Source organism: Ictidomys tridecemlineatus, chromosome 8 (genome assembly GCF_052094955.1).
Source record: "Ictidomys tridecemlineatus isolate mIctTri1 chromosome 8, mIctTri1.hap1, whole genome shotgun sequence".
In the NCBI taxonomy this organism is placed as follows: Eukaryota; Metazoa; Chordata; class Mammalia; order Rodentia; family Sciuridae; genus Ictidomys; species Ictidomys tridecemlineatus.
In genome coordinates this window covers 46,074,714-46,218,892 of record NC_135484.1, presented here as the reverse complement: position 1 = coordinate 46,218,892, position 144,179 = coordinate 46,074,714, and the positions used below count along the sequence as shown (strand labels likewise).

Here is a 144,179-nt window from a genome sequence, read left to right as displayed (position 1 = left end):
CACCAGATGGAAACCACTGATCCCTGCATAACCTCCCTGAAGGCAGAAGGGTCTCATGCATACAATGATGCATCCTACACAATGTCCCCATCACATGGACTGAGGCTCTTGAAATGAGGTGTGTGAAAAAAAAACAAAAAACAAAAAACAAGATTTTCTACAAGTGGAGTAGGTGAGAGGCCCAGCAAGCATCCTTGCCAGAGTTGCACTTCCAACCACAGACACAATAACAAAGCTTTCTGAGGGATAAGTCTCCTTTGAAGAAGACAATACTCCACTACCTGAGCTGCCAGTCAAGGAGAGGTGGATCCTAGCATACCTACTCTCTTAAAAAGCTTGGCAGGTTTGAGTCAGAACTGAGAAGAAACAAACAGCATTATATCTGGTCACATAAACTTTCTTAAGGTTAAGATACACTACAATTGAAACCTCAGAAAGAAAGACCTCTACTTAAAATACATTAGCAAGAAGAAATAGAAATCCATATATGATAGGTATTCCACTTACTGCATGCTATTAACCAATTCCAGTGTCTCGAAATGTTTTGTTTTATCAGAGTTCTGATTTTAGATATTTTTTTGATTAATTGGACTTTCTCTTGATACCTCATTTATTCTCTTCCAGGTTTATTTTAATGCTCTATCTGAGGTGCCTCTTCAACAATTGGTGTTGGTAAAATTGGAAATCCATATATAGTAGATTAAAATTTAACCCTTTTATCTCAGTCTGCACAAACTCAACACAAAGTATGTCAAGGACCTTGGCATTAGAACAGAGACTTTGCACATACTAGAAGAAAAAGTAGGCCCAATTCTCCATCATGTAGGTTCAGGAACAAACTTCCCCAATAAGACTCCTAAGGCACAAGAAGTAGAATGAAGAATCCATAAATAGGATGATATCAAACTAAAAAGCTTTACACAGCAAAGGAAAGAAACAATAACATGAAAAGAGAGCCTATAGAAGGCCAGAAAATCTTTACCACCTGGTCTCAGATAGAGCATTAATATCCTGGATATACAAATAACTCAAAAAACTTAACACCAAGAAAACAAATCAATAAATCAATCAATCAAAAACAAACCCAATCAATAAATGGGCAAAGAAACTGTACAGGCAGTTCACAGAAAAAGAAATATGATCGGTCAACAAATATATGAAAAAATACTCCACATCTCTAACAATTAAAGAAATGTATATTAAAAATACCAAGATTCCATCTCACTCCAGTCACAATTGCAATTATCAAGAATACAAGTAACAATAAATGTTGGCGAGGATGTGAGGAAAAAGGGTCACACATACACTGCTGGTGGGACTGCAAATTGACGCACCCAGAATGGAAAGCAGTATGGAGATTCCTTGGAAAACTTGGAATGGAACCACTATTTGACCCAGCTATCCCACTCCTCAGCTTATACCCAAAGGACTTAAAAACAGCATACCACAGTGACACAGCCACATCAATGTTTATTGCAGCACAATTTACAATAGCCAAATTGTGGAACTGACCTAGATGCCCTTCAATAGATGAATGGTTAAAGAAATGTGGTATGTCTACACAATGGAATAAAAGAAGAATGAAATTATGGCATGTGCAGGTAAATAGATGGAACTGGATAATATCATGCTGAGTGAAATAAGCCAGTCCCCAAAAAACAAAGTTCAATTGTGCTCTTTGATATGTGGATGCTAATCCATCACAAGAGAGGGTAATGATGGGAAGTATAGAAGTTCATTGGATAAAGGGGAATGAAGGGAAGGTACAAGAGATGGCACTAGGAAAGACAGTAGAATGAATCAGACATAACTTTCCTATACTCATATATGGATACACGACCAGTGTAAATCCACATCCTATTCAACCACAAGAATGGGATGAAAATTGTAATGGGTTGCAACCCATGTATGTACAATATGTCAAAATACACCCTACTGTCATGTATATCTAAAAGCCACAAATAAAAAATGCAAAAAAACCCCAAATTAATTGTTCTCTTTTCCCCTTAACAAAAACACATCATCATAACTTATAACTCTTCTTGTAAATACATGAAAATACATGTGTTTTCCTTGGTATAAATGGTTGTTTCTCTTATAATCTTAGTACTTTAAATTACAGATATAATTTTTAATCCTTAGTAACCATAATTTCCAGTGAAAATTAGCTCTTGAAAGAAGAAATGCCATTTTATTAAGAATATATGATTATACAAAAAATAAACTATGGTACTGGTGTTCTGAACATAGGTCAAACTGCATCATTTATTTTCTTAAAACACTCTGAAGAAATTTTTACTGCATGCAGAATAAAACCACATTATCCTTGTGTAAACTAAGGAAAGTAAAGCTATGCCTGACACTCCTGTGTCTTACCCGACTTGTCTTCAAGTTCACCACACGTGACCTATACTAGTATTTAATTCTCTTTAGGTGTCCCATGCTATTTTTCATCCATGTCTTTGGCAGTAGGTGTTCACTCTGCTTGAAGTGGTTCTTTCTCTCTAACCTAACACAGAACTCAATTTAAATATCTCTTAGGTTTCTTATTTCCCTGATAGCACATGTAAAATATAACTCCCAGTAACTCTGTTTGGAAAGGCCTTAAATAGCTTATAAATATCAAACCATCTAAGTATTCCACTTTTTCTTTCTTTCCTGTTTTTCATTCTTACATTATAATTATACATAATAAAGGGATTTTTCATTATATATTTGTACATGCACATGATATAACAATTCACTTGGTTCAATATCATTTCCATTTACCCTCTCCCTCCCCTTCTCCCTCCCTCTGGTCCCTTTTCTCTACTTAGTGGCCTCCCTTCTATTTTCATAAAATCTCCACTATGTTTTCTTTTGCCTCTTCCTTTCTAGTTTACACATCTGAGACAAAACATATGGCCCTTGGCTGTCTGAGTTTGGCATATTTCACTTAACATAATGTTCTCAAGTTCCATCCATTTTCCTAAAAATACATAATTTCATTATTTTGGGGATTGAATAAAACTCAATTTGGGATATATACCACATTTTCCTTATCCATTCATTCATTGATGGATATTTAGGCTGGTTCTACAGTTTGATTATTGTGAATTGTGCTACTATAAACATGGATATGCATGTATAATTATAGTATGAAGACTTTAATGATTAGGGTAAATACTAAGTAGTGGTATAGCTGGGTCATATGGTGGTTCCATTCCTAGACGTTTGAGGAAACTCCATTCCAATTTCAATAGTGATCATACTAATATAGTATACAACCAACAATGTAAAAATGTTCCTTTTCCTATACATTCTGACAAGCATTTATTATCGCTTGTATTCTTTCTGGCTGCCATTCTAACAAGAGATGAAATCTCGGTCTGCCTTTGATTTGCAGTTCCCCAGTTGCTAAAAATGTTAACATTTTTTTCATGTATTTGTTGGTCATTTCAACTACTTCTTTCATTTGAGAAATGTCTGTTTTGTTCATTTTTGTCCATTTATTAATTGGGTTATTTGGTTTTCAGTGGGTGGTTGTGTTCAGATTTTTAAGTTCTTTATATATTCTGGATATTAATCCTCTGTCAGAAGAGTAGCTAGCAAAGATGTTCTACCATTATGTACATTCTATCTTCACATTTGTGATTACTTCTATGGCCATGCAGAAGCTTTTTATTTGATGCCATCCCATTTATTAGTTCTTGGTATTTTTTATTTTTAACATTTATTTTTTTAGTTGTAGGTGGACACAATATCTTTATTTCATTTTTATGTGGTGCTGAGGTTTGAACCCAGTGCCTCACGTGTGCTAGGCAAGCGCTCTACCACTGGGCCACAAACCCAGCACCTTGGTATTATTTCTTGAGCTTTAGGAGTTCTATTTAAGAAATTGTTGCCTGAACCTATATGTTGGAACAGTGAACCTATGTTTTCTTCTATGAGTTGCATAGTTCCTGGTCTAATTCTTAGGTCTTTATTCCATTTTGTGTTCTCTTGTGTGCAGGGTGGGAGATGAGGATCTAGTCCTATTCTTCTACATATAAATGACCAGTTTTCTTAGTACCATTTGTTTAAAAGGGTATCTTTTATTCAATGTATTTTTTATTCTAATTTGTTATCTATGACAGCAGAATGCATTACAGTTCATATTACACATATAGAGCACAATGTTTTATATCTCTGGTTGTATACAAAGTATATTCACACCATTCATGTCTTTATACATGTACTTAGGGTAATGGTGTCCATCTCATTCCACCGCCTTTTCTATCCCCATGCCCTCTCCCTTTCCCTCCCATCCCTTTGCCCTATCTAGAATTCTTCATTTAATTCTTCCTTGCTCCCCTTCCCAACCCTACTATGAATCAGCCTCCTTAAAATCAGAGAAAACATTCAGCATTTTTTTGGGGGGATTGGCTAACTTCACCTAGAGTTACATTCTCCAATTCTATCCATTTACCTGCAAATGCCATGATTTTATTCTCTTTTATTGCTGAGTAATATTCCATTGTGTATAGATATCACATTTTCCTTGTCCATTGATCTACTGAGGGGCATCTTGGTTGGTTCCACAGTTTAGCTATTGTGAATTGTATTGCAATAAACATTGATGTGGCTGTGTCACTGTAGAATGATGTTTTTAAGTCCTCTGGGTATAGACTGAGGAGTAGGATAGCTGAGTCAAATGTGGTTCCATTACAAGTTTTCCAAGGGATCTCCATACTGCTTCTTATATTGGCTGCACCATTTTGCAGTCCCACCAGCAATGTATGAGTGTGCCTTTCCCCCCACATCCTCACCAAAACTTATTGTTGTCTCTATTCTTAATAGCTGCTCTTCTGATTAGAGTGAGATGAAATCTTGAAGTTTTGATTTGCATTTCTCTAATTGCTAGAGATGTTGAACATATTTTTGCATATATTTGTTGATTGATTGTATATCCTCTTCTGAGAGCAGTTCCTTGTCCCATTTATTGATTGGTTATTTGTGGGGTTTTTTTGGTTTTGTTTTTTGGGTTTTTTTATTTTTTGGTGTTTAGCTTTTTGAGTTCTTTATATACCCTAGAGATACCTCTATCTGATGTGCAAGTTGTAAAAATTTGCTCCCCAGCTGTAGGCTCTCTATTAACCTCACTGATTGTTCCCTTTGCTGAGAAGAAGTTTTTTAGTTTGAATACATCCCACATATTAATTCTTGATTTTAATTCTTGCACTATAGGAGTCTTATTAAGGAAATAGGAGCCTAATCCAATATGATGGAGGTTTGGACCTACTTTTTCTTCTATTAGATGCAGGGTCTCTGGTTTAATTCCTAGGTCCTTGATCCACTTTGAGTTGAGTTGCATGGTGAAAGATAGGGGTTTAATTTCATTTTGTCACATATGGATTTCAGTTTTCCCAGTACCATTTGTTGAAGGGGCTATCTTTTCTCCAATGTATGTTTTTGGTGCCTTCAATGTATGTTTTGTCAAGGATCAGAAGACTGTAATTGTGTGGGTTTGTCACTGTGTCATCTATCTTTACAATTGGCCTATATGTCTGTTTTTATGCCAGTATTACGTGTTTTTTGTTACTAGAGCTTTATAGTGTAATTTGAAATTAGGTATTGTGATACATCCAGAGTTGCTTTTTGAATTACTACTGCTTGGGCTATTCGGGATCAATTATTTCTCAAAATAAATTTAGGACTATTTTTGCAATTCTGTGAAGAATGTCCTTGGTATTTTGATGGGAATTTCATTGAATCTGTATATTGTTTTTGATAATATGGCAATATTAACAATAATTCTGCCCATGAAAGTTCCTTCCACCCTCCAGTATCTTCTGTAGTTTTTTTCTTTATTGTTCTATAGTTTTCTTTGTAGAGGTCTTTTACCTCCTTGGTTAGATTTATTCCTAGATTTCTTTTGCCTTTTCCTTTATTTTGTGTGTGTGTTGTGGGTGGCATTGTTTTCCTGATATCTCTCTCAGCAGATTCATTATTGGTGAATAGGAAATCTGTTGATATTTTGTGATCTATTATTTGCAGAATTTGTTTATTAGCTCCAGAAGTTTTCTGGTGGAGCTTTCTTTTTTCTTTTCTTTCTTTCTTTCTTTCTTTCTTTTTCTTTCTTTCTTTCTTTCTTTCTTTCTTTCTTTCTTTCTTTCTTTCTTCCTTCCTTCCTTCCTTCCTTCCTTCCTTCCTTCCTTCCTTCCTTCCTTCCTTTTTTCCTTCCTTCCTTCCTTCCTTCCTTCCTTCCTTCCTTCCTTCCTTCCTTTCTTTCTTTCTTTCTTTCTTTCTTTCTTTCTTTCTTTCTTTCTTTCTTTCTTTTTTGTTCTTCTAAGTATAGGATCAACATGATCTACAAACAGTGGAAATTTAAATTATACCTTTCCTGTTATCCATTGTATTTCCCTCTCTTGCCATATTGTTCTGGCTAGAATTTCTAATTCTATATAGAATAGGAGTGGTAGGTGTGGATATCCTTAACCTATATTGGATTTTAAAGAAAATGTTTTTGGCTTTTCCTCATTCAGTATAAGGCTTTGGGTTTTTCATATATAGTCTATAGGATGTTATGGTAAGTTCCTCCTACCTCTCCTTCCTTTAGTGTTTTTATCATGAAAGGGAGTTGAACATTGTTGATGATTTGTCTACATCTATGGAGATGATTTTGTGATATATATCCTTAATCCTATTTATGAAGTGAATTACATTTAATTGATATGCAAATGTTAAACCATCCTTGTAACCTTGGGTTGAAATCAACTTGGCCAAGATATCTAATCTTCTCAATACATTGCTGAATATGATTTGCTAATATTTTATTGCAGATTTTTAAATATAATTTAATCAGTGATTTTGGTCTATGAGTTTTCTTTCTTTCGTATGTCCTTACCTGGTTCTGGTATTAGGATGTTACTAGCTACATAGAATAAATTTTATTTTTTTATATTTTATGGAATAACTTGAAGAGTGTTGGCATTCTTTTTTTCCTTAAAGGTCTTGTGACAATCTAAAGCTGACAATCCATAGTATCCTGGGCTTTTTTCCCACTTTTTCTTGAATCAGTTTTGTAACATAATCTTTCCTATTAATTTAACAATTTTAACTAAATTTAAAACATATTAAAAATAAGTTTTCAATAACATCTTTTTTCTATTTTCTACTATATCTGTAGTTGAAGGTTCCTTTTTATTCATAGTATTATGTACTTGGGTCTTTTAACCTTTTTATTGTTCAGTTTGGTCACATATATTTTTAGGAATTTATTTCAACCTTTCAGAAATGGGACTTCTGTATATTTTAAATATTTGTTATCTATGTTATCAATTGTTGCTCTTTATTATTTCATCTAATTTCTCTTGTTTTATTCTGTTATTCCTCTAATTTTTAAAAAATTAGATGTTTAACTCATTTACTATAAGACTTTTTGCTTTTTTTAAATGAACATTTTTTTAAAGCTAGAAATATCTAAGTTCAGCATTAGCTGCAGCTGCAAGTTTGACATGTAGTTTATTGACATATATTCACTATTACATATGAAAAGAAATTATGATTTCTTTTTGAATATGTGAGTAATTTAAAACTTTTTTAAAAAGAACTTTCCTAAAGTATCTTTGAAAGCAGTATCTCATACTTGGTTTCCTCCACAATTACAGTAAATGTACGGTGCAAGCATCATGTCATCAACATCATGGTGAGGGGACTATGGCGGAGTCATAACATAGTGGGGAAATGGACCTAGGTGTGTATAGAAAGGGCCAACGCAAGGACTGGCCTCACCTTATGACAACCATCCCTCCTGAGGCAGCATCTGTCCATTCATGAATGGTGGACGCCTATGACTTTGTAGTTTGGATCTTGAATGACCACTGGGAGGTTCATGTACTCAAGACTTGGTCTCCAGACTGTGGTGCGATTGGGAGGGGGTGAATCTTCTGAAGATGAGGCCTAATGTTAAAAACATGATTTGGGTCATTCTCTTGAAGGAGTTATTGAGACCCTGGTGCCTCTCTCTCTCTCTCTCTCTCTCTCTCTCTCTCTCTCTCTCTCTCTGTTTCTTTGTCACCATGATGTGAACAGGCCTCCTCTAACATGCATTCCTACCATGATGCATTGTTGTGTCACAGACCCAAAGCAACATGGACTAAATCCTCTGAAATTGTGAGCCAAAACAAACTTTCCTCCTTTCAATTTGTTTTTCTTGGGTATGTTGTCATAGCAATAGAAAACTGACTAACACACCTTCTACTAGGCTCTATCTCTTAAACAAAATGGGACTAAGCCTAATACCATCATACTGAGGATCAAGATGTCAGCATATGAACTTTTGAGGAAAAAAATCCATATCCAAACCACAGCAGAATTCTCTCCTAGAAGCAGCAGAGAGAACATGGCCCCACATGTCTATGCCTAAATTTCGACTTGTAGCCTCTAAATGTATAAAGGATAAATTGTCACTGTTTTTTCCTTGTCTTTTTTGGAACTGGGGATCAAACCCAGGGCTTTGAGAATGTGAGGCAAGTGCTTTGCCACTGAGCTGTATCCCAGCCTAATTTCTACTGTTTTAAGCCACTTGTTTTGTGGTACTAAGCTACAGAAATCCAAGGAAAATAATATTTTTGATAAAATATTTTCAATATTTTCCATGGCTTTTAATCACTTCCTGCTATTTTTCTATCCTTGGCCATTCATATTTGCTCAGAAAAAAAGGTTCATGTCATCAATATATTATAGCTCAGTAAACAGGTATTGCAAAAGGTAGTCTCATTTAATCATCTCTGTAACTGTGGTCATATAACATACTATTTCCTGTTTGTGCTTTTTCATTTTAATAAGCTTACCAGGTTTTGTTCTTCACCTTTTCAGAAAACACAGAAGAATGTGGAACACTTGTATTTATTGTCATTCCAATTGTTAGACCATTTTTAAAATATTACTTTTAGTTCTTGCCTTTGTCAACATCATTCTCTTTTCCCATTTTCTAACTTCTTCAGAAAAATGCTTAGTTCATTGCTCCCATTCTTACATGTAAAAACTTAAAAGTTGCACATTTTAATTGAGATCATTCACCAGCAGGTCTCTCTCAAGTTAGGACCAGAAAAATCCATATAAGATGTTGTTATTTCTCTATACTCAGAATAATCATGTTTTTTTTTTCCAGGCAAATATGCACTAGGAACCCAGGATGCTATAGGATCCAAGAAAGATTCCCACAGTCCCTTCATCACTCAGTTCTCCCAGCAGCTCCACTCTCCTCTACTTCACATTTGATCCCATTCCTGTTGTTACCTGAAGATACCTAGATTCTCAGAAGTCTTCACTCCTTTTTTGCTCTACTGAGCTTTGAAAATTACCTTTCCTGAGTGCATATTCTACCCATCCCTGTCTCCTAAAGACTTAACTTTTGTGCCCTTTTAAGTCCCTGTTAATTATCAATCAAATACTCTGAAATCTCTGTATGCTTTTGAAATATACCCTTATTTTTTTGTTCTGAGTCAACAGTCCACCTTTTCCAAGCTTCTGAAACCCTATCTATTATCCATTTGAAATCCATAGTCAATTATCAACCAAATATTGTAAAATATCTATGTCCTCTGGGAACCTGTCCTTCATCTATTTGCTCTAACTTGGCCAAATTTCTATGCTTCCCCTGCTTCTGAAGCCCTATCTCTTATCCCTTTTGAAATCATAGGCAACTATCAACCAAATACTCTTTAACATCAGCAACCTTCTGGGAACCTGTCCTTCAACTTTTTATTATAGGAAATATTTCTCTTCCCTATGAGAATAATGTTCCCCTTGTAGTATTTTTTTCCAATTGTGGCCATTTTCTGTCTCATGAGTGGTGTTTGACAGTCCTTCTTTTTTATTGCTAACTTCATATAATTAGCCCATTGTCCTTCATGAAAGACTCAACCCAGTGTTGAATGTTACATTATGTCCACATATCACCCATTATCCATTCTTACTATAGAGATCAACCAACTTGATTCAATTCTCTCATTCATTGACGATTCCACCTCCTTGATAGCTGAATTGTTATTCCTATTATTTACAACTAGAAACTGATCAAAGCAACTATCAGATGATGTTGAAAGATGAAGAAAAAAAAGATGATTTCCCAGAGATTAAGGACTTCAGTAGCTACCCAGTGTTAAGTTCTATCTGTTCCCCCTTCTACATATCCAAGCCTGGGTACAAGGACAATATATACCCAGAAATTTCAATGGGAATGTACTTTAAAAATTTCTGAGCCTGGCACAGTGGCACACATCTGTAATCCCATCAGCTCAGGAGGCTGAGACAGGAGGATCATGAATTCAAAGCCAGCCTCACCAACAGCGAGGCACTAAGTAACTCAGTAAGACCCTATCTCTTAATAAAATACAAAATGGAGCTGGAGATTTAGCTCAGTGATTGAGTGCCCTTGAGTTCAATCCCTAGTACAAAAAAATTTTTTTTTTCTGAGACAGGTCTGCTCTCTCAACAAGTGGATGGCAGTAAAGAAATCTTACAGAGCAGAATCCTTTTTCACCCTTTCCAAATCTCTTCCAGGCAAATACTAAGGAAAAGCCACTTACGTCCTCCACACTGGGTTCTGCAGTCAGTGGGTTTTAGCCTACTTAACTAGAACTTCCCCATGAGCATAAGCAGAGGTGGAATCTATTCCCAGACCTATTGAGTGCTGCATTTGCAGAAACTGCAAGGTAGAGTTCTATCAATCATCCCCACCTAACATTAATATGAGCAGAAGCAATACCTCTTTCCCTCCTCTCCTGTCAACACTGCCAGGAGGAGAGTGGAACTTTGTCAACTACGTTCAACCAGCATTAAGGGAACAGTGACAAAAGAGTGGCATCTGACCCCTTCCAATTGTAGAATAGGGTCGAGTATGGAAAGGATTCTTAAAATGGGGAGGATTCATTAAATTTTTTATTTGTTTCTTAGAAAAACCCAAGTACCCATGTTTAATATTAATAAAAACAAAACCAAATTGTGATGAATGAAATAAGTGAATACTGATCAGTTTACATAGACCTCTTCAGAGAACATAGAAGGCAGACCAGAATTTTACTCATAGGTTTTGAAAAATAAGTTGACCTTGAAACTAGAGTTTCCATATCAGATCTATACATATGTTATGAATTTAAGAAGGCCTATTGAGGGCAGGGGTCATGGCTCAAAGGTAGAGTGCTCGCCTACCATATGTGAGGCACTGGGTTTGATCCTCAACACCACATAAAAATAAAGGTATTGAAAAAAAGAAAAAAGTAGGCTTATTGACTTCCAAAGTAGAAGTTTATTATAGGAACCAGAGTCTCAAAATATAAACATATTGTAGGATACAATCCAAAATTATTAGTCATTTCAAGAACTAGGAATCCTCAATTTGACAAAAAGACAACAACGTATTCAAACAACATGATGGCACAATGTTAGAATTCTCTGACAAGAATTTTAAAGAAGTCACCATGCAAATGCTTTTAAGTAGCAATTGATAACACCCCTGAAAATTAAAGAAAAATAGAAATCTTCAGCAAAGAAATAATTATGTCAAATGAACAGAATGGAAAGTTTAGAAATGAAAGTATAATAAATGAAATAAAAACTCACTGGGTAGGCTAATGCACAATGGAAACAACAGAAGAAATAAACAATTTTATATTGAGGTAAATCAGATGATGTATAATTGAACAATATAAGGAAAATAGTCCAGAAAAAGAAAATTACTAGAAACTCCAGGATATGTGGAACAATAATAAGAGATGTAACATTTGTAGTAGTCGAAAAAAGAGAATGAGTGCAGGTTGGGGAAAAAAAAGTTTTTAAAGAAATAATAGCTGAAAAGTTCTCAAATGTTTGAAAAGCATAAACATACAGATTTAAGAAGCTGTATGTTTCTTAAATGAATGAATCCTCAAAAACCTAAAATTTAATAGTAACGTAACAATAGCTCACAGGGGTTTTTTTTTCCTCACAATTTTAGAAGTTTTACATTGTTTGGTCCTGCTCTTTGGGGGCCTGTTATGAGAAAGCACTTCTTGACTGAAGAGTGTGACAGAGAAAATTCCCAAGAAATAAAAGAAAGAAAGGAAACTGGGTCCCAAAATCCCCTTCAATAGAATACCCCCTATGACTTAAAGACCTGCCACTAGGCTCTACCTCATAAAGGTTCTACTACCTCCCAATAACAATTCCTCAGGACCAACCCTTTAACATGAAAAAATTTAGGGGTTTTCCACCTCTGGGTTACAAAATTTGCATTCCATTAAATGAAGGCAAAATGCATTCATTCCATCATCAGAGTCTCCAAATCCTAACTGTTCCAACATTGCTTGAAAGTCTAAATCCAATGTCTCTTTCACGACTCAAGGCAAATTTTACCTGAAAAAAATATATATAACTTAAAAAAGAAAAAAAAAACCCTATATATTTCTAAGATACATTGGTAGGGCATAATGAGCGTACACATTTTATTCTAAAAGGGAGAAAAACGGATATGAAAAGGAATCAACCAAAAGCAAGACCATAACCCAGAAGAAGAAACACTAACTACTAAATTTCCATGTCCAACATCTGGGGCAACTTGTGATAGAATACAGGCCCCCATGGGCTTGTAGAGCCCTGCCCCTCCCTATAGCCTTACTGTTTGTAGTGAACATGGACATTCTCTCAGGCTAGTTCTACCTGCTTCCTATAGCTTTCTCTAATGAATATTGGAGGTTGCTGATATCTTTATCTTCCTTGAGTCTCTACTGCATTTCCAGCTTAATTTCTAAAGCTTCATGCATTGCTCTTTTGGGAGCTGCTGGCAAGGATTCTAATCCTGCTGCACACTTTATGACATCCAGGACTTCTGATATATCAGTGGAAACCACCATGATCCTATACATCTTGCATTCAGTGTGCTTGCCAACCCAGCATCATGTGGATAATGCCAAAGTTTTCCTCTTGGATGAAGCTGTCTCTGGGCTTGCTTCAACCAGAGGTGTGGCAGCCTCTGAGTAACATACCAGCTTAACATGGGAAAATGATTCCCTTGGCAGTCAAGGAAAAACAGTGTTCCTAGGAATCTTTTCTCATATGATTTTTCTCTTGAATATTTTCCAAATAATTTTGCATTTTCACTTCTCAGAGCACATGACAGCTATAGTCATGCCAATTTATGCAATTCTTGAGACATCTAAGAGCAAAACATTTGCCTTCTTTTTGGTTGTGCTAACATCTATACCCTTCTTGGTCGAAACTTTCTGTGTGCTCTTTCTTTTCTGGCCAAGTTACAAATTTTCAATTTTGTTTTTGCTTTGCTCCTTTTTTTCTCCTCATTCTCATGAGCTAAAATCAGCCTAGAATACCCATGCTGTAGCCTGAATGCTGTGCTGCCTTGAAATTTCCTCTCCCAGATGAACCAGTCCATCATCTTTAAGCTCAACCTCCCACAAAGTCTCTCACAAAGACATGGACAAAATGTTTCCAGATTTTTTTAAACCATCATATAACAAGAGTGCCTTTTAGTCCAAATTTTCAATGGAATTCTCATTTCCATCTGAAACCTCAACAACATAGCCTTTACTATCCACATTCTTGTCTTCTGAGCCCTCACCAAAATTATCTATTAAGTTCTGCATATGTACTTTAGACTGTTTCTATCCCGGTTCTACAAACATTTCCAAACTTCTCCCTTAAGCAAATTCCAAAGGTTATTTGCATATCAACAGGTGTACAATAATTGAAAAGCTAGTTCCACTTCTTGGTACTAATTTTCTGTTAGTATTCTGTCACTATAATAAATAACTGAGGTAATCAATCTGTAAAGGAGACTTTGGTCCATTATCATTTGGGCCTGTTGCTTTTGGGTTTATGGTGAGTCAGCATATCATGTCAAGAGTGCACAGTAGAGCAAAACCATTCACCTCATGACCACGAAATGTAAGAAAGAGGAAGGGATTCATGTACCACAATCCCTTTTGAGGGCACTAACCCAGTGGCATAAAGACCTGCCACTAAGTCCTACCTCTTAAAGATTTCACCATCTAACAACAACACCTCCCTGGGAACCAATACATGAGCCTTTGGGGGAAATTTAAGATCTAATATAGCAGATTCATTAATAATTTATGGATTAAAGAGAAAATATCAAAAGAAATTCAAAGATATATATTGAAATGAACCAATAGGAAATAGGATATATCAAAATCTGTGTAAATCAGCTAATGGAGTTATTCATGGATATACAGAGAAAACAATGTTGCTAATAGAAAACAACAAAAAAATGATATCTCAACCAATGATCCAATCTTCCATCTCAAGATACTATCAAAAGGAGAGCGTAATAAACCCAAAGTAAGAAGAAGAAAAGAAACAACTAAGAACAGGAATCAATGTATTGTCATGAGTAACTAATAAAAAAAGAAAACAAAAAAAAATAGAAAATAATAAAACACAAGACTAGTTTATAAAATATGCAGTGCCAGGGACCAAAAGGGAGTTCTCCTTCAAAGAATAGCCTGACAGTGCCAGGGACCAAAAGGGAGTTCTCCTTCAAAGAATAGCCTGACAGTTACAAGAAACAGCCCCCTGGGAGACATCTTACCTGGGAGACACCCTGCAGCCATCCATCTCCCTGAGACATCCTGTGGCCATCTGTCTTCCTGAAACATCCTGTGCTATCTCACCTTGTGAAGACTTCTAGCAACTGCCGATAAGAGAGCTCCCCCCATCCCCAGCCCATAAATACTCCTATGTGAACAATAAAAGTTTGCAGCTTGATCACAACTTTTGTCTTGCTGTCACCCTTCGTGTCTCTTGTCCCTTCATTCCTCCCCATCTAGGTTCGCTGCCCACGTTGATGTGTCCTGCTGGTCGGGACAATGCAGTAAAGTTGATAAACTTCCAATAGTCCAAGAAAAAAGTAGAGAAATTGTCATTATCAAGAATGAAAAAGGTATGTAAAATTGTGGATGTATAACCGACGTGATTCTGCAATCTGCATTTGGGGTAAAATTGGGAGTTCATAACCCACTTCAATCTAATGTATGAAATATGATATGTCAAGAGCTTTGTAATGTTGTGAACAACCAATAAAAAAAATAAAAAATTAAAAAAAAAAAGAATGAAAAAGGAAATAGTACTGCAGACTTAATAAAGTTTAAAAGAATAAGAAGAGAGCACTACAAAGAACATGAAATAACCTGCATAGTGGTGCATGCCCATAAACTCAGCTGCTCTGGAGCCTGAAACAGAAGGATCAGAAGGTCAAAGCTAGCCTCATCCACTTAGCAAGAACTTGTCAAAAACATAAATAAATAAATAAAAAGACCAGGGGATGTCTTTTAAAATTCCAAACTACCAATATACATCCAAGATTAACGTGATATTTGAATAGTCCTATAAATATACTATAAAAGAAATTTAATTTGCAATTTAAAACCTTCTGAAGTACACTGGACCTGGTGGTCCATACCTGTAATTGCAGTAGATAGGGAGGCTGAGGCAGGCAGATTACGAGTTCAAAACCAGCCTCAGTAAAAGTGAGGCACTAAGAAAATCAGTAAGACTTTGTCTATTAATAAAATACAAAAAAAGGGCTGGGGATGTGGCTCAGTGGTTGAGTGCTTCTGAGTTCAATCCCTGCTACCAAAATAAATAAATAAATAAAAAGGAAATAAAGGAATCCATCTGTAATAGAAATATCCAAACACAGAGTTTCCCTATAAATTTTATTAAACATTTAAAGAAATGGTGCCACTACACAATCCACTTCAGAGAATTGGAGGGAATGGTTCTCCATTCATTTTACGAGTCCAGAATCTATGAGAATTGCTCAAGATGAAGCTGGGAAGGTAAACAGGCTAAGAACTTTGAACTTTATTTTAAGAATGATGAGAAACAACTTTGGGATTATTTAGAGTTAAAGTCTAGATAGAATTTGGGGCTGAAGCAAGAATAATAATGGACATTTTCTTAGGTTGTTCCTTTCATTTGCTCTTTACTCCTCAAGTGGAATGATTAGCAAAATCTAAGTGTTCCTTCATGTTTCCTTTCTCCTGACTTTACCATCCTGCTCTGTCTTGTTTTTCAAAGAAAAAAACCTTCATCATATCTTGCCAGCTCTAAGGGAGAAGAAAAAAGATCCATGCAGGAGTAAAAGACTTATTCCAAACCTTGCACCGATTACATAGAAACCGGTTTATAGTTCTAATTTATCTTAACCTTTGGTTTCATTTTTAAAATTCTAAATATTCTAAATCTAGAGTATCTAACTTTAAGGAGTCCCTGAATCAGCAGGAATTATATGGAACATTTTTTTAAGTGTGCTTTATTGTGTATTTTGAAGGCAGTGCAGATCTATAGGGGAAAAGATCCACAGATATATCAAATTATTGAAGGATTTTTGATCCCCCCTCTAAATTGGGGGTGGAGGAGTAAATATTATGTTCTTACATGAAGGTAGAATTTATCATCATTGTGAAATACAAGTCATGTCATTGTAAAACATTAAACACCAAGTACTCTTTGGTTTATAAAAAAGAGCAATGTAGAATTAAAACTATTAAATTAATATATGGTTAATAGTCAAGACAGGATAGTACAAGATATGGTCCAATCTTGTACACCTTCTTCATGTTGAAGACTATATACAAAAGTCATAATCATGATCTAAAATCATTTGCAAAATTATGAGTTGGTATTTATATTATCAAGTAAAGACTTATTATGTTGACAGATTTTAGGGTTAATTTTAATTTAAATTATTAGGCAATAGGTAATCCATGAACTGTATTATATAGGGTGATTTTCTGCACTGCCTTCTCCTTGAAGATAACATTCTGTGAACTCACAGGCAGATTCCTAATAAAACAAAAGAGCAAAACTCAAGCCTTCTTTGTTTGTTCTCCAAAAGTCTCCAGAGTTGCTTGGTTGGCACAATGTGTCATCTTCTATGCGTTATAAATGTGAGTCTCAGACTAGACATCCATGCAGTTTACATCTTGGAATCCCTCTGTCTACACCACAGGGTCTCATTGTCACTTGCACCTACAGGATTCCCAAAGACCCTCCTACCTTTCCTTTCCTTCCTCCCTCCTTCTGTGCCCCCCTAATTTCCTACCTTTCCTTCCGTTCCATTCCTACCTTTCTTCTGTTCCCTATGCACAGACTAAATGCAAGGTCCCTCCGCTAAAGCCTGTTAACTCCTCACAGCTATCAAACTATCAGACCTTAAAACCCTCCTTCCTGCAGGGCACCTTCAATCCTTTCATTAAACAATGGAGACACAGAAGCTGGAGTTCTCTGGTTTCCAAACAGAGTCCAGGTCGGATTGGCTGAGCTAGATAGAGGGGCAGGGACTCCATCAAATCACAAACCTAGGATTTTCATGTTTCTTGGGCTCCTCCCTAGAATCCTGGCAACTGACTTGTATTGTTTTTCTTAAGGAACCCTGCCCTGGGTTGCTATGGAGACAGGAAGCTGCAACTTACAGAGCAGCTATGACCCAGAGATCACATAAGAGACCTCAGCAAACACCAGCCTTGCATTGCCTTCTTCCAAATCTTCACACCCATTTCATCCAAACCTTTTTTTCTCTTGTCTCCTTCCATGGAAGACTCGACTTCCCTGAAGCAAGAAAAAGAAAACCACAAATTGAAGGAAGTAGAGGGGCCATGGGAAGAAAAGACAGCAGCTTCTGCCCAAGACCCTGACCCTCAGTCATCCGAGCCTTTGGAGGCAGAGCAGGTACCAGAAACTGGACCCCAGCCCAGCAAAAGCCCTCCTCGGAGCCCCCGGTCCAGAGCCAGCATGGTTCTGGGAGACCTCACAGAACCAGGGGCATTACCTCCCCATTCCCCTCCTCAGCAGCCCTCTTCCACTCCTCCCTTGACTCTGGGGGAGCAGGATCTTGGAACCCCACTGCAGTCAGACAGGACCACTAGTATAATTCCTAATGCTGGGACACCTCTTTCTGATCCTTTGGAACAACCATCTGACAAGAGAGAATCAACTTTTCATCGCACAAGACAATTGGAGGAAAACACCTTTCCACAGTCTCAGCAGTCCAAATCTGACCTGTATGGGCCAAAGGACCCAAGCTATGATACCTCTAAACAAAAAGAGCTGAGATTTGACATTTTTCAGGAGGAAAATTCAAACAGTAATTGTGATCTTCTGCAGCTGGAGCCTGGGGCCTCAGAAGTGGCCCCCAGCATGCTTGAGATTGCCATTCAGAATGCTAAGGCTTACCTACTGAGGACCATTAGCAAGTTGGGCCTCAATCTGTAAGTTTCCAAGAAGAAAGATAAAAGTTTGTCAAAGCAAAAGGGGGTGTGAGTATCTCTGTGTGAGAGTGTGTTTCTGTGAGTGAATGGAAATATACTTGAGAAGATTTTATACTAAAAGGGAGTTAGTGACATAGCTTTGTATCACAGGACTCAGAACATGTCACCTGTCAGGATTCTTCAAATTTCTTTGAAGAACCTAGGAACACAGAAATAAAATGTAGGATTGTTGGTCATGGGCTTTGTCAGAAACAAACAAACAAAAAAGCAATATAGTGAAGTCTAAGCATCTTTCCAGGATTATTGTAATAAATAAGTGTCTGCAGAGATACAGAGAGAACATGTCTGCAATCTAAGCATTCCAGTGCTTGCATGACTTGGCTCTGAGTTCCTTCCCAACACAGTTTTCCTGGGACTGTCCTGATTTGAACACTGAAAATTCTTCATCCTAAGAAACTGCTCAATCCTGGGCCATCTAGGAAAATTGGTCACCATAGGAGGCCTTTAGGGCACATGCTATTTATCCACTTTTCTCTTAAAATGTGATGGTCAAATAAGTTCAGGAATCCCACTGTAGTTTGAATTTCAGAATTCATGACAGCAAAGCTCTGTAGAGGATCTCTGTAGAGGGTTACAGAATAATAACTGAATTTTATGCCTAGAAAGGAGTTTAGAAAACATCAAATGAACTTATCTGCTTTTAAGTGGTGGAAATAACTGTGAGAGAACAGAATTTTCTCGTTTCCACTGGCTCACATCTCTCATATCTACTTCTCTATCACTGTGCTCCAGTCACACAGCCTGGTGAGTTTCATGTTGTTCTCTCTGCACACAAGTTTCCTTTTCTTAGTCTTCTGGCAGACTCTGACCCTTCAGAATTTAGCTTCCATAAAACTTTGTTATAATAATCTATTCTTTTCCTTCATCGGACTTAATACCCATTATAATTTCATACACATTTATAGGCTTATATTTTTTAAAATATTTTTTAGTTGTAGATGGACACAGTGACTTTATTTTATTTAGTTAGTTTTTTTTTTAATGTGGTGCTGAGAATCGAACACAGTACCTCTCACGTGCTAGTGCTCTACCACTGAGCCACAACCCCAGCCTCATGGGCTTACATCTTAATGTCTTCCTCTTCTACTGGAATGGAAACCCTAAGAGTGAAGGGATCATGTGAGTCTTGTACACCACAGTGTACTTAGTGCCTAGCACAATGCTGTCAACTGATGATTGAATGAGGATGTGTGAATGAATGGAAGCTCAGGACTACAGTCCACGCCCTCTGAATCAATTTCAGTTCTCATCATAATCTGTTGAGTTGCCTTCGGTTTTGCCTGTAAATTCTGAGTGCTTACTGAACATACAATATGACAAATATTTGCAGCTGTTACTAAGCTTTAGAAAATGTAAAATATGATTTTAAGGTCTAATGAAAAAAAGTATTTGCTGTGACAAATCTTCCACTAAACTTGAGATTGAACAATTTAAAATATTATTTATAATCTATCATTTTAGATACAACTTACTTATAGAGAATGTAATTTTGCAATTTAGTAGAAGATTATACTTGAATACCTAGGATAAATTTGTCATAATCTGCCAGGTTAAATTACAAGCATGAGTCGATAAATGTTTTACAATCACAAAAGAGCTTCATAAAAATACTTGTGACACATTTACTAAACATTTAAAATTGAATACAAAAAGTAAAGTAAGAAAATTCTCTTAATGAATTATTTTCTAGCTGATATTACTTAATATTTAAATTTATTTTATTTTCAAATGCTGTTTCTGAGTTAATTGAATACTTTCCAAAGTATTCACCATTATCCTCTTTAGAGCCTGCAGTTAAAAACTGCTTAGTACTGGGCGCAGTGGCACACGCCTGTTATCCCAGCTACTTAGGAGGCTGAGACAGGAGGATCGTGAGTTGAAAGCTAGCTTCAGCAAAAGTGAGGGCTAAGCAACTTAGTGAGCCTTGTCTCTAGATAAAATACAAAATAGGGCACTAGAGATGTGGGTCAGTGGTTAAATGCCCCTGAGTTCATTCCCTGGTACAAAAAAAAAAAAATACTTATTAAAGATGCATTTAATCCATACCTTTCATATGCAGATCCAATTTGGCAATCATAAAAACTGTTTTGTAGCAATGAAAATCTGTTATTAAATACAGAATCTAATAAATTTTTTTGCTATTGAATAAAAAGCCAAGAGGAAAAATTATTTCCTCTTTTTCAATCATTCTATCAAAACAAATTATTAATACTGCTTAATTGAAAAAATGCTGACACATGCCTGTAATCTCAGCAACTCAGGAAGCTGAGGCAGGAGGATCACAAATATGAAGGCAGCTTCAGCAATTTAGCAATACCCTAAACAATTTAGTGAGACTCTGTCTCAAAAAAATAAATAAAAAGACTGAGGATGTAGCTCAGTGGTAAATACTCCCCTAGTTTAATTCTCAGTTCAAAAATATATATTTATTATATATTTAGATTTAATAAATGTTGGGCCTGGTGGTGCTCACTTGTAATACCAGTGACTTGGGAGGCTGAGTCAGGAGGACTACAAGTTCAAAGCTAGCCTCCCCAACTTAGGAAGACCCTGTTTCAAAATAAAACATGAAAAAGGCTCAGTAATTAGTGCCCCTGGGTTCAGGCATATGGCTTGGTGGTTAAGCACCTTTGGGTTCAATCCCTGGTCCAAAAAAAAAAAAAAAAATCTAATAAAAGTACATCAGATATGTACTTAAAATTTTTTTGTAATACCTGACTGGGGAAATATGAATAAAACACTTATGGACATTATATTAAAACTTAAAACATTATATTGAAAAATAAAATGAAAATTTCGACTTGGATTCTGATTTCCCTAGCCCCTACTGGAGCAAATCAAACACTCTAGTTAAAACCTGCTATTGCCCGGTAACAACTATTTTTTTAGTCTAGAGAGTTCTCCATGAGTTTCAAGACTAAATGGAAATTAGGCAAGCTTGATGAAGTTTTAAAGAAACTCCTAGTCAAAACAATCTTGTTCACTTACAAGAACAGCAACATTTGGGCACAGAATAACATATTCTCCAAACATAATATTTGTGAATGGCCTTTCACATTGGTTGTGCATAGCGTCTACATGTTTTCTTGTGACATTCTTAAGGTCTAAGATAAATACATTAACAAAGAAAACTCAAAAAATATGTCAATTAATAGGAACTATACACTTCTCAATTTATTGTGTTTCTTTCTAGCAAGAGAGGAAATAAATAAAAAATAAAACTCCAATCTTGGCCATGGAAAAACCTAATGCAGTTTCTAGATAGGAAATATATAATGTACAATATTTCATAGCAGCATGTCAGTGTTCTCAGAAAGGGCTCAGTATTGTTTGGGGAAATGTCTTAAAGTGGTGTGTCCTTGAGCATGAAAGGGATTTTATATTATTTTTTAAGAGGAATGATGTACTGGGGACAAACAAAGGCTCTCAGCTGGGACTTAACCAAGTATGAAAGTGATTTCTATTAGATTCATCTCACTGGACAAAAGGTCAAGTAATTAGAAACAAAATTTGAGATACATCCAGCAGAGAGGCAATTTATGCACCTTTCCACATTGAACAGGAAATTTTCTTTCCAATATGAAAGCATTTTTGATCAGTTTTTGTCTTCTTAAAAATAAAGCCGCACTGCAAATCTGCTATTGTAAAATCATACCCTAACAGTTATGAATAAAATGCAAAGAATTCCTGAGAGGGTAGGGATAGCTTCATTAATTTGGTTGTGAAATAAAAAGCAGGGTTTTTGATACAACAAGATATTAGATATGTCACTTTTGAATTAAGGGGTAATACTTGGTGACAGTTGTCTTTTAGTTGTGTCTGAATGGAGATTGCAATACGAAATGCATTTCTTGTAGGTCTGAAAACACTGAAGTAGATAATTGGCTTTAAAAACAAGGTAGATCATTAGGATTTAAAAATTGGATTTGGTGAGGGCAGAGGAAGGGGGCATGGAAAATAATTTAAGGTAAATCAGTGAAAAATGTTTATCACTTCAAAGTATATAACCAAGAGATTTCAGTTTCAGAAATGAAATGTAAAAAATGTACCTGATATAGAATATGTATCTTGTTACAATGTTTAAGCATCCAAATTGTATCAGAAGCATTTTCTAAGAAAGTTGTAGGATAGGTTCTTTCATGGTATAAATTATCATCACTGAAAAATCTTTGAAGACTTTAAGTTGTTGAAATTTCCTAAAATGCTACTGAGACTGCATCAAATGCTTGTTTAAATGCTCTTGGTGTGTGTGTGTGTGTGTGTGTGCGTGTGTGTGTGTGTGAGTGTGTGTGTGTGAGAGAGAGAGAGAATGTGTGAATGTGTGTAATTTGGAATCTTCTCTCTTTGGGCAGATACGATCATCTTTCTAATGTGCTGACCAAGATATTAGATGAGCGTCCCGAAAATGCTGTTGACATCATTGAAAATATTAGCCAAGATGTGAAAATGTCTCATTTTAGTAAAAAAATTAGATACACTCCAAAATGAGAATGAGCTGCTTCCAATGTTCCAATGTATGAAATAGCTGAGATGCAGAAGAGTCTTTTTCTCCAGGGAAATTTAGAAGGAGCTGATCAGGAATTAGAAGATGAAATAGTGAGTCACTATTATAATTTTTAAAAAACTTGTTCTAATTAGTTATACATGACAGTAGAATGCACTTTGATACATCATTCACATATGGAGTATATTTCTCATTCTTCTGGTTGTACATGATGTAGAATCCCTCTGGATACATACATACATACATAATATATATATATATATATATATATATATATATATATATATATAAATATATACAGGGTAACAATGTCTGATTCATTCTACTATCCTTCCTACTATTATAAATTTTGATACTTATTTGGATTGAGTGCGGTATGGTTTCAAGTTTTTTTTTTTTTTTTTACTGAATATCTATTTTATAGTATTCACACATTATTTTTTCTTAAATCTCTTCAAGCTTTCTTCAATCAACCCCACTTCTCACCATGTTTTTCCTAACTGAGTCATTTTTTACAGATTCATATCATGTTTTAGTGCTTTTCAATCCTCACATTTTGCTAAATGTTTGTGGGATACGTTTCTGGAAAGCAAAGTATAAAATAGTTTCCTCCCATTTTTCGTTCTCCAAGTTGCTGTTTCTTATTAAATATTTGTTGAATAATAATCAATTTCAGATAGAGTGATGCACCAGGTAATGACATTTCAGAAAATAAAAGGCTACATATATGACAGTGGTCCTTTAAAATTTTAATGAGATGGATAATCTCATTATAGGGGTTGGGGAGAAACACAAATAAGCCTGAGACCCTGAGGTAGGATTAGTTTTAGAACCCGGAAGAGTTAAATCATCAGGTGCAGATGAAAAGCTCCATCTCAGAGTGGAAAGACTCTGGGAGGAAAGTCTCTGAAGCAATGAAATCTGAGCAACTCTGTCCCACATAAATGTTACAGTGCTCATGGTTTTATTTCTGTTTGGGACCACACCATGATTCCTGTTCTTAGTTCTCAACTTTGATTTGTTCATTCACTGATTCACTTACCAACTCTGTGACTGTCTATTGCCGTCCAGGTCCAGAGATATACATGTGAAAAAGACTTCTGATTTTGAGTTGCTTAAAGTTTAGTGAAGGAGACAACAAAAACTGGATGAGTGTAGTAGATAGTTTAATATGATGGAAAAACTCGGGCTTTGGAGTTCCATCTATGTAGCAATGCTATATCATTCACTTTGTAGTTGTGTGACTTCGGGCAAATAACTAAACTTCTAAGTGTCGGGGATAATCACTCAGCAGTAGAGATAGTCAAAAGGTATAAAGTTTGGCATATACTAGAAATGTATTATAGCAGTTATTATTATATTGTTTGGACAGCAAGCTACAGGGTCAGACGGAATGGAAAAACTTACTCTGGTGCTGGAAATTAGGCAAGACTTGTAGCGCAGGTGATATTTCATTTGTAACATGAAGGATAAGTAGAAGATTACCAAAGTGAAGACCAAAAGAAATAAAATTCTGAGGGAAAAAGGGACAATAGTAAAGTCAGGAAAGATTATTTGTTATGGTTTGGATATGCAGTGTCTTGCAAAAGCTCATATATGAGACAATGCAGAATGTTCAGAGGTTATATGATTAGATTATATAGCTGTAGCCTAATCAGTGGATTAATCTGCTGGATGTATTAATAATTTGAAAGAACTACTGTACAGGGTGGTAACTGTATGCAGGTTGAGTATGACAGGAAGTAGATCACTGGGACCGTGTCTTTGGGGTTATGTTTTGTCCCTGGCAAGAGGAGTTCTCTCTCTGTTTCCTGGCTGTCATGTCCTGAGCAGCTTTCCTGTCACACCTTTCAGCCTCACCTGGAGCCCAGAGCTTTGGAGTCAACCAAACATAAACTCCCTATGAAACCATAAGCCCAAATAAACTTGTCCTCCTCTAATCTGTTCTTGTCCAGTATTTTGATCACAGCAACGAGAAGCTGACTAAAACATTATTCACATTTCAAACAGCCACATATCAATTGAGTTAGATGGGAGATCTCCTGCAAACAAAAGGCAATGAGTGACACAAAATGACTAAAAGGAGATTTTGAGAATAATAAATGTAGGGCTCAATAAAGACAATGGGAACCATGGCAATAGGCTAAGAAGAAATTATATTTTGACAGAGTAATAATACAAAGGAAAGTAGATCATTTGTAAGAACAGCAAGTGCTCTCCATTTCTCTATCTTATGAGTCAACATTTTGTCTTACAAGTTATATTGATCTCAGAAAATGCTCTTTCTAACTTTCCTAAATTTTCATAAATGTTTTACTATAGTATACTTGATATTCTGCTTGTTCATTTTTCCATATTTCTATAATAGAATCATTTATTTATGTTATCTTCATTATTTAAGTCCAAAAATATGTGTCATAAGTAGGGGCAAGCATCTGACTATATTATGTCTTTAAGTATAGGCAATGTCTGAGCACTTATGATGTTTTCTTTTTATTTATCCTGATTGTTACCCTAAATAGGTTAATGTATTGATTTTTATTTAACACACACATATGTAAAACCATGCATTTAACAAGTATTTTTATGGCAATATAAGCATATATGTATATATATAACTATGTTCTTTCTAAACACATGGGCACATAAATTATATATATCTTATTTTAGGGTAGTAAGAGTTGCTTAAATATGCTTTATAAAACAAGGGTGTTGAATTTTTATCATTGATAGTAGTTATTAATTTTTTCTGCCTAAAAGCACACACAAAACAGGGCCACTGTAATATATTAGTGAGTATAAGACACAATGAATGTAAGAGGTTACACTTACAAGTAAGGAGAAAAGAATTTAAATTCAGAATTATCATAGTTTGAGTTAAGTATTTGAAGAAATGTTGAAGAAGTGGTGGAGACATAAAGTAGCACTAATATCAAGATGTATAAAGAGGAAAGAGAAGTGAACATTCCCTTATGGATAAAATTTTAACCACAGCATTTGTTTCCCAGGCAGAAAGCTCTCTTCCAAATGTAATGGAGTCAGCTTTTTATTTTGAACAAGCTGGAGTTGGTCTGGGCACTGATGAGACTTACCGCATCTTTCTTGCCCTCAAACAACTTACTGAAACCCACCCAATCCAAAGATGCCATTTCTGGGGCAAGATGCTGAGTATAGAAAAAAATTATATTGTAGCTGAAGTGGAATTTCGTGAGGGGGAAGATGAAGAGGAGGTGGAGGAGGAAGACATAGCTGAAGAAAGGGACAATGGAGCAATTGAAGCTGATGAAGAGGAGGAAGATGAATTACCAAAGGCCTTTACAAGCCCCCACCAACTATACCCAAAGAAGAAAATAGAACAGGTACCAAAAAATATGTCTATTTTGTTTGCAATGAACCAGGAAGACCTTGGGTGAAGTTACCATCAGTTATGCCTGCACAAATTGTGATTGCAAGAAAAATCAAGAAATTTTTCACTGGGAGATTAGATGCTCCCATAAGCTACCCCCCTTTCCCAGGAAATGAGGGGCAATTACTTGCGAGCACAAATTGCCAGAATTTCAGCAGGAACTCACGTCAGCCCTCTAGGACTCTTCCAGTTTGGTGAAGAGGAAGGAGAGGAGGAGGAAGAAGTGGAAGGTGGGAGAGAGAGCTTTGAGGAAAACCCTGATATTGAAGGCATTCAAGTGATGGATCTAGTGGAATCTCTCTCAAATTGGGTTCATCATGTACAGCAAATTCTTCCACAGGTAGGGGTATTTGCCAGGTGATGTACAGTCTCAATATACCTGTGTGCATTCATTTTAAAAACAGTTCTTTTACTCTATCTCCAAAAAACCTAAATCTTTATTCCAAGAACACTATAGGAATATAACAAAAATGGGGGGGGGAAGCAAACAGTGATATAGGACAGTATTACATAGAACCTATAGTGCCAGATGCTACTAAGAGAAATATATCTGTCAAGTTGCAGTGGAACACACCTGTGATTCCAGCATCCCAGCATCTTGGGAGGCTGAGGCAGCAGGATCATGAGTTCAAAGCCAGCCTCAGCAACAGCAAGGGGCTAAGCAACTCAGTGAGACCCTGTCTCTAAATAAAATACAAAATAGGGCTGGAGTTGTGGCTCAGTGGTTGAATGACTCTGTATTCAATCCCTAGTACCCACTCCAAAAGCAAAATATATATATAAATATATATAATATACATAATACTAAATTAAGGGGCTATATATAATCTTATATACATATGCAATTTAATCTTCACAAAAACTCTATGAAAGATTGAATATTATTATCTTTATTTTATAGATGAGGATATTGAAGCAGAGGGTTTAGGAACAGGACAAAGTAATATAGCTAATGCATAACAGTCAGATAGATATGAAGCAGTGCAGAATAGACCCAGAGTCCCCCTTCTTAATTACTCTGCTATACTTCCTTGTTTGTGGGTAGAAAAATCTTCATTATACTTTAACTAGATAAGAGATACACTTAGAGATCTAGCTCTAGATAAGTTGAGAAATTATACCTGCCTACCTACCTTATTACCTCACTTAAAATTTTGTTGTTTAACAATCATACCATATTAGCTTTACTTCATTTATATAAATCACATGTTACAAACCAACAAAAAACATTATTACCTTTTCACTGACAGTTTTAAAGCATACATGAACCTTCAAGTTCTGCAACTTCAAGAAGTGGACAAATTACTGAAATAAATAATACATTTTATTCTTGAAATGCCCTAAATGGAAATAGCCTTTCATAAATAACTATAGAATGAATGAATGGATAATCAACTGATGTCCCACACAATGAAAACTCATTCTGATAATTGCTTTAATAGGAACAAATATCCTGAAATGTTAAGGTCCTCTTGAGACTATTAAATAATGCAAAATTCATTTCTAGGGTCACTGTAATTGGTTCAATCCTGTGCAAAAAGATGAGGAAGAAGAAGAGGAATAAGATGAGGAAAAAGAAGAAAAAGGCGAAGATCCTGACTACATAGAACAGGAAGTGGGCCTCCATCTTCTGACACCAATCCCTGAAGATTTAGGTAACTTATATGACTGTCAACCCAGAATCACATAAACTGCACAATATGAGCATTCTGTGGCAAAAATGTAAGAGTTCAAACCTCTAAAAGTGAACTGGAGCCACAGTTTCCTCCCCTTCCCCTTCATGTGTTCCAGAATGGCAGGAGAGAAGAATGTTGTTGTCCATGCCAATGTGCTCTGACAGAAACTCAAAGAATGATGCAAAGAGGAAACACAGTGGGCCGTAGCTCTTGCTAGAAATGATCACAGGGTCTTGTGCTTCATTTTTGTCTTGCTTTCTGCAAACTTGAACACTGGTGTTGCTATCTTTACAATCACTCTTGTGCCATGTTCCTGTTTTTCTCATCTGCTTTGCTTGTGTTTGCAACCTTTAGTCTCTTCCACAGTAACAATTTGACCTTTCATTTGGTTATGAATAGTATTCCCTCTACCACAGAATCCTCCTCTCCATTAATAAAGCCTATGTTTCAAAAGTGAATATGTGTGTGCATATATGTACATATATTTGAAATTTTATTATTCCAAAACATTCATAAATTCTCTCCTGACTTTATGTTAAGCTGCTGTCTTAACTTTTCCTTCTCTATCAAGTGTGCCTATATCTATGTGTATAAGATTTATAAAAATGACTTTGGTTATATAGTATCTTCTTGTCTGTTCAAGAGTTAGATTTTCAAATCTCTCATTGGGTTCCAGAGATTCAGAATATGCCTGCTTGGACAACACAGCTGTCCACAAATCTCATCCCACAGTATGCTATCGCAGTCCTCTGATCCAACCTCTGGCCTGGAGCATATGCCTTTTCCAATGGCAAGTAAGTATCTGAACACTTTACAAACTCATTGTTGTGACTGTTTAATAATTCTGGAAATTATGTTCTCACTAGCATATTAAGCTACTATTGCTTTAACTCATCTTTGATGTATCAGGTACGTGTGGCCTAAGATTTATTCAAATAGCAACTCTATTAAATAGTAAAAGATATTAGAACAATTCAGGCTTTTGCCCTTTTATCTTAGTTATCTAATTAATTGAATTAAAATTTGGTTTTTCATCTATGATCACTGAGGTAATTTATTTATACATGCACTTAGATTAATGGAGATAATTGTAAGCAGTGTTTAAATTAGTTTAAGACTCAGATCATTTTTGTTGAACATCTCAGTAAAAGATAATTTTAAATATGTTTTATGTAGGCTGTCACTCAAGGAAAGTAAGATATAGAGGATACTAAAAATCCTTTAATCCCTCGCCAACACGTACACCTCCATTTGTCTCACACTTCCACTTCTTTCCTAATAACCTAGTGTTTAAAGCTCAACAGAGCAGGAGAGCACTGAGCTGCCAGGAGTCAGAGTAGCCCTTGTGGCAGCAAGCCAACATCAGAGCTGACTAAGCCTTTCATCATTACTGTGCTAGCATGAGGAAGAGCCGGTTTTGTCTTCTCCCTGTTCCATTTTCTCCAATGTGATGGCCACCAGTGGAGAGTCAGATAGGAAGGTGCCACAGATGTGGGGTTCTGGCATCATCTCATTGACAAGGGAGTCTCTGAAGAAAAGGCTTCTGCAATATGGATGGAAGACGGGGTGGGGGAACTAGGAGGGGATGGAAAAGGAGGCCTTCAGGACTCAGCTCAAATCCTAGAAACAAGCAACCTGGGCTAGGAATGTGAACATGTGAAGAGCAAGACCAGCCAGAGGGGCCAGAGTCCTAGGCCACAACTCCCTTAGATAAGACAACACACTGGTTGAGCCCCTGTCTGCTGTGGGAAGGGCAGTTGTCCAGTGAGGGCAACCAGGTGAAGCTTTTGCAATTGCCTATGGTGAAGCCTAAAATGTGACACATGAGTTTTTAATGACAAGGCTGAATCCTTGCACAAGCCATGAGCTTGCTGGGTTAGAAATGTTTTGACCTTCTTTAACTTTATGCAAGGTATTAAGTGTTTTTAAATAATTTAAATAAAAGTGTTTTAAATAATTAAATCAGGTATTAAGTGTTTTTCTGAATAAATTAAATAATTCACTTGAGGTCTGGGTATAGTGTACATTTTGACAGGATCTGGCCCCATGGTTTCCTTAACCAGCTTAAGCCGTTGGTCCAAAACAATTTCTGTGGTAGAATTACTGAGGGATATTTTACTTCTAGCATTTAAAATGTATTGTTTTTAAAAATTATGGGACCATGATACAAATATAGCACTTCACTGCTATAGAAGGGTCGTTTGCTTACTGAACAGAATATACAGACTTATTTATATATTTGTTTACTTAAAGAAAGTTTGAGAATTTCTACATAGGGTGGGGTCATAAGTATAGTGTGGACAATTACACACCCCCAGTTCCACCACCAGTCTATCAAGAATACCCTAGAGGACCGGAAATTACAGAAATGGATAACCCTGGTGTGGAAGAGGAGCAGGCTTTCAGGGCTGCACAAGAAGCAACTGTATTTGCAGCTTAAGAAAATAAAGAAACTGAGGAAGATGAAGATGAAGATTAGTAAAAATAAAATTAGCTGATACCTATGTTACATGAATATAGACAAACCCCTTATGTGGGACTGATTATATACATGTGTGCACATATATAAAAACATATATATAAATTGGCCATTATCCATGTGCATATTATTCTTTAGAAAAGCAAACTTGACATTTCATGTGTAGAACTATTAATGGGTCTATAAAAAGATACTCAATGGATCTTCCAGAAGCTAAATAAGGAGATCACATTATTCTTCTGACAACCCTGGCTAAAAGAATATATGCTTATCTATTCTTATTCTTAAAAGGTCTGATTTAATTTCTAATATGATAAACATTGAATATCTAATCCATCAGGCTCCTTGAAAACTTCTGAGTGTCAAGGAGTAAGGAGAACAAAAGCACTAGTAATCAGTAAATTTGAGCATGTATTTCTAACCTTTGTAAAAAGTGACTCAGGGCATGTATTCTTAAACATTTGTAATTGCTTGTTGTCAAGCCTGTGATATTGAGTGCAAATACCATTTATGTTCATTTTCTTTTTGTAGGGGGAATGTTCATAATTTCAAGACCTGCTCAAAGACTGTTGGAACATTTTGAGTTCTTTGTAAATTCTGGAAATTAATGAGCCAATCCCCAAAATCCAAGAGTCAAATGTTCTGATATGTGAATGCTAACAAACAACAAAGGGGGTGGAAAATAAAAGTTCAGTGGATTAGATAAAGGGGAATGAAGGGAAGGAGTGGTAGGAATAGGAAAGACAGTGAAATAAATTTGACATAACTTTGCTATGTACATATATGAATATACCACAATGAATCTCAATAATGGGTTTATCCACAAAACTGGGATCCTAATTAGAATAAGATATGCTCCATATTCATATAAATATGTCAAAATACTGTATAATACTATATACAATGTATAACTGAAAAGAACAAACAAAAAAGACTATTAGAGTGTTCATGCAATTGCCCCTCTCCAACTCCAGTTTTTTGCTACTGGTGATTGAACTCAGAGACACTTCACCACTGAGCTACATTACCAAACCCAGCCTTTTTAAATTTTCTTTTATTTTTTTTTTTAAATTTTGAAATGGAGTCTCAGTTTCCAAAGCCAACCTCAAACTTGTGATCCTCCTGCATCAGTCTCCCAAGTCTCTGGGAATGTAGGTATGGGTTACCAAGCTCAGCAAGCCCCTTTTGAACTTCTCAATTTCCTCAATTGTAGTCCTTGTTCATCCTATAGCAATTGATTTAAATTTGGAAAAAAATTATTTGGAAAAATGGGAAACTGGCAGATCCAGACATTTTAAACTTACATTCTCTACCCCTACATTTCTAAAACATTTTGAATCAATTAAAAAGGGAGGATATTTTAAGTCCAGCTGTATAAGTCACCCTGAATTATAAATAAGAACTAGATGCTACTCCTGAAATCATGGATTTCACTGAAGTGGAAATATGAAAAGGTAAATGTAAAGTTAGAATAGACTGCAATTTAGCAAGTAGTATAATGTGACCATTTAAGGATCCCATAGAATAGTGTCTCTCAAATTGTGGTAAAAGACCAATTAAAAATTTAATTCCATTATTAATGCTGATGTTTGTAAAATTTCAAAAAATCACAGCAATCCTTAATTTCTAAATTTAACTTGTCATAGACTGGAAGCTTGTGGATCACTCATCTACACTGAATCACACTGCTTCGAGTATGAGAAAGTGCACTTACTCTATACTTAAGCAGGTTAAGAAGTACCTTTAAGAGCCATCAGGTAGATCGGTTTGGGGGAAGGGTTCTATGCAGAAAGAGCTGGATTTTGGCAAAAAGAATTGAGTCTGATTGAACTTGCCTTGAGAGGGGTGAGAGAGGAACATAGAGAGGTAAGCTGAGGCCAGAGAGTAGAAAGGATGGATTTTTACCTAGGAATAATGGGGAGGATTAAACTAGAAAGTCATATAACTCATTTGTATTTTGGAACACTTTAGCTTCAGTTTGGAAAACAAATAATGAAAAAAATGAATCCAGGGAAATTAAGAGGTTATCAGATTACCTTGGTTAGAGAAAATGGTGACATGGACCAGGACAATTGTAAGAGGATGTAAAATAGAAAACTGGTTACTAGTCTGCAGGACAGAACATTAGAAAGTGTGGCTCCAGAATTTTCTAATTGACAATACTATTTCATCATTAGAGCACAAATTTCAGTCTTTGCTGGAATACCTAAAATTCATAAATCTTTATTCAGCAGATTTCTGTTCATTGTATGGTACACATTTGCATTGTTGTTGTTGCTGCTTAATCTCCATTTCTTCACCCACCTTCATTTCCTTCTGAGGACCTCTGTCCTGTTAGATAGTCTCCTGTCAATCAAATCAGTCCTGTCTAGAATCTGAATTCAGAGGAGACAATGTACTGTGGCTCCTCATCAGATTGTTCCTGCTATAAATTTCACCATGTTAGCCTTCAATTGACTGATTCCAGCCCAGGTCTCTAGTTAACCACGGATTCCGAGAGCTTGTGATAATCTCTTGATAATTCCCTTCTGCTGATGTTGGCCAGTGCAGCATTCTTGCTTGGAATCATACAAAACATTCAACCAGAATTTGGAAGTCCCTTTGCTATAGGACACATTAAACACAGGACTTGGAGACAACCTGTGTTTCTATCTTGGATCACAATAATTTTCTTGGGCAAACTACTAACCTCTCCAAGCTTTAGCTTTGTTGTGGGTATAATAATAGTACTGTCTCAAAGAACTATTCTGAAGACTAATTAATAGATTGAAATACTAAGAGCACCTAACAGTAGTAAAGACCTAATACATATTAGTTTATAACAACAAAATAAAGTTGATTTCTGAAACATACATAAGAAAAACAAAACTCATAATGCAAACAAGACATTTTATTGAAATAATTACTAAATCAGGAAGAATTACAGGTATAATTTAATAAAGGAATTTTAGAAATTAAATTATATGTTGAGTACTTAGAGAATTCAGATTCTTAAATTTTATTAAGGAGTTCAATATCTGAATTAGGAAAACAAAGTATAATTCCACAATCATTAAAATACTCAATTCTTCAAGGAATCTTCTCTGCTGTGAAGACTTGAGACACAAGGATCATGAGTTCAGAGCCAGCCTCAGCAAAAGAGAGGTGCTAAGTTATTCAGTAAGATTCCTGTTTCTAAATAAAATACAAAATAGGGCTGGGATGTGGCTCAGTGATTGAGTGACCCTGAGTTCAATCCCTGGTTACCGCCCCATTCCTCCCACCAACAAAGAGGTTAAATATACTGTTAGTTAGAAAAAAGATGAAGGGCATTTACATAATCTGTTGTTAGTGTTGTGTTTTCTTAGTAAAGCACCAGAACCAGAAGTCATGAAAGAAGTATTAACAGTTGGGTTACATAAGGTTAAAAGTTTTCAACAATTTTTTAAAAAAGTCTTTCCTTTATAAAGGGAAATATTTTACCACAAATAAATTTTCCACAAAACAGTAAATAAGACAACTGGGAAAAAATATTTAAAGACCAACAAAAATATAAAAAGATAATCTTATTAAAATTTAAAAAGAGTTAAATTCCCTCAACAATGAGATTACTTTCTTAATTAGCATATTAGGCAAATTTGATAATTTCCATTATTAGTAAGCATGTGAGGACAGAGGCATTCCTACATGGTATTTGATGAAGTATGATTCATATATGATAAAAAGCAGGTAGGTAATCCCTGTTAACACTTAAAATATTAGACATTTTAATTTGAAATGTTCACATTAATTGAAACATGTCATGAGAATTAAAGTGCAAGTCTTTATAGGAATGTTTATTATAAAACAAGACATCCATTGGCTGAAACTTACCTGTCCATCAAATACACATTAATTATTGCAAAGCCACACAATAAAATTCTATGAAACCATAAAAAAGAATGGCATTTAATGGCCAATGGGAAAGAATTTTTGTTATAAAATTACATTGCAAATTATATCCACAATTCCTTATCACAGACATACTTTTTAGGGCTTTCATATATTTTTATTGTGGAAGGCAATATCCTAAACATAAAATTATTTTAACATTTGGAAAACTGTGGTTTAGTGAGGTTGGAGAATCTACCTAAAGCAGGTTATTTTGTTTGTGCAAAAAAAAAAAAAAAAAAAAAAAAGATTAAGCTCTAGGACATACTTTAGCTTTTTTGTTCTTCAGACCTTTTGAAACTAAATAATATTGGAGGTGGGAAGCCAAGAGGCAAGGGGATAGCATTTTGATAAAGTCCAAATTGTGAATATTGTATTCAAAGAAGGGAGCTCTATCCATTGTTTTGATATCTTAGGTTCTGTTATGATGCCCCTCAAAATAAATCAAGCTTAGTATCTGCTGAGTCCAGATGGTACCTGAAAAAATAAATCATCTTGTTTTCAAACTCAATTAGTCATTAAAAATTAAGTCAACATTAGTGTCATTCACTGTAAAATCATTTGAGCTTTCTTTTCTTTTGAACACTCTAAGTATACTAACAAGTTTGTCCGATTTTCATTGTTTTTGCCTCTATGAAACATTAAAGTTAATAAAGATAAAATCAAAGACTCTAAATTCCTTTATCACTTGAAGAGTTGTGTTTGTTCTGATTCCATGATAGTGATAATTTGGATTAATTCTGCCTCTCCTTCTCTGTTTCCTGCTCCATGTTAGGTCCTTTTTTAGTATTTTTAACATTTTCCTTAATTTATAGTAATAATTCTACATTTTGATGGGGTAGAGTGTGATATTTCCACACATGCATACACCCAGTACTGATCACATGAGGGAAATTAGCATTTCCCTCTCTGTGTCATTTCTTTCTGTTTGGAGTCGTGGGGCTTATTTCTTCTATATTTTCTTAAAATATATTATTGATTTCTGAGTCTCTTTTTACTATAGTTAGATGGGCATCTCTTTCTCCTTTCTGAGATTCCTTATAGGCAGTTTACGGGCTTAGCAACATTATGCAGCTTATCCCTCAGTTACATACTAAATTGAAATGTGCAATGTTAGGAACTTTGTGTAGGTCTCAAGAAAGTCCATTGTATAAAGTTACTGTTATGTGGAGAGATTTAGGCTCAGTGAAACATTATGTTTGCCCAGGATCTGAGTGACTGAGATCAGTCTAGGCTGATAAGATGCTAGGGGCATTGCCATAGCAACTAGACATAGCACATATATTAATTAGCTTACTGGTTCCTAGGAAAAACTTCAGGGCTTTCAAAGGGTGGGAAACAGAGTGCCAGTTACCCCCTCTGAGTTTGCTCACAAAAGGAATGCTTCCCTGAGTATTTCCACAGTTAGATTACCTACAATATTCAGACCAGCCAAGCATTTCTATTAGATCTTCCTGAGAAATCTTTCCTTGAAGATTACTTGATTGAGCCAATCCCATAGTTCTAATAATAGTAGATTTAGAACCAGTATAGATTTCAGTTATTTTTTTTAAATTCTGTGCATACCAAGAAACTGAATTTGCTAAAAAGCTGCAAATATGGCTTTGTTTAAATTGTATGTCAAGAAATAACATTGAGTTCTTTACAAACAATCCAAGTTACCGAATCAATAGGAGGAATTCAGAGTTTAGTCTTTTCCTGAATAAGAACAGAAAATGATTAATATTAGACTCACCTGTGTAATGCCTTCATGATTGGTTTCTTGGCTACCGAAGGAAAGATAAAATTAAGGCCCTACTAAGCTGCTAGAGGTTTCCGCTCATTAAGTTGACATAGAAGAAACATGAAATATTGAGTCCTGGGAAGGGAAGAGTTGGGATGATGCATCAAAAGATTGTTTTCAATACAGGCAGATGGAGAGCTATTTTGATATTGTCATCCTGCATTTCCTAGGAAAAACCTTGGAGAATTCAGCCTTCAGTTGTGGTGAGGGAGAATTTATACTGCATCACATGGATAAATGGAGAAGCCCATAGTAGGAGATATAAGTTGAGGAGGAATCGAAAAGTGAATTGTGATCCCTACCACATCCCTCCTATCAGCCCATAACACCACCACACACACCCTGAAATATCACCAAGTATTCCAGAAACTCTGGGTGATGAGAAAGAGCATCAGGCAGTGTCTACAAACATTTTGGATGAAATTTTTCTATTTTCTTGTTTATTATATTTAATCACTCAACTTTCAGTCTAAGGGGAGAAAGAAATTTAAAACCTGTGGTATCACAGAAGCAATGGACAAAGCTGTATGTGAGGAGGATTCAGGTAGGTGCTCACTGGCTCCTCAGTATAGTTTGCATGTCTTTGATGCATGTAGGAGAAGCTGATTATATAAGTAGCAAGCCTGTCTGTGTCTCCTTCTTATACCTTCATGGAAGTCCCAAAGAAAATAGGTGGGGTGTTCATAAGATAATTAGGGAGAAAAAGAGGTAAATACAGATAGTAATCTCTCATTCAAAAGCGGGTGAGAATTGACAGTGGCTCAGAATCTATTCTGTTAGACTCACTGTTGAGATCAGCTGATGAAGAAAAACTAGCTCTCACAAAAATTTTAGGCTGACAGGAACTGCTCTGTCATTGAGGAATCAATAGTCTCTATAGAGTTTGTTTTGGCCAGTGAGTAGTGTACTAGAACCTGAGTAACTCAGCTCTTATAAATTGAGTAAGATTTTGTTGACACTGGAGAAAGCATACCCCTGGTTCTTTAAAGGGATCAAATCTTTGGAGATACTTAAAAACCTTTAGGAGAAGAGAGGGCACATTTACTGAATTACAGCAATTATGAAACAAAGACAAGGATGCATTTGAAATCTCCAAGGCAGCTTCCTTGTACTTGAATGATGGTTAAGTCTGTCTTTGCAGCCCATCTCAGGGGATGGTGACCATTCTTCAGGTGTTTTCTTGCATAATCTCAGGAAGTTTGTTTCTTCTGTTGCTTAACTGTTGGTCGCTGCAGAAGGCTCTAGGGATTATATAAACTTGCAAGTGGGTTATATAAACTTGCAAGTCGGTTATATAAAATCACTAAGAACATAAATTTGTTTTCCAGTACACAGAGAGTTACCCTTTCTAATCAATGTCCTGTTGTTTATTTTAATGGTGGATATTACCTTTTTGTTTTCCACCATAACTGTTATTTATCTCAGGTCTGTTCTAACACCTCTCATGGAATTTTGAGTCATTCCTCAGTCTTTTGTTGCTCATACAAGCTGCTCTTAGATATTTATTCTCTAATCATTCTCAAGTTCTCACTAAATACAAAATTTGATCCCAGGGGAGACCTTGAATCTTTTCAATGTACAAAACCTCTTGGTTAGAAAGTAAGGTGTAATCTGAGGCTAATTTCAGTTTGTAAATATTAAACCTGTCTCTTATTCCTCATGAGATTTGACAAGTAAGTCTGTGTTTCTGAAATAGTCCATTTTGTGAAGATAAACACACTGTGAAGTGTAGAAATAGGAGTAGACTATTATTATGACAAGCTCAATAAGAATTTCTTTCATGATACAAATTTTAATGAACCAAATGTATAAGGGGGTCTTTTCAGGTTCTTGGACTCTTTTGCATTCCTCTCCTCCCTCTTTTTCTCCCTGACTCCCCATAGTTACCAGCTGTGAGACATCTAGACCAGTCAGTAATAACAGCCAAGTGAATAAGACAGGTGCTTCCATGAGCAGAGGCAGCATTTTTTTTACTTAGTTACACATGACAGTACAATGACCTTGACATATCATACATTTAAATCAGATGGGATATAATTTCTCATTTTTCTGAGTGTAGAGGTTGCAGAATCACATTGATCATGCAGTCACATATATACACACAGTAATAATATGCCTGTTACATTCTACTATCCTTCCTATCTCCCCAATCCCTCTCCTCTCCTTTCTCTACTTTTCTCTACTTAATCTAGGGTAATGCTATTCTTTTTTTCCCCTCACATCTTCATACATGTATTTTGTATAACAATGAGGGTTTCCTTCCACCATCCATGCAATTCCCTTTCTCCCTCCCTTTCCCTCCCACCTCTATTCCCTATGTAGAGGTAATCTTCTTCCCATGCTCTTCCTCTCTTCCCCATTTTGAGTCACCCCCTTATATCAGACATTTGGGTTTTTTTTTTTGAGAGAGGAATGGCTAACTTCACTTGTCATAATCTGCTCTAATGCCATCCATTTCCCTGCAAATGCCATGATTTTATTATTTTTAGTGTGGAATAATATTCCATTGTGTATATATGTCACATTATTTTTATCCATTCATTCATCTAGGTTAGCTCCACAGTCTAGCTATTGTGAATTGTGCTGCTATAAACATCGATATGGCTGTGTCTCTGTAGTATACTGTTTTTAAGGTCCTTTGAGTATAGTCCAAGAAGAGGAATAGCTGGGTCAAATGGTGGTTCCATTCCTAGTTTTCCAAGGAATCTCATACTGCTTTTCAAATTGTCTGCACCAATTTGCAGTCCCATCAGCAGTGTATGAGTGTACCTTTTTTCCTGGCATCCTTGACAGCACTTTTTGTTGTTTGTCTTCATCATGGTTGCCATCATTACTGGAATGAGATTATATCTTAGAGGAGTTTTAATTCGTATTTCTCGGATTACTTGAGATTATAAGCATTTTTTCGTATATTTGTTAATTGATTGTATACTCTCTTCTGAGAAGTGTCTGTTCAAGTCCTTGGCCCATTTGTTGATTGGGTTATTTTTGTTGTTGTTGTTGTTGTATTGCTTTTTGAGTTCTTTGTATACCCTAAAGATTAGAGCTCTATCTGATGTGTGAGGGTAAAAACTCTTTCCCAGGATGTAGGCTCCCTATTCACCTCACATATTATTTCTCTTGCTTAGAAAAAACTTTTTAGTTTGAATTCATCCCATTTGTTGATTCTTGGTTTTAATTCTTGTGCTATAGGTGTCTTATTAAGGAAATTGGGGCCTAACCCCACATGATGGAGATTAGGGCCTTCTATTTCTTCTATTAGATGCAGAGTCTCTGGTTTAATTCCTAGATCCTTGATGCATTTTGAGTTAACTTTTGTGCATGGTGAGAGATAGGGATTCAATTTCATTTTGTTGCATATGGATTTCCAGTTTTCCCAGCACCATTTGTTGAAGATGCTATCCTTTCTCCAATGCATGCTTTTAGCACCTTTGTCTAATATATGGTAGTTGTAATTTTGTGGATTAGTCTCTTTGTCTTCTATCCTGTACCATTGATCCACCAGCCTGTTTTGGTACCAGTACCATGCTGTTTTTGTTACTATTGCTCTGTAGTATAGTTTAAGTTCTGGTATAGCCATACCACCTGTTTCAATCTTCCTGCTTAGATTGCTTTAGATATCTGTGTCTCTTATTTTTCCAGATGCATTTCATAATTGCTTTTTCTATTTCTGTGAGGAATGAGAGGTAGCATTTTAGTTCCCTTCTTCCCAACCACACAATGCTATGTGCATCTAGCATATAAGACGGCCTGAGAGGAATCTACAGCAATGGCTGATTGCAGAGGTGGGGCAGGAAAGATTAGATGTGGGACATCTTGTACCACAGTGTAAAGATTTACACAAAGAATACTTGAAAAACACAAACTTAAAAGGACACCAGAGCCAGCTTGCAAATATCACATCTGACCACTTCAAGAACAATTCGAATTTTGCAATACATAATCATAGAGTAGATCACAACCTTTTATGTACAGTAAGGAAATGTGAGTTTATATAAAGGTAAGACAAACCTTACTGGCTGGGACAGACATTAAAAGTTTTAAGGCTTTCAGTAGAAGTGGCAAGAACAAAATAGTATTCAGATGTTGTCAACAAGTAAGAAAAAAAGTTCCTAATGTTACTAACAGATTCAAAGATAACACTAATTTATAACAGTTCTTGTGAATACCTGAACTAAAATTAGAGTGTACTCATTTTGGAATGGGATATGATATTAGGCAACTTTATTTTCTCTGGGCACATGTCTTCAGCTGCTTTAATCAAACATCATTTACTTGATTCAACAGCAGGAAACAGCCTGCCTTGCTTGACTCACAAATGAATACTGAGAAGTATATTTCCAGCATCATTTTTATTTTTTGCCGCAGTCTGGCTGGGCACAGAATTACCAGCCACTCAAGCAGGAACAAAACTTTATTTTTGAAAATGCCGCCAATACCCCGTACACATCTGGGAAGCAAGAGGGTCCACACACGCCGTATGTTCTACTGGAACTGGGGGACCAGGACTTCCCCAGAATTCCCTTCTACTGTCCTTCCCCAAGCAATGGGAACTCTCCAGGAGTCCCATAGCAGGCCAAGGTGAACAGCAGGAGTCCAATATCCTTATGAATATAAATCTTAACATAATCATATCATCTCAATGGCTAGCTGGTGTCACTTTACAACCCAAAGTGCCATGCATCATATTCCTTGGCTGTGGCTCTTAGCATCTGCCCCCTTCTGTTTAATTAAGCAACAGGCAATGTGGCTAGGGACCGTGCCTGTTAGGTATGTCCAATTCAACATATGGTTCTTACCCGTCATTGGAAAACTGACCTCTAGGCATCAGCCTCCTGTCTTAGGTTGATACCACTGCAACTGAATCATACCCGTCACTGACTACCGGTCCAGTATATAGCCATACCTGTGGATAGGCCTATGCACCAGTGGGGGGGTGAGGTTCTTTGCCTCACCTCTGTTGGCCCCCAAATTTGGCCTTGGTGCTGGTGGGGGGGGTGAGGTTCTTTGCCTCACCTCAGTTGGTCCCCCAAATTAGACCATCACTAGTAGAAGGGAGGAGGATACAGAAATGCCATGACATCAAGTTAATTGACAGCTCCTTAGGAAAAAATGTAACACTGGTGACACATCAGCTAAGATACGCCAGCACTACCATAATTCGATGTATCAACAAATAGAGCACAATGCATACAAGTGATACATATTCCAGGCAAGTTTTGTAAGCAGTTCAAAGTGGAGGAATCTATCAATATGTCCATTTTCTCCTAAAATAAATCGACTCAGTGATTGAACATTACTTGTTGAGTTATTATTCATTGATGCATCAGTTTATACAGTTTGTTGTGGTAATTATTGAAGAAGTTGTAGTTTGGTTTCATCTTTGTCTTCAACCGCACTGGGATGAAAATAGGGATTATGACAATGATGTTAAGAAAAAAAAATGTAACATTTCAACAAGTATTAAGAAAACAATTTTTAGAACAATTTACATTATCCTGAACAGAATTATTAAATATAATGAAAAGGAAAGGTTAAAGTAAACAAATAGATCTGTTAACCTGCTTATTTGTACACATATTAAAACAGTCTTCAACAGCTGTTTACCCAAATTAAATTAAACCATTAAAATCACGTGAATAATAAAAAAAATTTTGGATCCATATATTTATGAGCGCTCCTCATATATCATATATGGACATATGCACATACAGACATACAACACAAAACAGAAGTGTGCACTCGTAACATACAACACATAAGACAATAATAAAGGCCTTGTAGATTTACCTAGGTGAAATCTCCATTGCAATGTTTAAAAACTCCATAGTCAAAAAATAAAACTGATCAGAAAAACATTAATCTAGGTCTGTATGAGCTCAAAAATAAAATGGAACTTTATGATGTGGGAAAAAGCAATAATAAAATATATATTGAAAAAAGCATCCTGGTTAATCACTGTAGCATATGTAAGAATAGCCAAGCTGGAATTCTGGATATCAGCTGTTATGGATTTGTGTCAAATCATCTTCCTTTGGTCTGTAGAAATTGTTTTGGTTAACCTCTCTGGAATCCAAATCGGCTGCTTTTCCTCCTGTGGAAAAACACAGACAGACCCCGACTCCATACTATCACTGGGTCAGAACCTTTCCATTGTCCTGTTAGAATATCTTTCCTAAGTACCTTAGGCTTATGTACATTTTTTGGATACAAATGTCTTTCCGCAGCACTAAGCCCTGATGAATCTAAATTTTAAAAGTTTAGAGTAAAAGTTTATCTTTGGGGGATATATATCCCTTTCCAATTACCTCCTTTTGTTTTAATAAGTACATTTTAATAGTTTGATGAGCTCTTTCAACTATGCCTTGTCCCTGTGGATTGTATAGGATTCCTGTTATATGAGTAATGCCAAATGATGAGCAAATTTGTTTAAAGAGGTAGAAGTATAATCAGGACCATTATCCATTTTTAACTGTTTTGGAACGCCCACAGTGGCAAAATTTTGTAAGCAATGAGCTATAACATCTTTAGTTTTTTCTCCGGCATAAAGGGAGCCCATCAAAAATCCAGAAGAAGTATCAACTGTAACATGCAAATATTTTAATTTTCCAAATTCTGGCAAGTGTGTCCATCTGCCAAATATGGTTAGGTATCAATCCTCTAGGATTGACTTCAAGATTAACTTGTGGTAAAAAGGTCACACAATTTTGACATTGTTTTATTATATGTCTGGCTTGTTCTTTAGTTATTTTAAAATGCTTTTGTAAAGTATTAGCATTGACATGGAACCTTTTATGAAAATTTATAGCTTCTTCTATTGTGGAGAAAATATGTATGTCATGTATAGATTTATCTACTAGGTCATTGCCCAAACTAAGGACTCCAGGAAATCCTGTATGTGCCCTGATATGTCCTATAAAGAATGGATCTTTTCTGTCCCAGATTAGACTTTGTATAGTGGAAAACAAAGAGAAAACAGTAAAAGAAGGTGAAATCCTACCAGCATCTTCAAGGGATACTATATCATTAACTATATACTGACTATCAGAAAATAAATTAAATACAGAATCTTTAAACATCATAAAAGCTTGTAATACTGCATTAAGCTCTACATTTTGAGCTGATTGTTTGGGTACTAAAAATGTAAGTTTGATCAGGAGTAACTACTGCTGCTATACCATTGTTTGACCCATCAATGAATATATTTGGAGCATTCATGATAGGGGTTTTTCTTGTCATTTTTGGAAAAACTACAGGATGCTTAGACCAAAAAGACAAGAAAGGATTAGATGGTAAGTGATTATCAAATGAAACACTAGATTTACACATGATAATTGCCCAAGTATTTAACTCATTAGCTCACTCATCAATTTGATCCATAGTATATGGAGTAATAATTTTATTGGGAGAAATCCCAAACACTCCCTTTGCTGCTTTTATTCCTTTGAGTATTAATTGTCCTACAGCCTCAGGATATCTAGTAAGAATAGTGTTAGGAGAATAAGATAAATGTATCCACAATAATGGACCTTCTTGCCTAAATACTCCTGTAGGAATATTTTTTGTTGGTAGTACAATAAATAATAAAGGCAAACTTATATCAATTCTATCCAAATGCATATTTTCCATATATGTCTCAATGATTTTTAATGCTTTTCTTGCTTCAGGTGTTAACATGCGGGGTGAATTTGGATCTGATGGACCTTTTAGAATATCAAATAAAGGTCCCAACTCTCCTGTTGGTATGCCTAGATAAGGCCTTATCCAATTTATGTCTCCCAATAACTTTTGAAAGTCATTAAGTGATTTGAGTTGATCTACTTGTATTTGAATTTTTGGTGGACAGACCATGGTTGAGGATAATAGAACTCCTAAATAATTAATTGGAAGATTTAATTGTACTTTATCTATTGCTATCTCTAGATTATAATTTTTTAATAAATTTGTAAGTGTGGCATAACATTCTAGCAATGTGTTTTTATCTTTATGTGCCAATAACACATCATCCATATTGTGAAATATTTGTAGTTCAGGATTTTGATTTCTATGTGGCTGGATTGCTTTATTAACATAAATTTGACACATAGCCATCCCTTGAGGGAGTACTTTCCATTCATATCTCTGATCAGGACCTTCATGATTTAGTGCAGGGATAGTAAATGCAAAATGTGGACTATCCTAGGGATGAATTGGAATTGAAAAGAAACAATCTTTAATATCTATAGCTAAAACCTACCAGGTTTTTGGTAAAGCAGACAATTGGGGAATCCCTGATTGAGCAGGTCCCATAATAACCATCTCATTATTAATGGCTCTTAAATCTTGTAATAATCTCCATTTACCAGATTTCTTTTTAATGACAAAAATGGGAGTATTATGGGGAGATATGGAAGATTGTATATGTCCTTCCGCAAATTGTTGTTTGATCAGGTCATGGGCTACTTGTATCTTTTCTTTAGTCAGGGGCCACTGAGGAACCCACACTGGTCTTGCTGATTTCCAAGTAATTTTGATTGTCTCAGTGGCCCTTTCTGAAACCCCAATTCATGTCTATTTATTTCTTGATCTATTTGAATTGGTGCTGTCATACCTTGTTCTTGTTCTCTTAATCTTTTTTCTTTCCTAAAGCCTTGTCTAGCCCTAGTAGTGGGCACGTTAGGATTGATGTTATTTGTTAATGTCAATCCTAATTGATCTAGAACATCTCCTCCCCATAAATTTACGGGAAGATGATCCAATACATAGGGCTGTATAGTTCCTTCACATCCTTCAGGATCCCTCCAATCTAATACCATAGCACTTCTATAGGGATTTGTTGCCACTCCTAGGCCTCGAAGCATTTGAGTGGCTTGTTGTAATGGCCAATGTTTTGGCCATTCTTGATGAGATATGATGCTGAGGTCCACACCTGTGTCCAGTAACCCATTAAAGTCATGTCCTTGAATATTTAATTTTAGCATGGGGCAAGAATCTAAATTTAAAGACAGCATAGCCCAATCTACACCTGTGGAGCCTAATCCCTTGGAACCTCTTTCTACATTACAACTGGAAAATTTATCATGCAGGCTGGGTATTATTAATAACTGTGCTATTCTATCTCCTGATGAAATTACTGATATACCTCTTGGAGAACTAGCTATAATTTTTATTTCACCCTCATAATCGGGATCAATTACCCCAGGACTTATCATAAGTCCTTTTAGTGTAGAAGAACTGGGTCCCAATAATAAGCCTACAGTTCCCTGGGGAAGAGTTCCTTTTACTCCTGTGGGAATGATTTGAAGTCCCATCTCTGGAGTTAGTACTGCTCTGGCAGAGGCGCAGATGTCCAACCCTGTGCTCCCTCTAGTTTGTCTGATGAGGGATTTAATGGATAATGCGTCCTGGGCACTACCTTGATGGTGCTGCTGGGTTCCTCCATTGCCCTGTATATTTGCGGTTTGGGGCCCCGGGGCATTGGGCCCTCCAGTCCGTTTTTTGGCAATGGAGCCTGATGCCTTTCTCCACAATATCATGGGTAAACACTTGGTCCTTGTCCGTTTTTTGATAACGGAATACCCTCTATGGTGGTTTGAGAACGGCATTCATTAGCCCAATGTCTCTCTCTATGGCATCATGGGCAAATACCCGGTATTCTATTCCTTTGATATCTAGCTTTGTTAAACCCTCCTCCTATGGGGCAACTCCTTTTAAAATGTCCTGTTTGATTACAATTATAGCATGTTTTTGGCCTGGCTTCTAAAGCCTGTTGTACTGCTGCTAAGACTTGCCCTTGTTCATTAATGTCTCTACATAATTTAATATATGTGTTTAAATCTTCATGTCTCCATGGTCTAATGACCTCTCTGCAGCAACGATTTGCTTGGTCATAAGCCAATTGTTTTATAAATGGCATTGCCTGTTCTGTATCTCCAAATATTCTAGAAGTTTTCTGAATAAGCCTATCTACAAAATCAGCATAAGGTTCATTAGTTCCTTGTATTACCTTAGATAATTGACCTTGTAAATTTCCATGCCCCTGAAAAGTTTTCCATGCCCTAACTGCATCTACAGCAATTTGTGCATATACGCCAGGATCATATTCAATTTGTTGTCTTTGACCCTCATAAGGTCCCTTTCCTAATAACATATCTAGATTTCTTTGAGGGTAACCAGCTGCTGCATTTCGCCTAGCTGTCTCCATGCAAAATTCCTCATTGGCAACCTTCCATAACAAATATTGTCCTCCATTTAGCACAGATCGACACATGTTAGCCCAATCTGCTGGTGTCATGTCCAAGTTGGTAATAGATTCGACCATACTTATGGTAAAGGGTGCTTGCGGACCGTAGGTTGTTACAGCCTCCTTTAATTCCTTTACTGTTTTGAAATCTAAAGCATGGTGAATTCGTTGCCCTCCTGCCTGCTCAAGTACAGGGCATGCTAATCTTTGGGGTCCTACCTCAGGATTCCGTCCATCAACTACGGGAGTTGAGGGCCGCTCAGCTGTAGATGGAGCTGTTGGTTGAATTACGCCCTCTAGTGATAGAACGGAGTTAGTAGCAGCCTCCCCACCTGATGGCTGTTTTTCTTCTAATCTTGCTTTCTTCAAATCTTCCTCTGTCTGACTAGCTCGAGAGACCTTCTCTTTTGCTTGACCTAACATGTTTTCTACCATAGTCTGGACCTCTAACAATTTACTTAACAGTCTTTCAGTTTGTTTTTTACTAGATTCTATTCTACTATAAAGGTAACACAACCCAATAAGATAGCATAAAACAAAGCCAAAATAGAATGAAACAAAAACGGAGCAGAGAATGGTTGTATCAATTTTCTTTTCTCAGGGCCGAATAACTTCAAACCTTGAGCCAACCATTTTTCCCAGATTGCCTGAGAAAATTCTAGAGCTAGGGAGCTTTAAGTAAAAGCAAAATAAATCAAAACAAGAACACATTGTTTTTTGAAATGGTCACCCATTCTGTCGCCTTCCCTCAGGGGCAAGCAATTTTACTCACCTCTAAGATTCAGGCGTTCCCCGTTCAGGCCACCAATTGCCACAGTCTGGCTGGGCACAGAACCACGAGCCACTCAAGCAGGAACAAAACTTTATTTTTTAAAATGCCGCCAATACCCCGTACACGTCCGGGAAGCAAGCGGGTCCACACACGCAGTCCGTTCTACTGGAACCGGGGGACCATGACCTCCCCTGCAATTCCCTCCTACTGTCCTTCCCCAACCAATGGGAACTCTCCAGGAGTCCCGTAGCAGGCCAAGGTGAACAGCAGGAGTCCAATATCCATATGAATGTAAGTCTTAACATAATCATATCATCTCAATGGCTAGCTGGCATCACCTTACAACCAAAAGTGCCATGCAACATATTACTTGGCTGTGGCTCTTAGCAAATTTTCCTTTTCTTGTTTGTAAAAAAAACATGCATTTAAAAAGTGTTACCCACTCCAAAACTAGACTCTTTAGAAGGCCTCACTCATTAAATCTCATTTGAAATATTTTTTTATAAAAACAATACCATGAAAATGAATCTGTAATCAAAGTCAACATCTCAGTGATTCATTTGATAGTAAAGCAGGGCAGACTATTTCCTGATATGGAATCTATGAAACCATGTTTAATATTTTGGCCCATTCTATCAGATGTGGAACACCTATAAAAGTTTAAATAAAGCAAAAAATATAAAACTTTCAATAACTTTGCAGTAACCTGTGTTGAAATATTTGCAAAACTAAGAATTTGGAACTTGATGGGTTTTAAGCTTCTAAATGTTTCTAAATATTTCTTTCTTGTGACTTGGGAATAATTGTGATGACTGCTTAATCTGATAATGTTGATGTACACTATGTTCTTTAGCATTTGATAGCCAAATGGGTACTTTGCCAACTTCCTTAATAAGAAGTAATCCACAATTCGGGTTTCTTTAAAAATACTCATAGTACACTTTTCTCTTCTAGCTTTTACACACTGAGTATGCACTGGTAATTTTAAAACATTAACTATCTACCAGGGTATGAAAAAACACATGCCACATGAAGCACTGTTGTGTTACAATGTGACTTGTAGTGCAATAGGCAGCAGTGCAAAGCAATGTTCATGTTGACAGCCAGATGTAGTTACTACAACTGTTGCTCAAACTGACTATGTAATACAAAAGTGATCAGAAATATATTAAATGAATCACAACATTTTGAAAATAAAACTTCATGAAATTACACTGAAATTTAGAGTTCATATAATATTTATGAGAAAAAAATTCTTTTAGTTCTTTTCCATTTATGAAGGAAAATCATTCTTCCTTCACAGACTATACAGAAACAGATGATGGGGTGGATTTGCCTCACATATTTAATAAAATATCTCTGATGGCTACTGGTAAAAAATGAAGGTGTGATTAAATATGTGAGAAGGAAAAATAGCTCTTTGGACCTAAATATCAAGAAGTAAATATAGAATAAATAATGGGAGGGAATGCTTGAATGAGGAAGAGGTTATTTACATGTGTTCAAAGAATGTACTGCCAAATAATTATTTTTTAAGTAATAAAGTGCAGAAGAGTCATTTTACTAGGTAAAACCCAGATAGATACCACTTTAACCAAGTTAATCAAAGTAGCATCCCTAATACTGACATTAAGCCAACCTACATTTCTCCTATTGACCACTGAGAGCACATTGAATTCAGGGCATTCCTGTCAAAAATTTCAACCTTATTCTATCATGAGCAAACATCAGATAAACTCAAAGTTAACCCCATTATGCCATATACTATTTTTATAAATGCCAAAAAGGAGTAAGCAAGCAGGACAGACAATGATTTGAGATTAAAAGAAACTAGCTAGACATGACAATTAAATACAAAGCATAGTCTGGCACAGTATTGTATGTTTGTAATTTCAGTGACTTGGGAGGCTGAGGCTGGAGGATTGCAAGATTGAGGCATTTTGGGAATGTTAGTTAGACACTGTCTCAAAATAAAAAATAGAAGAGCCTGGTAGTGTACCTTTGTGTTACAGTGCCTCTGGGTTCTATACCCAGGAGCATAAATATAAATAAATTAATAAATATGCATGATGTTGCATTTGATCCTATCACAGAAAAAAAATCTATAAAGGACTTTGTTGTTACAACTAAACGTTTTAAAATATATATTTGTGGTTTATATAATAGGACCATATCAATATTGCATTTCCTGGTTTTGATAAGTGTATTATGTTTTAGATAGTGTCATTATTGTAAGGAAATTCACATGTAAATAAATAGAAATACAAGGATATGATTTTAGTCTCAAATTATTTTTAAACATTTAGTTTTTAGTTGTAGCTGTACATAATACCTTTATGTTATTTTTATGTGGTGCTAAGTATTGAACCCAGTGTTTCATGCATGCCAGGCAAGCGCTCTTTCTGCTGAGCCAAAGCTTCAAATATTTCTTATATATGTAAAAGGAAAAATAGATATGTACTGTAGTAAAGAAAATAATAAATATAAAAAATATAAAGTATTTTAAAAATTAAATTAAAATAAAGTATTTTTAAAAAGCACTTCGGAGTGCTTTTCTTAATCATACAAACTTCTGAAAAAATGAGCATCCACTGAATATTATCATCATCATTTACATCAGTTTAAATTAAGCCCCTCATCTTTATCAGTAGGCAAGCTTAAGTATTTCTAGAGCTAGGATAACTGCATACTATTTTGTGTGGGAGGCCAACCTTATGGGTGACTGAGTTACACTCCCAAGCTAGGTGCTGAGGCACTCAGTCACAGAAATGGATGTGTCTTGCTACAGCCCCATGGGTGAAGCTATGCTCACCTATTCCTTTGGAATATAACCCCTTGCCCTGTTTAGAGTAGAATCTTCCATGGAAGTGCCTTGTGTGTGTCCCCTCCTCTTACTGTGCCCTTGGGTGTGGCCTACCCAGGTGTCAGTCAACCTGCTGACAGTGGACATCATGAAGATAGACTCAGCCCCCTGAAACCTGACCCTTTGCCTCATTTGAATAGCTTCTCCTCAATAAAAGGGGTCAGTGCATGCTCTAGTTCTCTCTTTCTGCAGACCCTTAAGATCAGAGGAGATGACAGCAACCCCAAAGAAAGAGGTATTTGTGTCTCTTGTGTGGTTATTTCATGCAGCCCAGTTAGCCCAGTTTAACTAGAGTGACCCCTGAGCCTTTTAGTCCAGAGAACAGAAACCAGGCAATTGGCGTCCAATGTGGGCCAAAAGCTGCTACTGCAGTAAGATCTTGGCCAGGTGGGGAAAATGCAGACAAAATCAAACAAAATGCAATTGGCTAGGAAAACTTGGGGAACTTTTGCCTTGAAAATGGGCAGGGCACTCCATGTTGTTTGCATCACCATGGTAACCATGGGATGCCTGGCTGGAAGAGCAGCTTCCTGGTCCCACCTCCCACACTTTTGAGGGCTTCCAATTGGTTCTTCCACAGTCACTCAGACAGGACTTCTAGTCCCGCCTTCCAGCCACTAACCTGTACAATTGTGTTTCAGATTTCTACCGGAGCTGCTCAGAGCCTGTATTTTTAAAAATGCCTACCTGTAAATGCTAACGAAAGATATATTTTTCAGACAAAATTTAATTCCACAGGTTTCTATGTTACAGTCCTAAATTTAAGTTAGTTCTAAGTTAAATAACCTGACTTTTCTCTATAATTGTGTTACTAAATAATGTTCTATTGATGAGAGATATCAAACATGCTTCTTTATATTTTACTTTTAATTTTGGAGGTTATGAGGATGCATTTGCTTGCCACAGGAACAAAGCCGGCAATGCTCCTGTGATGACCAAAAAATCCTTATTCTCATTTCTGACTATAAGAAGTAAATATGTATGCACAAGTATTTTATTTCAGTTACATCAAGTGACGTCACATAGAAGAGTGCACTCCTAGTTAAAAGTAAATTAAAATGGATCCAAATATTTTAAGACCACGTGGTTACATATAAAGTTAATACAATTATAATTTATGTTCTTATTCTTAATATATATTTTTTAGATATTTAGATAACCTATATTTGTTAATCTATAGAATAATTAGCACATGCCTAATTTATTAGTTAATATATATTTGCCTAATTGTTTTTCTTCAACAGAAAACCCATAATTTATGTTTTATATTTACATTTATCAGATACTCTGCCTTTTCAGTTACAGATATTTGAGATAAATGTGTTTACTATAAATTTGCTTTCAAGTGAAAATACAATCTTCAAGTAGTTTCTAATTCTCAAAGTTACTATTCAAACTCATAAGATGATAAATAATTATAATTATGTCTACAAAATATCTAAAGATTTTAACTATTTTCATTGATATTTCTTATCAAGGTATAATAATTTGTTTATAGATTCTAAGGTTTTCAGAAATTGTTCCAAAGTATAACCAAAAAAATTTTTCTAAAAGAAAAAGATGCTTAAAAAAAAAAAAAAAGCACACATGGATCCTAAAAAGAAGAAAGAAATCATCTTTGGGTAAAACAAGGTCTTTATATTCATTTTCCTAAGTAAAAAAGATTTTTATATTGTTATCTAAACAGATGATGTAAAAAGTTAGAACAATTAAAAAAGAGATTTATATATACTAAACTGACTATAATTAATTTAAGGGTATTTCAGGCTATTTTCCTAATTTAACTATACTAATGTGAGCTAAGATTTTGTCCATATTTTGACATGATAAACAACCTATTAAATGTAAGCTTATTTCTTTAAAGTAAAATCCTTATTGCCTAATAATTCTTACTGTTTAAGACAAAGATTAGTTTTGGTAAATAAATTCACATTGTTGATTAAACATTAAGTATATTGAACTACTAACTTAAAATCCAATTTTAACAATTGTCCTTAGAGACTAAAATTGATTGATTATAAGGTACTGAGATACTAATTTTTACATATTTTGTTTGTTAGATAATTATAAAATAAAAAAAAAACATTTTATTAAGACTAATGTTCTCCAAATTAAAGTTATATATTAATTTTAAACAATAAAGGTTACAAACTTAAAAAAATTCATTGATATTATATAAGTTCTCTAACTAGATCTATTGTCCATAAAAAATACAGTAAGATTTATATACTGCTCCCTACACAGAAAATAACCTTCATCATATTTTTTAAAGGCAAATATTCTAAAATATAGAGATTTTGAGACCTTCTCTCAAAAAGATTGAGAATTCTTTCTAAATTGTTAGGATGGATCAACTAGTCTATATTAAAAAAATTTAATAATCAATAAAAGGTAAATCTATTCTTAGTCATTTAAATACTTGTACTAATAATACTATGACTTATGCCAAGCCTTTACTCAAATTTATTAAATAAGGAAAAGGGGGAATACAGGATCCCAGAGACACTAGATTTTACAAAATACTTTAAAAGTTTTTTCTTAAATTGTAATATTGAGAGTCTTAATGTTACTGAACATGATTCAGTAAATTAAATCTGATATCAAAGGAGAGTTTAAACCAGTCATCATGATAATGACTGAGAAACCTGGCCCAGGAAGGTCAATTTCCAGCTACAGAGTTTATAGCCATGCAGCTTCTCGAGCTTGTCAGGTAAATAAAAATTATGAAAAGACTTGTATGGACCCATTTTCCAGGTCCACCTTTAATGTGTCTTGCAGTGTGGACTGGAAAGTCCATCCATGAAACTAAATTAATTGTCCTTACTGTAATGGTCAGTTATACCTGTATATTGATTCTATGGTAAAGAGACTGTCTGGAAGTATCATTTGAGAAAAAGACAGTGTTGAAATAATGGATTGTTCTGCATCCGTATGGATAGCAGCTATGGACCAGATGTAAGTAACACCAATTAGGGCCAGTTCTGTATGAGGGATCTCTCTTCATCTGTCTCTCTCAGCTTTGTCACTATATTACTGTTTGTCTGTCTATGACCTGTCTCCTTCCTTCCTGAACACATCCCCACCAGCCCAGTGCTGTGAGCTGGGCCCTCCATGGAGAAGAAACCTGAGTTTGCTGATCCTAGGGTAAATGCTGGCATGGAGGCCACGGGGGCATTATCTATCAAGGAGACAGAGCCCTCTTGGGGACAATGCCATGCACACTCCACATCACCCTGTTTGGCCCCAGAGAATGGCTGGTTAGCCAGTGACGGGTAAGATTCCTCAAGGGAGGGACAACCTAAGACAGGCACAGTCGCAGAGGGGCCATCAGGAGAAAATTTGGGGGCCAACAGAGGTGAGGCAAAGAACCTCACCCCCCACTGGTGCAAAGGCCTAATTCTTCTCCCCTTCTGAGAGAGGTCTCCTGCCCCATGGCTGCTTTGCTCCCCACATCCAGCTCAGAACAGAACCCTAGTGACAGAGACTAGTCAACAGTGACTGCCTGCTCACAACAGCAGGAAACAAATGCAGCCATGTCTGGATGCTTTTCTCTTTCTTGGTTCTCATTTTTTTCTATGCTTTTCCTTTTTCTTTCTTTTCTCATCAGGGTTATCCTTTGACAATAAATTTAATAGAAGAGAAAATGTTAGAAAAGCCTTCAGTTGCAACTAACAGCAACGAACATATGGAGTTTCCTCACAGTATGGTTACACTAGGCAGAAGATGATTGGCTTATGGATATTTCTTGCTAATATAGATTGACAGGCATGCCCCACTCAAACCCTGTAACAGTTGTGTTCATTCCAAAAAGAAACTGAGCTACTGGACATTGACTTGAGATTTGTCACCAGTCAGTTATCACCAGCTCCCTGGACTAAGGTAGCCAAATAGCCGAGCAACAAATTGACCACACAGAAACTTATGCTAGACAGCAGATCAAAAACCCAAGCCAACCAATTATGCTGGACTTTAGTGACTAAGACTACATTTACCTTTATGGACAATTGTTGGAAAGATTATTAAAATAATTTTTTTCAAGGGTATTTGTATTACTGACAGACCTAATTAACTCCTTAAATATGAGAGTGAAGAGAAAAAAATGATAAATACCCTATAGCCTATGAGAATACAACTTATTGCCTCATTAATTATTGCCAGCTAATATTTCAGAACTATAATATGCTGAAGTTAATATTCAGGCTTTAAAACAGGTGTATGTCTATTAACCAGACCTAGACAAACTACTGGTCTCATAATCCCTAAAGTAACTACCTTAAATATTATTCCTTAGTTATTCAATTTCGGCCTTTGTGGCTATGTCTTAAAACTTACAATGTATGGATTTTCTTAATGTTTGACTTAAATTACATCCAACTTCCTTCACGGTCAGATAAGTGCTGATGGAAGGATGAGAACTAAGTAATGATGTTCTAGAAGACAATGTAATGAATAATGTGAGTGAGCCCTTTGCTCTATGGTTTATGGAGAGGCCTAAATGCCATGGCAATAAAAATTTCTGTTACTATGACCCAACACAATAAATACCAATAAAATTGGGAAAATATTAAAAATCTTCTGATAAGTGTTTGGCAAGGTAATAATAATCCAGATTATTGTGTTGACTGTTATGAAGATAATATGTTTTCTACTAATTCTTTTTGTGTTTCAATAGCAGATTGTGATGACCTTGGACCAAGAGCCAAGTGACTGAAAGAAAATTACCCAGTTACATTCTTTTTTTATACTAAGAAAGGAGGAATATGTGGGAGGCCAACCTTATGGGTGACTGAGTTACACTCCCAAGCTAGGTGCTGAGGCACTCAGTCACAGAAATGGGTGTGTCTTGCTACAGCCCCATGGGTGAAGCTATGCTCACCTATTCCTTTGGAATATAACCCCTTGCCCTGTTTAGAGTAGAATCTTCCATGGAAGTGCCTTGTGTGTGTCCCCTCCTCTTACTGTGCCCTTGGGTATGGCCTACCCAGGTGTCAGTCAACCTGCTGACAGTGGACATCATGAAGATAGACTCAGCCCCCTGAAACCTGACCCCTTGCCTCATTTGAATAGCTTCTCCTCAATAAAACAGGTCAGCACATGCTCGCTCGCTCTCTCTCTCTCTCTCTCTCTCTCTCTCTCTCTCTCTCTCTCTCTCTTTCTGCAGACCCTTAAGGTCAAAGGAGCTGTCACAGCAACCCCAAAGAAAAAGATATTTGTGTCTGTTGTGGGGTTATTTCCTGCAGACCAGTCAGCCCAGTTTAACTAGAGTGACCCCTGAGCCTTTTAGTCTCCAGAACAGAAACCCGGCAATTTTGCACTCTGTTTTCTTTTTTAAAAAAATCAATTCTTTCTTAGTCATACATGACAATGTGATTCATTTTAATGCAATTATACAAGTATGGAATATAATCTGTTCTAATTCTGTTTTCAATACTTCCCCTTACTCTTTCCTCTTTCCACCTCCTCATCCCTTCACTCTACTCTACTGAAATTTCTGCTATTCACTTATAGTTTATTAAAATTAATTTATTGTGAAAGAACAAGATGGTGAGATTCACTATGGTGTATTCATATATGTACTTAGACAGTTAGGTCAGATTCATTCCACTGTCTTTCCCTATCCCATCTACCCTCCTCCCTTTATTTCCCTTTATCTGCTCCACTGATCTTTCTTCTATATTTTTCTTATTAATCCTCCCTTATTATTTTGGATTAGCTTCTGCATATCAGAGAAAACATTCAACCTTTGACTTTTTGGGACTGATTTAGAAATGAATAATTTAAACCAAATGTAATAAAGGCTATAGCTTTTAATCTTTCATAAAAATATCAGAGTCAGGTTAATTAGGTATAAATAACTACATTAGTAAGAAAAATCAAAACCCAATGGAATAAATGAATAAAATATGAATGAATAAGCACACAAAAGGAAATATGATTGGGGTATCAACAGATATCTTCAATTTTGTTTTTGGTAGTAATCATGGAAATACAAATTGAAACTACTTCCCAATCACTAGGATGCTTGAAAATAAGCCAGACAGGGTAAGTCCGAGGGGATGTGGAGAAACAGGAACCTCAGGTATTATTGGTCAGAATAAAAATTAACAATTTGGAGAGAAACTTAACATATCAAGTCAAAGAAACACATCTGTGAAGCAACACCAGTAGAGAATTTACTTTTCTCTGTGGGAGGGGCTGGGTGTAGCAATGAGGGGAATGCAATCAGAGAAAGATACTTTTTGTATCTAAAACTTATTGGTGGGTGTATGTGACTTCAGTGTAAGCATGAAGGTGTTCTCTGTAGTCTTATCTACTATTTGTGTTTCATAATTAAGCAATACAAGATGTCTGTAATGTTGTCTGCATCATTATTATCCAGGCTTCTTTGCTTAACTGATAACTGTAGACTCCTGGGTTCCTCCTGTCGGGGCTGACAGGTGTGGATGAGAGGCCCAGGCTCTGGTGGGATTGCAGAATGTGACATTGGTTATGGAGGGCTGCTCTGGCATCCAGAATACTGAGGAATGCAACTGGTCATCTGCACACATAGCCACTATGTTTCCTGTGCTGGCTTCTGACCTACATCCACTTTTTCTTTAAGTGTTTTACTTTTCTATATTCTTCATCATTAATAGACCCAGGGTCCATATTTAAGATTCAGTGGGCTGAAAGATGGCCATGCCATGCTTCAGCTGTGAAGAGTCTTCATTTTGTAATCTTCTTCTCTCTCTGTGTTTGGACTAGTACTCTGCATATCACCTACTGTCCCTCCAGGCTGCATAGCACCAGTAATGCAGTTTCTGAATGAAGCCATGGAGAATTAGTTAGAAAGAGTACTTCTTGTCATACTACTTTCTCTAGTCATCCTTATATAATACAGAAGAGAATGAATAAAAAGATATCTTATTACCTCATAAAAAATGATGAACACTTGGCAGCTGTTAAGCTTTAAGTGTGAAACATGAATTTTGTGGTAGATATATCATGCTGTCCCTATGAAGCTCCCGTGCACCATTACTTGCAAGTGTGCATTATCTCATTACAAAAAGACTTGCACATGAAATGAAGATTACTAATCAGGTGGCCTTAATATTGGGAGATTATTTTTTATATTCCAGCAGATCCCAGTGTTATCTTACAAGCCCATGAAGCAGAAAAGAAGATCAGAAAACCAAGATGAATCCAATAAGGTAATCCTGATTTGATGATGGAGGGAACCACATGTGAAGGAAAGGCAGACCTCAGTCTAATAATCACAAGAAACTGAATGTATTCAAACACATGAATGACCTTGGAAGCTGCTTCTTTCACAGTGTCATCAGAAAGGAAAACAACTTGATTTTAGTCCTATAAGGCCTTAAGGAAAGTACCTAGCCAGATCCTGCTGGAGCTCTCATCCTGCTTGAACTCAGAGGTCAAATAAGGGTGAAGTTTTTGTTTTTGTTTTTTTCATTTTTTCATTTTTTCTTTTTAGATATACATGACAGTAGAGGGTATTTGACATATTATACATGCATAGAGTATAATGTTCTAGTTAGGATCCCATTCTTGTCCTTTTACATGTTGTGGAGGTTCACTGGAGGTATATTCATAGATGCATTAGGGAAGATATGTCAGATTCATTCTATTGTCTTACCTATTCCCCTTTGTCTGATCCAATAAAGTTCTATTCCTGCTGCCCACTGATTGTTGGTTAGCTTTCCCATATCAGAGAGAATATTTGGCCTTTAGTTTTGGGAGTGGCTTATTTCACTTAGCATGATAGTCTCCAGGTTCATTTATTTGCCAGCAAATGCTATAATTTCATTATTCTTTATGGCTGAGTAATAATCCATTGAGTATATATACCGCATTTTCTTTATGCATTTATCTGTTGAGGGCCACCTAGTTAGTTCCATGGCTTAGCTATTGTGAATTGAGTTTTATAAAAATTGGTGTGACTGCATAATTGTAGTATGCTGATTTTAAGTCTTTTGGTTATAATCTAAGGAGTGACAGAACTGGATCAGATGGTGTTTCTATTTTTAGTTTTCTGAAGAATCTCCACACTGCTTTCTAGAATGATTGCATATCACAACCAGCATGACTGTTAATTCAGAAACTGGAAAGTTGATGAGGGGATGAACAACAGACAAACATAGAGGACAAAGCTGGGGCCAGGTGGATAGCCAAGCCCTGGAGAGGCTTGACTGACACTGGAGCTTGTTCAGCATGTTCATTATATAGGTTTTGTCATCAGAAGGTTACTTATGAGAAAGTTTTAGCAAAGCAGGCCACCTGAAAGATGCAGCAAAACTTGAGAGACTTTGAGGTCATCTTGTTATGCCCAGAATTGTCTACCCCAGCAGTTGGTGTCTGAATCCAAGGTTCTAACTGTTAGAGCAGCATGCCTTTGCTTGTAGCCATCTATTGCCATTATTACCATAGCAATTGGAACATCTCAACTTGCACTTTTTTATAGGCAGCTCCCAGCACAAATGGAACCATGAGGGAATCAGAGACCAGGTTTAGAGTCATCACTCTCCACAACTGCACCAATTTGCATTCCCCTCAGCAATGTATGAGTGAACCCTTTTCCCTATATCCTTGCTGACATTTATTTTTACTTGTATTCTTGATAATTGCCATTCTGATTAGAGTGCAGTAAAGTTCTGATTTGCATTTCTCTAATGGCTAAAGATATTGAACGTTTTTTAATATTTTTGTTGACCATTCATGTCTCTTCTGTGAAGTGCCTGTTAAGTTTTTTGCCCATTTTTTTCTTTCTTTTAAATTTCTATTTGTTATATATGACAGCAGAATGCATTTCAATTCATATTACACTTCTAGAATACAATTTTTCTATCTGGTTGTACATAAATTAGAGTCACAACATTCATGTCTTTATACATGTACTTAGGGTAATGATGTCCATCTCATTTCACTGTCTTTTCTACCTGCAGTCCTTCTCCCTTCCCTCCCTCCCATTTATTCTATCTAGAGTTCTTCTAATTCTTCCATGCCCCTCTCCAACCACATTATGGATCAGCATCCTTAAATCAGCGAAAATTCAGCATTTGTTTTTTTGGGGATTGGCTAACTTCTCTTAGCATTATATTCTCTAACTATCCATTTGCCTGCAAATGCCATGATTTTATTCCCTTTTAATGAATAACATTCCACATGCATACATACTACATTTCTTTATCCATTCATTTACTGAAGGGCATGTAGTTTGGTTCCATAGTTTAGCTATTGTGAATTGTGCTGCTATATACATTAATGTGGCTGTGTCCCTGTAATATCCTGATTTTAAGTCTTTTGGATATAGACTGAGGACTGGGTTAGCTGGGTCAAATGCTTGTTCCATTCCCAGTTTTCCAAGGATTCTCCATATTGCTTTCCATATAGGCTGCACCAATTTGCAGTCCCATCAGCGGTGTATGAGTGTGACTTTTTCCCCACATCCTTGCCAACATTCATTGTTGTTTATATTCTTTATTTTAAGTAGTAATAATGTTATTAGTCACTATATTATTACAAGTAACTGATATTTTAATAGTACAAATAACTGATTTTTTTCAATTTTGAAAAAGCACAATTTATTCTGTTTTTTTTTTCTTTTGTTGCTTATACTTCAAATGTCATATCTAAGAATTAATTGCTAAGTCCAACAGGAAGATTTTCCTGTTTTATTCTGAATTTTTAAAAGTTTAATTCCTTATATATGACAACAGAATTCATTACTATTCATATTACACATAGAGAGCACAATTTTTCATATCTTTGGTTGTACACAATGTAGATTCACATCCTTTGTATCTTCATACATGTACTTAAGATAATAATGTCCATCTCAATCCCCTGTCTTTCCTGCCCATATTCCCCCTCTATTTCACTCCCTCCCCCTTTCCATTTTGTCCTTTCTAGAGTTCATTTAGTCCTCTCATCCCCCTGCCCCGGCAGAATATTATGAATCAGCATCCTTAAATCATAGAAATCATTTGGCATTTGGTTTTTGGGGATTATCTAACTTCACTTAGATTATATTCTCCAGCTCCATCCATTTATCTGCAAATGGTTTTATTATCTTTTAATGCTGAATAAATTCCATTGTATATATAGCACATTTTCTTTATCCATTCATCTACTGAAGGGCACGTAGGTTGGGCCCATAGTTTTGATATTGTGAATTGTGCTGCTATAAACATTGATGTGGCTGTGTCCTTGCAGTATGCTTGTTTGAAGTCTTCTGGGTATAAACCAAGGAAGTGGGATAGCTATGTCAAACGGTGGTTCCGTTCCCAGTTTTCCAAGGATTCTCCACACTGCTCTCCATATTGACAGCACCAATTTGCAGTCCCACCAACAATGTATGAGTGTGCCTTTACCCCCACATCCTCACCAACATTTATTGTTGTTTGTAGTCTTAATAGCTACCATTCTGACTGCAGTGAGATGAAATCTTAGAGTAGTTTTGATTTGCATTTCTCTAATTGCTAGAGATGTTGAGCATTTTTTTATATATTTGTGGACTGATTGTATATTCTCTTCTGAGAAGTATTTGTTCAGGTACTTGTCCCATTTATTGATTGGGTTATTTGTTTCTTTGGTGTTAAGATTTTTGAAATGAAGGAAACAGTAAATCAAATAAAAAACTCAATAGAAAGCATCACCAACAGACTAGATCACTTTTGTGCATTTATTAATTGGGTCATTATTATTATTATTATTATTATTATTATTATTATTTTAGTGGTAAAGTTTTTCAAATTCTTTCTATATCCTTGAGATTAATGCTTTGTCTGAGGCATACATGGCAAAAATTCTCTCCCATTCTGTAGGCTCTATCTTCACATTCTTGATTGTTTCTTTGCTGTGAAGAAGCTTTTTAGTTTGATACCATCCCATTTATTGATTTTTTAAAATATTTTAGTTGTAGGTATAGTATGTCTTTATTTTATGTATTTTTATGTGGTGCTGAGGATTGAACCCAGTGTCTCTCATAGGCTAGGAAAGCACTTTTCCCTGAGCTACAGTCCTAGCCCCCATTTATTGATTCTTGATTTTATTTCTTGTGCTTCTTCTTGAGAAAGTCAGTTTCTGAGCCAGTATGATGGAAAGTTGGGCCTCCTTTTTAATAGGCACAGTGTATCTGGTCTAATGCCTAAGTCCTTGATGCACTTTGAATTGAGTTTTGTGCAGGGTAAAAGATAGGGATTGAATTTCATTCTTCTACACATGGATGTATAACCAATGTGATCCTGCAATCTGTATACGTGGAAAAATGAGAATTCATACCCTATTTGAATCAAATGTATGATATGTCAAGATCATTGTATTGTCTTGAGCAACTAATAAAAAATCAAACAAATAAATAAAATAAAGATGTTGTATCCATTTATAACTAAAAGAATAAATATTTAAATAAATGAATGAATAAAACAGACAACATTCTTCTTAATGGTAAATATCAGTGGTAAATATAGTAACATTGTATATTATTTTGTTTTTTATAATAAGATAAAAAATGGGCTTTTCCAGAATAAGTTGCCATTGATTTATGAAAGCAGCCAGGTCAGGCAGAAATCAGATCAAATGCTTCAAAATTTCAAACATTAATTTCCTTATAAGTGGTTTCTCTTTTAAGATATTATACTTATTTATCTAGAAGATATTATTAGGCTTTATTTGTGAAACTGTCATGTCAATCTGGTGAGTTATGTAATTTTTATTTTTATTTATTTTTAGAGAGAGAGAATTGTTTTAATATTTATTTTTCAGTTTTTAGTGGACTAATTTTTATTTTCTAAGCAATTATTCCATGGCACTCCTGTTAAAATAGAGAATTTCTTAAATTGGAAGGCCAAGTTTGATATAGAACTTCTGAAAATTAAAAAAAAAACAGATAAAAGAAGAAGATCAAGCAGAAAAAAATAAATTAAGTGGTATGATACTCCCCTACCCCGTATTTTTTTTCTGTTACTCTCAAATATTTTGGTATCCTTTCTTTTCAGAAAGAAGATCATTTGAACAGATTTTTATAAGACAATAATATTTGTAGGCATCTAGGACAAAAAGAAAGTATATCAACATGATGTTATTTTTTAAAGTATAATTTATAATTCATTTTTCTCTAGAACTAAGGATTTATTCCAGTGACCTTCTATCACTGAGCCATGTCCCCAGCCCTTTTTCATGTTTTAATTTGACATGGGGTCTCACTAAGATGACAAGGCCTGTCTTGATTACAATCCTTCTGCCTCAGTCTCCCAAGTAATTGGGATTGCAGGCATGTTTCACTGTGCCTGGTTATGAGGAATTTTTATGTCTGATTTCTGGTACAAATATTACAACTAATAGATTTTGAAATACAGGAATATTTAAACTTTATATAGAAGCAATCTCACTTTTCTAGTACTCTAGATAGACTAGTTTTATCACTTGTTTCATTTTAATGTGAATATATTTCATATACATCCTAGCTACTAATTAAGTTCATAAATTTATTGAAATTTGTAGGAAGATAGATTTTCAGACTTGTTTTCCTGAATTTTTACATTTTTTCAATGTTTGTAGAGAAGGTTAAAGAATACTATGCCATTTGAGTTAATCATACTTATATCTTTTAGGGAAACAGCTGTTTGAAACAGATCATAATCTTGACACATTTGATATCCAGTTCTTGGAGGATGGTGAGATAATATCAGAATTCTATATGTGTATAATCTTGTCTTTAATTTTAAACCATAAAGATCATAGTGATGATTCAATGTAAATTTGTCCTTCCAAGACTGATAAAAAATTCATTTTGAAGCAAAAACTCTAACAGTTAATATATTTGAACTGAATGTTTAATTCTACAACAATGTACTATTTGAAGGTTTTATGATAACTTAAACAATCTCTAGATAGGAACAGGTAGACATCTATGGTGACAAGAAAACAGGTGACTCAGATGACTTGTTTCCCCAAAATTTCTAGCATCACAGGTCTATGGGAATGATTTTCCATAGTCTCTCAAGGAGGTTGAAAAAACCTCAGATATAGAACTCCTAGTATTTCCTGTCTTGTTGCCTTTTCATATCCAGTAAGTAACCAAAACATACCTATTGATTTTTCCTCTGAAATGTCTTCTCATCACCTTCCTTCTCTTACTTGAAGGTTTTATCATTTTCACTTGGACTTTTGTAGTAACTCTAAAACTATATCCCCAAATCTGTTCCTCCTTCTAGTGTCCTTATCTGTGTTATTGTTGCTGCCTCTGAGATGGCAATTCTAAAACCTATATTTAATCAAAACCTCTCTTTTGAAATTCTTTCATGGTTTTCATTAGTTTGAAAAAAAGGTTGACTTATGCTGTCCTCTGTCTGACCCTTATCCATGTTTTATCTGTTGGTATTTTTCCTAAAAAATCTTGCCTTCCAGTTCGACGTATTCAAGGTCTTACTCTTATTCTTGCCTTTGTTTACATTTCTACCTAGAATTGCTTTCACCTGACCTTTTCTTCTTGGTGGATTCAGCTATATCACAAAGATATTTTAGATTTCATCTGCTCCGTGAAACCTTACAGAGACAGTTATTCTTTGATCGTGGCTTAGCATTTCATATTTTTCTTTCTGATCTACTCATAGGCACGAAACAACACTTGTTCTCTGTATATACTCATTACAATGAATGACAGTAAGTGAATCTGAGAGGGAAGGAAGGTATTACAATGTGTGGGGATTCAATAGAGCTATGCTATCCTTTATTTATCTACTCAGACAAAGTAAAGAGTGAGACGTTTAATGGGGAACCTGGCTATTGCTTACTGCTAAGGCTCAGACACGTGGAATCTTGAGAAGTGATACTATTGATTACAAGGAGAACTGGATGAGAGAAAAGGTCAGGTTCCATCAAGTTCATCCATAGGAGAGATCCCTGGTACAAGTCTCATTGATAGTTAACTTATTATAACCAGGGCAATATATCTTCAGTATATAACATGCCACATTATAAATATGTATTCTATGATAATCCCTTAACAACAACAGATTTTTGAACTGTGACCTGAAGGAATTAAATTGCTCTTAAAGTGTCAAGAGTCTCTACTGACAAAGAAAGATGTGATTTGCACTAGTAGTTTGGGATTTCTTTTTTTTTTTTAATTTTTAATATTTATTTTTTAGTTCTCAGCAGACACAACACCTTTGTTGGTATGTGGTGCTGAGGATCGAACCCGGGCCGCACGCATGCCAGGCGAGCACGCTACCGCTTGAGCCACATCCCCAGCCCAAGTTTGGGATTTCATAAGTGACACCTCCTATGTATATTGAGAAATTTCTGTCTGGTACTCCAGTGAGTTCTGTCTTGAATATAAAGCTGAAAGGGAATTTTGTTTTGCTTTTTGCATCTGGAAACAATGTGGAGGTAGATGAGTCTTAGTTCCAGGAAATGGATGACTTGGAGCTAGAGGATGATGAAAATGATCCAGATTACAATCCCGCCAACCCAGGGAGTGACTCAGCAGATAAATAGGCTGTCCCCATCTGCAGAGAATCTTGACTGCCACAGCATCTGTGGCTATGCTGAGAGGGTTTTGATTTTCCTTTCTTTTTTTCTAAGAAAAATAATAATTTTCAGGAGAATATTCTTCTGATCATTTTCATCAATGAACTTAATAAATTGACCTTAAAATTTCAAATATAAAATGTTCATGTCTTCTAATTGATGATCAGAAGGTAACATATTTATAAGATATTTAAAGGCATTTAGTGGTGAAGAAAGATCTTGCCTATAACACCAAGACTTGAAGGTAGGCTACTGTATGCACATGTGAAGGTTCATACATGAGGAATCAGAATAACTCATAATTTCTCTGCTGGTGATAGTTGTTTCTTTGGATTCTAAGTGTAGTCATTTGTATTAGAAGGCTGAGGCAAATAGAAAATTAATCCTAGATCCTTCAGGCACAATAAATTTAAGTCTTAATAAAACCAGAGCCCATATTATGGGTAGGAAAAAATGGATTTCATTATAATTGTAGTATTAGACTCAGAATTTGTGGTATTTTTTAAAGAGATGTTCATTCTAAGGGTACTTCTCAGGTTAGACTTAATATAAGTCGCAGTCTGCATTTTTAAACAGTCAAATTGCATACCAGTTCTACAGGTAATTCTGATGCACACTCCTGATTGAACTCCTGTCTTGCAATTGTGAAGTTTGTATGTTTTAGTATTTCCCTACTGCTTTCTAATTAGCCAATCTAAAGGGGTCTGAATTCTGAGGGTTGTACACTGTGTGCAAGAAGAATACACATCAATCTTCATATGTGCGTAAGACTGTCTTTGTATTAATTTTTTCATTGTTTCTCAATTCTGTGATGCAGCTAAATATTTTAGGTATATTAGGCCAACTGAGAAGAGAGCACTGGGTGGAAGAGGAGATAGGAAGAGTAAGAGAGACAGACTGATTCATACTCTTGGAAAAGTGAAGTCTCTGAAAGAGGCTAATGAGAAAAAGGGTTGTTTTCAAAGAACTAAGATAATTATTTCCCATAGTTAACCAAATCTTTTCATTTTCTTTTACATTTAATTAATGTTTTAAAATAATTGTTTTGTTTTCCTGCCTATTGGCTTTTTCTATTAGACATTTGCTCATCCTAAACCTACTTAAAAATTTCCTCTTCTACTTCCACCTCATCTCTACATTTGCAACAATGTTTCTTTGAAAGAACACTTTGCTAGTTTTTCTGACTTTCTTTTCTTGTACAGAGGTAAAGAGTATTTACTTTTGGAAATTTTTTACTGTTGAACCATTTTTTATCTGAAAGATGTACCATGGGGTTCATTGAAAATAAGTTGGAAACAAAGTATCTTTAGTTCTCCCCTTTTTTAATGATGAATTATTTAACCCACCAAAAGCAGGTGGCAGAGGTGGGCCATAAACTATCTCATGATGCACTTATATGCCAATACTAAAATAATTTTTTATAGCAATAACAAAATCAATGATTAGAAAATGGGAAACAATAGGTTTGATGAAGTTTGTATTTTAAGTAAAATCATATTTGCCACTATTCTCTTTCCTTCCTATTATTAACTAATTTTATGGGATTTTGTTTGGGATAGGAAGTCTGCACATTTGTTTATTATGTGGAAAGGTTGGTGTTTTTCTGTCTATCTTCATTGGAAATCAATTGGTAATGAACTTGCATACTTTGAGCCAGTGCTGAGGGGCTTTAGCACAAGAGAAAAAAAGAAATAAGAGTGAAGATTTAGTATTTAAAAATTAACATGTTAGTTCACCAGTTACGTTGGCACATTTGTTAGTGTGCAAATGTATGGTACAGTTGTTTAGAATAGTGAGGATTGAAATAGTCATGCACAAGTTGTGTGAACTTGAACAAAATTCACTGAACCTGTCTGATCCTTGTCTCATCTGTAAGGTGGGGATGATAATATTTAATGATTCATTTTTAGAAATGGAAAATTGTTGAGTTATTGGTCAACTACAGTAAAGCTTTCCACTGGGCTTTGCCTATAAATGTTTCCTGAGGCATCTTATTCCACAAGCCCTACACAATTGAATTCCATTGCTGTATACTTCTGCATCTTCCTTTGTTATTATATCATCAAAATATCTAAACCTAGAAAAAGTCAAAAGTTTATTTAGCAGTGTGTATCTCCTTTAGTTTGCACAAATGTTGCTCTGCGTTCCCACCTGTGGCAACCAACTTGCCTCAAGTTAGAATAATTCTGAAGAGTAGAATAGGGAGCTCCTTATCTCCCTATTTGATCAGCTGTGGTCTCTATAGCAACTGCATTTCAGTTCAGCTTCTCCCTTGCTCAGTCATGCTTGCTCCACTCCCACAAAGATATGGTTCCTTAGAGTTCTTCCCAGCCTATATACAAATCCGTCTTTTACCTGGAGAATTCAAACTAAGGCATCTTATACAATGATTTAAATTTAAAAAAATCATGGCGACCCAATGGCAGATGGTAGTAGATCAGACCTGGCTGAGATCAGAATTTGGTCAGGAGGGACTTGAGCTAGTGCCTAAGCTAACTCCCACTGAGTCCAGGTTGTGATAAGAAGAGAGGTTCTGGGTGGGTAGTAGAATATGTGGGAGCATTTTTGAGTGTTTGGATACACCAAAGTGGGTAGGAGCCAGTGATACTAGACATTTTCTGATATGCATAGTCCTGCAAGACAAAAATCGGTTCCAAATGCTGCACAAATTTCTAATGTTTCTCTAGACATTTATGACTGTGTAAAAACATATATAAAATTGAGTGCAGAACTTCATTTCATTTTACATATAAACTCAATGTTTGTTTTGTAAACTTTTAATATCCATTGAGTGTTTTAAGAATGTAATTGCCATACAAATTGAGGAAAGATTACACTTGGTTGTGTTCAGAAATTTATCAAGAACTTATCAACATTTAACAAAATAGCATTATTGATTCCAAGGCTTTATATAATACATGAATTGACAAGACAATGTATATATATTTTATACATTTGTAGTTCTTGAATTATAGTAATTATACTTATAGATGTAATAATTTGTACCTTATTATGTTATAGTTAGTAGTACTTGCATATTTCACATATAAATATATGTAAATCAATTTTATTACACTCGTGTTTCCGTTTTTTAGTTATGGTATTGAGTTTTTTCCAAATTGCATATATATATTTGGGTCATGCTATCTTTGGATTTTATCTCAGGAGAGTAAAGGAATTAGAACTTTTTGAAAAGTGTAAATGAAATCACAATAAAATACTTCAGACTCACTAGAATGATTACAATTTAACAACAAATAATCTCAATAGTGTGGGAAGGTGGAGCAATTGAAACTCTCACAAATGATTCTGGAAGTGTAAAATGGTATAATCATTTTGGAAAACAGGAATTTCCTATAAGTAAACAATTCATTTTCTATAGGACTTGGTGATTTTATTCTTAGGTATTTATGCAAGAGACTTAATGTCTGACCAAAAACAAGATCTTGTTCAAGACTATTCATAGCAATTTTATTCATGAAAATCCTGAACTAGAAACAACCTGAGCTATCAATAAGTAAATGAACAATTTGTGTTATTTTTATACAAAATTCTACTCAGCAATTACAAAAGAACACCTCCTGGTATACATTAGAAAATAGAAGAGTATCAATTTTTTTAGCAGAAGATGATTTTTATTCTTTATATGAAGTTTCAGGAAGCACAACCTATGTTAAGAAAACTGAAATAATGCTTGTCTCAGATATGGAAACTTACTGGAAAAGATTTGAGTTTATGGAAATGTATATATTTTATAAAATCCATAATCCATGTGTTAATATATGTATTTTGTAGTATGTCTATTATACTTCCATTAAAACAGAGTATTGTGGGGGAAAATAAAATTGGTAACTACAAGAGATAAGGATATAATAGGATGGAAATCATTGTTGTAGGACATGAATAATTTCTACCAAGCTCCTGTCAAAGGATGAAGAAGGGTCTGGTGTAGGGTAAGGAAGTGACTAAGTAAAGACTTTTCAGACCTTAGACAAGGCAAGGTCCACTGTCCCCAATTGTAGTTGTCAATTTCATTTGAGATATACCTTTGCTGGATGCCTAGGTGGAAGAAGACACATTTAGTGAAGGTCAGCAAAGATCAAGGAGACAGAACACAAAATGTGGACACTAAGCTTCCATGTCCTGTTCCACTTATGGAAAGAGAAATAGAAAGGGAAGATTCATTGACAGGACAACAACCCTGACAGGGTGTTTAAATTTCCTGGATATTTACTTGAAGTCACTGTTGGTGATTTGCAAGATTCAGTCTGTAGGTTGAATTCATTTTTTTAAATGATGATAATGGAGATTTAAGAATAAAATGGTTAGAAAATAACACTCCTACCCCTTCCCCATTGCTGAGTCATAGAGCTACAATCCTTACCAAGTTGTAGAAGATTGAGAGAATAATTAAAGCCCTGGACTTAATTTGTATCAGTGCTGGAAGGTGCCTCCTCGGAAGCAAATCACTCAGCTAGTGAGTGAGCAGAGCACAGCATTATTGAAGAGTCCCATGAACATGGAAATCTTGTAGGTCCTGCAGTTACACTTCAACAATGTTCATTATTTATCAATGACAGGAACTTTGCTGAAGTAAATGCAATGAATTTATCTTTTGATATTCTTTATGATGAAAAAAATAAGCACATCTTCAGTTTCTCTGACATGGTTGTGAATGAGAGAAATGAGACTAATGTGACTTTCACTCTCAATTCTCATATGAGGCCAATACATTATCATTAAATAAGAAATCTTTTTGTACATTTTTCTAAGTATAAAATGTACTCATAATAACTGTACTGTGAATATATAATTAATGATAAATTTAAATGCCTCTTTTGATCATAGAAAATACATTATTTTAAATAGAGCAAATTTTCTGGAATGGACAGTGTTCATGAGCGCCACTTACTGGTAAAGTATTTATTGTGTTCCATCTGCCAGTATTATTATCTGTGGCTGGCTCCTGAGAGCAAAGGGACACAAAAATAAAAAACAAAAAAGGAAAACTTTACTGTCCCCATTCTAGATTCTTCTTTGAGTTTTGTTTCCCCTCCACAATCTTCCTGCCTTTTCTTACTTTTCTGTATCTTAGCTACTTGTATTTTTGTTATTTGCCTGGAGTTTACAGATGACAGATGGTCTCAAAGGGTAGTAAGTTGCTATAATGGTATGGAAAATTGAATGGTATGGTTTTCGTTGTAGGGTTTTATGAATCTTTGAATAACCAACTTCCTGTAAGCTGGAATTATTTGAGAAAAAATCCTGGTCTCTTAGGTGGGTTTCTCTCCTGTATGGTACTTTTTGTCGCTCCACAATTGGCACTTGTAGTTTTTCCTTGGAACCTGTGTTTTTTTGAATTCTTTACTTTCCAAGAATTCCTGATTTTTCCAGGTTACAGCTGTATTGAATTTAAACTTCATCTTCTTCCCCATTTATCCAAGATTCTAGAGGTAAGGGATTCCTTATTTTCTCCTTCAACTCCACTGAAAGGTGAGAAATATACATACCCTTGACCTTTCCTTCTTTTAAATTGAACCCAGTGCCTCACATATGCTAGGTATGTGCTGTTCCACTGAGCTACATACAACCCCAGCCCAGACCTTGACCTTATTAAGGGGTGACCTGAGAGTTTCAGACTTTCCCAGATAAGTGTAAACCAGTGTGCTTATTTTTATGATAAAATAAAATCCATATAAATAAAAATTCATATTCTTTTTCTAGATCTTTTTAAGGGTCCTGTGTATTTCAGGTTCTATACAGATGTTTGACTTAAGAAACATTATCTACCTCATTCCCTGAACAGTTACAGGGAAGATATTCTTTAATCCTTGCAATGACATCCATCAAATTCAGTCTGTAGGGGACATACTTGATCCTTCCCTTCTCAAGATTCTCAAGGTGAGGAGACTTCTGCCCATTACAGAGGAGAAAACATTAAAATTAACATTTAAAATATAATCAGTCCTTATTGTCAGTAGTTTTCTAAGGGCCCAATGCTTTGTTCTCTTTCTTTTTTCCTCTGGGACTTTTTGCATCTGAGCACATCATTGAATATTCCCTAATTTTAAAAATTTTGCTAACTATGAATTAATGTTTTGTCCATTTAGTTACTGCAAGATTTTTTCTGCTCTTTGGAAATGTTTTTTTTTAATTTATTTTATAAATCAAATAAATGTATGGTAAAAATCAGAAAAATATACAAATCCTATGTACACTGTCACACAAATATTCCCAAAAGGAATAGTAATAAAATCAAGGGAAAAAAAATAATACTAACATCCCAGAAGTGCTCTCATTTACCTGTTAAGTTACTGCATTATTCCTTGAAGGTAAACACCCACCTTCTAAAACCATCATTAGCTGAACCTTTTTTCGAATCATATAAGAAAACATGCAATAAGTGTCTGGCTTTTTCCACTGAATATTATATTTCTAAACATGTGTATATTTTTCAGAAAATTGTAACCCATGTTTCTTTATAATTTGTTTCATAATGTGAAGTGTCACAGTTTACTTATTTATTTGGATGTACATGGATATTGGTTTGTGCAGTGGTTTGGGTAAATGTCCTCCAAAAGACCCCTCTGTTGAAAGCTCCATTCCTACCCCCTCGTGCTCTTGGGAAGCAGAGCAACCTGTGGGATCTAGATGGAGGAAGTTAAGTCATCAGGGCCATTCCATTGGGGAATATCAGGACCCTGGACTTTTCTTCTTTCTCTTTTTTTCCTTCCCAGATGCCTTGAAGGGAGCAGCTTTACTCCACTACACACTGCCCATCATAAAATAATGTTTCACTACAGCCCATAATCCACTGAGTAAAGTGACTGTGTCTGAAACCTCTGAAACAATGATCCAAAATGGACTTTTCCTTTCTGATGAATTTATTATCTCAGGTATTTTGTTATAATAATGGAAGGACAAGTAACACAGGTTGTTTCCATTTGATGACTTTGTATGGTGCTACCCTTAAAGGCTTATAAATCTACTAAACTTTTATTAAATATTCAACTGTTAACTTTCTGTGATGTAATTTTATTGAGTGATACATTATGGGTAGAACTTTTTGTTGTGGTGGCAGTGGTGTTTCAGTACTAGGGAATAACCACAGGGGAGTTCTACTACTGAAGTATATCCCCAAGCCTCCTTTCCTTTTCTAAAACTTTTGAGACAAGGTCTCTGTATGTAGCTGAGGCTGGCTAAATCTTGCTCTCCTCTTACCTCAGCTTCCTAGGTCATGAGATTACAAGTGCATGCCATCATGACCAGCCTGAAAAAACTACTTTTTCATCTAGTGCAAACTGTGATCTGTTAAATTAGTAAAAAGAAGTACCTGTTTATACAGGACTTCTCCATTTATTCTATATCACATTTGAATATCCACATTGATTTTGAAACCAAAGAATTAAAATTTAAGTACAATAATAAAATGATTTTTAAGGTTTAATTGATCCTGAGTTTAATTGTGGGTAATGGAAAATACACAATACAGAATAGTCTCTGAAGATATTTGCAAGTTCATGTTTTATGCTTTCTGTTTTGACATTTTCATGGAGGGTACCAAAGCTGCAAAAGCAATTTAATTTCTGATTTTTAATTTTAATTATTAAAGTAAAACTAATTTTTTTTAATTTAAAGAATTCATGGAAACTAATCTAAACATAGTTTATTTACTTTGAAATTGAGTTTTATAATTAGTAATACGCATTATGTATGTTATTATTATTATGTACGTTAACGTATAGCTTTTGATTAGAGTTCCTATGATTCTTTTACAGTTTGATTAGAATTCTACTCCTCATTTATATCCCAGATAAACTTCAGGGGAAAGTCTTTCATTTCCCTTTGGAATATCTTTTCAAATCTTTCATTCTGCTCCACAGTAAAATGATGTTTCCAATCTCCAATGGTACCTAATGGGATAAGAACATGAATGACATGTTAAAGACTGCCTCAACCATTGAACCCATTTGTCCCATTTTCCCAGATGTAGAATAACTGTTAAATTTAAACAGAGAAACCAATATACCTCTTGTGGTAACTTTGTAATAATATGTGAATATTACTGTGTTCACAGAATTTAAAAATTGGAAATTAATGGGTTAATCTCTTTTCAACCAAACTAAATATTTGTTCGTGTTCACAGGATTGGAGACCTCATCTTTTCTTACACAGGAATGATTGAATAAAGAATCTAGGAACACAATAATGCAATAAATAGATTTAAAATTCACTTCCCAGTATGTTAGCCTTTCCCACTATGTGATCCTTAAGAATAAAAAACTATAAAGATATGAATATATTATATTTTAAAAGTATTTTTAATGTATATACTCCTGTATATATACAAAGTGAACTTCATACTAAGTGAACCACATTTATCAACTGTAATATAATTCTTACTAAAACCCTCCAAGATAAGTATTTCTTTCTTTGTCAATTTGAAAAAAAAAAAAGAGATTCAAGCATTTTCAACTAATAAAATAAGTCATATAGAGCACCAGAACTTCTCTTTCTGCATCTTTTTTTATACAAGATTAAACCATCATTATGCCATTCTTTTTTGTGGGGGTGAGTACCGGAGATTGAACTCAGGGGTACTTGACCACTGAACCACTCCCCACCTCTATTTTGTACTTTATTTAGAGCCAGGGTCTCGCTGAGTTGCTTAGCACCTTGTTTTTGCTGAGACTGGCTTTGAACTGGCATTCCCCTGCCTCAGCCTCCTGAGCCACAGGGATTACATTATGCCATTCTTCTTAAGTGAAAAATAACTTGGCATTTCCAGCTATCAGGTTCACTTGTGTAGACATTATTATTGGTCTTTGGAAAAGATAACAAGCTCTTAGGGATATGAGAATTGCTTTTTATCTACTGTAGCTGAGGAATGAAAAGGGAGAATTGATAGTAAATGTCATAAAAAAGAATTTTAAAATAGATCAATATCTAGAGCAATGTCCATAAGATGTTTATATAATTGTTCATAAATTAATATCCATCATCCTATTGGTAAATTATGAGCCAATTATGACATAAAATGTGAATAAAGTAGAAGTGAAGTGCTTAGAATGTTTATACACTAAATGATTAAATTAAAAATTAACAATTTGAAGCCAGATGTGGTGGTATATCCTTGTAATCCCAGCAGCTCAGGAGGCTGAGGCAGGAGAATGTTGAGTTCAAAGCCAGCCTCAGCAAGGGTGAGGCTCTAAGCACCTCAGTATGAGACTGTGTCTCTAAATAAAATACCAAATAGCAGCTGGGGATGTGGCTTAGTGCTTGAAGGCCCCGAGTTCAATCCCTGGTACTACTATACTACTACTACTAATAATAATAATAATTTGAATTGAAAGGGTATCAGTTACAAGGGAAATAATATTCATTCTTGAAAACTACTTCAAGCATGTAATAAGATCACAGTAAAAATGATTTCAATGATTTTTTGAAGTAACTGAATTCATAGCAGATAGCACTAATAAGATATCACTCTTTGTGATGACACATGGGAACACAGTAATCCAAACCTCCTCCCAGTACAGCAAAACACATTAAATTTACTCTTTAGATTATTCTAGGAGAAAAAAGGGAAAACAAGGATTATTCTTCTCATTTAATATACCTGATCAGGCTCATGTGACTTAGCAATAAGGCAATATTAATTAAACAAGTTAATGTGTCAGTTTGTATACTAAAACACTTAGGTTTCTTGAAAACCTCTTCAGACCTATTCTCAATTAGATGCTTAATTTCTCTAGGTTCCAAATGTCACTGTTACTTGGAGAGACATAATGGAAGCACTTATTATTTCTCCTAGGTATCAAGGACTTGAATGACAGCTTACATCTTGCTACTATGAACTACTGAATAGTACCTTTGCGCAGAAAATTTCCTTCATTGTTTCTCACTCCCACTTTCTGTTTTACAATATCATTATAATTTGTTTGTAGATTGGTCTTCATGTTCTGAAAGGTAGCCTGTTTCACAACAGTATCCACAACTTCTTCACTAAGTTCTTTCTCAAGAAATCCACAGATTTTCAGCACTGCACTTCTGAGGTCCTGGAAGAGTCATGAGTATGCGTGAGTTACAGCTAAACACACAACATTTTCATATTCTAGTAAAATTGATTCCTGAAATGCAAAGAAGTGTCATCACATGAACCAGGCAGTTTGTTATGAGAAGAGAATGGGGAAACAAACTGACATGATGATCTCAATTGATGCACAAAAAAAATTTAACAAAACTCAACATCTTTTTATGATGAATTGCTCAATAAATCTGCAATGGAAGGAATCTACCTCAATATGAAAAAGTCTTATATGGAACACCTAACAGGAAACTCAACTAAGAGAGAAAGATTTTCATCTGAGATGTGGAGTAAGTTCAACTCCATTTTTCCACTTTTATTTATCATGATACTAGAAATACTAGCTGGAGCAACTAAGCAATAAAAACAAAAAAGGTACTGAAATAGAAAATAAAGCAAATGAAATGATCCCTGTTAGCCCATAAGATTATCTTATACATTATAAACCCCAAGAAAAGTACTCACACCACACACCAAAACAAACAAACAAAAAAACCCAAAACAAAACAAAACAAAACAAAAAATTAGATCAAAGACATTTAAGTTGTAGAATAAGAAACCAAATATCTGAAAAGTTCTACTACCCATAATACATAAAGAATTCTTAGAAATCAACAAGAATAACAAAATCAGTCCAATTAAAAATTGGCAAAGGATTTAAATAGAGATTTCTTCAAAGTAGATATACACATGTCCAATAAGTACATGAAAAGATGCTCAGCATCACTAATCATTAAGGAAATGCAAATCAACTACAGTGAGGTACCACTTCACACCCATTAGGAAGGCTATTATTATTTTAAATTTTTAAATATTTTATTTATTTTTATTTCAATATTTTTACTATTAAAAATAAACCACAATAGAAAAGAATAAGACCAACGACACAGAAAAATTAAGATTTATGCATGTTGGTAGAAATGTAAAAATGCTGCAAATGCAATGGAAATAGTATGAACCTAAAAACAGCATTACAATATGACCCAACAAATCCACTTCTGTGTACGTACCCCCAAAATTGAAAGTAAACTCTCAGAGAGAGATTTGTACACCATGTTCATACATCATTATTCACAATGCAGAATATAAAAGTGATGTGTATGTATGTATATGTATAAGATACACAAATAAAATGTAGTAGATATGTACATTGGAATATTATTCAGCTTTAGAAGGAAGGAATTATGCTACAAATGCATGAACCTTGAAGACATTATGGTAAGTTAAGTTAAATGAGCCAGTCAAAAAAGACAAATACTGTATGATTCCACTGATATGATATACTAAGACTAATCAACTTCATAAACAAAAAAAGTAAAATGTTTTTATACAAGACCTACAAGGGGTTGAGAGTGGAGAATGAGGGATTATAGCCTTGTGAATATAGAGTTTCAGTTTTGCAATGTGAATTCATTTTAGAGTAGGATAGTGGTGATGTTGGCACAAGAATATGAACATACTTCATGACACACAACTGTTCCCTTAAAGAATGGTTAAAGCAGGCTGGGAACAGTGGCTCATGCCTGTAATCCCAGGGACTCAGGAGGTAGAGGCAGAAGGATGGCAAGTTCAAAGCCAGCCTCAAAATTTAGCAAGGGCTAAGCAACTCTGTGAGACCCTGTTTCTAATAAAATACAAAATAGTGCTAGGGGTGTGACTCAGTGGTCGAGTGCCCCTGAGTTCAATCCCTGATACCTGCCTCAAAGTGGTTAAAGTGGTATATTTTATGTCATGGATATTTTATCACAAGTAAAAATTTCAGTGGGAGGATAAAACCTAAACAGAATTACTATAGGCAATAGTACTTAACTGGAAAAACTGTATCTCAAAGAGGTTACTCCAGTTGAACTGGGCTGATTGGGCTGTGAAAAATAACCACACAAGGGACACAAATACCTTTTTCTTTGGGGTCGTGTGACAACTCCTCTGACTTTAAGGGTCCACAGGAAGAGAGAGAGTGCATATGCCCTGACCCTTTTTATTGAGGAGAAGCTTTTCAAATGAGGCAAGGGGTCAGGTTTCAGGGGGCTGAGTCTGTGTGCATGATGTCCACTGTCAGCAGGTTGACTGACATCTGGGTAGGCCACACCCAAAGGCACAGTAAGAGAAAGGGACACACACAAGGCACTTCCATGGAAGATTCTATCCTAAACAGGGCAAGGGGTAATATTACAAAAGAACAGGTGAGCATAGCTCCACCCATGGGGCTGTAGCAAGACACACCCATGCATGAGACACCAACCCTTGAACCCAAGAAGGGTGGGAAAAGCTCTGCCACATTTCTGTGATTGAGCACCTCAGCACCCAGCCAAGGAGTGTGACTCAGTCACGAGCAAGGTTGGTCTCCCAAACCACAGTTATTAACTTATTTCTACACCAAACTTGGGTGCCGAAAAAAATAATAAAATCAGGATATAAATGAACACAAAGGGATAAGAAAATGTGAACAAGCTCTAGCATAAAAAAGACAATAAAAATAGAACTATACATGTTACAAATGCAGAAATTATCTAAAAGAATTTCAAAACAACTATGCTTGTCACATACAAAGAAAAAAGAGATAAAATTAAAATCTTTCCCCAAAAGCTAACTATTATTAACCAAAGTATCAGATAAAACCTCAGCTTGTTAATCGAAATGTAGACTTTAGTGAATAATTTTAATGGAAGATGAAACACAGATTGTTTCAGTCAGGTTTTTCATTGCTGTGACCAAAAAACCTGACAAGAATAAACTTAGAGGAGGCAAAGTTTGTTTGATGGCTCACAGTTACAGAGGTCTCAGTCCATAGACAGCCGGCTCCATTCCACAGGGCCTGAAGTGAGTCACAACATCATGGTGAAAGAATGTGATGGAGAAAAGCAACTCAAGACATCATACTAGGAAGCAGAGAGAGCTCCAATCAGCTCATGACAAAGGAATATCCCTGATGACCTACCTCCTCCAATTAATACTCAGGGGATTAATGACTTGATTAGATCAGGCCATTTATCATCCTATCATATAACATCCCTAAACTTTTCTTTCATAGTCTCACATATGATCTTTTGGGGGACAGATCATATCTAAACCATAACATAGATTCAGAGATTCTTTTCTAGGTCTTGCTATAGTCTTGCACTTCGGCCAGTTCTTCAGCACACCAGCCATTCCCTAATTCTACTACCTATTACTGTCCAATATTCTAGCCATATTTCACAAAATGGTTTTTCATGTAACACAACAGGCAGCTCTCTTCTTTACCACTGTATTTGTGGGGTCTCCAGAGACAATGGCACCACACCCTTCAGGTATGTATGCCTTTCTTTCCTAGCGGCATCAGCCAGTTCCAATATATTGAAGGAAAAGATAACAGGATGGGAATGATTAAATCTCTCATATCAGACTCCCCCCAAAGGGGAGTATCATTTCTCTTAATAAATTAAAATATTTCCACAATTTTTACATTTTAAAATGCACATATGAAAATGACACGAATTCCAGAACCCCTCAATAAACAGCCTTTCCTCATTTTAAACCTTGTTCTTCCCCCAATGGTAACCTCCATCCTCATTAAATGATAATGAACTATGGGTCTTTTAACTTGACTTTAGCCACCTAAATATGAATCTTTAAACATTATAGTTATAATTGCTTGTAGTTCAATTATATATCACTCGACTCTACTTGTGACAGGAAAGTAGAAAATAATCCTGCATAGTCATTAAGGTTCGAGGGCTACGACTACTAATTAAGTGAGAAATGTGAAAAATCCTCTGAGAGAAACTGCCCTGAGTTTATACATCTTGCTGGGTTTATCACTGGAGAAGCAGGCATAGGCAGTGTTTCATAAAACTATCAAGACATTTCCAAGCAAAGCAGCAAACAAAGGAAGACTCCAAAATGTATTCCAACTTTGATGAATACCTAATTTTTTTAAAAAAAAATATTATTTGCATGTTGATGGACCTTTATTTTGTTCATTTATTTACATAAGGTGCTGAGAATAGAACCCAGTGCCTGACACATGCTAGGCAAGCACTCTACCACTGAGCCACAATCTCAGCCCTGAATATCTAATTTTTAACATCATTGTGAGGTTTCTCTAGAAAGAGCTCTAAAGCTGAAAACTTGAGATGACCAAGGTCTATATTCCTTCTCTCCTTTAGTCCCTTACTTCACCCTACCACAATCAATTTTAATCACATTCATTCTTCTCATACATTCTTTTTTTTTTTTTTTTTTTGGTATTGGGAAGTGAATCCAGGGCCACTTAACCACTAAACCACATCCCTATTCCTTTTTATATTCTATTTTAAAATAGGGTCTCATTGAGTTGCTTAGAGCCTCACTAAATTGCTGAAGCTATTTTGAACTCTCAACCCTCCTGCTTCAGCCTCCCAAGCTGCTGCCATTATATTCTTTATAGTGATGATGTTCAAATTAATGGCATTAATATCTAAAGGCAGAAATATTTTTTGAGCTTTGGATTTGTATTTTTCATTTGTTTCTCACTCTATTCATTTGATTTCTTCTAAATCACTTTAATCTTCATAGGTAAAAAACAACATCATATTCAAGCTCCTCTGATCCCCCTCTAACCCAACCCTGCCTCAGAGTGCCCTAAACACCTTCACGAATGAGACCACTATCTGCACAGAGGCACCAACTGGAAATAAAGAAAGCATCCTTGATACCTCTCTCTTTGTCACTTGTCCTTTGTACAATCCCTTTTCTTTTTACATATTAGCTGTGCCTCAAAACTCTGTATTCTCTTCATTCATAATGACATTACTCCAATCCAAGGAAGCACTGATTTCAGTGGATTAACACACTGGTCTGTGTCTGGACTGGATTCCTTATACTCACTATTTTTTCTTTTTAATTCATGAATGGACATAACATTCAAAAATATAAATTGTATTCTATGGCTACCCCTCTTAATAATTCTTTAAGAGGCTCTTTACTACTTTTAACTTTAAAGAAATCACTCTCATTAACATAGCCTACAGATCTTATAAAATCTGGCTCCTACAAAACCCCTCTATATTAATATTTCATCTCTCCCACATTGTTCCAGTTCTTCCCTTAGGTCTTCAAAGGTCTCATGTGTTTTCCTTTTTTCTTATAAGTCTCTCTCATTTCTTTTCTTTCTGTTAGCTCTTATTTATTTATTTCAGGAAAAAAAAGACCATCACTTTCAACTATACTAGATACTCTCAGAACATATGCACATTGACATTGTAGTTAGACTTTTCCTTAATAATTTCACTTATTACTTTTGAACTACATATACTAGCTTGGTGAGTGCCTGTTTTCCCTGATAGATTATGAGTTCTGTCTATAAAAATTCAGTCATCTATTACTCAGGATTCAGTGCCAGTCACAGAGCAATCATTCAGTGATTGTTTAAGTAACTGAATGTATGATGTATTAATGAATCCACGTACCAACCAGAGTCCACAGAACAATAAACTTCAACTATCTTGTGTTTGAATTACACAAAGTTTTCAGGTAGTTTTGAAACTTTCACCAGCATATAAACATCCTATGACTTCACATGAGAACTAGTTTTAAGATTCTCTTTAAAAAAAAAGGAAGAATGTGCCTCACAGGGCTCACCCTCATCTATAGCAACAATTATCCTGTCTTTGAAGTGGCTTCTTCCCCCAGTGTCATGGCGTTTCTTAATGAACTTTCTTAAGTACAACTACCATGGAAAAAAGCTTTGTTGTATGGTGTATCCTCAAACAAACAAACAAAAAAAAACCCACTAAACTGAAAACAGAACTACTGTATAATCCAACTGTTACATTCCTGGGTATATACATAAAAGAAATAGAGTCACCCTAGAAGAGACAACTAACATGTTCGTGTTTATTGTATCACTACTCACAATAGATAAGGATTCAGCCTAGGTGTCTATCAAAGATGAACACATAAAGAAAATATTGTGCACACACACACACACACACACACACACACATGACTATTATTCAGATATAAAAAGTGAAATCTTCCAGCAAAATTTATGAACTGGAGGAGATCATGTTAAATAAAATAAGCCAGACATACAAAGACAAGTAGTGCAAGAGGCACACATGAGAACAACAACAAATATGGACTGAAAGTAGAATCGTGAATACTAGGGCCTGTGAAGGGTCCAGGGGGAAGGGGAGGTAAGAATGGAAGAAGGGAAATTGGATATGATTAGTGCATGTTGCATGGTCATATAGAAATCAGACAACAAAACCCGTTAATACGTAATTAATATTAATAAAAATGATTTACAAGATTGGTATCCTAGATATTTGAGGTTGCCTTTATTGCTACAGTTTTTAAATGATAACCATGGTGACTGTGTGTAGTGAGAACAAACCCTTGAGGAAAACCAGTAATAATTAATGGATAAGCAGAAAATTAGAACCCCCACTTACCCCCCAAAAGCCTACGAAATATGTATTTTCATAAATGACTAGGAGAATGAGTTTTCCTGAAACCAGGAGATAAAAGGTTTAAAAATAGAATTTTAAAAAATACTTCTTATTTTACCTTTTTCATATCTTCATAGCTCATGAACTGAATATTGAAGTCATGTCTGTGTTCATACCAGCCTTTTATGTGATCAAACCAAAGACTTCCCACCACTGTACAAAAAATAATTAGTAAGAAGGTGAAGGTGTAGCACTTATTGAATAGCAAAGTATTCTGTCTTTTCCTCCTTTTACTCACAAAAACAAAAATAAAGGCCCCAACCACTGAACATCTATATTACTGTTTTGAAATGATTACTGCTTAGGGGAACAATCATGGTTTTCATAGAGAAGTGACCATGAAAACCGACCTTATGGATGCAGGAAGGCAGCAATAAAGAAATGAGAAAGCCCCTGGGTCTAAGTTTAAATCATATTTCTTTAAAGCAAGTTCCTCCACATTCCTATATCCACCAGAAAACACACATGTCCATTTTTCTTCTCATTCTCTAAGATCTCTGGATAGCAAAGCTACCTGTTTACAATGAGACAGAACCTGAATGTAATCTTTAAATGAGTGAGATCCTGATACTTCTCACTACAAGTCCCTTGCAACAATCAATCCTCATCAGTAGTGGAGTGATAAACTCCACCATGGCCCTAGAAGGCTTACCACAGTTCCATGAGAGGGTACACAAGCACCCTGATCACTAGTGATTCTGGAATGTATTGTTTTAATTATATTTGTAGCTAGTTTAATTTGATAGAATACGTGTAAGCCTCTTATGGACTGGTCAAAATGTTTCCTAAACATCATGCCTTTGAAAACTTGACAAGACCCACATGGTCCTGGCAAGGAAGGAAAAGCCACTGGGTGGCAGACTAAGTTGATGTGTCATAGTAACTACTCAAGAGCATCCATTGTACAATTGCCCTTTTCCATCTCTCAAAATATCTTCCCTAAGTTTCTTGATAAATAAACTCATAGTTACCTTGTCCATCTAGAAACATTTCCATAAAATTCTCAAAAGTCTCAGAAGGCTTTAATCGAGCCACCCAATTTGAAAAATGAAAAAAGGAAACCAAAACATCTTTAGGATTTCTGTAGATATAAAGAATCTGCAGGGAGAATTAGAAATAATATTAAGAATTCCAGCATATTATTTCAAGTTTTTAACAGTTTCATCACATTTATTAGCTAAATGAATCAAAATTATTTTAATCCATTCTACTAGCCATGGAAAATTAGTTGTTCCCCCAATTTTTCTCTCTTACAAAAGTATTGTTAAAATAAATACTTTTATATGTAGAAGAGAAACTGTATAAAGAAAATTAATATGAAAAATATTATTAATGAAAAGTTGGGTCAAAAAGTCCTTTCACAGAATATACAATAATTATGGTCAATAATCTATCAAAACAGGCTTATTCACATTACTGAGTATTGGATGTGTAAGTTAAGATCACTTGAAAAACCACTTCATAAATAACACATTGAAAAAATTTAAAATTCTGATATGTATCATTACTAGGGGGGAAAACAAAACATATCCATTACCAATTTCAGCAAGAATTGATACACCTGCTTTCTTAAGAAAATATAGCCCCATCCCATAGAACTGTACATCATTGTACTTTTGGCTTTGCAGTCCCTTCTTGGATGTGTATTCCAGGGAAACTCCTGCATATGTGCCCACAGGGCATTCTCAAGAACACTCAGAGCAGCATGTAGTGATATTCAAATGCTGGAATATTCTGATTTTTCTATGAAGAAAAAGAACAGATCTGATAAAACTACTTTCAAAAGTTGTAAAGTTATGCAACAGTGAAAATGGAATTTCAAATCAAGAACAAACAAGAACATGTGGCAAAGTTCCAGAGAATTAGAGAATAAGGAATAAAATGAAATTAAGTAAAATTGCAGGCCAAAGGATTTAACAGGATGGCCCATAATTTGTTTTCAAAGACCAACAGAAAAGGAACATTTGTACACTGATGATCATAATAGAAAAATTTCAACGGAAAAGTTCCAGTAAATCTGTAAGTATTTTGATTTAGCCACAATCATAGTAGAACACTTACAGAGAATTGTCTTTAACAAAACAATAAAAGGAAAAATAAATTTGCAAAATTGATTATTAAAATTTCATTTTATTTAGTTTCTAAAATTTGTACAAGTACCCAACACAGAAAATTTATCTCCTTTTCTCATGTATAAAACATATTCCATGTTTGAAAACTGACCATACAATTGACAATTAACTTTTAAATAAATTCCCCAAATTAGAATATGTTTTTTTAAAAAAAGAGAGTGAGAGAGGAGAGAGAGAGAGAGAGAGAGAGAGAGAGAGAGAGAGAGAGAGAGAGAGAGTAAGAAAATTTTTTAATATTTATTTTTTAGTTCTCGGCGGACACAACATCTTTGTTGGTATGTGGTGCTGAGGATCGAACCCGGGCCACATGCATGTCAGGCGATCATGCTACTGCTTGAGCCACATCTCCAGCCCCCCAAATTAGAATATGTAAACACCATTGCCCATGATAGAAAACTATACACACACTTTCAAACTAAAAAAAATCTCAAAAGAGCTGAAACCAATTAAAAAGGTAAAACTGAAATGACAAAGTATTTAAACATTAACAAAATTACACCCATAGTTACACTAAAAATGGTATTCATTTTAAAATGTTAATATTGACAAAAATAAACACTAGAAATAGATATACTAGACAATTAATTAAAGAAGATAGAAAGATATATACTAAAATGAGGCAATAATTAAAATGAAAGTATACATTAACAAAAAAGAAAACATTGAATTATGCTTAAAAAAAGAAAAAGCTAGTTCTGCAGAGGGTGAAACATAGTAAAATAGAAAACTCCTTATATCCTAAAACTCTAAAAATAAGAGAATATAAAATTTTTATCATTGCAGCCTGAATGCAAATAAATGACCACAAAATTGAAGTAAAGTGACAAGATCATTAAAATGTTATACTTGGTCTGGGGATGTGGCTCAAGCCATAACATGCTCGCCTGGCATGCACGGGGTGCTGGGTTTGATCCTCAGCACCACATACAAATAAATAAAATAAAAATGTTGTGTCCACAGAAAACTGAAATATAAATATTTAAAAAAATCTCTCTCTCTCTCCTCTCTCTCTTTAAAAAATTATAAAATGTTATACTTTTTTTCAATGTTAAATATCTATAAGTGGGTAAAAAGCACACTGAGAACAATAAAAGGTACATATAGATGGCATTAAAGTAGACCTGATACATAGAATGAAACTCGAGGAATGTCAAAATATTGCAATGTTTGTTTTCCCAGAACAAATCTCTCTTAAATTAAAACCCACATTTGACAATCATTGTGGAACTAAACTATATTGTAAAAAGTTGATAGAAACGTTTGACTTATCTGAGGCTAGAGCTGTGGCTCAGCATTAGAGCACTCACCTCGCATGTGTGAGGCCCTGAGTTCTATCTTCAGCACCACATAAAAATAAATAAGTAAAATAAATTCGTGTCCAACTACGAAAATTTAGCATACCAATATATAGACTTCAAAACAGTAGAGGTACTCAAGTGAATGTTTTAATATATTGTTTTGGGCCAATCAGCAAAATTCTTAGACAAGTATAAGGCAATATTCATGTCTCATAAGCAGTATCAGATTTAATTTATAATCATAAGAAGGTTAAAAATAGCCAGGCTCCATGTTCCACGCTAGTAATCCCAGCTACTCTGGAGGGGAAGACATGAGGAACTTGAGTTCAGAGCCAGGCTCAGCAAAAGAGAGGTGCTAAGTTATTTAGTAAGATCATGTTTCTAAATAAAATACAAAATAGGGCTGAGGATGTGGCTCAGTGGTTGAGTGACCCTGAGTTCAATCCCTCCTTACCACCCCACACCTCCTACCTCACCAACAAAAAGGTTAAAAATAATACTGTTAGAAAAAGGCTAGAGGGCATTTACATAATCTTTGTTGTTAGTGTTGTGTTTTCTTAGTACAGCATCAGAACCAGAAGTCATGAAGGAAGTATTAACAGTTGGGTTACATAAGGTTAAAAGTTTTCAACAATTTATTAAAAAAGTCTTTCCTTTGTAAAGGAAAAGATTTTGCCATAAATAAATTTCCACAAAACAGTAAATAAGACAATCTGGAATAAGAATATTTCAAGACCAATAAAAAATAAAAAGATAATCTTATTAAAATTGAAAGAGTTAAATTCCCTCAGAGAGATTACTTTCTTACTTAGCATATTAGGCAAATTTGATAATTCCCATTATTAGTAAGCATGTGAGGACAGAGGCACGGTTATTTGATGAAGTATAATTCATATATTATAAAAAGCAGGTAGGTAATCCATGTCAACACTTTAAATATTAGACATTTTAATCTGAAAACTTCACATTAATTGAAACACTACATAAGAATTAAAGTGCAAGCCTTTATAGGAATGTTTATTATAGCACGAAAACATCCATTGGCTGCAACTTACCTGTCCATCAAGTACACATTAATTATTGCAAAGCCACACAATAAAAATCTATGAAACCATAAAAAGAATGCCATTTTATGGCCAATGTGAAAGAATTTTTGTTATATGCTATAGAATTACACTGCAAATTATATCCACAATTGCTTATTACAGGCATACTTTTTAGGACTTTCATATACTTTTATTGTGGAAGGCAATGTCCTAAACATACAATGATTGTAACATTTGGAAAACTGTGGTCTAGTGAGGTTGGGGAATCTACTTAAAGCAGGTTATTTTGTTTGTGCAAAAAAAGAAAAAAAAAGATTAAGCTGTATGACATACTTTAGCTTTTTTGTTCTTCAGACCTTTTGGAACTAAATAATATGGGAGGTGGGAAACGAAGAGGCGAGGGGATGGCATTTTGATAAAGTCCAAATTGGGAATATTGTATTCAAAGAAAGGAGCTCTATCCATTGTTTTGATATCTTCAGTTCTGTTACGATGCCCCTCAAAATAAATCAAGCTTAGTATCTGCTGAGTCCAGATGGTACCTGAAAAAATAAATCATCTTGTTTTCAAACCCAATTAGTCATTAAAAATTAAGTCAAAAATAGTGTCATTCACCATAAAATCATTTGAGCTTTCTTTTCTTTTAAACACTCTAAGTATGCTAACAACTTTGTCTGATTTTCATTTTTTTCTCTATGAAACATTAAAGTTAATAAAGATAAAATCAAAGACTCTAAATTCCTTTATCACTTTGAGAGTTGTATTTGTTCTGATTCCATGATAGTGGTGATTTGGATTAATTCTGCCTCTCCTTCTCTGTTTCCTGCTCCATGTTAGGTCCTTTTTAGTATTTTTAACTTTTTCCTTAACTTATAATAATAATTCTACATCTTGATGGGATAGAGTGTGATATTTCCACACATGCATACACCCTGTACTGATCACATGAGGGAAATTAGCATTTCCTTCTCTGTGTCATTTCTTTCTGTTTGGAGTCTTGGAGCTTATTTCTTCTATATTTTCTTAAAATATGTTATTGGTTATGGAGTCTCTTTTTACTATATTTTGTGGGCATCTCTTTCTCCTTCTTGAGATTTCTTTCTCCTTTCTTAGAACTTTACCCTTTAGAATTATAGACAAATTAACAAAATTATAAGCAATGTCACTTTCTCCACGTTTTCTCTTTACCACTTAAGGGTGTGTAAACTATTTAAACATCCAAGGATGTCAGGAAATAGCAGAACCTGACATGAGCAAAGATATCTATAAAAAAATGTTTTATATATATAAAGATATAAAATAATTTTATATAATATATATATAAAACATTTTTTAACTTGAATGGCCTAACCATGTATGACCAACTTCTTTGTGGTGTTCTGAAGAAACCACACTATAAATAAGCAAAACATTGTATGTAGAATCTTAATAACTACAGCTTTATCCCTTAGTCTGCCTGGGCAACTATAAAAACTCAAACCAAGCCAATCATCCTGCTCTGCTGAAGTAGAAGTCACTATTACATAAGGCTCATTAGTACATGTTTAGCCCAACAGGATTGTGTTTTACCACTTCTTTGTAATGATGGTCTTCACAAATCTCAAAATCATTCTTATTTTATTTTCTAGTAGAACTTACTGGTTGAAATGGTTTTTGAGAATCTTCAGTGGAACTCAGCTGTCATGGAATACTTCTCAAGAAAATGAAACATATTGGAACATGAATAATTGTGGAAGATAAATCTTCCAACTCAGGAAGCATTTACAAATTAGAGAAAAGAGGAGTTTGGACTGTCTCAGGACTGTTCAACAGACCAAGTCAACAGGTCAGCATTTACCCAGTACCTGCTCATGACTCAGCATTTAGTTATATATATATATATATATTTTTTTAACAGAATTTACAATGTATCCATTGCAAATGAGCTTTGGTAGTATAGATTTGAGATTCATCTAACTTTTTTCTGATCCTTAATGGATATGTAAATGTAGGTCAGGCTGCTGTGGATATCTGAAAAACAGCACATTTACACACACACAGACACACACACACACACACACACACACACACACACTCATATACCAAACTTAGTTATAAATTGACTATCATGAGGCCACTCTTTACACTTACCAGATTTTGGATAGGTGATTATGAAGACATCATCATCTCTAATTTCAAAATCATCCGCACTTTCTACTATATGAATTTTAACTAAAGACCTTTCAAAATTGTAGCCTTTAAATTCAAGTAAGTATTCCTCTGTGTTGTCCATATTTTTTCACCTACAAGTGCAAACATAAAATTTCAAGTTATTTTAGAAGTGAATAATAGTTATTGAGTGGTCAATATATTCCTAGCACTGTTGCAATGTCTGATGTGTATGAATATACTAATGACACTAACCACAGCACATATATAAATGATTTAAAATGTCACAAAAAGCCAACATTGCTGTATTGCTAGCATCAGTATTTTAAAGATGAGGCAGCAGAAATGCTGAAAAGTGAGAAAACCCTTCTTAAAGGTCCATGAGGTACAGACATCATGATCCTCAACATAGAGAAGAGGAAATTAACTCAGAGAAGTCAACCAAATTATTTAAACTTGTCCAGCTAGCTGAACTGGAAAGATTGGAGAAGGGATAATTTGGTTAGAGAATTCATACTTTTTATCAAGAAATTCTTAGTGTTTTATATTTTTATTGCTTTATTTTTGATTGTTGTAGAAATAAGACATTCTTCAATTGATATGCTTTTATTTCTATTTTATTTCCTTCTCTGCTTTTATTTCCTTCTCTGAAGGAAACTTCTGAATTAGGGATCTGAGATGCTGTTGAAAGTGAAAAATGAAAAAGCTTTGCTTTTTTAAATTGGTTTTTACCTCAGGAATGCTGCCCTCATAGTTACATTACTTCATGAATTTATCATAGTTTACAGTAGGAGATTTTAAAATAAAAAATCATATGAATCTTTTAATACAAAACTAAAACAAAAACAGAAAGCAAACAATGTAAAGACAAATATTATTAAAGTTGTGTAAGGAAAATAATAAGGGAGACACAGAGACAAGATGCAGAAGGAGGAAAGATGGCAAAATGGCCAAGCTGCCAGCTTTATTTATATCTATAGGTTACTTCAGGTCATTGGCATCATTAGTATGTATTGGTCATTGTATTACTAGGCAGGTTACAGAATTAGCAACATTATGCAGCTTATCCCTCAGTTACATACTGAATTTAATGTGCAATTTTAGGAGTTTTGTGTAGCTCTCAAGAAAGTCTATTGTATAAAGTTACTGTTATGTGGACAAGTTTAGGGTCAGTGAAACATTGTGTTTGTCCCAGGAGCTGTGTGCCTGAGATCAAGGTCTAGGCTGATAGGACTTTAGAGGCATTGCAACAGCAGCTAGACATAGCACATGTATTCATTATCTTACTAGTTCTTAGGAGAAACTGCAGGGCATTCTAAGGGTGGGAAACAGAGTGCAAGTTACCCTCTCTGAGTGTGCTCACAAGAGGAATGCTTCCATGTATATTTCCATGGTCAGAATCCCTACAAAATTCAGACCAGCCAAGCATTTCTATTAGCTCTTCCTCAGAATCTTTCCTTGAAGGTTACATGGTTGAGACAATCTTATAAGTTGTAGATTTAGAACCAGTATAGATTTGTTATTTATATTTTTTAAAATTCTGTGCATGCCAAGAAACTGAATTTGCTAAAAAGCTGCAACTATGGCTTTGTTTAAATTGTATGTCAAGAAATAACATTGAGTTCTTTACAAAGAATCCAAGTTACCTGATCAATAGGAGGAATTCAGAGTTTAGTCTTTTTCAGAGTAATAACAGAAAATGATTAATGTTAGACTCACCTGGGTGATGTCTTCATGATAGGCTTCTTGGCTACCAAATGAAAGATAAAATTAAGGCCCTACTAAGCTGCTAGAGGTTTCCCCTCTATAAGTTGACATCTAGGAAACATGAAATTTTGAATAGTGGGGACAGAAGAGCTAGGCTGATGCATCAAAAGATTGTTTTCAATACAGGCAGATGGAGAGCTATTTTGATATTGACATCCTGCATTTCCTAGGAAAAACCTTGGAGAATTCAGCCTTCAGATTGTGGTGAGGGAGAATTTATACTGCATCACATGGATAAATGGAGAAGCCCATAGTAGGAGATATAAGTTGAGGAGAAAGCCAAAAGTCAAGTGTGATCCCTACCACATCCCTCCTATCAGCCCATAACACCACCACACACACCCTGAAATATCACAAAGTATTCCAGAAACTCTGGTTGATGACAAAGAGCATCAGGCGGTATCCATAAACATTTCAAATGAAATTTTTCTATTTTCTTGTTTATTACATTTAGTCACTCAACTTTCAATCTAAGGGAAAAAGAAATTTAAAACCTGTGGTGTCACAGAAGCAAAGGAGAAAGCTGTATGTGAGGAGGATTCAGGTAGGTGCTCACTGGCTCCTCAGAATAGTTTGCATCTTTGATAAGAGAAGCTGATTGTATAAGTAGCAAGCCTGTCTTTGTCTCCTTCTTATTACTTCATGGAAGTCATAAAGAAAAGGGGTAGGGGGTGTTCATAGATAATTAGGGAGAAAAGGAGGTAAATACATATATTTGTCTCGTACAAAACAGGTTGAGAATTGACAGTGGCTCAGAATCTATTCTGTTAGTACTTACTGTTTAGATCAGCTGATGAAGGAAAACCAGCTCTCACAAAAATTTCAGGCTGACAGGAACTGCTCTGTCACTGAGAAATAAATAGTCCCTATGGAATTTGTTTTGGCCAATGAGTAGTGTTCTAGAACCTATCTGAGTAGATCAGTAGATGTGGTAGGATTTTGTTGGCACTGGGGAAAGCATATCAGGTTATCCCAAGTGTCTTTTTTTAATATTTATTTTTTAGTTGTAGTTGGACACAATACCTTTATTTTATTTGCTTATTTTTATGTGGGACTAAGGATTGAACTCAAGGCCTCACACATGCAAGGTGAGTGCTCTGCCTCTGAGCCACAGCCCCAGCCCCTATCCCATGTTCTTTAAAGGGATCAAAAGCTTTGGAGATACTTAAAAACCTTTAGGAGAAGAGAGGGCACATTTACTGAATTATACCAATTACGAAACAATGACAAGGATGTATTTGAAATCTATAAGACAGCTTCCTTGTACCTTAAAGATGGTGAGTCTGTTTCCAGCCCATTTAAGGGCTGGTGATCATTCTTCAGGTGCTTTCTTGCATAATCTCAGGAAGTTTGTTTCTTCTGTTGCTTAACAGGCGGTAGCTACAGAAGACTCTAGGGGTTATATAAACTTGCAAGTGGGTTATATGAACTCATTAAGAACATAAATTTGTTTTCCACTACACATAGAGTTGCCCTTTCTAATCAATGTCCCATTATTTGTTTTAATGGTAGATATTACCTTTTTGTTTTCCACCATAACTGTTATTCATCTCAGGTCTGTTCTAACATCTTTCCTGGAATCTTGAGTCATTCCTCAGTCTTTTGTTGCTCATACAAGTTGCTCTTAGATAATGATTGTCAAGTTCCCACTAAATATAGAATTTGATCCCAGGGAAGATCTTGAATCTTTTCTATGTACAAATCCCCTTGGTTAGAAAGTAGAGTGTAATCTGAGGCTAATTTCAGTTTATAAATATTAAACTTGTCTCTTATTCCTTATGATATTTTTCAACTAAGTCTGTATTTCTAAAATAGTCCATTTTGTGAAGATAAACACAGTGTGAAGTGTAGAAATAGGAATAGAGTATTATTTTTACAAGCTCAATAAGAATTTCTTTCATTATACAAATTTTAATGAACAAAATGTACAAGGGGATCTTTTGAGGCTCTTGGATTCTTTGTCTTCCTCTCTTCCCTCTTTTTCTTCCTGACTCCTAATAATTATCAGCTGTGAGAACCTAGACCAGTCAGTAATAACAGCCAAGGGAATAAGACAGCTGCTTCTGTGAGCAGAGGCACAATTTTGATTCCCTTCTTCCCAACCACACAATGTTATGTGCATCTAGCAAGTAAGACAGCCTGAGAGGAATCTAGAGCAATGGCTGATTGCAGAGGTGGGGCAGGAAAGGATAGATGTGGGACATCTTGTACCACAGTGTAAAGATTTACACAAAGAATACTTGAAATACACAAACTCAAAAGGACACCAGAGACAGCTTGCAGGTATCACATCTTTCTACTTCAAGGACAATTTGAATTTTGCAATAATTAATCATAGAGTAGATCACAATCTTTTTAGTACAATAAGGAAATGTGAGTTTATATAAAGGTAAGACAAACCTTACAGGCTGGGACAGACACTAAAAGTTTTAGGCCTTTCAGGACAAGTGGCAAGAACAAAATAATATTCAGATGTTGTCAACAAGAAACAAAAAAGTGCCTAATGTTTCTAATGATTCAAAGATAACACTAATTTTTAAGAGTTTTTGTCAATACATGAACAAAAATTAGAGTGCACTCATTTTGGAAGGGGAGTGTGATGTTAGGCAATGTTTCTCTGGGCAAATGTCTTCTACTGCTTTAATCAAGGTTCATTTACTTGATTCAACAGTAGGAAACAGCCTGCCTTGCTTGACTCACAAATGAATACTGAGAAGTTTGTTTCCAGCATCATTTTCATTTCTCCTTTTCTTTTTTTGTAAAAAACATGCATTTAAAAAGTGTTACTATATCCTCTTTCCAAAGACTACACTCTTTAGTAGGCCTCACACATTAAATCTCATTTGAAATTTTTTTAAATAAAAAAAATCCCCATGTAAATGAATCTGTAATCAAAGTCAACATCTAAGTGATTCATTTGATAGCCAAGCAGGGCAGACTATTTCCTGATGTTGAATCCATGAAACCATGTTTAATATTTTGTCCCATCCTCTCAGATGTGGAACACCTATAAAGCTTAAATTGTGCAAAAAAAATATAACACTTTCAAAAACTTTGCTGTAACCTGTGTTGAAATATTTGCAAAACTAAGAATTTGGAACCTGATGGGTTTTAAGCTTCTAAATGTTTCTAAATATTTCTTTCTTGTGAGTTGGGAATATTGTGATGACTGCTTAATCTGATAATTTTGATATACACTGTGTTCTTTAGCATTTGATAGCCAAATGGGTACTTTGCAAACTTCCTTAATAAGAGGTAATCTGCACTCCCTATTTCCTTAAAAATATTCATAATACACTTTTCTCTTCTAGCTTTTATACACTGAGTATGCACTAGTGATTTTAAACCATTAACTAACTACCAGGGTATGACAAAACACCTGCCACATGAAGCACTGTTGTGTTACAATGACATCACTGTGATTTGTACTTCCTTAGGCAACAGTGCAAAGCAATGTTCATGTAGACAGCCAGGTGTAGTTTCTGCAACTATTACTCAAACTGACTATTTAATACAAACGTGATCAGAGACATATTAAATGAATCATAATATTTTGAAAATGAAACTCCCTGAAATTACACTGAAAGTTAGAGTTCAGATGACGTTTATGTGAAGAAAATTTCTTTTAATTCTTTTCCATTCATGATGGAAAATCATTCTTCCTTCACAGACAATACAGAAACAGATGATGGGGTGGGTTTGCCTCACATCTGAAGATAAAATATCTGGTGGATACTGGTAAAAATGAAGGCATGATTAAATATGTGTGAAGGAAAAATATCTCTTTGGACTAAAATATTAAAAAATAAATGTAGAAAAAGAAATTATGGGAGGGAATGCTTGAATGAGGAAGAGGTTATTTACATATATCAAAGCATGTACTGTCAAACAATTAATTTTTTAAGAAATAAAGTGCAGAAGAGTCATTTTACTATGTAAAACCCAGGTAGACACCACTTTAACCAAATTAATCAAAGTAGCATCCCTAATACTGACATTAAACCAACCTACATTTCTCCTATTGGCCACTGAGAGCACATTGAATTTAGAGCATTCCTGTCAAAAAGTTCAACTTATTCTATCATGAGTAAACAACAGATAAACTCAAAGTTAACCCCATTATGCCAAATACTATTTTTAAAAATGCCAAAAGGAGTAAGCAAGCAGGACAGACAATGATTTGAGATTAAAGGAAACTAGCTAGACATGACAATTAAATACAAATCATAGCTTAACACCATGCTGTACGCCTGTAATTTCAGTGACTTGGGAGGCAGAGGCAGGAATATTGCAAGACTGAGGCAGATTGGGAATGTTAGTTAGACACTGTCTCAAAATAAAAAATAGAAGAGCCTGGTAGTGTAACTTTGTGTTACAGTGCCCCTGGATTCAATACCCAGGACCACAAATATAAATAAATTAATAAATATGCATGATGTTGCATTTGATCCTATCACAGAAAAAATCTATAAAGGACATTGTTGTTACAACTGAACATTTTAAAATATATATTTGTGGTTTATATAATAGGACCATATCAATATTGCATTTCCTGGTTTTGATAAGTGTATTATGTTTTAGATAATGTCATTATTGTAAGGAAATTCACATATAAGTAAATAGGAATACAAGGATATGATTCTAGACTCAAATTATTTTTAAACATTTAGATTTAATTGTAGTTGGACACAATATCTTTATTTTATTTTTATGTGGTGCTATGCTAAGGATTGAACCCAGTGTTTCATGCATGCTAGGCAAGTGCTCTTTCCTCTGAGCCAAAGCCTCAAATATTTCTTATATATGTAAAAGGAAAAAGAGATATGTACTGTAGTAAAGAAAATAATAAATATAAAAAATGTAAAGTATTTTAAAATTTTTCATCATGGGAAAAGGATACATAGGCATTCCTCATTCTAGTCACCTAACTTTTAAGTTTGAAATTATATAATATCAAAGAAATAAATAATTTTTTTATTTTAGTTTTTACTACTTCAGGGTGCTTTTGTTAGTCATATAAACTCTTGAGATAATGAACATCCACTTAATAGCATCATCATCATTTACATCAGTTTAAATTAAGCCCCCCATCTTTATCAGTAGGCAAGCTTAAGTGTATTTCCAGAGCTAGGATAACTGCATGCTATTTTGCACTCCAATTGTTTTCTCTTTTTTAATCAGTAGTTTTTTAGTTATACATGACAATGTGGTTCATTTTAATGCAATTATACAAGCATGGAATATAATCTGTTCTAATTCCATTTCGAGTACTTCCCCTTACTCTTTCCTCCTTTCACTCCTCTTCCCTTTCTTGAATTCTACTGATCTTTCTGCTATTTACTTATAGCTTATTAAAATTAATTTTTTGTGGATGAACAGGATGGTGAGATTCACTATGATGTATTCATATATGTACTTGGACAGTTAGGTCAGATGACCCTCCCTCCTCTTCTACCCTCCCTCCCTTTATTTCCCTTTGTCTGTTCCACTGATCTTTCTTCTATATTTTTCTTATTTATCCCCCCTTGTCATTTTAGATTAGTTTCTGCATATCAGAGAAAAAATTTAACCTTTGACTTTTTGGGACTGACTTAGAAATGAATAATTTAAATCAAATGTAATAAAGTAAAGACTATAGATTTTAATCTTTCATAAAAATATCAGAGTCAGATTAATAAGGTCTGAAGAACTACTTTAGTAAGAAAAATCAAAGCACTCCAATGGAATAAATGACTGAAACATGAATGAATAAGCATACAAAAGGAAATCTGATTGGGGTATTAACAGATATCTTCCATTTTGTATTTGGTAGTAATCATGGAAATACAAATTGAAACTACTTCCCAATAACTAGGATGCTTGAAAATAAGCCAGACAGGGTAAGTTCCAGGGGATGTGGAGAAACAGGAACCTCAGGTATTATTGGTCAGAGTAAAAATTAACAATTTGGAGAGCAACTTGACATATCAAGTCAAAGAAACACATCTATGAAGCAACATCAGTAGGAATTTACTTTTCTCTGTGGGAGGGGCTGGGTGTAGCAATGAGGGGAATGCAATCAGAGAAGGATACTTTCTATATCTAAAACTGATTGGTGGGTGTATGTGATTTCAGTGTAAGCATGAAGGTGTTCTCTGTAGTCTTATCTACTATTTGTATTTCATAATTAAGGAATATTAGATGTCTGTAATGTTGTCTGCATCATTATTATCCAGGCTTCTTTGCTTAACTGATAACTGCAGACTCCTGGGTTCCTCCTGTGGGAGCTGACAGGTGTGGATGAGAGGCCCAGGCTCTGGTAGGATTGCAGAATGTGACATTGGTTATGGAGGGCTGCTCTGGCATTCAGAATACTGAGGAATGCGACTGGTCATCTACACACATGGCCACTATGTTCCCTGTGCTGGCTTCTGACCTACATCCACTTTTTCTTTAAGTGCTTTACTTTTCTATATTCTTCATCATGAAGAGACGCAGGGCCATATTTAAGATTCAGTGGGCTGAAAGATGGCCATGCCATGCTTCAGCTGTGAAGAGTCTTCATTTTGTAGCCTTCTTCTCTCTGTGTTAGGACTAGTACTCCGCAGATCACCTACTGTAACTCCATGCTGCATAGCACCAGTAATGCAGTTTCTGAATGAAGCCATGGAGAATTAGTTAGAGTACTTCTTGTCCAACTGCTTTCTCTAGTCATCCTTATATAATACAGAAGGGAATGAATAAAAGGATATTTTATTACCTCATAGAAAATGATGAACGCTTGGCAGCTCTTAAGCATGAAACATGAATTTTGTGGTAGATATATTATGCTGCCCCTATGAAGCTTCTATGCACCCTTTCCTGCAAATGTGCATTATCTCATTGCAAAAAGACTTGCACATGGAATGAAGATTACTAATCAGCTAGCCTTAATATTGGGAGATTATTTTTTATTTTCCAGCAGAGACCAGTGTAAACTTACAAGCCCATGAGGCAGAAAAACATATCAGAAAACTAAGATAGATCCAACAAGGTAATGCTGACTTGATGATGGAGGGAACCACATGTGAAGGAAAGGCAGACCTCAGTCTAATAACCACAAGGAACTGAATGCATTCAAACACATGAATGACCTTGGGACCTGCTTCTTCCACAGTGTCATCAGAAAGGAAAACAACTTGATTTTAGTCCTATAAGGCCTTAAGGAAGGTACCTAGCCAGATCCTGCTGGAGCTCTCATCCTGCTTGAACTCAGAGGTCATATAAGGTGAAGATTTTGGTTTTAGTTTTTTTAATTTTTATTTGTTCTTTTTAGATGCATTAGCAAAGTTATGTCAGATTCATTCTATTGTTCTGATTGGCATTTCTCTAATGGCTAAAGATTTTGAACATTTTTTTATATATTTGTTGACCATTCATATCTCTTCTGTGAAGTTCCTTTAAGTTATTTTGCCCATTTTTTCTTTCTTTTAAATTTCCATTTATTATATATGACAGCAGAATTCATTTCAATTCAGTTACACTTCTAGAATACAATTTTTCTATCTGGTTGTACATAAATTAGAGTCACAGCATTCATGTCTTCATACATGTACTTAGGGTAATGATGTCCATCTCATTCCACTGTCTTTCCTACCTGGAGTCCTTCTCCCTTCCCCTCCCTCCCCTTTGCCCTATCTAGAGTTCATCTAATCATTCCATGCCCCACCCCAAACACATTATGAACCAGCATCCTTAAATCAGCGAAAACATTCAGCTTTTTTTGGGGGGGGGCCATTGGCGAACTTCCCTTAGCATTATATTTTCTAACTCTATTCATTTACCTGCAAATGCCATAATTTTATTCCCTTTTAATAAATAATATGCCATGTGTATATACACCACATTTCTTTATCCATTCATTTACTGAAGGACATGTAGGTTGATTCCACAGTTTAGCAATTGTGAATTGTGCTGCTATAAACATTGATGTGGCTGTGTCATTGTAGTATGCTGTCTTGAAGACCTCTGGGTATAGACCAAGGAGTGGGATAGCTGGGTCAAATATTGGTTCCATTCCCAGTTTTCCAAGGATTCTCTACACTGCTTTCCATATTGTCTGCACCAATTTGCAGTTCCACCAGCAATGGATGAGTGTGCCTTTTCCCCCACATCCTCACCAACACTTATGGTTGTTTATAGTCTTAATAGCTGCCATTCTGATTGGGTTATTTGTTTCCTTGCTGTTAAGAGTTTTGAAATGAAGGAAACATTAAATCAAATAAAAAAAACTCAATAGAAAGCATCTCCAACAGACTAGATCACTTTTGGGCATTTATTAATTGGGTTTTTTTGTGTGTGTGTTAAAGTTTTTTGAATTCTTTCTATATCCTTAAGATTAATCCTCTATCTGCGGCATACATGGCAAAAATTCTCTTCCATTCTGTAGGCTTTCTTTTTATATTCTTGATTGTTTCCTTGCTGTGAAGAATCTTTTTAGTTTGATACCATCCCATTTATTGATTTTAAAAAATATTTTAGTTATAGATGGATAGTATGTCTTTATTTTATTTATTTTTATGTGGTGCTGAGGATTGAACCCAGTGTCTCTCATAGCCTAGGTAAGCAGTCTGCTACTGAGCTACAGTCCTATCCCCCATTTATTAATTCTTGATTTTATTTCTTGTGCTTCTTCTTGAGAAAGTCAGTTTCTAAGCCAGTATGGTAGAAAGTTGGGCCTCTTTTTTAATAGGCACAGTGTATCTGGTCTAATGCCTAGGTCCTTGATGTGCTTTGAATTGAGTTTTGTACAGGGTAAAAGACAGGGGTTGAATTTCATTCTGATACATATGGATTTCCAGTTTTCCCAGCAGGATTTGTTGAAGAGGCTATCTTTTCTCCAATGTATATATGTCTGTCTGTCTGTCTGTCTCTTCCTCCATCCCTCTCTTTGTGTCTTTCCTACTTTCCAATGACAGCTCCTTTTCTACTTCTCCACCATGTTGTGACACAGCCACAGGTTCTTGACAGGATATTGGTGTCTGCCGCAGTCTGGCTGGGCAAATAACCAGGAGGTGACAAGCAACTTGAAGGTTGAAGTGGGAACTACTTTAATGCAAGTGAACTCAGCGGGAACTGAGCAAGAACTCAAAGTAGTGGGCACCCAAGGTAGCAGGAACCGCCCCTCTGCGGGACAACAGAGGTACATATACCCAACTAATTATACACAACTTTACTTAATTAACATCATCTAGATACAGCAGTAAGTCAATAAGGAATCCTCATCATCTTAATGGCTCACTGGCATTACTTCACAAACCACTTCTCCTGGCAAACTGCCAAGTGCCATCTTGACTTGATTTGCATCCCAACAGGTGTCATGATGTTTGGATGTTGTATCTACCAAAATCATAAGCCAAGCAAGCTTTTTACTTTATAAAGCATCTAGCCTCTGTTACTTTCTATAGCAATACAAAATGGACTAATAAAGTGATAACAACCAAAACCCTGAAAACCTATAATAGAAATACACACTCATACACAAAAATAAAAACTTAATAGTAGAAAAATTCACTTAATCTTGAGTTATCATTTCTAGCCTCAGGTTACTCTACTTTGGATTTTAGTTAATAAAGAATAGATGTTCTTATATTTGAAACCATGTGTAATTGACTATTCCTAGGAGCTAGATTCTTCCTAATAATACTTTTGTTTTAATTCAATTTTTCATTCTGTGATTAACTGAACATAATCCAGAAAATATTAAAGTTGTCTAAGAACCAATTTTCCACTTTGAATAACATAAAATTAAAGGTGTGTTTTCTGATCCTTCAGGCCAAGGTTCAAATTTAACTTTATTCTGTATCTCTATATAGTAAAGCATAAGAACTTGGTACACAGAAATCACTTCCTAGGTATTTTTGCATTGATATAACCAGGGAATAAAATCAGGGTGAAATTTTATCATTGGCTTTTCCCTTTAATAACTGAAAATCACTGTTTATTATTTGCCTAAATCTGTCTTTTTCTGGTGTGCTGTCTTTAACATTTTCCCTCAGAAGAATTTGAAGAATTCCCTGACTTTTCTCTGCATAGTTTTATCCCTGCTTATTCCCAGATGTGGACAGAAACTAAGCTGAGATGTTTTTTGTTTTTAGTGTTCCTACATTTGAAGTGTGTTCTTTTAATCAGTGCACAAATCTACCACTGCAAAGAGAGGCGTTTTGGAAAGTCAAGTAGTTAAGAAAATATGTGAAATTGGTTTAAATTTTTAAGATACTGAATGACACCCAACATCTCATACACAAAATGAAAAAATAGACCATGTTTTCAGATAATAAGGGGAAGATGCACAACTGTTAGTTCAGATTTTTAATTCTAAGATTTTATTTTCTGAATGAGAATCATGTCAGTTTAAATCCAGGCAGTTTTATGTTGCTTCAGCATATAAATTAGCTTTTTTTTCAGTATTTGTGTGCTTGCACTTTCTTAGGTGTGTTGAAATACAAATGAAAAGCAGGGGAACTGCCTTAAAATATGTGTTTGTCTTTTGAAGAATACATATGTCAGATAGTAAAAGTAGGAGACATTTGATTTTGTCAAAATGAATCACACACTTCAATAATTCAAAGAGTGATTTTAGAGACCATTGAATGGTAGGTAAAGTTTTTCAGAAGAGATAACAAGTAAAGTATGACTTTGTGTAACTGTGGAAATGTGAATGACACCAATTAGCTGTTTTAGGAACTGTGTCAGAGTGCCATTAAAAAATGCTGCCAAAATAGTAATTGTTAGGTTTTCAGGTTTCATTTTAAATGGATTCATGTGACCTTTTGGTCAAGTTACTTGTGTCAGAAGGTGGCTGACATTCTCATTGTTGGTCAAACTCATCAAAAGACTTATAGAAATGGCCTATGATGATTTAAATCTTACATCTAAACTTATTTTGCATTATTCTATGTATGTGACTTATCCTCAACCCAGTTTTCATTTTTTGGTCCAACTTTTAAAAATTTCATTTTCCCAAGCACTTTGGAATGCAAGAAAGATACACTCAAATTTACTTTGTTGTTGCTGATTGAGAAAGTTCACTTTGAAAGATCTGTTAACTAAGCTGACTTATTGAGCCAGTAAGGTGAGCAGCTGATTCAGTTAACATTTGAGTGCTACTGAGTGCCAACTGTCCTTTGTGGTAATGTGAATGTCCTTTCCCTCCTCACTGTGAAAAGAATTAAAATATTGCAGTTTGGCCCTGTGTTTTCATCTGACCAGCACTTTATCCACTTTTAGCAGCACCAAAACATAGGTTAGGTTCTGTTATAACCACTTTCAAAGATTCTCCCCAATACGCCACAAGTGAGCACACCAACACAATGGTGGTCCTGAACCACCAAGTTAAGTGGCATTTCATTGTTTCTCTTAATTCTGTGATGCAGCAAAATATTTTAAGTATACTAAGCCAAATGAGAAGAGAGCACTGGGTTGAAGAAGAAATAGAGGAGTAAGAGAGACAGACTGATTCATACTTTTGGAAAAGTGTAGTCTCTGAAAGAGGACCATGAGTAAAAGTGTTTTAAAACTTTTACTCATTGTAAAAAAAGAAAAAAGAACTAAGAGAATTGTTTTCCATAGTTCACCAACTTTTTTCATTTCCTTATACATTTAATTAATATTTTTAAATAATTGTTTTTATTTTCCTGCCTATTGGCCTTTTGTATTAGGTATTTGTTCATCCTAAACATACTCAAGAATTTTCTCTTCTCCTTCCACCTGATCTCTGCATTTGCAACAATTTTTATTTACAAGAACACTCTGCTAGTTTTCTTGATGTTATCTCCTTGCACAGAGGTGAAGAGTATTTACTTTTGGAAATTCTTTACTGTTGAAACTTTTTTATCTGAACAAGGCACCATGACATTCATTGAGTAAAAATAAGAGTTGGAAACAAAATATATTTAGTTCCTCCCTTTTAAAAGGTAAATTATTTAACCCCCCAAAAGCAGGGGCCAGGGTGGGGTATAAACTACCTCATGATGCACTTATATGCCAATACTAAAATAAAATTTTATAGCAACAATAAAATCATTGATTAGAAAATGAGAAACAGTAGCTTTGATGAAGTTTGCATTTTAAGCAAAATCATATTTACCACTATTCTCTTTCTTTGTTATTATTAACTAATTTTATGGGATTTTGTTTGGGGTACGAAGTCTGCACATTTGTTTCTTATGTGGGAAGGTTGGTGTTTTTCTGTCTATCATCATTGGAAATGAATTGATAATGAACTTGCATACTTTGAGCCAGTGCTGAGGGGCTTTAGCACAAGAGAAAAAAAGAAATAAGAGTGAAGATTTAGTATTTAAAAATTAATATGTTAGTTCATCAGTTACGTTGGCACTTTTCTTAGTGTGCAAATGTATGGGACAGCTGTTTAGAATAGTGATAATTGAAATAGTCATGCACAAGTAATGTGAACTTGACCAAAATTCACTGAACCTGTCTGATCCTTGTCTCATCTGTAAGGTGAGGATGATAATATTTAATGATTCATTTTTAGAAAGAGAAAATTGTTGCATTACTGGTCAGTTACAGTAAAGTTTTTCACTGGGCTTTGCCTAAAAATGGTTCCTGATGCATTTTATTCCACAAGCCCTACACAATTGAATTGCAATGCTGCATACTTCTCCATTTTCTTTTTTCATATTATCAAATCATTTAAATCCAGAAAAAAGTCAAAAGTTTATTTAGCAGTGTGCATCTCCTTTAGTTTGCACAAATGTTGCTCTGCATTCCCACCTATGACAGCCAACTTGCCTCAAGTTAGAATAATTCTGAAGAGTAGAATAGGGAGCTCCTTATCTTCCTATTTAATCAACTGTGGCCTCTATTGCAACTGCATTTCAGTTCAGCTTCTCCCTTGCTCAGTTATGCTTGTTCCACTCCCTCACAGATATGGTTCCTTGGAGTTCTTCCCAGCCTATATACATACAAATCTATCTCTTCCCTGGGAAAACTCAAACGAAGGCATCTTACACAATGATTGAAATTAATGAATCATGGTAACCCAATGGCAGATGGTAGTAGATAGGACCTGGCTGAGAGCAGAATTTGGTTCAGGAGGGTCTTGAGCTAGTGCCTAAGCTAATTCCCACTGACTCAAGGTTGTGCTAGGAAGAGTGGTTCTGGGTGGGCAGTGGAAATATGTGTGAGCATTTTTGAGTGTTTGGATACACCAAAGTGGGTAGGAGCCAGTGATACTAGACATTTTCTGATATGCATAGTCCCACAAGACAAAAAGCTGTTCGTAATACTGCACAAATTTCTAATGTTTCTCTAGACGTGTATGACTGTGGAAAAACATGTATAAAATTGAGTGCAGAACTTCATTCCATTTGACATATAAACTCAAAGTTTGTTTTGTAAACTTTTAATATCCACTGAGAGTTTTAAGAATATAATTGCCATACAAATCAAGGAAAGACTACGCTTCGTTGTGTTCAGAAATTTATTAAGAGCTTATTAGCATTTAACAAAATATCATTATTGATTCCAAGGCTTTATATTATACATGAATTGACAAGACAATGTATATATTTTATACATTTGTAGTTCTTGAATTTATAGTAATTCTATTTATAGGTGTAATGATTTGTTAATTTGTTTAAAAGAGAGAGTGAGAGAGAGAAATAATTTTTTTAATATTTATTTATTTATTTTAGTTTTTGGCGGACATAACATTTTTATTTGTATGTGGTGCTGAGGATCGAACCTGGGCCTCACACAGGCCAGGCGAGCGCACTACCGTTTGAGCCACATCCCCAGCCCATAATGATTTATTATTTATTATGTTATAGTTAGTAGTACTTTCATATTTCACATATAAATATATGTAATTCTATTTTATTATACCTTTGTTTCTACTTTTTGGTTATGGTATTGAGTTTTTTCTAAATTGCAGATGTACATTTAGGTCATGCTATCTGTGGATTTTATCTCAGGAGAGTAAAGGAATTAGAACTTTTTGAAAAGTGTAAATGAAATCAAAATAAAATACTTCCATCTCACTAGAATTTTCAGAATTAAAAGACAAAGAATCTCAATATGGTGGGAGTGTAGAGCAATTGAAACTCTCACAAATGATACTGGAAGTGTAAAATGGTATAATCATTTTGAAAAAAAAAAAGGGAGTTTCTTATAAATAAACAGTTCATTTTCTCTAAGACTTGGTGATTTTATTCTTAGGTATTTATGCAAGAGACTTAATGTGTGTCCAAAAACAAGATTTTGTTCAAAACTATTCATAACAACTTTATTCATGAAAATCCTGAACTAGAAACAACCTAAGCCATCAAGGAGTAAATTAAGAATTTGTGTTATTTTTATATAAAATTCTACTCAGCAATTACAAAAGAACATATGCTGGTATACAGATGAGTCTCAATTTTTTTTAAGCAAAAGATCATTTTTATTCTTTATATGAAGTTTCAAGAAGCAAAACCTATGTTTAAAAAAACTGAAATAATACTTGTCTCAGATATGGAAATTGGAAAAGATTTGAGTTGATGGAAATGTATATATTTTATAGAATACATAATCCATATGTTAATAGTATGTGTGTTGTAGTATGTACATTGTACTTCCATTAAAGCAGAGTATTGTGGGGAAAATAAAATGGGGAAATACAAGAGATAAGGATATAATAGGGTGGGAACCATTGTTCTAGGCCATAAAGAATTTCCACCAAGCTCCTGTCAAAGGATGAAGAAGGGCTTGGGGTAGGGTAAGGAGGTGACTGAGCGAAGACTTTTGAGACCTTAGACAAGGCAAGGTCCACTGTCCCCAATTGTAGTTGCCAATTTCACTTGAGAGATACCTTTGCTGGATGCCTAGGTGGAAGAAGACACATTTAGTGAAGGTCAGCAAAGATCAAGGACACAGAACACAAAATGTGGACACTAAGTTTCCATGTCCTGTGCCATTTATGGAAAGAGAAATAGGAAGGGAAGATTCATTGGCAGGAGAAAAAAACCCTGACAGGGTGTTTAAATTGCCTGGATATTTTCTTGAAGTCACTGTTTAACACTGATGGTGATTTCAGTCTGTAGGTTGCATTTATTTTTTTTAAAAGGATGGTAATGGAGATTTAAGGATAAAATGGGTAGGAAATAAATCCCCTACCCCTACCCCATTGCTGAGTCATAGAGCTACAATCCTTACTAATTTGTAGGAGATTGAGAGAATAATTAAAGTCCTGGACTTAATTTGTATCAGTGCTGGAAGGTGCCTCCTCGAGAGCAAATCACTCAGCTAGTGAGTGAGCAGAGCACAGCACTATTGAAGAGTCCTGCGAACATGGAAATCTTGTAGGTCCTGCAGTTACACTCCAATGTTCATTATTTATCACAGACAGGACTTGTGTTGAAGTAAATGCAATGAATTCACTTTTTAAAAAAAATTTTTGATACTGTTTATGATGAAAAAATAATCACATCTTTTTATTCCATCTTTTTTTGTTTTAATTAGTTACACATGATAGTACAATGATCTTGACATATCATACATTTGAATCAAATGGGGTATAATTACTCCTTTTTCTCAGTGTACAGTTTGCTGAATCACATTGGTCGTACAGTCAAGTATATATATACTGCAATAGTAGTGTCTATTTTACTCTGCTGTCCTTCCTATCCCCCCCTCTCCCTCCCATCCCCTCCCATCACTTCTCTCTACTCAATCTAATGTGACACACTTCTTTTTTTCCCTCACATCATCATACATGTATTCTGTATAATGATGAGGGTCTCCTTCAATCTTCCATGCAATTCCCCTTCTCCCTCCCTTTCCCTCCCACCTATCTTCCTTATCTAAAGGTGATTTTCTTTTCATGCTCTTCCTCCCTACCCCATTTTGAGTCACCTCCCTTATATCAGAGAAGACATCCAGCATTTGTTATTTTTGGGATTGGCTAACTTCACTTAGCAAAATCTGCTCTCATGCCATCCATTTTCCTGCAAATGCCATGATCTTATTATTTTTTAATGCTGAGTAATATTGCATTGTGTATAAGTGCCACATTTTTTAATCCACTCATCTATTGAAGGACATCTAGGTTGGCTCCACAGTCTAGCTATTGGGAATTGTCCTGCTATAAACAATGATGTGGCTGTGTCCTTGTAGTATGCCATTTTTAGGTCTTTTGAGTATAGTCCAAGAAGAGGAATAGCTGGGTCAAATCGTGGTTCCATTCCCAGCTTTCCCAGGAATCTCCATAATGCTTTCCAAATTGGCTTCACCAATTTGCAGTCGCACCAGCAATGTACAAGTGTACCTTTTCCCCCACATCCTTGCCAGCACTTGTTGTTGTTTGACTTCCTAATGGCTGCCATTCTTACTGGACTGATTTGGTGTCTTAGAGTGGTTTTAATTTGCATTTCTCTGATTGCTAGAGATGGTGAGCATTTTTTCCGTGTATTTTTTGATTAATTGTATATCCTTCTCTGAGAAGTGTCTGTTCAGGTCCTTGGCCCATTTGTTGATTGGGTTGTTTGTTTTCTTAATGTTTAATTTTTGAGTTGTTTGTATACTCTGGATATTAGGGCTCGGCACATTTGTATTTTTAAGAATTGGCATAATCAATGAAATGTTCCGCACACGTTCCTAGGAAGATTAACATAACACTCCAGTGACAATACAGTAGTAGAAGGATTGATTTGGACTGACAAGTTGTTCAGTGAATGATATATTACCCATAAATTTGAATTCTCATTATCATAAAGAAGCAAGGTGAAAATAAGAATTTAAGAGAGTGTTGGGGATATGGCTCAAGTAGTAGCTCCTTCACCTAGCATGCGTGAGGCATGGGGTTTGATCCTCAGCACTACCTAAAAAAATAAATAAAATAAAGATGTTGTGTCCACTAAAGGCTAAATAATAAATATTTTTAAAATAGAATTTAAAATAGTCCATAAATGTTATATACAAACTGTGAAAGTAGATTCTTCAACAGATTAATTGTCTACCTCGAACTAGAATCAGTTGCCTACTGATTTTCCTGGATGATGTTCTCAATTCTGGTTTTTTTTTTTTTTTTCATTCCACTGGGCAAACATCTGCAGGGCTTTCTTGATGGCAACATAGTGATTACTGAGCTCTACCCTATTAGAAATACAACTAGTTTTCAACTCATGAAAGTCTATAAAAGCCACTTTTTTAGAAGTCTCTAAACTTTGGAACTATTCAATGATACTCTATTTTTGCCAGCAATACACAATATATATATTTTTAATGTAAAGGGCAAGATATTGAACACACACTTCACAGAAGAAGCAATACAATCAATCAATAAATACATGAAAAAAACGTTCAACTTCACTAGTAATGAGAGAAATGCAAATCAAAACTACTCTAAGATTTCATCTCACTTCAGTCAGAATGGCAATCATCAAGAATATCAGCAACAATAAATGTTGGCGAGGATGTGGGGGAAAAAGGTACACGTATACGTTGCTGGTGGCACTGCAAATTGATGCAGCCAGTCTGAAAAGCAGTATGAAAATTCCTCGGAAAACTGGGATCGGAAGCACCCTTTGACCCAGCTATCCCACTCATTGGTTTATAACTAAAGGACTTAAAATCAGTATACTAAAAATTCATTAAATTTCATTTAAATTAATACAATTTAACAAAGTCAATTTAAATAACATTTAATATAGATTAAGTCATTTAATATTAACTATATAATAAAAATGTTAATAAAATTAATTTTAATAAAAATCCTCTTAGTGGTTTTAGAAACTACAGGTATCAGAGAAATATTAGCTATATATTCTACTTTTGTCTGCTGTCTCATTTTGCCTAACTTAAGCTAGAAACTTTTGTTTATCTTTTATCTTAATTTACCAAGATAAAAATGGGAAGACAAAACACCCAGTAGCTACACACATCAGCTTTTCCTTTGTTTTTTCTAAATTTTGCCTTAACATTGACATTATTTTATCCAGTATCCAGGTATTATGTTTTTATGTTAAAAGCATATGCCGTTTGATTTCAATCTCTTTTCAAATACATATATCTAAATCCCTGTTGCTTCTGCCATACTCACCAGATGACTATTATAGTATTTTAATTTAATCCCATCTTGATTTTTGCTTTAATCTAACAATTATTTGGAATTGTTTCTATGGCCCTAATTTCATTGTATATGGAATTTTTTTTTTTTGAGGAGTCAAAATTCTTCTAATTTTAGATGCACAAGGAATTGCAGCGTGTGTGATAACACCTTTACGGAATTGGCTGGAGTTTTCATTGTGGTCTAGGGCATGGTAAATTTTGGTGGCTGTAGCCTGTGTGTTTGAACATGATATGTAGTTTTGTGTGCATGGTACAACTTCTTGGTATAGCTACTCAGTCAGGCTTCTTAAGTGCATTACACAGCTCTTCTCTATCCCCTCCCTGCTTGTTGGTGGTTCCTTGTTTGGGTTCTGAGAGAGGGATGTTCAGTTTATGCCTTTTATTCTGCAGGGTTTCCCATGTTTTTGCTCTATATACCCCACGCTGTGGTACCCCAGATAACTATCTTATTGTTGTCCTGTGCTCTGTGATCCCTGGTATGTAATACTGAAAGCATGAAGCAGCCTGTTACCTCTCAGCTTCTGCAAGTGAAGTGTTTTCTTGCACGTTCTATATTTGCTTTTGTCTTTTCAACTTGATCTACTCTTTCATAATCTATTTTTGTGTTCAGTCCTTGAAATTCTCATTCTTATTTTGGATCACTGAGCATTTCAAATGTCCTCTTCTAATTTCTATGAGGATTTGGTGGTAGAAGGAGAAAGAGAGGTGAAACATGCTCATTTTCAGCCTTTAAGATTGAACTTCAAATCTTAGTGTAGTTTTGATTTTCACTTCTCTAAGTGCTAGTGATGATGAGCATATTTGCATCTATTTGTTGATTAATTTTATATCATCTTGGGAGAAGTGTCTGTTCAGGTCTGTGGCCCATTTATTGAATGGGTCATTATATTTATTTATTTATCTATCTATCTATTTATTTATTTATTTATTTTTTTGTGTGTTTGTGTGTGTGTGTGTGTGTGTGTATTTAGATTTGTGAGTTCTTTCTATACCCTAGAGATTAGTGCTCTATCTGATGTGTGATGGGGCAAAAGTTTTCTCCCAAGATGTAGGATCTCTATTCACCTCCCAGATTGTTTGTTTTGTGGAGAAGAAACTTTTTTAGTTTGCATCTATCTCATTTATTGATACTGGATTTTAATTCTTGTGCTATTGGAGTCTTATTAAGGAATTTTGGGACTAATCCCATATGATTGGAATTAGGGCCTACTTTTTCTTCTGTTACATGCAAGGTCTCTGGTTTTATTCCTAGGTCCTTGAATCATTTGAGTGGAGTTTTGTGCATGGTGAGAGATAGGGGTTTAATTGCTCCTCCCTCCAGTTAGAATGTCAGCGATTTTTGAAAATGGCAGCTATTATGAAGACAACAACAATAAGTTTTGGTGAGGATTTCAGGAAACATGTACACTCCTACACTGTCGGTGGGACTGTAGATTGGTGCAGCCAATATGGAAAGCAGTTTGGAGATTCCTTGGAAATTTGGGAGTAGAACCACCATTTGACCTAGCTATCCCTCTTTATGGTCTATACCCAAAGGACGTAAAAACTGCATACTACAGGAACACAGCCACATCAATGTTTATAGCAGCAAAATTCACATTAGCTAAATTGTGGCATTTATACACAATTAATATTACTCAGATACTTACCCTCTCGCTCAGTCCAGGAGACGCTAGTGCCCTTCACTACCTCTGTCAGAGCCTGGTTCGGACAGCTGGTGCCTCGGAGAGGACAGGCTGATCCTGCCTGCCTCCCGTGTACCCTTTGTCACAGGGAGCGACATTAATGTGAGACCAAATAAAATCCAGTCATAGACATTAATAGAATATCTCAAAAAAGTATTTAATAAAAAGGCTAGCAAATACAGGGTCTTTAATGAAACTTTAATAAAATTTATGAGACAAGGAAACTGAAAGCACAATATTTTCTTAGGAACTTTTCTGTTTGGTGTTATTCTTTACAATATAGATGCTTTTCCTAAGAATGCAGGGAGTATAAAATTTCTAAGGCTATCTTGCTGTTTTCTCCATTAAACCCCTTGTCTTAAAAAAAAAATCTTGAATCTATATTAATCTTTGTGATTTTCTGAGTACCTGTATAACATATTTTTCTCAAGAATGCAGTGAGGTCGCCGTTTCCAAGAGCTCTTCAATTCTGAAATATAAGAAGTGTGTTTCCAGGCATTGAAACCCAAAGGCTCACCTAGACACGATGGAGTGAGCAGAATATATAAAAATCTCTCATGACAAATCTGAACTCTGCTTTTCCCAACCATGTGAAGTCTATGGAATAAGATTCCAAGTAATTTGGCAAGTCGAAGCCAAATATATTGTTTGATATTCTTCTCAGGAGTAAGCCGTGTGATGTTACAGGAAGGCAGATTTTAGTGCTGCATTTCTGATTGTATCCCCCCAAAAGTTGTTCCATGCATATCATGCAAGAAAGTAACCTCAAAAAAATGAATAAATAAAGAAGAGGAAATTTGACGTAAGAAGGCTGGATAATATTTGCATGTTCGTGTATTTTTACCACACATCATACCTTCTTATTTCTTCCTTGCTCTGATTTGAAGCATATGCTCTCATTTTTCATTTTGGCTTACTATGTTATCACTTAATAATAATTCAGTAAATTTACTTAGAACAAGAAAGTCACCTAATGACTCATGTCTTAGAGATGCTTTCAAATAAAAGTAATTGTGCATTTTGTACCATAGAGTATTCCCAGTGTTTCCTAGAATTGTTGCAACTGATGCTGGAAGCTTTGAAATAGAGCAGGAGGCATAAGGGCTGTGGCTTGTGACCCTTCCCAAAGTATGTAAGATTGATAGACATTGAATGCAGATAAAGAACTATGCATCATTGAATTTTTTCCTGTCACTAAAATGCTAGTAGAGCTCAAGGAATTGTGAGTCTCTTTGTCTACAGTACAGGAAAAATAAGAAATTGAAAGACTTGAGTTCCATACAATTTCTGATAACATACCTTAGGTTCTCAGCTTAAAAACACAAAAAGAGAAATGTCATCATTTTCCATAGCATTTGGAAACTTTTCATAGGTTGGAAACTTTACTATCAGAGCTCATCAGTTCTCAGATTTTTATATGTTTTGAATACTTAGCCAATGTGACTTTGGGATGCGTCCTCCAGTTGTTGTTTCAGTGATTTTGTTCATGCCTAACAACTGGTGGCATCTTAATTTTGGTAAAATAATGTAAATGTTAAGGTGAAATTTAGAAATAAGAAAGGAAAAGCTGATATGTGTGTAGCTACTAGGTGTTTTTCTTCCTTTTTTTTTTATTTTTGTAAAGTAAAACAAAAGATAAACCAAAAGGTTCTAGCTTAAGTTAGGTAAAATCAAAGAGGAGAAAAAAGAAGATAATATTGCTAATACTTCACTGCCACCTGTAATTTCCAAAACAACTAAGAGCATTTTTATTAAAATTAACTTTATTGACATTTATATTAAGTTATATAGTCAATATTAAATAATTCAATCTATATTATGTTATATTTACTTTGTTAAATTGTATTAATTTAAATAAAATTTAATGAATTTTTAAATATAAATCATACTATAATTTAATATAAATGGAATTTATATTAAATTATAAATAAATTTAATATTTATTTATAATTTAATATAAACAATATCAATTAATAAAATAAATTTAGATCAAACCATAGTATTAATAAAAGAAATTTAAATAATACTACTAATAAGATTAATTTAAATTAGATTAATTTATATTAAATGATAGTATAATTTATATTTTAAAATATATTAAATTTTGTTTAAATTAATTTTAATAAAAAGGTTCTGAATGGTTTTAGAAACTACAGGTGTCGGAGAAGTATGTGCTATGCAATCTGCTTTTTCTCTTCTCTGATTTCACCTACTTAAGCTAGAAACTTTTGATTCATCTTTTACCTTAATTTATCAATAGGTTGTAACTACTCCTATTTAAAAGCTTTTCATCTTTCAAAAACTGTTGTTAGCTTATTTCTCTCCCCAACTTGTTTTGATCCAATGTTTTATAAAATGTGTTTATAAGAATTATTGTAGAGCCCCCAATAGTATGTAGATAAGCAGTCCAGATATTTAATGATACATTCTTACTAATTAACTTTTTCATTGGCAATGGATCACGTGATCCCACTTTGGGGTTGACTCATAGAAATACTCTTCCTTCTAGACATATTTATCATCTGGAAAACTGAATTAATGTGAAGTGACTTTCGTAGAGAAATGGAAATCAGCAAAATGGATAGGGGTCATAGAATTTGGATTCAAGGCATCTTAGAATTTATTCACTAAGCTTCCTGTTTAGGTCCTCCCCATTGGAATTTTCGCTTGGTAGTTGTACAATGTTATCTTGGATAAACTAAATATTCTCAACGTTTTGCAACACTGTATTTGGTTTTCATGTACTCTAAATCGGAGACATCCTTCTTATGGGTTGGGTTTTTCTTGTTTCCTGTAATTACATGTATCGTTTTTATCTTAATGCCATTAAGTGAGGTTGGAACTAGTGGTTCAAGAAGGCTGCTCTGTACAGTTGCTCGCTAAAGTACATCAGAATTGATAACTGGTGATGATTATCTGCTACATTGGAACAAAATTCTATAAACAAAAAGTGCTACAAAAAACAAAACAAATTTTTTTAAAAGTACTATAGCAAAAAATCACAACAACAACAACAACTAAAGAAATAAAAAGAATACCCAGTAGCTATCCACTTACATATACCAGCTGTTTTGCTTTCTCTTTTTGTCTACAAACACATGAGTACTTTTTCAAAAGGCCATGCTGTAAAACATAAAAAAAGGGTTATGGCTTCTTTAGAATAATGCTAAATATTTAGAAGATCCTGGAGTACAGCTCTGGCCCTATTGTCCGGGGACACTGGCAATGGTGTAAAGGTGGGTTTAAAAAGAGGATGCCCAGGTCCACCAAGTCCAACTCCAGCTAGGTTACTAAGAGGCACAGCTGCAGAACGTGGAACCAAGAGTGGATTCCCATTGGTGCTTCTGCCAGCTCTTAATTTGGCTCCATCTTTAACATTTCCTGGTAAAGAGTTCTGGAAAAGAACTCTGAAGCACAGGTTGTTGATTTGGTTTCAGAGGTATGTCGGGGACACTTTTTGAAGCCCCTCCAAGCCAACTCCTCATCCACTTACCGACACCACCATAATCTTTATTCAGCAAGTGCTCCATTTCGTCCTTTGGAATGTCCAGGACGCTCCCCATCAACTGCAATGCTTCACGACGTTTGCCTTTTGGTGTCTGGAGATGAGCGATAAAAAGGTTTTGCATGAGGACTTTGTCCACTTTTCCTTCTGCGCTGTTGAGCAAAGTCGACGATTTCTGTTGTGTGTGGTCCAGCATTTCTTTTCGGGGCTCCTTTTGTTTTTTCAGTTCTTCCATCTGTTCTTCCTCGAGATCTAAGTCTTCTCTCGGTCTGGAAGCAGAATCCAACAGAGCATTCGCTTGATCCAAACGTTCCCGCAGTGATGATACTTCTCCTTCTAGCTTTTCGGCCTTGTTCTTCCATTCAGCTATTGACTGTTTTTCTTTGGCTAATTCGGCAGAATGCAGAGCTTTCTCTTCTTCTTGGAAGTGCTCTCGAACCCTTTTCAGGTTACTTGATGACAGGGCACACTGTACTTCTTGGTCCCGTAAGTGTTGAACCTCCTTTTCTCTTAGGATTTTTACTTTGGTCTCTTGAAAAATATCAGAATTCAATGTTTGAGCATCTCCTCTCTCTCCAGGCAACTGGGCTTTTAGTTCTTCAATAGTTTTCTGCAAGTTCTTAATTTCCTCCTCTCTTTCTAAAATTAACTGGCTATGCGCAGCATTCATCTGCTCATATTGGTACTTAAATTCATCCATTTCCTCCTCCTGCTCCCGTAAAGACTGAAGTAGTTGCATTTTACGCTGGTTTTGATTTTCAATTATATTCAGATGGTCTTGAATTTCATCTTCCAGATGATTTTTGACTATATTCAGTTGAGATACCTCCAATTCTAGCTCTGTGATAGCATCAAGAGCTTCAGGCTCAGCCACTGGTACAGCTTGATTGTGCTGTTCCCGAAGTATTTCCAGTTCTACTCGCAGATAGTTGTTTTCTGCTTTCACGTAGGTAAGACTTCTGTCCTTTCTTTCAACGGATTGCCTTAAAGTTTCATTTTCTCTTAAGGCCTGAGAACACTTATCTAAATCCTTTTGTAGTTGTGAACTTTTTTCTTCGAGTTTTTCAATAAAAACTTCTTTCTCATTTATGACTTGTGTCAATCGCTCCTCTTCTTCTATGTAAGATGCCAAAATTTCCTCAGTTTCTTTTTCATCAGCAGTCATTTGCTCAATATTCTTTTTGAGTCCTGCTATTTCAAAGTCCTTCTCTTGATTGAGTTGAAGTGCACATTCGTGTTTCAGCTTTAAGTAAGAGGTCTTCAAATTGTGTGCATTGGAGAGTTCCTCAATAGTCTGCCTGTGATTATTTGCTTCTTCCAACAGTCTTTTTTCTGCCTGGTGCAGTTTGGCTTCAGTCTCTTCTTTGTCTCTTTGGAGAGTCTCCGTGATAGTGTCTCTTTCTTGAGAGATTTGATTGTAAGCAGCAATAGATTCTTCCAACTTACGCCTTACATCGTCACGTGCTAAAATCAACATTTCATTTTCCGTCTTGAGTTCAACAGCAACTTTCCTTAAGTTTTCATTGAGCTGTTCCTCTTGAGAAAGATTTTGCCTTAGGTTGCTCACTTCAGCTTCTCGTTCTTTAAGCATGTCATCCTTCCAGTGACTGTTCGAGTCTTCGTTCAGAGAAGTTGGATACTTACTCTTAAATCCAGACAGCTCCTCTTCAAGTTGTCTGATGTGATCCTTAAGCCCCAGGTTTTCCTGCTGGAGGTTTAAACTATTTTTTTGTGACTGATTTAGCTGATCTACTAAATCTTCTACTTTACCTTCAAGCTTCTGCTTAGTTAAATGCAAATCACTGAGGCTCTGCGCATTCTCCGTTAACTTCTCCTTCTGCACATGCAACTCTTGGGATATGTTCATTTGCTCATCCTCAAGTTGACGAACTCTCTTTTTTTCGTCATCTAGATCTTGTTCCAACTTCTTGATGACAAGGTCTCCTTCATTTTGTTGTTTGGATAGCTCATCTTGTATCAAAATCATGTGCTTTGTAGCTTCCTGATTCTGCTGATCCAGTTCTTCTAACTCAGCTATCAGCATTTTCTTCTCATTGATAGTCTGATTCAGTTCTTCCTCCTTTGCCTTCAAGTGAAGTTTTAAGTCTAGTAATTGTACATTCAAATTCACGTCTGTTGAAGCTCTGCTTTTCATGACTTGATAGTCACAGCTCAATTTTGACAGTGACATCTGAAGTTCCTCTTTTTCTTGACTCAATGATGACTTCTCTTTTTCTAAAGCTTCAACATGCATTTTAAGTTTCAGATTGTCTTCAGCAAGGCGGTTATCCTGGTTTAAACCATTTAGTCTCACGATTTCCTTCTCCGCATCAGCCAGGGCTCGTTGAAGCCTGAACACTTCTTCCACTGCTGAATGCTGAGGAAGGGTTCTTCCCTTTTCTGCCACAGTAGAACTCTGCTCCCAAACTGAAATTTCATGCTGATGATCATCTATGTCTGGACTGTGGTTTGGTTGAAGAGTCTTGATAGTATTTAGTACTTTGCAGATTTCACTCGAGTCAGAATGGTGTGTTCCCTGAGCCTCAGCAATCTGCCTCGAGTGGCCAACTTCAGATTCATGTTTTGCAACTTCAGTTGATAATCTGTTTGTTTCTTGTTGTGATACAATTATGTCACTAAAGTCCGTGTCATCATCACGAAAGGCTGAAGAATGACTACCGATCAGGGAACCGAACGGAGCCGGTGCGGTTGTTGTTGGCACACCACAAGCTCCCGAGCGTACTGATTGAGCAGCTGCCCGTAGTTGGAACATTTGATCTTGCAGTACAGTCTGTCCTGCTTTAAGATGGCTGATCTCTACCTCTTTCTGTTGCAGTTGATCTTGGCAACTTACAGACTGATGGTTTCTTTGTAGCTCTGGCGCTTCATGCTTTTCTTCCAGGTCAGTACAATACTTTTTCGGTCTTTCATTCTCACATCTTAGTGTGGAGTCAGTAGTTTCCATTTCCTTTCTCCGACAATGATGTAAAGCTGCTTCTGGGTCTCCTAAGTCATCCAGAAGCATGTCCCTGGTGAGGGTGGAGCTACGGCCGGTGAGGAAAGCCAAGCTGCTCCCCACCTGAGCCAAGAAGTGGCCCAAGCCTGAGCCCAGGCCTCCAAACCAGGCCGACATCGTGGCCACTTCAGCGAGCCATCGGACCAGCTCTGAGAAGCGCGTCCATCACCATCCACTTCTCTGCCCCGAACGTCCTCCGCCGTTGCCGGGGTCAATTATGACCCAAGCGCTCAGAATTCCTCAGAGCGCGGGGTTCCTGGGGCTCCACCAACCACCAATCATCCCTTCCTGCCTGTAAACTCAGAAGCCTGTCCTGCGCTTTGACCAGGGACCTGCAGCCAGTAGCACACTCACCCCCTGCAGGGCCTCTGCTTCTTCCCTGCACTTGCCTGTCAGCTATTGGCTCACGGGATTGGGCAGGGGTGGCTGGGAGGAGCTAGAGATCCAGGAAAGTGTCCTAGTTTGAGTCCCAAGGCAGTGTGCTGTGGAGCCAGGAAGAATCAATGTTGTAGATGAAATCCAAAGGTAGTTCACTGGACAGTTCCCTCTTGTCTGGGAGAGGTGGGCTTTTTGTCCCATTCAGTTGCATTCAGCTGACGAGGTGAGGTCTCGCTCCACATTAGAGAATGGAATCTATTTAACTAAAAGTCCCCGATTCAAAAGTAAATGTCACCCCATAACACCAGCACAGACACACCCAGAATAAAAGTTGGCCAAGCATCTGGGCATCGTAGCCCAGGCGAGTTAACATATAAAATTAACCATCACAAAGTCTTAATCAGTCTCAGAATTCAAATTATAATATGGATTAGATTTCACTAAAGAACCATCTTTACCCTTTCCAAAAGTAAATTTTTGCTGTTAATCTATACATTTTCGAGTTCAGTTGAACATTATTTGGTCCTTGTTAATTCTGATTGAAGTTTATTTAAGTGCTCAAAAATTCCGCTTAAATTTCACTTAAGAAAATTTGTTTTAGAGCCAATGGGTTGATGTCCACTTAACCTATTGTTGTTTATCAGTGCCAAATATAATCCAGGTTTCAAGAGTCCAGAGTGAAATAAAAAGTTGAGAAATTTTCTACTATGGAGTAACAATCCTAAATGTAATTCCCATACCTCTGAGGATCAGAAGGAGTTAAGATAAGGCCCTGCTTTCCAAGGTGTTTAAATTCCAACAAGTTAATGAGGAGGCAGTTTTGTAGAGTTGGGGACAAAGCAAAGAGATGAAGCACGTGGGCTGTAACAGACATACCCATTGGGACCAGAGCAATTTTGGAGCTAAACTGACAGAACGCATTTATAAGACCTCTCTCACAAGCATGAGTTGAACAGTAAATGACAACATAGTGTGTAGTTCTCACCTGATGGCTGGTGCAGAGAAAGTGGCCAACAAACAGAGCCTGCTGCCACTTTGTTCATATTTGCTTTTTGTTTTGTTTAGGATCATTTTCCTTATTACCCTTTAGAAGGGGTTTGGGTTTGCTCCCATTACTCTCTTCCCAGAGCCCATTTTCAGGAGACTCTTTTCCTTGAGCTGTTCTTTCTCTATGTCTGTTCAGGAAACAAAACCTCAAGGTGGCAGAAATAAAATTTAAAAAAAGGAAGAATTTTTGGAAAATTAATGGTTAAGTAGATCCTAAGGATTATATGAATCACCTCATAATGTCTCTTGCCTTCAAGATAGCAGAGCAAGTAGACATAATTACTCCGATTGCTATCAGAAACTAGTGACTGCATTTGTGTCCTGGGCTAGAAAAGGAAATCTTCTTGGTCCTTCTTATTCATCTCCAAATCTGAGAGAGAAGTCAGGCCTGTGTTAGTCAGTCTCTCCTCATAAAAGACTAATATAAAAATTTAAGCCCCTTTTAGCATCTGCTGAAGTGAGAATCCACGCTGTACCCCAGCTGTGTCTACTGTTGAAGAAGGCGTCAACAATACCAAGTGTCCTTTTCTCCCTTTAGACCATTCCTCCTGTGTGTGTGTGTGTGTGTGTGTGTGTGTGAGAAGACTCTTTCATCACTTTGACAACATACCTGAGAAAATTAAATGAGTAAATATTTATTTTGGTTCAATTTCAGGCTCCATTGCTGTGGCCTGAAGTGAGGCAGATTACCATGGCAGAGAGCCTGGCTTCAAAACAGAGCTTCTCAACTCATGGAGATCAGGGAAATGGTGAGGGGAAGAGAGGACTGAGGAATATGATGTACCCGTCCAGGGAATCAACTCCAATGGCCTACCCTCCAACTAGGCCCTACCGCCCCCACAGTTTTGACCAACTCCCAATAGTCCTGTCCAATCATGAACCCATCAGTGGATTGATCCACAGATGAGGTTAGAGCTCAGGATTCAATTCACCTTTCTGTAGAGTCCGTTCTGAATGCTGGTAGATTGGGGTCCAAGCTTTCAACACATGACCTTTGGGCAACATTCCAGATCCCAATTATAGCAGGGTGCCTCCTTCTCTTTAGGTGTTCTGTGTTTGTTTATTGTTTTCAATCACAAATAATGATCCTTTTTCAGTGTAAGACCTATCACATTTGGCTTGAATGTGGTTCCAGTGGTGGTTGCTCCTCCTGCTGAAAGGCATTTCTGATCACTCAGATTCAGTCTTCTGGCATGGTTCGCTCTGACCACAGCTGTTTGTCATTTTATATTTCTATCTGAGAGAGAAACCTACCTACTGTATTCGAAACTGACCATCCAAATGAAAGCATTTCTCTTCTTCCAAATATGTTTGGAATGTTCCTGGAAGCTATGGGGGATATGGAGGGAAAACCCCGGCTCATTCGCGAGCACATGTGACAGAAAGCATCCAATAATCATAAGGGTATCCTTATACATATATTCAGTGCCCCAAAAGCACAAGGTATTGTGATAGATATTGTGAACAACATAAAGCTGTGTTATATACATTTCCTGCTGTGAAGTGCAATTGAATACAGTCAATCAGTGGAGAAGATGTTCCATAGAGTGATCCTTGAATTATAATGCAAGGCCAGCCATTGACGACTGTGGTGGTGAGGATCTCATATGGGGCAAAAGACTGAGTAAGAAAGAATAAGCCAGAAGTAGAGAGCCCTGAATAATGTGGCTTTGTTAAAACACAGTTGAAGGTTAAAGTAATGAAAGCTTTTTGAGTCTATAAACATAGGGTGATAAATTCTATGCAAGACATTAAGTTGGTACTTCTTTTAATACCTCATAATTCATTCAAACATTTTCTTATAGATTTCAGTAGAATTTTTAAATCTCTTCAATATGGGCCTCGTCTCTTCTTGTTTCTTTTTTTAAATGTTTATTGGTTGCTCAAAACATTACAACGATCTTGACATATCATATTTCATACATTTGATTCAAGTGGGGTATGAATTCTTACTTTTACCACGTGTACAGTTTGCAGGATCACATTGGTTATACGTCCAAGTTGATACATACTGCCACACTAGTGTCTGTTATATTCTGCTGCCTTTTCTATTCCCTCCCTATCCCCCCTTCTGTCCCCTCCCCTCCCATAATCTCTCTCTACCCCAGCTACTGTAATTCATTTCTCTCCTTTTTTCCCCTTTCCCCTCACATCCTCTTATATGTACTTTTGTATAACAATGAGGGTATCCTTCCATTTCCATGAAATTTCCCCTTCTCTCTCCCATTCCCTCCCACCTCTTGTCCCTTCTAATTGGTAATCTTCTTTTCATGCTCTTCCAGCCTGCTCTGTTTTGAGTCCCCCTTCTTATATGAAAGAAGACATTCAGCATTTCTTTTCTAGGGATTGGCTAACTTCACTTAGCATAATCTCCTCTAATGCCATCCATTTCCCTGCAAATGCCGTGGTTTTGTTATTTTTTAGTGCTGAGTAATATTCCACTGTGTACAAATGCCACATTTTTTTCATCCATTCATCTGTTGACTGGCATCTAGGTTGGTTCCACATTCTAGCTATTGTGAATTGTGCTGCTATGAGCCTTGACGTAGCTGTATCCCTATAGTATGCTCTTTTTAGGTCTTTGGGAATAGTCCGAGAAGGGGAATAGCTGGGTCGAATGGTGGTTCCATTCCCAGCTTTCCCAGGAATCTCCATAATGCTTTCCAAATTGGCTGCACCAATTTGCAGTCGCACCAGCAATGTACAAGTGTACCTTTTCCCCCACATCCTTGCCAGCACTTGTTGTTGTTTGACTTCCTAATGGCTGCCATTCTTACTGGACTGATTTGGTGTCTTAGAGTGGTTTTAATTTGCATTTCTCTGATTGCTAGAGATGGTGAGCATTTTTTCCGTGTATTTTTTGATTAACTGTATATCCTTCTCTGAGAAGTGTCTGTTCAGGTCCTTGGCCCATTTGTTGATTGGGTTGTTTGCTTTCTTAATGTTTAATTTTTGAGTTGTTTGTATACTCTGGATATTAGGGCTCGGCACATTTGTATTTTTAAGAATTGGCATAATCAATGAAATGTTCCGCACACGTTTGTAGGAAGATTAACGTAACACTCCAGTGACAATACAGTAGTAGAAGGATTGATTTGGACTGACAAGTTGTTCAGTGAATGATATATTACCCATAAATTTGAATTCTCATTATCATAAAGAAGCAAGGTGAAAATAAGAATTTAAGAGAGTGTTGGGGATGTGGCTCAAGTAGTAGCTCCTTCACCTAGCATGCGTGAGGCATGGGGTTTGATCCTCAGCACTACCTAAAAAAATAAATAAAATAAAGATGTTGTGTCCACTAAAGGCTAAATAATCAATATTTTTAAAATAGAATGTAAAATAGTCCATAAATGTTATATACAAACTGTGAAAGTAGATTCTTCAACAGATTAATTGTCTACCTCGAACTAGAATCAGTTGCCTACTGATTTGCCTGGATGATGTTCTCAATTCTGGTTTTTTTTTTTTTTTTTTTTTTTTCATTCCACTAGGCAAACATCTGCAGGGCTTTCTTGATGGCAACATAGTGATTACTGAGCTCTACCCTATTAGAAATACAACTAGTTTTCAACTCATGAAAGTCTATAAAAGCCACTTTTTTAGAAGTCTCTAAACTTTGGAACTATTCAATGATACTCTATTTTTGCCAGCAATACACAATATATATATTTTTTAATGTAAAGGGCAAGGTATTGAACAGACACTTCACAGAAGAAGCAATACAATCAATCAATAAATACATGAAAAAAATGTTCAACTTCACTAGTAATGAGAGAAATGCAAATCAAAACTACTCTAAGATTTCATCTCACTTCAGTCAGAATGGCAATCATCAAGAATATCAGCAACAATAAGTGTTGGCGAGGATGTGGGGGGGAAAGGTACACGTATACATTGCTGGTGGCACTGCAAATTGATGCAGCCAGTCTGAAAAGCAGTATGAAAATTCCTCGGAAAACTGGGATCGGAAGCACCCTTTGACCCAGCTATCCCACTCATTGGTTTATAACTAGAGGACTTAAAATCAGTATACTAAAAATTCATTAAATTTCATTTAAATTAATACAATTTAACAAAGTCAATTTAAATAACATTTAATATAGATTAAGTCATTGAATATTAACTATATAATAAAAATATTAATAAAATTAATTTTAATAAAAATCCTCTTAGTGGTTTTAGAAACTACAGGTATCAGAGAAATATTAGCTATATATTCTACTTTTGTCTGCTGTCTCATTTTGCCTAACTTAAGCTAGAAACTTTTGTTTATCTTTTATCTTAATTTACCAAGATGAAAATGGGAAGACAAAACACCCAGTAGCTACACACATCAGCTTTTCCTTTGTTTTTTCTAAATTTTGCCTTAACATTGACATTATTTCATCCAGTATCCAGGTATTTTCTTATGTTTTTATGTTAAAAGCATATGCCGTTTGATTTCAATCTCTTTTCAAATACATATATCTAAATCCCTGTTGCTTCTGCCATACTCACCAGATGACTGTTATAGTCTTTTAATTTAATCCCATCTTGATTTTTGCTTTAATCTAACAATAATTTGGAATTGTTTCTATGGCCCTAATTTCATTGTATATGGAATTTTATTTTATTTTTTTTTTTTTGAGGAGTCAAAATTCTTCTAATTTTAGATGCACAAGGAATTGCAGCGTGTGTGATAACACCTTTACGGAATTGGCTGGCGTTTTCATTGTGGTCTAGGGCGTGGTAAATTTTGGTGGCTGTAGCCTGTGTGTTTGAACATGATATGTAGTTTTGTGTGCATGGTACAACTTCTCGGTATAGCTACTCAGTCAGGCTGCTTAAGTGCATTACACAGCTCTTCTTTATCCCCTCCCTGCTTGTTGGTGGTTCCTTGTTTGGGTTCTGAGAGAGGGATGTTCAGTTCATGCCTTTCATTCTGCAGGGTTTCCCATGTTTTTGCTCTTTATACCCCATGGTGTGGTACCCCAGATAACTATCTTATTGTTGTCCTGTGCTCTGTGATCCCTGGTATGTAATACTGAAAGCATGAAGCAGCCTGTTACCTCTCAGCTTCTGCAAGTGAAGTGTTTTCTTGCACGTTCTATATTTGCTTTTGTCTTTTCAACTTGATCTACTCTTTCATAATCTATTTTTGTGTTCAGTCCTTGAAATTCTCATTCTTATTTTGGATCACTCAGCATTTCAAATGTCCTCTTCTAATTTCTATGAGGATTTGGTGGTAGAAGGAGAAAGAGAGGTGAAACATGCTCATTTTCAGCCTTTAAGATTGAACTTCAAATCTTAGTGTAGTTTTGATTTTCACTTCTCTAAGTGCTAGTGATGATGAGCATATTTGCATCTATTTGTTGATTAATTTTATATCATCTTGGGAGAAGTGTCTGTTCAGGTCCGTGGCCCATTTATTGAATGGGTCATTATATTTATCTATCTATCTATCTATCTATTTATTTATTTATTTATTTATTTATTTATTTATTTGTGTGTTTGTGTGTGTGTGTGTGTGTGTGTGTGTGTGTCTATTTAGATTTGTGAGTTCTTTCTATACCCTAGAGATTAGTGCTCTATCTGATGTGTGATGGGGCAAAACTATTCTCCCAAGATGTAGGATCTCTATTCACCTCCCAGATTGTTTGTTTTGTGGAGAAGAAACTTTTTTAGTTTGCATCTATCTCATTTATTGATACTGGATTTTAATTCTTGTGCTATAGGAGTCTTATTAAGGAATTTTGGGACTAATCCCATATGATTGGAAAAAGTAGGGCCTACTTTTTCTTCTGTTACATGCAAGGTCTCTGGTTTTATTCCTAGGTCCTTGAATCATTTGAGTGGAGTTTTGTGCATGGTGAGAGATAGGGGTTTAATTGCTCCTCCCTCCAGTTAGAATGTCAGGGATTTTTGAAAATGGCAGCTATTATGAAGACAACAACAATAAGTGTTGGTGAGGATTTCAGGAAACATGTACACCCCTACACTGTCTGTGGGACTGTAGATTGGTGCAGCCAATATGGAAAGCAGTTTGGAGATTCCTTGGAAATTTGGGAGTAGAACCACCATTTGACCTAGCTATCCCTCTTTATGGTCTATACCCAAAGGACGTAAAAACTGCATACTACAGGGACACAGCCACATCAATGTTTATAGCAGCAAAATTCACATTAGCTAAATTGTGGCATTTATACACAATTAATATTACTCAGATACTTACCCTCTCGCTCAGTCCAGGAGACGCTAGTGCCCTTCACTACCTCTGTCAGAGCCTGGTTCGGACAGCTGGTGCCTCGGAGAGGACAGGCTGATCCTGCCTGCCTCCCGTGTACCCTTTGTCACAGGGAGCGACATTAATGTGAGACCAAATAAAATCCAGTCATAGACATTAATAGAATATCTCAAAAAAGTATTTAATAAAAAGGCTAGCAAATACAGGGTCTTTAATGAAACTTTAATAAAATTTATGAGACAAGGAAACTGAAAGCACAATATTTTCTTAGGAACTTTTCTGTTTGGTGTTATTCTTTACAATATAGACGCTTTTCCTAAGAATGCAGGGAGTATGAAATTTCTAAGGCTATCTTGCTGTTTTCTCCATTAAACCCCTTGTCTTAAAAAAAAAAAAAAATCTTGAATCTATATTAATCTTTGTGATTTTTCTGAGTACCTGTATAACATATTTTTCTCAAGAATGCAGTGAGGTCGCCGTTTCCAAGAGCTCTTTAATTCTGAAATATAAGAAGTGTGTTTTCAGGCATTGAAACCCAAAGGCTCACCTAGACACGATGGAGTGAGCAGAATATATAAAAATCTCTCATGACAAATCTGAACTCTGCTTTTCCCAACCATGTGAAGTCTACTGGAATAAGATTCCAAGTAATTTGGCAAGTCGAAGCCAAATATATAGTTTGATATTCTTCTCAGGAGTAAGCCGTGTGATGTTACAGGAAGGCAGATTTTAGTGCTGCATTTCTGATTGTATCCCCCCAAAAGTTGTTCCATGCATATCATGCAAGAATGTAACCTCCAAAAAATGAATAAATCAAAAAGAGGAAATTTGACGTAAGAAGGCTGGATAATATTTGCATGTTCGTGTATTTTTACCACACATCATACCTTCTTATTTCTTCCTTGCTCTGATTTGAAGCATATGCTTTCATTTTTCATCTTGGCTTACTATGTTATCACTTAATAATAATTCAGTAAATTTACTTAGAACAAGAAAGTCACCTAATGACTCATGTCTTAGAGATGCTTTCAAATAAAAGTAATTGTGCATTTTGTACCATAGAGTATTCCCAGTGTTTCCTAGAATCGTTGCAACTGACGCTGGAAGCTTTGAAATAGAGCAGGAGGCATAAGGGCTGTGGCTTGTGACCCTTCCCAAAGTATGTAAGATTGATAGACATTGAATGCAGATAAAGAACTATGCATCATTGAATTTTTTCCTGTCACTAAAATGCTAGTAGAGCTCAAGGAATTGTGAGTCTCTTTGTCTACAGTACAGGAAAAATAAGAAATTTAAAGACTTGAGTTCCATACAATTTCTGATAACATACCTTAGGTTCTCAGCTTAAAAACACAAAAAGAGAAATGTCATCATTTTCCATAGCATTTGGAAACTTTTCATAGGTTGGAAACTTTACTATCAGAGCTCATCAGTTCTCAGACATTTATATGTTTTGAATACTTAGCCAATGTGACTTTGGGATGCGTCCTCCAGTTGTTGTTTCAGTGATTTTGTTCATGCCTAACAACTGGTGGCGTCTTGATTTTGGTAAAATAATGTAAATGTTAAGGTGAAATTTAGAAATAAGAAAGGAAAAGCTGATATGTGTGTAGCTACTAGGTGTTTTTCTTCCTTTTTTTTTTTTTTTTTTTTTTAATTTTTGTAAAGTAAAACAAAAGATAAACCAAAAGGTTCTAGCTTAAGTTAGGTAAAATCAAAGAGGAGAAAAAAGAAGATAATATTGCTAATACTTCACTGCCACCTGTAATTTCCAAAACAACTAAGAGCATTTTTATTAAAATTAACTTTATTGACATTTATATTAAGTTATATAGTCAATATTAAATCATTCAATCTATATTATGTTAAATTTGCTTTGTTAAATTGTATTAATTTAAATAAAATTTAATGAATTTTTAAATATAAATCATACTATAATTTAATATAAATGGAATTTATATTAAATTATAAATAAATTTAATATTTAGAATTTAATATAAACAATATCAATTAATAAAATAAATTTAGATCAAACCATAGTATTAAGAAATTTAAATAATACTACTAAGATTAATTTAAATTAGATTAATTTATATTAAATGATAGTATAATTTATATTTTAAAATATATTAAATTTTGTTTAAATTAATTTTAATAAAAAGGTTCTGAATGGTTTTAGAAACTACAGGTGTCGGAGAAGTATGTGCTATGCAATCTGCTTTTTCTCTTCTCTGATTTCACCTACTTAAGCTAGAAACTTTTGATTCATCTTTTACCTTAATTTATCAAAAGGTTGTAACTACTCCTATTTTAAAGCTTTTCATCTTTCAAAAACTGTTGTTAGCTTATTTCTCTCCCCAACTTGTTTTGATCCAATGTTTTATAAAATGTGTTTATAAGAATTATTGTAGAGCCCCCAATAGTATGTAGATAAGCAGTCCAGATATTTAATGATACATTCCTACTAACTAACTTTTCCATTGGCAATGGATCACGTGATCCCACTTTGGGGTTGACTCATAGAAATACTCTTCCTTCTGGACATATTTATCATCTGGAAAACTGAATTAATGTGAAGTGACTTTCGTAGAGAAATGGAAATCGGCAAAATGGATAGGGGTCATAGAATTTGGATTCAAGGCATCTTAGAATTTATCCACTAAGCTTCCTGTTTAGGTCCTCCCCATTGGAATTTTCTCTTGGTAGTTGTACAATGTTATCTTGGATAAACTAAATATTCTCAACGTTTTGCAACACTATATTTGGTTTTCATGTACTCTAAATCGGAGACATCCTTCTTATGGGTTGGGTTTTTCTTGTTTCCTGTAATTACATGTATCGTTTTTATCTTAATGCCATTAAGTGAGGTTGGAACTAGTGGTTCAAGAAGGCTGCTCTGTACAGTTGCTCGCTAAAGTACATCAGAATTGATAACTGGTGATGATTATCTGCTACATTGGAACAAAATTCTATAAACAAAAAGTGCTACAAAAAACAAAACAAATTTTTTTAAAAGTACTATAGCAAAAAATCACAACAACAACAACAACTAAAGAAATAAAATAAAATACCCAGTAGCTACCCACTTACATATACCAGCTGTTTTGCTTTCTCTTTTTGTCTACAAACACATGGTCCCGTAAGTGTTGAACCTCGTTTTCTCTTAGGATTTTTACTTTGGTCTCTTGAAAAATATCAGAATTCAATGTTTGAGCATCTCCTCTCTCTCCAGGCAACTGGGCTTTTAGTTCTTCAATAGTTTTCTGCAAGTTCTTAATTTCCTCCTCTCTTTCTAAAATTAACTGGCTATGCGCAGCATTCATCTGCTCATATTGGTACTTAAATTCATCCATTTCCTCCTCCTGCTCCCGTAAAGACTGAAGTAGTTGCATTTTACGCTGGTTTTGATTTTCAATTATATTCAGATGGTCTTGAATTTCATCTTCCAGATGATTTTTGACTATATTCAGTTGAGATACCTCCAATTCTAGTTCTGTGATAGCATCAAGAGCTTCAGGCTCAGCCACTGGTACAGCTTGATTGTGCTGTTCCCGAAGTATTTCCAGTTCTACTCGCAGATAGTTGTTTTCTGCTTTCACATAGGTAAGACTTCTGTCCTTTCTTTCAACGGATTGCCTTAAAGTTTCATTTTCTCTTAAGGCCTGAGAACACTTATCTAAATCCTTTTGTAGTTGTGAACTTTTTTCTTCGAGTTTTTCAATAAAAACTTCTTTCTCATTTATGACTTGTGTCAATCGCTCCTCTTCTTCTATGTAAGATGCCAAAATTTCCTCAGTTTCTTTTTCATCAGCAGTCATTTGCTCAATATTCTTTTTGAGTCCTGCTATTTCAAAGTCCTTCTCTTGATTGAGTTGAAGTGCACATTCGTGTTTCAGCTTTAAGTAAGAGGTCTTCAAATTGTGTGCATTGGAGAGTTCCTCAATAGTCTGCCTGTGATTATTTGCTTCTTCCAACAGTCTTTTTTCTGCCTGGTGCAGTTTGGCTTCAGTCTCTTCTTTGTCTCTTTGGAGAGTCTCCGTGATAGTGTCTCTTTCTTGAGAGATTTGATTGTAAGCAGCAATAGATTCTTCCAACTTACGCCTTACATCGTCACGTGCTAAAATCAACATTTCATTTTCCGTCTTGAGTTCAACAGCAACTTTCCTTAAGTTTTCATTGAGCTGTTCCTCTTGAGAAAGATTTTGCCTTAGGTTGCTCACTTCAGCTTCTCGTTCTTTAAGCATGTCATCCTTCCAGTGACTGTTCGAGTCTTCGTTCAGAGAAGTTGGATACTTACTCTTAAATCCAGACAGCTCCTCTTCAAGTTGTCTGATGTGATCCTTAAGCCCCAGGTTTTCCTGCTGGAGGTTTAAACTATTTTTTTGTGACTGATTTAGCTGATCTACTAAATCTTCTACTTTACCTTCAAGCTTCTGCTTAGTTAAATGCAAATCACTGAGGCTCTGCGCATTCTCCGTTAACTTCTCCTTCTGCACATGCAACTCTTGGGATATGTTCATTTGCTCATCCTCAAGTTGACGAACTCTCTTTTTTTCGTCATCTAGATCTTGTTCCAACTTCTTGATGACAAGGTCTCCTTCATTTTGTTGTTTGGATAGCTCATCTTGTATCAAAATCATGTGCTTTGTAGCTTCCTGATTCTGCTGATCCAGTTCTTCTAACTCAGCTATCAGCATTTTCTTCTCATTGATAGTCTGATTCAGTTCTTCCTCCTTTGCCTTCAAGTGAAGTTTTAAGTCTAGTAATTGTACATTCAAATTCACGTCTGTTGAAGCTCTGCTTTTCATGACTTGATAGTCGCAGCTCAATTTTGACAGTGACATCTGAAGTTCCTCTTTTTCTTGACTCAATGATGACTTCTCTTTTTCTAAAGCTTCAACGTGCATTTTAAGTTTCAGATTGTCTTCAGCAAGGCGGTTATCCTGGTTTAAACCATTTAGTCTCACGATTTCCTTCTCCGCATCAGCCAGGGCTCGTTGAAGCCTGAACACTTCTTCCACTGCTGAATGCTGAGGAAGGGTTCTTCCCTTTTCTGCCACAGTAGAACTCTGCTCCCAAACTGAAATTTCATGCTGATGATCATCTATGTCTGGACTGTGGTTTGGTTGAAGAGTCTTGATAGTATTTAGTACTTTGCAGATTTCACTCGAGTCAGAATGGTGTGTTCCCTGAGCCTCAGCAATCTGCCTCGAGTGGCCAACTTCAGATTCATGTTTTGCAACTTCAGTTGATAATCTGTTTGTTTCTTGTTGTGATACAATTATGTCACTAAAGTCCGTGTCATCATCACGAAAGGCTGAAGAATGACTACCGATCAGGGAACCGAACGGAGCCGGTGCGGTTGTTGTTGGCACACCACAAGCTCCCGAGCGTACTGATTGAGCAGCTGCCCGTAGTTGGAACATTTGATCTTGCAGTACAGTCTGTCCTGCTTTAAGATGGCTGATCTCTACCTCTTTCTGTTGCAGTTGATCTTGGCAACTTACAGACTGATGGTTTCTTTGTAGCTCTGGCGCTTCATGCTTTTCTTCCAGGTCAGTACAATACTTTTTCGGTCTTTCATTCTCACATCTTAGTGTGGAGTCAGTAGTTTCCATTTCCTTTCTCCGACAATGATGTAAAGCTGCTTCTGGGTCTCCTAAGTCATCCAGAAGCATGTCCCTGGTGAGGGTGGAGCTACGGCCGGTGAGGAAAGCCAAGCTGCTCCCCACCTGAGCCAAGAAGTGGCCCAAGCCTGAGCCCAGGCCTCCAAACCAGGCCGACATCGTGGCCACTTCAGCGAGCCATCGGACCAGCTCTGAGAAGCGCGTCCATCACCATCCACTTCTCTGCCCCGAACGTCCTCCGCCGTTGCCGGGGTCAATTATGACCCAAGCGCTCAGAATTCCTCAGAGCGCGGGGTTCCTGGGGCTCCACCAACCACCAATCATCCCTTCCTGCCTGTAAACTCAGAAGCCTGTCCTGCGCTTTGACCAGGGACCTGCAGCCAGTAGCACACTCACCCCCTGCAGGGCCTCTGCTTCTTCCCTGCACTTGCCTGTCAGCTATTGGCTCACGGGATTGGGCAGGGGTGGCTGGGAGGAGCTAGAGATCCAGGAAAGTGTCCTAGTTTGAGTCCCAAGGCAGTGTGCTGTGGAGCCAGGAAGAATCAATGTTGTAGATGAAATCCAAAGGTAGTTCACTGGACAGTTCCCTCTTGTCTGGGAGAGGTGGGCTTTTTGTCCCATTCAGTTGCATTCAGCTGACGAGGTGAGGTCTCGCTCCACATTAGAGAATGGAATCTATTTAACTAAAAGTCCCCGATTCAAAAGTAAATGTCACCCCATAACACCAGCACAGACACACCCAGAATAAAAGTTGGCCAAGCATCTGGGCATCGTAGCCCAGGCGAGTTAACATATAAAATTAACCATCACAAAGTCTTAATCAGTCTCAGAATTCAAATTATAATATGGATTAGATTTCACTAAAGAACCATCTTTACCCTTTCCAAAAGTAAATTTTTGCTGTTAATCTATACATTTTCGAGTTCAGTTGAACATTATTTGGTCCTTGTTAATTCTGATTGAAGTTTATTTAAGTGCTCAAAAATTCCGCTTAAATTTCACTTAAGAAAATTTGTTTTAGAGCCAATGGGTTGATGTCCACTTAACCTATTGTTGTTTATCAGTGCCAAATATAATCCAGGTTTCAAGAGTCCAGAGTGAAATAAAAAGTTGAGAAATTTTCTACTATGGAGTAACAATCCTAAATGTAATTCCCATACCTCTGAGGATCAGAAGGAGTTAAGATAAGGCCCTGCTTTCCAAGGTGTTTAAATTCCAACAAGTTAATGAGGAGGCAGTTTTGTAGAGTTGGGGACAAAGCAAAGAGATGAAGCACGTGGGCTGTAACAGACATACCCATTGGGACCAGAGCAATTTTGGAGCTAAACTGACAGAACGCATTTATAAGACCTCTCTCACAAGCATGAGTTGAACAGTAAATGACAACATAGTGTGTAGTTCTCACCTGATGGCTGGTGCAGAGAAAGTGGCCAACAAACAGAGCCTGCTGCCACTTTGTTCATATTTGCTTTTTGTTTTGTTTAGGATCATTTTCCTTATTACCCTTTAGAAGGGGTTTGGGTTTGCTCCCATTACTCTCTTCCCAGAGCCCATTTTCAGGAGACTCTTTTCCTTGAGCTGTTCTTTCTCTATGTCTGTTCAGGAAACAAAACCTCAAGGTGGCAGAAATAAAATTTAAAAAAAGGAAGAATTTTTGGAAAATTAATGGTTAAGTAGATCCTAAGGATTATATGAATCACCTCATAATGTCTCTTGCCTTCAAGATAGCAGAGCAAGTAGACATAATTACTCCGATTGCTATCAGAAACTAGTGACTGCATTTGTGTCCTGGGCTAGAAAAGGAAATCTTCTTGGTCCTTCTTATTCATCTCCAAATCTGAGAGAGAAGTCAGGCCTGTGTTAGTCAGTCTCTCCTCATAAAAGACTAATATAAAAATTTAAGCCCCTTTTAGCATCTGCTGAAGTGAGAATCCACGCTGTACCCCAGCTGTGTCTACTGTTGAAGAAGGCGTCAACAATACCAAGTGTCCTTTTCTCCCTTTAGACCATTCCTCCTGTGTGTGTGTGTGTGTGTGTGTGTGTGAGAAGACTCTTTCATCACTTTGACAACATACCTGAGAAAATTAAATGAGTAAATATTTATTTTGGTTCAATTTCAGGCTCCATTGCTGTGGCCTGAAGTGAGGCAGATTACCATGGCAGAGAGCCTGGCTTCAAAACAGAGCTTCTCAACTCATGGAGATCAGGGAAATGGTGAGGGGAAGAGAGGACTGAGGAATATGATGTACCCGTCCAGGGAATCAACTCCAATGGCCTACCCTCCAACTAGGCCCTACCGCCCCCACAGTTTTGACCAACTCCCAATAGTCCTGTCCAATCATGAACCCATCAGTGGATTGATCCACAGATGAGGTTAGAGCTCAGGATTCAATTCACCTTTCTGTAGAGTCCGTTCTGAATGCTGGTAGATTGGGGTCCAAGCTTTCAACACATGACCTTTGGGCAACATTCCAGATCCAAATTATAGCAGGGTGCCTCCTTCTCTTTAGGTGTTCTGTGTTTGTTTATTGTTTTCAATCACAAATAATGATCCTTTTTCAGTGTAAGACCTATCACATTTGGCTTGAATCTGGTTCCAGTGGTGGTTGCTCCTCCTGCTGAAAGGCATTTCTGATCACTCAGATTCAGTCTTCTGGCATGGTTCGCTCTGACCACAGCTGTTTGTCATTTTATATTTCTATCTGAGAGAGAAACCTACCTACTGTATTCGAAACTGACCATCCAAATGAAAGCATTTCTCTTCTTCTAAATATGTTTGGAATGTTCCTGGAAGCTATGGGGGATATGGAGGGAAAACCCTGGCTCATTCGCGAGCACATGTGACAAAAAGCATCCAATAATCATAAGGGTATCCTTATACATATATTCAGTGCCCCAAAAGCACAAGGTATTGTGATAGATATTGTGAACAACATAAAGCTGTGTTATATACATTTCCTGCTGTGAAGTGCAATTGAATACAGTCAATCAGTGGAGAAGATGTTCCATAGAGTGATCCTTGAATTATAATGCAAGGTCAGCCATTGACGACTGTGGTGGTGAGGATCTCATATGGGGCAAAAGACTGAGGAAGAAAGAATAAGCCAGAAGTAGAGAGCCCTTAATAATGTGGCTTTGTTAAAACACAGTTGAAGGTTAAAATAATGAAAGCTTTTTGAGTCTATAAACATAGGGTGATAAATTCTATGCAAGATATTAAGTTTGTACTTCTTTTAATACCTCATAATTCATTCAAACATTTTCTTATAGATTTCAGTAGAATTTTTAAATCTCTTCAATATGGGCCTCGTCTCTTCTTGTTTCTTTTTTAAAATTTTTATTGGTTGCTCAAAACATTACAATGATCTTGACATATCATATTTCATACATTTGATTCAAGTGGGGTATGAATTCTTACTTTTACCACGTGTACAGTTTGCAGGATCACATTGGTTATACGTCCAAGTTGATACATACTGCCATACTAGTGTCTGTGATATTCTGCTGCCTTTTCTATTCCCTCCCTATCCCCCCTTCTGTCCCCTCCCCTCCCATAATCTCTCTCTACCCCAGCTACTGTAATTCATTTCTCTCCTTTTTTCCCCTTTCCCCTCACATCCTCTTATATGTAATTTTGTATAACAACGAGGGTATCCTTCCATTTCCATGAAATTCCCCTTCTCTCTCCCATTCCCTCCCACCTCTTGTCCCTTCTAATTGGTAATCTTCTTTTCATGCTCTTCCAGCCTGCTCTGTTTTGAGTGCCCCTCCTTATATGAAAGAAGACATTCAGCATTTCTTTTCTAGGGATTGGCTAACTTCACTTAGCATAATCTCCTCTAATGCCATCCATTTCCCTGCAAGCCATGGTTTTGTTATTTTTTAGTGCTGAGTAATATTCCACTGTGTACAAATGCCACATTTTTTTAATCCATTCTTCTGTTGACTGGCATCTAGGTTGGTTCCACATTCTAGCTATTGTGAATTGTGCTGCTATGAACCTTGATGTAGCTGTATCCTTATAGTATGTTCTTTTTAGGTCTTTGGGAATAGTCGAGAAGGGGAATAGCTGGGTCAAATGGTGGTTCCATTCCCAGCTTTCCCAGGAATCTCCATAATGCTTTCCAAATTGGCTTCACCAATTTGCAGTCGCACCAGCAATGTACAAGTGTACCTTTTCCCCCACATCCTTGCCAGCACTTGTTGTTGTTTGACTTCCTAATGGCTGCCATTCTTACTGGACTGATTTGGTGTCTTAGAGTGGTTTTAATTTGCATTTCTCTGATTGCTAGAGATGGTGAGCATTTTTTCCGTGTATTTTTTGATTAATTGTATATCCTTCTCTGAGAAGTGTCTGTTCAGGTCCTTGGCCCATTTGTTGATTGGGTTGTTTGTTTTCTTAATGTTTAATTTTTGAGTTGTTTGTATACTCTGGATATTAGGGCTCGGCACATTTGTATTTTTAAGAATTGGCATAATCAATGAAATGTTCCGCACACGTTCCTAGGAAGATTAACATAACACTCCAGTGACAATACAGTAGTAGAAGGATTGATTTGGACTGACAAGTTGTTCAGTGAATGATATATTACCCATAAATTTGAATTCTCATTATCATAAAGAAGCAAGGTGAAAATAAGAATTTAAGAGAGTGTTGGGGATGTGGCTCAAGTAGTAGCTCTTTCACCTAGCATGCGTGAGGCATGGGGTTTGATCCTCAGCACTACCTAAAAAAATAAATAAAATAAAGATGTTGTGTCCACTAAAGGCTAAATAATAAATATTTTTAAAATAGAATTTAAAATACTCCATAATGTTATATACAAACTTTGAAAGTTGATGGTTTCGCATCTAGTGACTTTTATAAGTAGGACAAAGAATTAAATGTAGTTCTGCTATGTATAAAATGATCACAGTAAATCACCAATGTCATTTTTTTACATGGGAAAATGTTTTTTTATTGGTTATTCAAAACATTACAAAGCGCTCTTGACATATCATCTTTCATACATTTGATTCAAGTGGGGTATAAACTCCCATTTTTACCCCAAATACAGATTGCAGAATCACATCGGTTACACATCCACGTTTTTATATAATGCCATATTACTGACTTTTGTATTCTGCTACCTTTCGTATCGCCTACTATCTTCTCTCCCTCTCCTCCCATCTTCTCTCTCTACCCCATCTGCTGTAATTCAATTGTCTTTCTTGGTTTTTTTCCCCCTTTTCCCTCACATCCTCTTTTATATAATTTTGTGTCACAATGAGGGTCTCCTTCCATTTCCGTGCAATTTCCCTTCTCTCTCCCTTTCCCTTCTCTCTCCCTTTTTCTTTGATTGTTGTTACTAAACCAAATTTCTTTGGATCATGGATACTCATTATTTTCAGCTGTGTTATTTACCATGATGCTGGTAGAAATAAAGTAAAGGTATCTTTCTCTGGTTCATTAAACACTTTTATAAAACAGAAACTGACTATCCTAATAGTCTCTTTTATTTAAATCAATTAAAAATGGTTAAATGGAAGTTCTATAAAACAAAATTATTCCATTTACGATGCTAGTATAAGATGGTTTTTCAGTGTTAATCATATCCCTAGAGATGTTTTATAAAGACACTACTTCACTAAGTCAACAAAAAGCAGACATTTCTTTTGTCCTTATATGTCAGAATTGTAAAAGCATCCAACAATATCAATTGTGTTCACTTCATGGTCATTGTGTCCATGACAGTATAATGTTAATTGTAGGGTAAATCCCTGGAGCTCATTATCTTTCATCTTCCTGTTAGGAACAATTATGTAAAGAAATGAGTTTCCACAAATAAGTGCTTTTGATTCATTTCATCTCTAATTTGGCCTCAGTAAACATACATATTTACTTGAATGTGCCAATTTTGAATACTGTGTCCTATTTTCAAATATATATATATATTTATTTATTGGATTCTGGTCCTCTGAAAATTTTTTAAAAATAAAATAAAAACAGACATCAGAAACCTGCATGCTATAGCAATGCCAAAACTTATCTGAATAGTATTCCTAGGACAACCCCTGGAGGATCAGATCCATAAAAAGTTTCTCTCTGTTTCTTTAAAGTAAAACAATGCTGGGAAATTTCCCAGTGTTTTGGGCCTGGAGAGATAATGTTCTAATTCTTTTAAAATGTATTAATTGAACCATCCTTTTTCATCAATACCAATTATTCAATTCAAAGGATGGTATTCAAAACAAGAAGTTATCTTAATAATAGCCATCTGAATATCTCTACGTATTTAACATAAAAATACAAAGCAGCCAAGATATTTAAGTAAACTTACTCAAAGGACAATAGTTGTATGTATGACTTTTTTCTTTAATAACTCTAATAAAGCCTTCAGGAGCAAGGCAACCCATGCCATCAGTGGCTTCAATTTGTCTAAAACACAGCAAAGGGCTTCACTGGTCTCTCTGGTGAATGATTTGACAAAATAAAACTTTCGATTCGAACCATATTACATGGTATATTAGGCAGAAAATGCCAGAAGCAGAAGGCAATCATTGGATTCGAGATCCATGAAGCAAATTTACTGGAACTGTTAGTAAATTTGCTGGATCATTGCTTTTGGAATTCTGCTTATATCACGCAGGTCAATGTATTTAGGAAAAAGTATGTAACTGCCTGTATGAAAGAAATGTCAAAGAATAACAGAATGCTCTTGAATATGACTTTTGTTGAGAATGTCCTGAGTTTAGTTCAGATCCAGGCAAATACAATTCAATCCCTATTCAAATAAAAGGCATGGAATAGGTTTTCAAAACCAATAATAGAAAATTGCTTTTGGAAAGCCAATAGAAAATACACCTCCATTTGTGTACCACCACCACAGATTGTGGTCCTACATCTTATTTCAGTCTGTTCTCCAGGCGAGGGTACAGTAAGAGCAAAGTGCTCAATAACAGAAAGTTGCTGCCATCTACCGGTGTCAGGGTAGTTTAGCCTAAATATTGAAACATCTTTCTGAAATCAAAGAACAAAGAACCCCCAGAGTAAACAGATTTAATGTATCAGTCTACATTCCCTAAAAGAGAGAATTCCTGGTTTCTTATAATCTTACAAATAATATCAGGTTTCTGCACATCAGTCAGAGATTATATTTTAAAGTAGGATACACTTAACTTTTTAAAGAGTATATTGAAACATAGATTTTAGTAAATTAGCTTTTTATATTAAGTAATACCTATATAGTAAAAAATATCTCTGATGACCTTATCTATGTTTCCACAGCAGTCTTAAATATTATCTAATTTTAAAGATATAACCATGTAATTGATAAACTATAATTTACTATTAATTACAGTGTAGCAAAATGATTAGCAACCCAGAATCTGATTTCAGAGGAATCGTTTTCAAATTCTGGCCACATCACACGCTGGTGGTATGACATTGAACAAGTAACTTGACATCAAGATGTCTCGGTTTTTTCATCATTAGAATGGAGAGAATACACATTGCAAAAGAGTATTGTGAGGCTTAAGTAAGAATACATCAGGGAGCTAATAACTTAGCTCATTGAGTTAGCCTTATAATAATAAATGTCATCATTGTAAAATTCAAACATGCCAAATTAAAGAATAACATCTTATTATACCTGTGTATGTAAATTTTCATGTAGATATATGCATATAATTATGTACGTGTGTATATGTATACATATACTCAGGTATTGTATATTCACATATGTCAATCTTGTAGAAAAAAAAAAGAAAGTACTTATCCCAATGATGCACAAACCTGATTGAGCATTGGAATCACTTTAGGAATTCTTAAAAATCATAGATACTACAACTTTACTCCAAGAGATTGTGATGTTAATGACTATTTTTTTCACACCCTAAATGAGTCAAATGTGTGACCAAAGCTGAAACCAATGTTATGTATTTAGTTGTATATTAATTATATAACAAAACTAATATATGCATGAATTATTTCAACTATAGGCAAGAGTTTGAAATTTATTATGATATTCATCAAGTATAGGACTTTTATCATGCCTTCAGATTCCCTTCCAAATACATCTCTGTTAAAACATTCATAAAATGGACCATGTCTTTAGTTTTCAGCATACTTTACCAATGAATTTTTTTAAAAAAAAAAAACATATTTATACTTACTAGCAACACCAGTATAGATTCTGTAATTGAAGTACAAATGAACATTTCCCTTGTTAGTTTATGAGTTGAAAACCTAGGAATTTTTGAACCTCATTTTCCAGAAAGTTACTCTGGCCAAATTTTGTTTGAAATAGGAATATGAACTAAAGCAAACATGTATATTTGTAATCTGATAATATGCCAGATAAGAAAAGTATAAAGAAAAAAGTTATTATAGTCAAAGTCATCAGAATTTTACATTTATGTAAGTATATTTTGAATTTTTAAATAACTAGGTAATATTTACAGAGATTGTGTCTTATCTTGATGAAGTGGTAAAGAGTCAATACAAATGTTTATTAATTTTAAAAATTCACTTAGATATATAGACAAGTCTCTATTAATTGCCTCACACCACAACAATTACTCAGAATGTAAAAGTTTTATTATGCATTCTAACTGCAATCTGAGTTAGTTCTAACAATTTTAGCATGGTTAAACAAATGCTCTCAATTAACAGTATGAATATGCAAACAGTGGCAAATTAATATCTTTCTATAGCAACCTTAATTTTAAAATGGAAATTTTTAGCAAATGGTTTTCTACTTATAGAGCTTTGCTCAGCTAAAATATATTGGCAGATTTTTAAAGTCTAAACAAATAATTTTCTGTTCATTTCCATAGTATCTAACTTCATATGGTCTTTGTACTCTGGTTGACATATGATTCAAACAAGAAATTATAACAATGAAACTGTTTCACTCAAAGTAAAAGCATACAAAGAGGGGAGGAAGAATAGGCTTTTTAAATATAAACAAACTATAAAACAATGCATTTTATTGTAATTACTTAACCAAATTTTATGTAAATTTAATGTACTAAATGTACATTTAGTCACACATACAAGCAAGAGTTATAAGTACTATAATTTGTCAGTACTAGAGATCAAGACTATATTATAAACTATTATAAGGTAATAATATAAACTAAAGGATAGAAATTTTTCCCGAATAATAATTTTAAAGACCTCTCTCTATTCTTTATAAGCTTATTGCCACAAAATAAAAAAGATAAAATCATTAAGTACTTACTCAAAATGAGTAAGTCTTAAAAGCGCTAAATGACTAATAAAACCATAATAAAAATGAAATAGTTACCAATTAACTATCTCTGTATGTAAATCCATATGATGGAATAGATTAGATAGAATTATACTGGTGTTAAAATAATAGAGATTTAGGGATATGAAATGCTAAAAATTATCTGCCCCAAGTATCTCAATATTTTAAAGTTAAATTTGCTTTTTGAGAAATAATGATTGGCTGATAATTGACTAAATGTACTGGAAATTTATCATGTGCTAACTCTTCTATGTGAGCTTCCTTCTGAAGTAGCTAGTGCTTTCTCAGCTTTTGAGAGGAGAGACACGAAGAACAAAGAGGTTAAATAACTTATTGCCCACCCTGGCCAGATTCAAACCCAAGCAGCTGGCCTCAAACCCACACTGGCATTCACTAAAATGTACAGCAAACATAACCAAAGATATGCCCTTTTTCAATATTTAATTTTTTAAAATAGGTTTTAATTTCTTTAAGTCCTTTATAGTATTTTTTAAACAATTATGCCGAAGTCTGGCTTGGCACAAATCAGGAGCCACTTGTCAAAAAGAAACTAACTTTATTTTTAGAACTACAAACGCCAAACAAAACAGCTCCAGGGAAAAACCCTCAGAGCCCAACTGCCACCACCAGCTTCCACAAGCCTCTCTCTCCCACACCAGCCTCTCCACCTCCCACAATCCTCCTGCTCCTGAGGCCGATTGGCTGGGTTGCGTGGGCAGAGCCAAAGTAGTCACCCAATGAGCAGCTCCGTGGAGGAGCCAATCAGCTAGATGTTGCTGGGGCCGCTGTGAGCCAATCATCAGCTGGCAGTCTGAAGGGCAGGGAAACAGCCCAATGAACATCACCGCAGAGGAGCCAATCAGCTAGATGTTGCTGGGGCCACTGTGAGCCAATCATCAGCCGGCAACTGGAAGTTTGCTGGCAGCTGGATCATCAGCCGGCAGCTGGAAGTTTGCTGGGGCCCCTTTGGCTGTGGCTCTCAACATCTCCCCCTCTCTGTTTAAACAACAAGCATGTGGCTTATGGACCGTGCCTGCCTTAGGTTGTCCAATACATATGGTCCTTACCCGTCTTCGGATGAGCTGACCTCAGGGCGTCAGCCTCCTGTCTTAGGTTGGTACCATTGTAATTGGATCTTACCCGTCATTGACTACCGGTCCAGTATACAGCCACACCTGTGGAGAGGTCTCAGCGGGGGGGGGGGTGAGGTTCTTTGCCTCACCTCTGTTGACCCCCAAATTTTAGCTGAATGATCATGACAAGCAGAAGGGAGGAAGATATACCAAGTCAATTGACGGCTCCTTTTGGGAAAATTGTACCACCGATGATATCATCAGCAAAAATACCCCAACACTACCACAAGTCGCTGCACCAACAGATAGTTCACAATGCATACAAGTGACACATAGTTCTGTAAGCAGTTCAGTGCAAGTTCTGTAAGCAGTTCAGTGATGGCTATTGCAGAAACTGTAGATTAGTTTTATCTTTGTCTTCACCGGCACAGGGATGAAGATAGGAATTCTGGCAATAATGACTAAAGAAAAAATTAGGTAACATTCCAGAAGACACTAAAAGAAAACAATTTTCTTAACAATTTATATTATCTTCATCGGCACTGGGATGAAGATAGAAATTCTGGCAATAATGGCTAAAGAAAAAATTAGGTAACATTCCAGAAGGCACTAAAAGAAAACAATTTTCTTAACAATTTACATTATAGTGAAGAGAATTATTAAATATAATGAAAACGAAAGGTGAGAGTAAACAAACAGATCTGTTAACCTCCTTTTTTGTTTACATATTAAAACAATTCTTAACAGTTATTTACCCAATTTAAATTAAACCATTTAAATCACGTGAATAAAAAAAAATATTTGGATCCATCTTTTCATGAGCGCTCATCATATATAATATATGGAAATACGTACATTGGACATACGTACATTCAAACATATAACACAAAACACAAGTGTGCACACATAATATAATACATACAACACATAACATAATAGTAAAGGCCTTATAACTTTTTACAGGTAAAATCTCTATTGCAATGTTTAAAAACTCTATAGTCAAAAAAAAATAGAACTGATCAGCAAAACATTAACCTAGGTCTGTATGAGCTCAAAAAAATAAAATAGAACTTCATGATATGGGAAAGGGCAATAATAAAATAGATATTGAAAAAAGCATCCTGGTTCTGTTGCAGATGTAAGGATAGCCAAATTGGAGTTTTGGATATCAGCTATTATGGATTTGAGCTAAATCATCTTCTTTTTGGTCTGTAGAAATCGCTTTAGTTAATCTCTCTGGAATCCAAATCGGCTGCTGTTCTCCCTGTGGAAACACAAAAACAGACCCCCGACTCCAGACAATCACTGGGTCAGGATTTTAGTTAATCTCTCCGGAATCCAAATCAGCTGCTGTTCTGGGTCAGAACCTTGGTTAATCTCTCTGGAATCCAAATCGGCTGCTGTTCTTCCTGTGGAAACACACAAACAGACCCCCGATTCCAGACAATTACTGGGTCAGGACCTTTCCATTGTCCTGTTAGAATATCTTTCCAAAGTACCTTGGGCTTATGTACATTTTTTGGACACATATGCCTTTCTGCAGCACTAAGTCCTGATGAATCCAAATTTAAAAAGTTTAGAGTAAAAAGGGTTATTTTAAGTTTATCTTTGGGGAATATATACCCCTTCCCAATTCCATCTTTTTGCTTTAATAAGTACATTTTAATAGTTTGATGAGCTCTTTCAACTATGCCTTGTCCCTGTGGATTGTATGGGATTCCTGTTATATGAGTAATGCCAAATGATGAGCAAAATTGTTTAAAAGAAGTAGACGTATAACCAAGGGCATTATCTGTTTTTAACTGTTTTGGAATGCCCACAGTGGCAAAATTTTGTAAGCAATGAGCTATAACATCTTTAGTTTTTTCGCTGGCATGAAGGGAGCCCATCAAAAATCCAGAAGAAGTATCAACTGTAACATGCAAATATTTTAATTTTCCAAATTCTGGCAAGTGTGTGACGTCCATCTGCCAAATATGGTTAGGCATCAATCCTCTAGGATTGACTCCAAGATTAACTTGTGGTAAAAAGGTCACACAATTTTGACATTGTTTTATTATTTGTCTAGCTTGTTCCTTAGTTATTTTAAAATGCTTTTGTAAAGTATTAGCATTGACATGGAATCTTTCATGAAAATTTATAGCTTCTTCTAGTATAGAGAAAATATGTATGTCACGTGTAGTTTTATCTGCTAAATCATTGCCCAAACTAAGGGCTCCAGGCAATCCTGTATGTGCCCTGATATGTCCTATAAAGAATGGATCTTTTCTGTCCCAGATTAAACTTTGTATAGTGGAAAACAAAGAGAAAACAGTAGAAGAAGGGGAAATTCTACCAGCATCTTCAAGGGATACTATAGCATTAACTATATACTGGCTATCAGAAAATAAATTAAATACAGAATCTTTAAACATCACAAAAGTTTGTAATACTGCATTAAGCTCTACCTTTTGAGCTGATTGTTTGGGTACTAAAAATGTAAAAGTTTGATCAGGTGTAACTATTGCTGCTGTACCATTATTTGACCCATCAGTGAATATATTTGGAGCATTCATGATAGGTGTTTTTCTTGTCATTTTTGGAAAAATTACAGGATGCAATGACCAAAAAGACAATAAAGGATTAGATGGTAAGTGGTTATCAAATGAAACATTAGATTTGCAGATTATTATTGCCCAAGTATTTAACTCATTAGCTAATTCATCAATTTGATTCATAGTATATGGAGTAATAATTTTATGGGGAGAAATTCCAAACACTGCCTTTGCTGTTTTTATTCCTTTGAGTATTAATTGTCCTACAGCCTCAGGATATCTAGTAAGAATAGTGTTAGGAGAATAAGATAAATGTATCCATAATAATGGACCTTCTTGCCAAAATACTCCTGTAGGAATATTTTTTGTTGGTAGTACAATAAATAATAAAGGCAAACTTATATCAATTCTATCCAAATGCATATTTTCCATATATGTTTCAATGGTTTTTAATGCCTTTCTTGCTTCAGGCGTTAACATTCGGGGTGAATTTGGATCTGATGGACCTTTTAGGATATCAAATAAAGGTCCCAATTCTCCTGTTGGAATACCTAGATAAGGCCTTATCCAATTTATGTCTCCTAATAACTTTTGAAAGTCATTAAGTGATTTGAGTTGATCTACTCGTATTTGAATTTTTGGTGGACGGATCATGGTTGAGGATAATAGAACTCCTAAATAATTAATTGGAAAATTTAATTGTACTTTATCTATTGCTATCTCTAGATTATAATTTTTTAATAAGTTTGTAAGTGTGGCATAACATTCTAGCAATGTGTTTTTAGCTTTGTGTGCTAATAATACATCATCCATATAATGAAATATTTGTAGTTCAGGATTTTGATTTCTAAGTGGCTGGATTACTTTGTTAACATAAATTTGACACATAGTTGGGCTGTTAGCCATCCCTTGAGGGAGTACTTTCCATTCATATCTCTGATCAGGACCTTCATGATTTAGTGCAGGGATAGTAAATGCAAAACGTGGACTATCCTCAGGATGAATTGGAATTGAAAAAAAACAATCTTTAATATCTATAACTAAAACATACCAAGTTTTTGGCAAAGCAGACAATTGAGGAATCCCCGATTGAGCAGGTCCCATAATGACCATTTCATTGTTAATGGCTCTTAAATCTTGCAGTAATCTCCATTTACCAGATTTCTTTTTGATGACAAAAATGGGAGTATTATGGGGAGATACAGAAGGTTGTATATGTCCTTCCGCTAATTGTTGTTTGACCAGATCATGGGCTACTTGTGTCTTTTCTTTAGTCAAGGGCCACTGAGGAACCCATACTGGTCTTTCTGATTTCCATGTAATTTTTATTGTCTCAGTGGCCCTTTGTGAAAATCCAACCCATGTCTGTCTGTTCCTTGATCTATTTGTATTGGTGCTGCTATACATTGTTCTTGTCTTTCTAATCTTTTTCCTTTCCTAAAACCTTGTCTAGCCATAATAGTGGGTGCATTTTGATTGATATTATTTGTTAATGTCAAACCTAATTGATCTAAGACATCTCGTCCCCATAAATTTACGGGAAGATGATCCAATACATATGGCTGTATAGTTCCTTCACATCCTTCAGGATCCTTCCAATCTAATAGCATTGCACTTCTATCGGGATTAGTCGCCACTCCTAGGCCTCGAAGCGATTGAGTGGCTTGTTGTAATGGCCAATGTTTTGGCCATTCTTGACGAGAGATGATGCTAAGGTCTGCACCTGTATCCAGTAGCCCATTAAATTCATGTCCTTGAATATTTAGTTTTAGCATGGGGCGAGAATCTAAATTTAAAGAAAGCATAGCCCAATCTACACCTGTGGAGCCTAATCCCTTGGAACCTCTTTCTACAGCATGATTGGAAAATTTATCATGTAGGTTTGGTATTATTAGTAACTGTGCTATTCTATCTCCTGGTGAAATTACTGATATACCCTTTGGAGAACTGGCTATAATTTTTATTTCACCTTCATAATCGGAATCAATTACCCCAGGACTTATCAAAAGTCCTTTTAGAGTAGAAGAGCTGCGTCCCAATAATAAGCCTATTGTTCATTTGGGAAGAGGTCCTTTTACCCCTGTGGGAATGATTTGAACTCCCATCTCTGGAGTTAGTACTGATTTGGTGGAGGCGCAGATGTCCAACCCTGCGCTCCCTCTGGTTTGTCTGATGAGGGATCTGATGTGCTGGGCACTACCCTGACGGGGTTGCTGGGTTCCTCCAGTGCTCCGTATATTTGTGGTTTGGGGCCCCGGAGCATTGGGGCCCCCTGTCCATTTTTTGGCAACGGAACCCGATGCCTTTGTCCACGATATTGTGGATAAACACCTTGTCCTTGT

At 35.7% G+C, this 144,179-nt stretch overlaps 2 protein-coding genes, 2 long non-coding RNA genes and 1 pseudogene across 6 annotated transcripts; 3 read left to right on the top strand and 2 right to left on the bottom strand.

Annotated features, from left to right (window-relative positions):
- Positions 1–17,465: 17,465 nt before the first annotated feature.
- On the top strand, positions 17,466–30,373 carry LOC144366075 (radial spoke head protein 4 homolog A-like; annotated as a pseudogene). Its single transcript, XR_013424925.1, has 6 exons — positions 17,466–18,248; positions 22,661–22,904; positions 25,821–26,558; positions 27,726–27,873; positions 28,571–28,688; positions 30,148–30,373. The product of XR_013424925.1 is annotated as a radial spoke head protein 4 homolog A-like (transcript).
- Positions 30,374–36,371: 5,998 nt separating this feature from the next.
- Positions 36,372–72,393, top strand: LOC144366077 (uncharacterized). The gene is made up of 3 exons (XR_013424928.1): positions 36,372–36,609; positions 71,192–71,350; positions 72,338–72,393. It is a non-coding gene; the product is annotated as an uncharacterized LOC144366077 (long non-coding RNA).
- Positions 72,217–87,777, bottom strand: LOC144366074 (amine sulfotransferase-like). The gene is made up of 6 exons (XM_078019348.1): positions 87,621–87,777; positions 85,824–86,032; positions 81,986–82,112; positions 81,073–81,167; positions 74,326–74,512; positions 72,217–72,367 (listed from the first exon to the last, which is right to left on the bottom strand). Exons 1-6 carry the CDS (start codon positions 87,760–87,762, stop codon positions 72,246–72,248), a joined length of 882 nt encoding a protein of 293 aa, XP_077875474.1. The 5' UTR covers positions 87,763–87,777; the 3' UTR covers positions 72,217–72,245.
- On the top strand, positions 82,966–91,184 carry LOC144366076 (uncharacterized). Of its 2 annotated transcripts, XR_013424927.1 has the most exons (3): positions 82,966–83,033; positions 87,119–87,315; positions 89,860–91,184. It is a non-coding gene; the product is annotated as an uncharacterized LOC144366076 (long non-coding RNA). The 2 variants fall into 2 exon arrangements; XR_013424926.1 differs by lacking the exon at positions 82,966–83,033 and having other exon boundaries at positions 86,785–87,315.
- Positions 91,185–112,333: 21,149 nt separating this feature from the next.
- On the bottom strand, positions 112,334–129,135 carry LOC144365762 (thyroid receptor-interacting protein 11-like). The gene is given in 6 exon segments (XM_078018510.1): positions 112,334–112,563; positions 112,565–113,213; positions 114,129–114,387; positions 115,309–115,847; positions 123,338–123,450; positions 126,440–129,135. Coding segments are annotated over 6 exon segments (4,476 nt in total). The 3' UTR covers positions 112,334–112,343.
- Between the last annotated feature and the right edge of the window lie 15,044 nt (positions 129,136–144,179).

Coding starts and splice junctions, on each gene's coding strand:
- LOC144366074 (XM_078019348.1), bottom strand. CDS start 87,762: ATGGACAACACAGAGGAATACTTACTTGAATTTAAAGGCTACAATTTT. Junction 74,513..81,072: donor GCTATGAAGATATGAAAAAG/GTAAAATAAGAA, acceptor TGACTCTTCCAG/GACCTCAGAAGTGCAGTGCT. Junction 72,368..74,325: donor AGGAAATTTTCTGCGCAAAG/GTACTATTCAGT, acceptor TTATCCCATTAG/GTACCATTGGAGATTGGAAA.